A 144179-nucleotide genomic window follows, 5' to 3' on the forward strand; every position below is an offset into this window, starting at 1 on the left:
TTAAGGGTTTGACCCCTGTACATAGACCATCCTCTAGTGGATGGCCCCACACCCATGAGTTAATGACCGTCATAAGTTGGTCTCTGAATTTTTTTAAAAAAATACGTGTATGAGTATTTTGCCTGTATGAATGTCTCTGTACTGTGTCCAGAGACTGAAAGAGGCTTCCCTGGAATAGAAGTTAAAAGTATTTGTAAGTCAACCTGTAGACACTGGGAATCAAACCCAAGTCTCTAGAAAAGCAGCCAGTGAAAAAAGAGCACTGGGATGTGAGGAGATAGGGAAGTAGTGGGGGGGTGAATATGCCCAACATATATTTTATGAAATTTTCAAAGAATAAAAGACGCACACCTTTAATCCCAGCACTCACAGAGGCAGGCAAATCTCTGAGTTCCAGGCCAACCTAGTCTACATATGGCATTTCAAGGCAGCCAAAATTACATAGAGGGACCCTATCTCAAACAGACCTAAATAAAGCCAGGCAGTGATGGTACAGGACTTTAATCCCAGCACTCGGGAGGCAGAGGCAGTCAGGTCTCTGTAGACCAGTTTAGTCTACACAGAGAGTTCCAGGATCCAAATTACACAGAGAAATCCTATCTGTGGGGAGGGGGAAGTCTAACTAAATAAATAATAAAAATACGTTTTTAAATTACAAAGCCATATACATATATCATGATAAAATAATTTCAAAATCGGGTGGCTGGGAGCTAATGTGACATCATTTGTACTTGTCTGGTTGTCATACAGAAATTAAGGGCATTAAAGGAAATTAAAGGGCAGAGACATGTGACTTGGCCAAACTTATAGCTAGTGAAAAGCCAACCTCTAAACTCTGTTGGCCAATTCCCAATCCATAGCCTGACTCAGCACAGCAGACTGCAGACGGCATTGACCTTCCAGTAGCTTTCAATGTAAAAGCCCCTAGTCTGGCCACAGACTGAGACTCAGTCAAGGGCTGGTCCCCACCCCCACCCCGTCTGAGTTCTGTCCCTCCTAGATTTCAGGACCCCGTACATGAAATGGAGTGTAGCTCAGTACACCTGTCCGTGCTTTCTGTCCCTATGTCCTCTGATGAGAGTTCGTCTGCTGTGTGTGTACAGGCAACTTCCATGGAGTCCCCTAGAAATCTCTCCTGTCCTGAGAAAAATATCGGTTCCTTCCCCACCCCTCCCCACAAAGCCCTTGCCTGTGCTTGACTGCTGGGTTTAGAAAGTGAGATTGAACCCATTCTGCCTGGGCTGTAGGACGAGTCACTTAAGAGCTCCTAACCCAGTGGTTCTCAACCTGTGTGTCAAGGATCTTTTCACATCGGGTCATCTAAGACCATAGGGGAACACAGATATTTACATTATAATTCATAAAGTTGCAAAATTACAGTTAGAAGTAACAACGAAAATGATTTTGTGGTTGGGGTCACCTCAACACTAACTGTATTAAAGGTAGCAGCAGCATTAGGAAGGCTGAGAACCACTGTCCTAACTCCTGTACAAAGAGGACATCTATTCCTGTACTGCCTGTGAGCTTAGAATGGCATGCTTCCAGAGAAAGCCAGTCTGGACCAGCGCTGAAGCGGGAGAATTCACGTAAGAAATGGAAAACTGGTAGTATGGGTGGAGGAACTGAAGGTTTTGTTTTTACCGTTTTGTTTATTTACATAAGGGCTTGGAGTCCTATGTAAGATAGGATTTGCTTTTTTAGGAAACCTTTAGGTTGAAATGGCGGCAGGGGCTGGCGGTGGGAGTGGGGGAATGAAGGCTGGGACCAGTACAGAGACCAAGGAAGGGGATTAGAGTTTGTTTTAGTCTTTCTTAGAGGAAGGAGGAAGAAGAGAGGGTGTGAGTGCGGATGTTTTGTGCGAAATATTTAAGGTAATATTTAAGACCGAGTTTGGAAGAACTGGGGTGGAGAGTAAGGTCGAAGAATCCAGGCAACCTTGAGTTTCTGGATGTCTGGGGCAGTTACTTAAAGTGTGTGTATGGGGGGGGGGGGGGTAAGGCCTACGGACTTGGAAAGGTTATGTATTTTATCTTGAACTCGATGACCGATGACCACCGGATCCTTTTCCAGGGTGTGAAATGGCCTTCTCCAGTGCTTCCAAGGTCGGTTAAGGAGTATGATTGGATGGAAGGTGCCGGTGCGGCGTCTGCCCTTCCCCACTTCTATACAGGCCTCCTGCGTAGAGCTCAGCAGCCTTGCCCTTCCTGGGCCCAGGACCCCCGCCTGAGGCTGGGGGCTCGTGACGTGTACAGGCTCTGCGTTCCTTGTTTCCGACGGTGGAAAAAACGGAAACTGTGAGCTAAGCCGGGCGCCGCCCGAAATAGCATCTGGTGCCTGTCGGTCAGCGCTTTGTCCGAGCGCCCCTGAGCCAGTGACGCGGCGGCCAGGAAATGCCAGCCCTCCTCCACCCACCCCGAGCCCGGCCTCGGTCGGACAGGAAACTTCTGAGTGCCTCAGTGGGGGTGGCGCGGGTGTGGGGAGGTGAGGACCCAGGGAGGGAGTGAGACTGGAGTCTAGTCTGGGTAGGAAAGAACGTAGGGACAGAACTCTGCACTTCTAGGTCCTAGGTTGTCTGCACTCCAAAACGCAGGGTTAGCAGTGGTTTCCAGCCATTATAGCGAGAATGTATGCACAGCCACCAACTCTCTGTAGCAGTTGCTGATGGTCACCAAGACAGCGCCCAGGCTAGTGACACATCAAGACAGTAGATGTACCTATTCTGCACGGCTCCACCTGTCATCTGACTGTGCACAATGGCCCTGCCCTGCTGCTGGGGTGATGCCGCTTTGGAGGTGAGAAAAGAGGCTCACCCTTGGTCACTTAGCTGGTTTGTTCCTAGGACAGCATGGTCTGTTGTCCCCTCCACTCTCGCTGGCTATCTGACATTTCATCCGGTGTGAGAACTACTTTAAAATCCTCAGCTGAGCACTCTGTATGACTGTAATATGTCTGAATTTAAATTCTTTGTGAATTTAGAAGCCATAATTTTCATAAAAAGAAACAAAATTACACAAGAGGAAAAGAAAGCAACAAGGAGCTACCATGACACAACCATTAAAATGGCTAAAGTATGAAAGTCTGAAAACGCCAAATGTTGACAGGGATGGAGGCCAACTGGTTTTTTTTTTTTTAATTCTGTACTCTTTTTTTTTTTGAGATTTTTTTTTATGTGCATTAGTATCTCACCTTCATGTATATCAGAAACCCTGAAATGGAGTTACAGCTGTGAGCTGCCATGTGGGTGCTGGGAATTGAACCTGGGTCCTCTGGAAGAGCAGCCAATGCTCTTAACTGCTGAGCCATCTCTTCAGTCCCTCAACTGGGATTCTTGTACATTGAGGGAGTGGAAGACTTACTCAGCCATCTTGGAGAAGACTTTGGTAGCTCCCTATAGATGTCTGCTTACTACATACATACTTACTGAGAGAAGTAAAACCATATCTACATGAACATGTGCACACGGAGCCTTATTCACAGTAGCAAAAAGGAAATAAGCTGGGAGTAATGGTGTACAGCTTTAATCCCAGTGCTTGGGAGGCAGAAGCAGGTGGATCTCTGTGAGTTCAAGGTCAGCCTGGCCTATACTGTGAGTTTCAGGACAGTCAGAGCTACATAGTGAGACTCTGTCTCAAAAAAAAAAAGTAGAAATAATTCAAAAATGTATCAACAGGTGAGTATATAAATTGGTACAGGCATAAAACTAAATACAGCTGAGCAATAAAAATAACTTCAGATACATGTAAAAACATAGAGCCCCCCACGCATGCTCAGTGAAAGAGGTCAGACAGTGTCTATAGTATCTGGCTACATGTGCATAAAACTCTAGAAGAAGCAAAATGAATCTACAATGCCAAAGTTCAGAAGGGTAAAGAGCAATAGTGGAGGGGGTACAGCTCCAAAGAGACACAAAGGAACATTCTGTAACAGACATATTCTACATGTTGATTATGGTGATGACTATAGAAGTGTATGTGTTTGTCAATCAGTTGGATACTGAAATGGTACATCTTATTGCACATAAAGCATGTCTTAACACAGCTGTTTACAAACATTCTTTGTGCCCTTCTTCAAGTTTACCTAGTCTAGAAAAACTTCCCTGTCAACCTGCCCTGTCTGTATTGTCTCCTCCTCTCCCTCTCCCTGGTGAACTTGTCAAGGAGCCTTCCATCCAGCGTTACTTGTGTTACTCAGCCCTAGGGCCCAAGGACAAGAGGAAAGCTCTGGAGATAAGAGAGAACCCGAAGCGGTGGTGTTTGGAAGAGTGATGTGCACATCCGTAGGAAGCAGGGCACTGCTTCCTCTGACCTCCAGTCTTCCATCTGCAGCCAGGATGCAGTGGGGACCCCAGGGTCCATTCCTTTCATCTGTTATCTTGTTCACTCTGCTTTTCATTTCTCCAGTCTCTATCTTAGGCTCGGACAAACCCTGAATCTGCTCCTCTTTCCTGTATAAAGCCCTCGTCTCTGCATCTGTCTTTAATCTGTCATGTCTGCTTCCTTCCTCTGTAGCCTCTGCTTGGGTTCTCAGTGAGAGCTCCCGTTTCCGCAGAGGCACCTGTGAAAGCAAGCTTCCAAATCTCTTCACACTCCTCACCAACTGAGACAGTCATCCGCTGGATGGGTGGGGAAGGAGAGGAAATGAAAAAGGTGTGTAGGAGGAAAGGTAGGGTTTTTTAAAGCGTTGTTAAGGAGACCCATAGGCGTCAGGCAGACTGGACTCTGCCAGGCAACTTCGGATCACCAGAAGCCATGGCAGAAGACATCTATCTCCTCTACATAGTCCCGGGTACCTGGCTCTGAACCCAGACCCCATGACATGACCTTCTAGCATAGGTAAGGGTGAATAACTGATCATCAGGGCACCCTGAACTAGAGACTCTCCTCAAACACTCTGTGCCTCAGTTTCTTCATCTCTAAAAACATCACTGTTCACAGGGTTGTTGAAAAGACTGATTGATATAGCTGTGTAAAAAGCACCATGTCTAGGCATTTAAGGAACAGACAGGTGTTGTTGCTGCTGTTTTTAATGAGCCTGACTCTATCCAGACCCTGTATTTGGGTGTAGAGACACTTTGATGGAGGAAACAGAAGCAGAGGCAAAGCGTCACCATGCAGCCTGATAGGTGTCCTGCTAGAGAGGGGCGGTAAAAAGCACTGAGAATCCAGGAGAGGCTGCGTATCAGACAGGCTTTTACCCTGGGGCCCTTAGCTTTGGACTGTAATGGGGCCAGAGTAGGAAAGATGAGGAGCAAGTGGAAAAACACAGCCTAGGAACTGGAAGGCACATTGGAGGATGGAGGAATCTTGGTGAGGCTGTGGCTCAAGTTGTATGAAGTGGATTTGTGAGGATGGTGGGCCTGGATGAAGCAGACAAAGCCAGCTTTGATCATTCTTGTGTTCCATTTACTACAAGCCTAGTTTTTGCCAGACAATGTCCTGGTGCCTGCATATCAAGGATGGAAGCTCCCCTTTCTTGGGTAACAGGCTATGTAGGAAAGTAAGTCCTTGGTTGGGGCTGGGAAATAACTTAGTTGGCAGAGTGCTTGGCATGCTGAATCCCTGGGTTTGATCCCCAGCAACCCATAAAACTAAGAATGATAGAACACCCTCTGATGCTAAGACCAGGGAGGTGAAGGCAAGAGGATCAGCAGCTCAAGGTCACCCTTAGCTCAGTGAGTTTCAGGTCAGCCTTTGCTTTAGACCCAGTCTAAATGAAAGGAGAAAAGAAATTCCAGCTTCCTTCCAATCTTGACATCAGTGGTGGCGGAGGGCAACCTCTGCCCCTGCCTTGGAATGGTCTCCTCATTCTCACTCCTTCTCTTCTGTCTGTTGGTTCATTTTGAGCAGTAGTGTGGGCTCTGTGCTGACCACCAGGGGCATGAGAGGACTGAGTCCATCTGGGCTGTTCTCAGGGACCCATTATGGTTTCTGCCTACTACAGGCTAAACGGAATTTGTGATGTATAAGTGGGCATTTTGCTTCTCCTAGACTACCCATCATTATCTTGTTTCCCCAGGCCTTGAGGAAATCAGCCTTACCAAATATGGGATGGGGCAGGAAGAGGATGGTAAGCACCAAGCAAATTTTCTAGGACAGAGGAGAAGCAGAAGCAGCAGCAGCAGCAAGGTTGGCCTGAACTCCCTGCAGAGCAGAAATCCCTAGGTCCCTTGATTATTCCCAGCATGGTGCTAGGCGCAAAGACCCTCCAAAGATAAGATTGTGCCCATGGCTTGTCTTTATATAGCATATCACAGACTTCATTGAAGAAATCAATGAAGGATGGAACCAGAGAGAGAAGAAATAAAGAAGGTAAACACCCAGCAGGAACCTGGGCTTCACTTGGAGGAAGTGGAACTGTCTAGTTTTCTTGGCTCTAAAACCAGCCACAGAGCTGTCTAAAAGGGCATGCTGTTTGGCCTGGAAAGACAGAGAAACGGACCTCAGATTGTGGTCACACTAGCCTTGAATGGTGCCCCCACCTGTAGCAGCCGGGAAATGCATGTGTCCGTGGAGTGGCATAGACGCTTACTCCACAAGTCAGTCTTGTGCTGGTGGAGGTCCGGGTGGGAAATCTGAAGTCACTCATCAGCAGTGACTCATCTGTGGCCTACTCCCAACCTCAGCTAAGTCCTGATGCCACTTTATCAAGGTAGGGCATGAGCTTTAGGGAACCTAAGTTAATGCCTGCCTCATCCCTCTACCCTACCTGTGGTTCTTCACTGGACAAGGGGGTCATACACCAGAGTACTCATAGCCATGAGTACACACATGCAAGATGGCTTCAGAGGACAAGAGGATCAGAGAAAGAGCTATGGAGTTTCAACAAAGGAGGGAAAGACAGTACTCCCACGTGAGGCCTCCAGCTTTCCTGTAGGATGGAGAGGATGCAAGGGGAGTACATAAGCTGGGTTTTGAAGTGTTCTCCAAAAGTGATTTGGAAGCGATGGCAGAGATAGAAATCTGGAACTGTGTGTACTGCCTTTATTCCTTTTCCGGAATGTCGGGCTTCAGTTGAGGGCCTGGGTTGGACTGCTTGATTGCTAACTTGCTCAGACCCTGAGACAGATGAAGACATGCTGTGGAGGCTGTGGCTCTGAGTTCATCTCAGTTGGTGCACCCTGCACTGTGATCCAGACCAAGTCCCTGCTGTCCTCTGGCTGTGTCCTCAGGTGTACACAATGGAGAGCAAGTGACTTTTTAGGACCCCACAACCATGACTCCCATGAATGCCTGATGTCATCCTTCCCGTTGTTTTTGATAAATACCCTTGTCCTGGCCCCAGACCTCCCATGAAGAGGCAGGACACAGCTCTCCCCAAATCCATCCTTTTCCTGGAGTTCAGCCTCTGGCCAGGAAATGGGAAAGCAGGATTTCCTCTGAGGATGCTCTCCCCTGACCCAGACGGCTCCGGTTATGGGAGATGGGGGTGTAGGGGCATCACCCAGGCACCTTTTAGTGGGGCTTTCTTTTACTTGGAAATGTGTGAGATGTGGAGCCAACATGGTGGCCTTCTTTCAGTCAGCACGCCTCCACAACTTCTTTGTTGGGAAAAGTAACTCTTTGTGTGTGTGTGTGTGTGTGTGTGTGTGTGAAGTATATTAAACATTATTTTAAAAATGAGGGAAATCTTTCCTTATCTACACCTGGGGAAACCCTCTAGGATCTTTCAGGGTGAGACTTGACACCACTTGCTCTCATAGAGAAAGCCCTTCCTCCCTCTGGACCTTCTTGGCTCTGCTCATGGATTTTTTTGTTTTGTTTGAGACAGGGTCTAAAAAGTAGCCCTGGTTGTCCCAGAATTTGCTATGTAGACCTGCTGGTCTCAAGCCCAGAGATTTACCTGCCTCTGCCTGCCAGGTGCTGGGATTCAAGGTGTGCACTACCATACCTGGCTCGTGTCTTTTTTTTTTTTTTTTGTACCAACATTTCATGCACAGTATGTCACTTAGGGCTACCCTGTCGTCTACAAAATCAGGGAACTAAAACCTCTAAGTTTCCTACCTAGTTTTGAGTTTGGGGCACAGGAACAAGAACCCAGTGGTTGCTGACTCCCAGTGCAGCCTTTCCTACTGTTGGCTCCCCACCCTAAGTCCCCTCCTCCAAAGCGGTCTGTTCACCTCTCCAATACTTTGTCATGGAGAATGTTTTCCATTCTCTTTCTTATCGATACCAAGAGTCTGGGAAAATGCCACTTTCCCAGAATACTCTGAAAACAGCCTCCCTCTGTTCTCTACCACGCTGACATTTTTCTAGCTTCTACCTGACTGCATCAGCCCCTCATCACTGAGCTCTGACAAGGCATGGTTGCCTTGTTGGTCATTAAGTCCAACATCGTGGGTCAGTACCTAGCAGGATCCACACACCTGTTGAGTTCTGAGGGGGAAAGAGTGCTGGTGTAGAGGAAGGGTAGAGGGGGCAGTTAGTTGCTGGAGGCTGTGGACGGACATGAGGCAGCTGACTTTGGCTCAGTTTTAGTTGGTACATTTTATCTTCTGTAAAGAAGCCTTAAACATGCCTGCTGTACAGGTTTTAGTGAAATACCTGGGGAAACACCTGCCTTTGCCTCCCTGAAATTAAAGGCATGGGCCACCATACCTGGCTTAATATTGTTTTTTCAAAGTGCAATACAAATGGTACCCGCATTCCCTTTTTGGGTGGAACTTGAAGGCTCAATTTAAAAAGAACATTGACAATTCTGCTACTTACTGGAAACTGCAAGTAGAACATAGAGGGAAACCTGATGTCACTTCTGTCTTAATTGTGACTTGAAACTGCAGCAATGAAGGGCGGGAAGAGGGCGCTAACTGCTCCCTGGCTCCACTAACCAGCAATAGTTCTCTATTAGTATTGTCTCAGGAAGCCACAGCTGGGTTAGAAAGACATTCAGAGAACAAAAGTCTTCCTTTAAGAGCCAAACTTTATTACAAGGCAACCTCATCATAACCTCGGCAGAAACCTTCATCTTTTAAGTGAATGAGGATATTTTTCTTTATATTTAGAAATACCAATTTAAAACAACTTGGGGGAAGCAGAAGTAAAGAATTACCGACACACTCAACACATGGATAGCTCTCAGGACATTATTCAGAGAAAGGCAGTAAATTTCAAAAGGTAAAATGCTTTATAAAAAGATATTTTAAAAGTACAGTTTTCTGTAATATTTTTTAAATGATAAAAACATTCTGATGATGGGACTATCAAGGGTAGGGATTGAGGGTTTTGGGTTACTGGAAACCATGGGATATAATTTCATGTGTATACACAAAAAATGCAAATCAATGGTACACCTCATGGACTCAAGTATAAAATTCAGTGCAAGAGACTTGGTGTGAGGTCCTGGGCTCAACCCCCAGCCTGCCTCTTCCCACCAAATAACAACCAAAGGCAATGAAAAGTTCTGTGGTTCACTCAGTATCGAGCCTAATGTCATTTCTCAGTTTTGAAACTTATTATGAGCATGTAAGAAATCTTCTTTGGGAGACACTGGGTACAATGCATACCCGAGCCAGATGCAGAAGGCAGGAGAAATCTGAAGCCAGCCTAGGCTACATACTGAGACCCTGTCTCAAAAAACCCTACAGTTGAGGATGTAGCTCGGAGGTGGGGCTCAGTACAGAGCCCATTAGTACACGGGAGGGCCTGGGGTACAGGGGGTACATTTGAACTTGATTTGCTGCAATACCTGATCTTAGGGTTATTATACTTCTGTTTAGGCTCAGTGACACAGGAGCCCAGACTTCCCACTAAGCAGCCATTTCATAACTGGGTCCTCTAAATGCTACTATAATTAGCAGCTAACAGGATACAGACTCTCACAGTTATTAGAAGCCCCACAGGTCATGGCCAGTGGTGCAAGCCTCTAATCCTACCTAGCACTTGGGAGGCAGAGGCAGGTGGATCTCTAAGTTTGAGGGCAGCCTGGGCTACACAGAGAAACCCTGTCTTGAAAAACAAACAAACAAGCAAAAGAGATCCCAAAGGTCTGGCTTTCTTAAGTGCCGTCAATACACACCTAGTCCTCACATCACAAAGGAGGGGCAGAGCTAAAATAACTTCGGTAACTGTCGGAGACGCTTCACATCTAAGAAGGTGCCCACTGAATTCATGCTATTCAGATGCTTTAAAGTCTCAGGAGGCTGCAAGTTTCCAGGAAACACTACAACGTCACTTTCATTTTCCTTCTCTGGATGTCGAGTAAACTCTGCTTTTCCGGTTCGGAGGCTCACTGCAGGATCCGGTTTAAGATGCCTTAGTGAGAAAGCAGGGTCTTCACTCAGCTGCTCTGTTGCTCTTGGCTGCACAGCCTCATTTGTGATATTTCTCAACACTGGCGTATCTGGGTGCGTGTCCTCAGAGCCACAGTCAGAACACTGAGCTATTCCACAGGCATTCTGAGCAAGTGCTTTCTGATGACCAAATTGTGCAGGTCTGCATGCAGGGTTTCCATCCAACGCATGGTCCATCTCACTATCTGTGTGGCCGGAGGACTCTTCATCCTCACTATTGTCGTTGCTTTCTAAGAGCCCATATCTCTTCATGTATTTTTTGGTTGCAAATGACATGTTGCTTGGTGAAACTAAACTAAGGCCGACCTTGTTTTTGTCTGAATTAAAATGTAGAAGGCCAAAAGATGGGTCACTGTTATTTTGGTTTGATCGCGCGAGAGACAGTTGTGACAGCTGATTTTCATTCAAGTATTTCAGAGCTATAGCATTTGCCTCCATGCTCAAATCCACACCAGTGGGGCTTAAGCCGCTCATGCCAACATTAGCAAATGACATGTAGTTTAATCCAGAGATCACCGCTTCTGGGCTGATGCATGCCAAAACACTGCAAGACACAAAAAATAAGGCAGCTTTTAACCTTATTTTAAGTAGCAAAAGTTTCATTCTGCAAAAGTAACAAAGGTTTCAACTTTAAGCTTACTAGGGCTTTTTTACTGACTACCCAGACTTAGTCCTCATGGGCAGACACGCATTCAGGGTACTCCTAACTGGGAGGTAACCCCTGTTCAGACTGAATGTAGACTACTGGCTGGCCAGTTCAGTGTTTTACACCGACAGCATGCACGGAGGATGACTATCATGAACGCATTACCAAGCCAGGTGTGGTGCTGCAGGCCTGCTATCCCAGACCTCGGGGAGCTGAGGAGGGATAATCAGTTCAAGATCAACTTGGGCTACACAAGAACCTGTCAAAAAGTATAACAAAACAAAGCAAAAACAGAAAGAAAAAAGAGAGTAAGAAAATACACCTTATTACATTATCTAATAGTTACCCACTAATGGGGTATCCATCATGCCTGTAATCAGGAAGAGGCTGAGGCAGGAGAACAATGAACCTGGGCTGCATAATGAGTTGCTCAAATAAACACAGCTGTGCATAGAAAGCATGGGAAACTTGTGAATTCCAAAGGGTATATGTAGTTTTTTTCTCATGCTTTTTTCTTAAGGATTTATTTAAATTTATTTTAAGTTGTAAGAGTGAATGGGACAAGGATAAGGCCGAGCATTCATAACTAATAAGTCTCTGTGCCGTGATTTGGGGGCTGGTTGGTGGCCGAAGAGAAAACCCGCTCATAACCTCTTTTTAACAGGTGTATACATGCTGAGGTCGTCTCTGGTAAAGCGGAATCTAGACAAAGTGTCTGATAGTTGGCTGCACACTGCCAAAGGAACGCCCATGCTTTCTACCAGCAGTGTGTATGGCTGAACGCCGGGAACTGGCACATCTCCACTACCTCCAGGGAGACTTTCAGACCGCCAATAAAACTCATTTCTCTTTTCCGGTATTCTGCTGACAACTTTATCTAGGAAAGATAGCACTAAAAGAATAAATCAATAGAGCAACCATCCTCAAGTGACTTTTCTATGTCACCTCATCCCACTAGAAGACTGGAAAATATAAAGATGATATTTGCATTCCAGTATAGCGGGCTCTCAACAAATGACAAGCCAGCAGACAGAAGGGCACGCACACGCCATCCCGGAGTACGCAAACACGCTGCCATGCATTCATCCTTTAAAACTCAAGTTACCTGGCATGGTCCACTTTCTGGGCATTTTTCTTCACTTTAGTGGGGGAATCAATTTTCACTCCCAGGCTCCTTAGCTGTTTAATAGTTGCACTGAGCACACAGTCTTTGTCTACCAGTCCTGAATTGTGCTTTTTTTTCCTTACATGGTGAGTATTTTGGGTCTTGGTGCATTCATGGTTGACAACTACTGCTTTGGTAGGTAGTTGGTCAATTTCTTGGGAGGTATTATTTAGTAGGTGGTTCACTTTACCCTGTGGGAAAAAAAAAAAAGAATAAAAATTAAAAAATTTAAAAATCACTAACAATCTTAAGGTCTTTTTAAAAATAATTTACTCCTTAATTTATATGTATGTCTGTGTGCGCGTGGGCACCTTCAAAGGTGGACTATCAGTGGGTGTGAGCCTCCTGACCTGCTGCTGGGAACCAACCTCCGGTCCTCTGAGAGAGCAAGCTTTCTCAACTGCCGGGCCCCCTCTAGCCCTCAACCTTAAGATTTTAGGATAATGCCACAAGGAAGGCTAAATATTACCTTGTCAAATTCTATAAAGTGTCTAGTATACTTGCAATTATACAAGTTTCTTTGTCTTTTCTTTCTTCCTTCCTTTTTTTTTTTTGAGACAAAATTTCAAGGCTGACCTTGAGCTGGTAGAGATCTACCCCTCTCTGCCCACGGAGTGCTGGGATTAGAGAAATGAGCCACCGCAGCAGCTGGCCTATTGTTTACTTTTAAATAGGAGCCCATCCTAATGATTTTGTCAGATTTTCAGGAAAGAGGAGATCCACTTAGAAGCCAACCGTGAAGACGGGAGTGAGGGATGAACATGAACCTATATGAAGTTCTTTACTTATTTATTTTGATTTTTTGAGACAACTACATAACTCTGGCTATCCTGGAACTCACTATATCGACCAGGCTAGCCAAAAACTCACAGAGATCCACCGGACTCTTGCCTTCCAAGTGCTGAGATTAAAGGAGTGCACCACCACACTTGGTTTGTATAAAATTCTTAAAGAATGAAATAAAAATTATTATTAACAAATAACAAGTCTAGGAGTTAACCCCTATAATCTCAGTCCTCAGGAGGCTGAGACAGGAGTCACAAGTTCAAGGTCAGCTTGCAGTACATAGTAAACCTGTCCTCTGGCCTCTAACTTTACAATAAAACAAAAAAGCAAAATAAAAAATTACTAATATACTTAAATCACGCATTTGCAAGTTGGCAATATGCTTCTTCGGGTTATAAAACAGACTTTCTTGCTGATTTGCAATCAGGCTCTTTTTCACATTCTATAAAACACCAGTGACTTAAGGTACCCTGAATTCGTGACCTTCGAGCTAGCATACAGCTTGCGCCAGTTTAGGACCCAGCGGGCAAACAACACATACTGTGTGCTGATGACCATGCAGAACTTCACTCATATGTTACCTAATCACCAGCTGCACACAGGGAAACATTCCAAGTCTTCCAGCTGGATGGAAGTGAACCTTCAGAACCCACTTACAGCCGGGTGGTGGCGGTACGCACCTTTAATCCCAGCACTCGGGACGTAGAGACAGGTGAATCTCTGTGAGTTTGAGGCCAGTCTAGTCTACAAAGTGAGTTCCAGGACAGCCAGCTGTTACACACAGAGAAACCCTGTCTCAAAAAACAAAACAAAACAAAACAAAACAAAAAGAAAGAAAGAAAAAAGAAAGAAAAGAAAGAAGAACCCACTCACCTTCTAAGTTAGCTAAAAAGATTTATTCTGTTTTGTTTTACTATACTTCTCAACCCATTATGCTTGTCACTGGTGTCCCTGTTAGAATGTCCCCTCTGCTCTCAAAGGCACAGACTACACTGCTACAATACCTACTTAGCTTAGTCTCCTTTCTTAAACTAAGCTAATTGTTTATTAATTATCTGCTTACCAGAACTGAAATTAGTTAATAGTATCATAAACATTCCACTATTTTCAAATTCCTCACAAACTTAAGTTGCTTGTCTTTTATCCCCTAGTTCCAACTATAGAAGGAATTTAGCAGAATAGTAACACTTATATTTTTTTTTTTGATTTTTAAAATAAATATTTCTTTTTTTCTGGCTAAGTACCTAATGACTACAAAGCTTACAATTAGTTACCAAATTTATGAAAAGCTGAAAAATTACATATTGTTAAATATGTCTAAAGTGATTCTATTTCAAGGTTTCAATCAATTTAAACCTAGGGAAAACTTAACGAGTATTTCCTATATCATACAACCACCTCACAAAAGATCAAATGAGCTACACTTACCAACAAGTCCTGGTAAATTTTCTGGTTATCTGGAAAGTCAGGCTCAACTCTTGGTCCTTCTGGTGATTCAGCGCTGTTACTGGCTCCCTCTGTTGGCTCAGTCTGTAAGCACATGCTCACACTCTCAGCCAGCAAAGCATTTGGGAAGAACACAGGCACATCAGGTTCTTTTCTCTGCTCTGAAGTATTGCTGGAAAGGACATGCAGGGAAGAAAGTAGTAAGACCTGAGCAGCACTTGGTTTGTATATTGAACTTGTTTGTTTGTTCGTTTGTTTGTTTTTTGAGACAGGGTTTCTCTGTGTAACCCTGGCTGTCTTGGAACTTGCACTGTACACCAGGCTGGCCTCAAACTCAGAGATCTGCCTGCCTCTGCCTCCTGAGTGCTGGGATTAAAGGTGTGCACCACCGCTCCTACCACTGTCCAGATGTATATTCAATTCTTAGCAAGGCACATAAACAACGCCTTGACAGGCTGCTCATAAACCAGACCACAGTACTGTTTTATTAAGTTACCTGTTACCAATTTATTATGTTGTCCCAATTCAGATGACTTTCATCTTTCATTGAAGGCCAGAAACAAGGTGATATTGTCTACATTTGATGCAGCAAAACCTTTTAGGATATCTAAACATTATATACATATAATTTGCTCACTTGGAACTTTAAAATAGAATTGATCCTTGCCAACTCAAGGCTCACACGCCACAATTATTAATCACATTATTTAGTTGATAGCATTTCTTCTTTATGCTTTTATTTTTTCAACTTTATTTAGAGCATTTATCACCTTCAAATTAAAAAAAAATAAAATGACTGGAAGAAGTATTATAAGCTCATTTCTTGTTAGCACACTAGCCTGTGGCTCTTTCAGAAAATAGAGAAGCAGCTAGATATGGTGGCACGGGACTGGAATCTTTTAATTATTTATGTGTTTGTATGCCTGTGTGAGTTTATATGCACCACGTACATGCAAGGGTTCAGTGAGGCCAGAGGAGGTAAAGCCCAAGGAACTGGAATTCTAGATATTGTTAGATGTCTGAGCTAGGAAAAGAACCAGGGTCTTTGCAAGTTCAGTTAGTGCTCTTAACGTCTGAGCCACCAAAGAGTCATTTTTACATTATGTGTATATGTGTGTGTTGGTCTGTGCATGTGTATATGGGCACCTGTGGAGATCAGAGCCACCACTGGATCCTCCTGGGGCTGGAGTCACACACCCTTGTGAACTGCCTGACATGGGTGCTGGGAACCCAATTCAGAGCCTCGAGAAAGCAGTAAGAATTCTTAAATTCTCAGCCATCTCTCTAACCCCCATGGGCATAGTCTTGTCCCATAGGAGACAGAAACAAGAGAAACAAGAGTTCCAGGTGGCTAACAACCATCCCAAGATAAAATCAGAGTTGTTTCTGGCAGTGCTTGCCCATTCTCGATCACGTGACCTCACTTAGGTCTTTGTTCTGGACACATCACATGCACTTTGCATTGTGCACACTCATCACACCTCGATACTCCAACAGAAGCTGTTGAAATGCTGTGGCTCAGATCCAAGATTACTGTATGTTATAAACTACGGTGTTTGTATTGTATATACAAGGTTTTGTTCCTATAGAAACATAATGGTTTAAACAAAGACTTTTCTTATTATCCTTCTTCAACGTGTAAGTATTAAATTAGTATATTTTTGGATTGTATTGTGTTGAAAGAGTTGATTTTGAAATGACCCTAAATATATTTGTCATTTTATATTATATATTTATGTGCAGCGGTGTTCTCAGCACTGACCATTAAAAATCAAAACACTCAACTCTTAAACACATTGAAGATATGTTGGGTGTGGTAGTTTATACCTTTAATCCCAGTGGATCTCTGAGCTCAAGGCCAATCTGGTCTATAAATTAAGTTCCAGGATAACCAGGGCTACACAGAGAAACCTGTCTCAAAATAAATAAATAAATTAATTAATTAATTGAAGGTTCTGTCTCCTACAGTATCAACTATTCTGCCAAGATTTAATTCTTTACATAAAACAACCACACCCATCTCATTACTATAATATTTTGTTTCTATATCACTAAATGTTTTGTATACCCTTTTAATATACATATATCCAGAGTCATGCTAAAATTTCTCAGGTGAAAGGGATCATTTGCAGGTTTAAAAAGGCCTTGCTATACATAGTGGGGTGTCTGTGACTGTGAGTTTTCCTCATCTACTCCTGTTCCCCCACACTGTGCCCCAAACATCTGACTGCAACCAATCATACTAAGTAGCTTCTTCACCTAATAACTGAACCCTCTAATGCACCCTTTAAGGTTTGTCTGTCTCTCCAAAAAACACTGCCATCCAGATGGGTGGTGGTGGTGCACACAAGGCCAGCCTGGCCTACAGAGAGTTCCAGGATAGCCAGGGCTACACAGAGGAAACCTATCTTAAAAAAAAAAAAAAACAAAACTAAACAAACACCAAAACCCAAAAACATTGCCATCCAAAAGCCAGCACTCACATCTGCCACAAGTTCAAGGGTGGCCTGGCTTATACTTTTCTTTTTAGGGCCTCCAGGGCCACACTGTTTTTATTCTAAGGAAGAAGCCATGTCTGCTATCGAATTTGTCTTATTCCAGTGTTAGCTAATGGCCATCATGATTAGACACTGTACTAGTAGTCTTGCCCACCAATTGGCCTGAGGGACCCCTAGGAGATTCCTAAAGCACATTTCTAGGTGCCCTGAATGTAGACAGCACCAGGGGGTCAGGGTGAAGAAAATCTGAAGGACAAAGCCTATTCGTGGGCTCAGGTTCTCTGTGTCCTGCAGCGTCCCACTTGCCATGAGGTGAGCAGCTGGGCCCTGCCATGTGTGTCAGAATCACCAAAGGCCCACAATGGAGCCAGCTGCAAGGACTGAAAGCTCTGAAACAGTGAGCCACATCACTTCTCCTTTAACAGTTTCTCGGTATTTACCTTCCACTAAACGCTGGCTGAAGAGCTGCAGACACGGTTCTGACCATTTTATATACATCCTCACTTAATTCTCACAATAACCTCAGAAGCACATGCCTTTACTATTCCCATCTTACAGGTGAGAAACAGTCAACTGGAGACTGTGAAAGCAGTCTATGGCCATATCGCTATGGCTCAAATTGGAAGCTCAAACCAGAGCGTGCTCATAATCAATGGGCTACACCATGTGCTCAAGAATTTAAAAAGATTTAGCTGGGTGTCTAAACTAGTAAATAAAAACAAAAGCTAAAAAAAATGACACGAAAAACTTTAAACCTTAAAAAATGTAAGATGACAACAAAAATGAAACAGATGATTCCAATGTCGGTACTTCCAAAAGCATCCAAAGCATGGCTTCATAAAATTGCTGTAAGTAGATGACGTACACCATACTTTCCATTGGGAAAGAGTGATCAATAACCAATTAAGCTGCACAGCCAACAGACTTATCTTCAGAGACTGCTCCAACACCACAAAGACTGATCTAGCAGACGTTCAAGGGGGCCCAGAGCACAGAGAGTTAAGTGCAACCAATGAATCCTCAGCAGTGAAAGCCACAGCATGAGCCGGCAGTCAGCCAGGGTGCAGAGAACACAAGTCCACTGTGCACGGAGCTGGGAATGATTTCTTTTTAGGACAGGGTCTTTCTATTTAGTTTGTGCTGGCCTATGCTTATGACTGTCTTGCCTCCTATTCTAAGTGCCACCACATCTGGCCTACAGATAGTATTGATTATAAATCAATATATTATATGCTGAAAAAAAGGGGACTAGATATCTACATCTTGTTAGGTGTTACAATCAATAAAGCTGATTAATTGTTCTGAAAAAGCAATTAGCTTCAGGCTATCAATTAAATTAGTTCCTTTTCTGAAGTTAAAAACTATCAAAGGATTGGAGATTTTCAGATTTGAAAACCTTAAATCTAAAAAGTATTCAGTATTAATTACAGAATTAAGTAAAAGAAGGGGCTGGAGAGATAGGTCAGTGGTTAAGAGCACTGGCTGCTCTTCCCTGGAAGACCTGGGTGTGGTTCCCAGCACCCACACGACAGCTCACAATCATCTGTAACTTAAATTCCAGAAGACCTGCTGATAATGCTGATAATGCTCTTGTACACTGTAAAGACTTGTCACTCATACTGGTTTAATAAAACACTGACTGGCCAATAGCAGGCAGGAAGTATAGGCGAGGCAACCAGACTAGGAGAATTCTGGGAAGAGGAAAGGAAGAGAGGTAGTCACTGGCCAGATGCAGAGGAACTGAGAGGAGAATACCTCACAAGAAAAAGTACCAAGCCGTGTAGTTAAACACAGATAAGAATTATTTATGGGTTAAGCCAGGCGTGGTGGCACACACCTTTAATCCCAGCACTCGGGAGGCAGAGGCAGACGGATCTTTGTGAGTTTGAGGCCAGTCTGGTCTACAAGAGCTAGTTCCAGGATAGGCTCCAAAGCTACAGAGAAACCCTGTCTCGAAAAACCAAAAAAGAAAAAAAAATGGGTTTATTTAAGTTGCAAGAGCTAGTTAGTAATAAGCCTGAGTAATAGGGAAACAGTTTATAATTAATATTAGCCTCTGTGTGTTTATTCAGGACTGAACAGCTGTGGGACCAGGAGGGACAGAAATGTCCGGCTACAAGGACTCGATGCCCTCTTCTAACCTCTGCAATCACATGATGCACATACATACATGCAGGTAAAACATTCACTTATAAAAATTAATTAATTAAAAAAGAGAATTAATTCAAGACAGATAATAGGTAAATCACGTTTCGTTCTTTGAGTTTCTAACATTTTTCGAAATAAAATGTATACAGACTTGGGGCTTTTTCTGTCAGAAAACATTTATTTAGAAGCTAACATGAGCTGGACATGGTAGTGTATACCTATAATCCCAGACCTCAGGAGGCTGAGACAGGAAGATCATGAGTTCAAAGCCAACTTGTGCTACATATCAAGTTCTAGGTCAGCTGGACTGACTGACTGAATGAATGGCTAACGTGGGGAGATATTATGGCAAAGACAGAGAAATAAATATGGCCCAGGAATTCAACTTTGCTGGGGAGATGTATGCAAAAGGTTTTTAAATAAACTGCTACTCATATGAACCTTTAATTTAAAACCTTTGATTTAAAACAGTGTTATAAAATAAAAACACATTTCTCTTAGCTTTTTAGAAGTACATATTCATGGATTTAACTATTACATAATCAATAGTTTAGAATACTAATTAGTATCACAAGATTTTTAACCTGAAAAAAAAATCTGCTGCTTGTCCCATACTATTTCAAAGAATACTTGCTATATTTTGCCAAATTTACTGAGTATCTAAATTACTCTAATTTAGTAGAAAATTTCATAATGGAAAAACTTCAAATATAAGTGAAAACTGTTTAACAAAACACTATATACGTTGTTTTGAAATTTACCATTTTAGCCCTTGGTGTTGGTGCATGCCTTTAATTCCAGCACTTAGGTGGCAGAGGCAGGTGAATCTCAATGAGTTCAAGGCCAGCCTGGTCTACAAAGTGAGTTCCAGGACAGCCAGGACTGTTACACAGAGAAATCCTGTTTTGAAAAATAAAACTAAACAACAACAACAACAACAAAAATTACCATCTTGTCAATTCTGTCTTGTTTCTGTATTTAGTCAGTTCATCTATTATTTTGAAGCAAACATATAAAATGATATATGTAAGTATTTAGTTGTTGCTTTCAAATGTAATTGCACTGCCACTTGGAATCCTGTATTAGAATCTCTGACGTAAAGTCTGAGTACAGAGAATGATGAAGCTTTCTTTGGATGTTGTTGATTCATTCAGATTAATATATGGGTATAGTTGAAGAAAGTTGAAAATTCTCCATTATACTGACACTTATTACATAGACATTAATGAAAATATAGTAAATATATCAATCTCTCAAAGAGGAAGAAAATGTACATATTGCTGACTAAAATAAATAATAGTGATTTCTGTATTTCAGAATTACAGAGCACATTTTAAACGTTTTCACCACAAAAAGTTTATGAGGTCATAATTTTGATTGCCAGATTTATTTATTCTATACTATGTATATAAGTGTAAAAATCACATTCTAAGGTAGGCAAAGGGTTATGGACCTTTAATTCCAGCACTCAGGAGGCAGATGTAGGCAGATCTCTGTGAGTTCTAAGCCAGTCTATACACAGTGAGGTCCAGAACAGCCAGGGTTACATAGGGACCCAGTCTCAAACAAAAAACAACCAACTCCCCCCCCCAAAAAAAAACATACACACAACCCCCAAATATAAAATATATTCAATCCTTAGCACTGCAAAAAAGAAATGTGTGTAGTGTATGAGTGTGTGTGTGTGTGTGTGTGTGTGTGTGTGTATGTGTGTATGTAGGGTGAAACAGTTAATGAAAGGCTCTTACTTAGACTCAGGAAGCAGATGATTAAACTCTTCCACAGCTACGGTGCTTTCTTCAAAACTGGGAATGTCAACTGCTTTTAATGAAGACGCGCTGCCAGGAGGACTTGCCGCTTCATTATTAATATCAACAGAAAAGTTCATGTCCTCACTAGAAATCTTGGTGTCATCTTGCTTTAGCTGTGAGTCAGGCTCCTGATCACCACCGTCTGCATTCCAAAACAAGCTAGCACCTGGAGGTTAAATGAGTTCAGATACTAGAACAAAGATTCAACTAGAAAAAAGAATAAATGTAAAAGCTTGTAAAGACTATCTACGTTACATTAACAAAATTACACTGTTTCAAATTACCTTAAAAAGTAATGCCACAAAGAGAAAGAGGCAAAGGGGCAAGAAGAGAGAAAACCAGTGGCAAAGGGAAAGGGAATATGCTGCGTCCTGCTTGCTCGAGAGCAGTCTCTGCTTCTCAAATTAAGGTACAGTGGCACGCCATAATTCAGCACTCAAGAAACTGAGGCAGGAGGATCTTGGATGGAGGACCGCCTGGGCTATGTAGCAAGTTCAAGACCAATGTGGGTTACATTAGTGGTAGTCTGTCTCAAAGTAAAATGGAAATACCTCAGGAGAAAACAGTACATATGCAAAAGAAAAGAGCTGTAAATTCATAGGTTTTCTGGGTTTGATCCTTAAGTAGAGTGTCCTAAGAAACTGTGTTAGAGGTGTACAAGGTACACACACTGGCAGGCAGGTATTTAAAGATCAAGTGCTTTTGGGATAAGGAGACAGATCAGTGTGTGAACTGCTTGCATGAGGACCTGAATTTGGATCCCGAGTACCCATGTAAATGCCACCTGTTGGCCATCAGCCTTACCTGAAACGGCAAGTTTCAGGTCTAAGAAAGACTTTGTCTCAAAAAATAAAGCAGAGAAGCAAATGAGAAGACAGACCGATGTCAACTTCTGGCATCTGTTCATGCCTACTACCTGTACACATGTGCACACATGCATATAAAACACATACATGCTTAGACAAAAACAAACACCAGTGCTTCTCTAACGCAAGGAGCCATTTGTGCATGCTTTCCGAGCCAGCCTACATACTATTCATTTATACTTTGTTACATAAACTCACTTTATTTTTGCCTGGCTTCACCTTTTCTGTGAAGTCACGGGTTTGATCTGCTAGTCATTCCTTTTCTATTACACATAAGAAAAATTAATTAGGGCTGGAAAACAGGCTCACTGGTTAAGGGCACTTGTTCTTACAGAAGACATGGGATTGGTTCCCAGCACTCATATGGTGATTCACAACCATCCTTAACTCCAGTTCCACAGGATCTAACAACCTCTCCTGGTCCCTGCCAGCATCAGACATATAGCTGATGAACATACACACATATATGCAGGTAAAAAAGTCATACACATAAGTCTAAAAAAATAGATTTAAAAAATAAGATGCTCATCTGTATACTACCTCAAATAATCTTTTGTACCATGATACATGTAACTTTTAATGCAATGGTTTCAAGAAATAAAAAAATGTAAGTTGATATGGTTTCTTTCTTCCTTTCCTTTCCTTTTATTTTTGATATAAAGTATAGAGTCCAACCTGGCCACAAACTCAAGACTCTCCAGAGCACTAGGACTATAGGCATGCACCACCACGAAAACATTTTCTACTTTGAGTGACTTTATGAGATAAATCATTAAGATCAAGGTTTAACTTTGTATTCGCATTTTTTTTTGAAAAAAAGCTGTACTAGGTCCTGCCTATTCTATACCTTTAGAGAAAGTTAAGTATACAGAAAATAAATATGCTTCTAAAGTCTCTTAGTTCAAATGACTATTAATTTGTTTTGGAACTGGGCAGTGGTTGTGCATGCCTTTAATCCCAGCACTTGGGAGGTAGAGGCAGGTGAATATCTGTGAGTTTGAGGCCAGCCTGGTATACAGAATGTTTCAAGACAGCCAGGGATACACAAAGAAATCCTGTTTTGAAAAAACCAAAACCAAACCAAACCAAAAAAACTGCAATACAGTAAATATAGAAGTTTATAAGACAGAAAACACTACACTTTCTCCCCTTTGGTATATGTGAGTGTGTACATGTGTGTATGCAGGTGTGAACACATATGTACAAATACATATGGATAGCAGAGGTCCCTGTCAGGTTCCTTCTCCACTACTCTTCACCCTGTATTTTGAGAACTGAACCTACAGTTCACAGGCTGGGCAAGATTCGCCAGCCAGAGAGCCCCAGGGGTCCTCCTGTCTCAGTCTTACCAGAACTAGGATTACAGATGTAATTACTGCATCTGGCTTTTTACATGGGGGCTGAACTCAGATCCTTATGTTGTACGGCAGGCAAGGTACTAAGCATCTCCTCATCCTCTCCTCCATGCCTTTCCAGGCACTTGTGAGAAGCATTAAAAACTAAAGTTACCTGTGCTCACAGCGATGCTTACACTTTTTCTCATGTGCAAGCCAGGCGAAGACTGTGCCTCCATGGAAACCAGCTCCACTTGTCTTGCCGCTTTCACAGTGTCTTCCATAGTGGTGGTCTTAGGGGAGCCAGAATTTAGAGACTGGGCTTCTAATAAGCGCTGAATCTGTATCAATTAAAAACACGCATTAAACAAACAACGAAGCAATCAACAAAGCTGGTGGAAGAGTTTAGTAACAAATTTCAAATACTCTAGTTATTAGAGATGATTTTTAACTTACATTTTCTTTTTTTTTCTTTTTTTTTATTTATTTACTTAACTTTATTATGTTTGTTGGTGTGAAGGTGTCAGATCTCATGGAACTGCATTTTCAGACAGTTGTGAGCTGCCATGTGGGTGCTGGGAATCGAACCCGGGTCCTCTGGAAGAGCAGTCAGTGCTCTTAACCGCTGAGCCATCTCTCCAGCCCCTTAACTTACATTTTCTAACAATACAATTAAATCATACCACAAGACTTACTCAGTGCAGAAAGCCATTATCCTTAGTTACTAAGACCCACTTTCATTAATATAAACTTAAAAGTGAAACATACAGGTGGTTAGATTAGTATTCATAAATTGACACATACAGAAAAGTCTGAATGGCTTCAAATCATACTTTTTATTCAAACACTTCAAATCAGTGTACTTTATTCCTACTTCACTATACATCAAATAAGAATGGAGATGGAGGCACACCCTGAGCTTCATGCACCAAATACTGAGCATATTTCACAAGATGCTTTCTATGAAGTTTAGTCAAAAGTTCTCATGCTTGGCCACATTGAAACAAAATAGCAACCAACAAGAGCTAACGCTGACTGGTTCTTTCTTGTCTGCAAGACACTTGCACCACAAGTTATTTTAGCTGTGTACATGTTTTGTCTCCACCACCTACATGCCTGGTGTCCATGGAGACCAGAAGAGAGCATTGGATTTCCTGAGGCTTCAGTTACAAGCAGTTAACATGGTTGTGAGCCATCCTCTGGCTACTAGGAATTGAACGTGGGTCCTTTAGAAGAGCAGCAAGGGCTCTTAACCACAGAGTCATCTCTCTAGCCCTATGCCACAGAATTTATGTGAATTTTACCATTCCATGAAGTGTATACGGCTGTGGAACAATGGTTTTACCCTGTAAGGATTTGTTTCGTGTACTTGTTTAATAAAATGCTGATTGGCCAGTAGCCAGGCAGGAAGTAGAGGCAGGCGACCAAGCAGGAAGTAGAGGCGGGGTAATGAGAACAGGAGAATTCTGGGAAGAGGAAAGAGTCAGTCCACAGTCATCACAGAGTAAGCAAGATGAGAATGCCTCACTGATGAAAAAGGTACCAAGCCACGTGGCTAACACAGACAAGAATTTTGGACTAAGATAAGTTACTAGAGTTAAGAATACTGAGCTAATAGGCCAATCAGTTTATATTTAGTATAGGCCTCTGTGTGTTTATTTGGGACTAAACAGATGTGGGACCTGGTGGGACAGAAAGCTCGGTCAGCAGTATACTATTAAAATTCATTTTACAGGTGAAAAACTTGAAACATTACAGTTACCTGTTGAGATTGTATGACAAGGGGCTGGAGAGATAGCTCAGTAGTTAAGAATACTGTCTGCTTTTCCAGAGACCCAGGTTCAATCCCCAGCACTCACATGGCAGCTCATAACTGTCTGTAACTCCAGCTCTAGGGGATTTGACACCCTCACACAGACTTTGGTATAATACCAATGAACATAAAATAAAAAGATTTTTGACAAGTAGCAAAACTGAACTCCAAACACCAAAAGTCTTCCCTTCTCCTTTTCAAACAGAGAGGTTATTTATGAACTTTAGAAATTATCAATTCTGAAGTTTATAGTATAGTCACAAAATATGAAACAATAATTGCTATTAATTCAGAACATTTTCAAACCCTAAAAGTCTCTGTGTCATTCACGGTCATTCCTTACCACCCCTTTCTCCTGCCCTTGGCACACACTAACACATCTAGCTCTCTGCCTTTGCTGATTCTGGCCATTTCATACAGACAGAACTAAGACTCGAGTCTGGCTTCTTTCTCTTTACACAAAGCTTTTATGCTTCTGAGTGCTGAATATTCCACTGTATGGATATGACCACTGAGTTTATCCATCTATCAAGCTGATGGAGAACCAGGCTGTTTATAATTTGGCCTCTTGTGAACTATATTACTATGGACATTTATTTATCTTTTTTTTTTTTTTCGAGACAGGGTTTCTCTGTGGCTTTGGAGCCTGTCCTGGAACTAGCTCTGTAGACCAGGCTGGTCTCGAACTCACAGAGATCCGCCTGCCTCTGCCTCCCGAGTGCTGGGATTCAAAGCATGCACTACCACTGCCCGGCTTACTATGGACATTTATGCACGGAGTTTTTTTGTTTTATTTTGATTTTGTCTTCTTGTTTTAAGATAGTGTCTTGCTAAGTAGTCCCAGCTGACCTAAGCCTCACTCTACCGCCAGGCTGGCTGCCAGCTTGATCCCCCTCTCCCTGCATCTCCTGGCTGTGCCGCCACAGCAGCGTGTGTACAGGGCTTTTCACTTTTCTTGAATATGTACTGGAGTGAGGAACATTTCCTTTATTTGTTTTGTTGTTGATTCTCTTTGTTTTTTCCCTAAATATTTTGATTTTTTTATTTTCCTATAATTGGTACTATTATGGTTAACTAATTAGTTAGTTTTAGTCAACTAATATAATTATCAATAAGGTTGCTTTTCCATGGCTACACAACTTATATTGGATGGAAACTGAATTGTAATCTAAGGAATCTGCCCATCCAATTCATTTGCTCACTCCATTAAGTATAATACCAAAACTACTGTGAATGCCAGAGGAGGAGCAAGTTTAGGTATCTTTTTGTAGACTGGGCAAGGGCCCCACCTCTGAGCTACAGTTCTAGCTCAAGGCTGGGTATCCCTGAACTTTTTAGATAAACATTTCTTTTGACTTCACAATTTACTTCTGGAGAGCCAGTGAGACGGCACCAAGGGTGAAGGTGCTTGCCATCAAGCTTCATGACCTTCTCCAGGCCCCACATGGTGAAAGGAGAGAACTGACTCCTGTAAACTCTTGACTTTCACATGCAAACTGTGGTCAACAGGAACACACACACAAGCACACATGCACACACAAGCGCCCGCGCACACACACATAATAAAAAAATTTTAAGTTTACTTCTAGGGATCTACGGCACATTGCTATTAGCATATACTCAGCTAAAAATATGAATAAAAGATGCAAGTAAGTGGGCTGGAAAGATGGCTCAGCTGATAAAGTATATAAGTGAAAGAAGCAAAAAAAAGTAAAAAAATACATAAAATTAAATACAGTGAAGAAAAAACAACCTACAAGTATCGGGATACCCACTGGTGCATTGACTGCAACAGAACAAAGTTTGAAGTGTTGTCAGAACAGAACAAAACAATTAGAAAGCCCACGTGTACTCTGAGAAAATGACCCAATACAATAAAGTTCTCCATGGACTCACAATGGAAGCAGCTTAGCTGGTAAAGTGCTTGCTCAACAAACATGAGGACCTGAGCTTGATCCCGAGCACCCAAGTAAGAGTCACGTGTCATGTGCACCTGTGATAGGAACACTGGGAAGGCGGAGACAGGCAGATCCCTCAGGCTCACTCACAGCCTAAGCCCTAGGTCCCACTGAGTGACTGTCTCAAAAACATTTTAAACACACAAAGAACCACTGGGTTGTATACTTTAAACAGCTAAATTGTGTTATATGCATCAATAACATCAAAACACATTTACTCGTCACCTGATTATCCTCCTGAGATATTTCAAATCCTTTCTAGAGGAAGCTACTATCCATAGTTCCATGTTTCTTCTGTGTGTTTCCTGTTCCTTCAATGAATATTTAGACACTTACATAAGGCTTTAATCCACTCATATATGTATTAATCTGAAATTCCTATCATCGACAAAATATTTCTTGTTCTTCTTGGTCAATAAGAACAATACTACTAATTAATAATAATGGTAAACACAGGTGTGCAGCTCCTGAGGGAAAACATGAAAGGCTGACCCTAGGCCCCCATATGCATGCACACACATGTGCACCTATACCTAGATTCCTTAAAAAAGGAAAAAGAGGGGCTGGAGAGATGGCTCAGAGGTTAAGAGCATTGCCTGCTCTTCCAAAGGTCCTGAGTTCAATTCCCAGCAACCACATCACAACCATCTATAACTGGGTCTGGTGCCCTCTTCTGGCCTGCAGGTATACACACAGACAGAATATTGTGTACATAATAAATAAATAAATATTAAAAAAAAGGAAAAAGAAATTATGAGGAAAATAATGTGTATTTATAGAAAAAAATTTCTATTTTGTGTAATGATAATCTAGATGAGAGCTCACAGTCTATAAGTATACATTATAAGTAGCTAATGTTTTTAAATAGCTTAATGAATCTCTTTAGGTTGATTAACCTTTTTTAAAACAAGACAAAATAAATGATAATTATTTTCAATGTAAAAATATTAGCTATTTAACTATATTAACATTTTTGGTTTAGTATTTAATGATTTATTAAAATAAAAACTTATGCAAATCTCAAAGAATTTACCTCTATTTAAAAAACAGGTGGTGGTAGTGGCGCACACCTTTAATTCCAGCACTTGGGAGGCAGAGGCAGGCAGATCTCTGAGTTCGAGGACAGCCTGGTCTGCAAGAGCTAGTTCCAGGACAGGTTTCAAAGTTATAGAGAAAACCTGTCTCAAAAACGAAACAAATAAAACAAAACAACAACAACAACAAAAACCTGAAAAGTTGGGGCTGGAGAGATGGCTCCCAGCACCTGTATCAGATGGCACACAACCACCTATAATTCTAGTTCCAGGGGATACAATGCCCTCTGCCTCCTCTGGCACACATAAACTCATGCAGGTATATGCACACATACACTTAAAAAGTCATTTAAGGGGCTGAAGAGATGGCTCAGCAGTTAAGAGCACTGACTCACGACCATCTGTAATGAGATCTGGTGCCCTCTTCTGGTCTGTAGGCAAACATGCAGGCAGAACATTGTATATGTGAAAAATAAATAAATCTTGCCAGGCGGTGGTGGCTCAGGCCTTTAATCCCAGCACTCGGAGGCAGAGGCAGGCGGATCTCTGTGAGTTTGAGGCCAGCCTGGTCTAGAAGAGCTAGTTCCAGGACAGGAACCAAAAGCTACAGAGAAACCCTGTCTTGAAAATCCAAAATAAATAAATAAATAAATAAATAAAATAAATCTTTAAAAAAAAAGTCATTTAAGCTGGGCGGTGGTGGTGCATTCCTTTAGTCCCAGTACTCGGGAGGCAGAGGCAGGTAGATCTCTGTGAGTTCGAGGCCAGCTTGGTCTATAAGAGCTAGTTCCAGGACAGGCTCCAAAGCTAACCCTGTCTTGAATAATAATAATAATAATAATAATAACAACAATGTCATTTAAAAATAAAATAAAGTAGAAGTTTCTCAGGGGGTCCTGAGTAGAATTTGAAAATCTTTGTTTTTTTTAAAAATGCAATTTTATTAAAAATTTTAAAATGTTATTTATTTTTATTTTAACCACTGAGCCATCTCTCCACCCACCTTTCTTTTTTTTTGTATGCGCCTGTATGCTTGTCTATTTGTAGTTTATTTTTCATATAAAAAGACTATAGCCCATCTATAGTGAGTCACATGTATAACAAGACATTTAAAAAAATCAAGTCAAAGACATATTGTAGAACAAGAGCTGCCAACTGGTGCAGTAAAATTTTGAGTACTTATTGATATCTCCAAGTCTGCTTATTTGTTTTTCAAATGGAAAGACAAGTTGAATATCCTTAACCCAAAATCTAAACATTTCAGATCCAAAAGTTGAGCACTAAAAGGATGCACAGAAATCTGCATGCTATGAAACTTCATCTCCAAGCATGAAATTATACAAAATATTGTATATCATAAAATATTGTATAAAATTGTATGTGTGCATAACCTAAATAAATTTTGTAATTAGACTTGGCATCCATACCCAAGTTATCTCATTATGTATATGAAAATATCCCCCACCCTCCAAATCCTAAATCCAAAGCATTTTCGAACCAAAATGTTTCAGACAAGGGATACTCAACCTCAGCGAGTCCTTCAAATTCACGAAGGGCTGTGAGGACCACATGGCACAAGGCTAAAAGACAGTATTTAGCCTGGGATGGCCTCAAAAGACTTTAAAACAAAGATTTCCCGAGATCACACATTATGCGGAGCACTCACATGTTTGTATAGTTACAGGGCCAAGAAAAAACATCAAGTTATTTTCACTAGCACTGGCTGCAAAGAGAACAACTGGTTTGGAAGATGTATGTAGAAGAGGGATGTTGATGAGAAATGAGGGGGAAAGGCAAACCCAGACTAACCTTTGAATAAAGCTATATTAAAATATTAAGAACCCTGCAATAAAAGTCGTGAAGAAAGGAAATATTGCCAACAAAATGAGTGGAGCACAGAGAGGGCTAGATGTGGTGGTGCACATCTGTAACTCCAGTACCTGCAGGTGTGTGCAGAAGGGTTACATGTTCAAGACCAGTCTAGGCCCCATGAGACTGTGTGTCAAAAACCAACACAAATAAAAACCAGCAGACACACAGAGTTGTTAACTGGTCTCAATACAGTAAGTAGCAAGCAAGGTCCTAAAGACACACTGGCTAAGGAGAGTACACATACAGGCTGGCAAACTAGAGACATGCCAGCCTTTGTATTCAGCTGTACATAAAGCTTTAGAGGAAACGGAAAGAAAATGCAATTAAGTTATAGGTTAAGATCTACAAACAGAAGGCTTGTTCTCAGGTCCCACCCTACTAACCAGCAAATCAGAGCAGAGTTAAATTATTCTCTCTAATCCTCATTTTATCTGTAAAACAAGAGGGACTAGAATTTAGCTTCTAAGGCCTTTGTGGTCCTAGTATTCTACACTGCTATAAAGTATATCTCACTGTAGAGTTGCCAGACATTAAGGAATTAAATTAATAATTTAAGAGCACATGGGGGCTGGAGGGATGGCTCAGCGGTTAAGAGCACTGGCTGCTCATTCAGAGGTCCTGAGTTCAATTTCCAGCAACCATATGGTAGCTCATAACTATCTATCATGAGACCTGGTGCTCTCTTCTGGCCTGCAAGCATACATGCAGGCAGAATAATAAATCTTTAAAAAAAAATTTAAGAGTATCAAGAAAGCTTCACAAACCTGTGCCTGAAGTAGTCTCAGCTGCCTGTCTTGCTCCGTGACAAAGCGATATGCATCAGGAGATAGTCCCATCATGCCATTGTCTGGCACCGTGCTGGGTGTGTGCATGCACATGGCACAAGTCTGTGGCACACATGAGTCCACATGTGAAGGTCCTGCCACAGGGGATGACTCTCCATTGTTGTGGGGAGAATAACCACCCATGCCTCCCTGAGGTTTCATGGCCACAGGGCTGCTGGAAGAGTAGACGGCATTATGACACAGAGATGGACATCCACTTGAAGGAAATATAGCATGTTTTGGAAGGGCTTCATTTCGGAGGTCTTGAACTACTGTATTTCCCTGCCAAGAATTTATTGTACTATACTGAATATGGCCGTGACGTTGACAACAGTTGCAGATGTTTGTGGAATAGTAAGATGGCAGTGAAGGCATAGGTACTTCAAGTTCCATTGGTCTTGCTGAATTATGGGGTGAAAAAACAAAATTGTGTGGGTGGGCTTGTGAAGCAAGTGAGGGCTGCCTAGAATTCACTGTGGCAGGTCTCACAGGATAGTCTTCCTTTTGCATGCTTCCAGCAGGAACTGCTGGAAGTTTCTCAGATACCTCAGGAGATGGTGCATTAAGAAACGGTTTAACATTGGTGTTCCTGGGATGGAGCCTTTCTTTCTTGCAGGTAGGTGATTGCTTCCCTCTGGACTGTCTCAGAGCAGCATCTTGGCTTAGCTGATTTGGTTGTCCCTTCAGGGAAGGCTCCCCAGCGTCAGCCTCTGAGCTGTGCTTGTCATTACAAAGCTCAGGCTGCAATGGCCTCATCAACAAAGGATTCTCCACAGTCATCGTTTCCAGCGGGTTAGACTGGGTACTCGAGCCTGTGAAGCTGCTGTCTAACACAAGCGAGAGTTCAGGGACAGATGGCTGGATCTTAGAAATCTGGAAATAGACACAAAGAGGAAATTCTTAGGACACTTAATTGCTCTATTTCCTTTACACACACATTTCCCAAGTGATATCCAATTACACATTAAGATTTATTCATTATTTAGACCAACAACAAATATTTTCTGGGTAGCAGAGATACAACTGTGAGAATAAACAAGGCTGTTGCCCTCGAACACAGGAGAATATTCCCCCGACTTATTGAGGTTTTTTGAGACTAGGGGTGGTAGTTTGAATGTATTTGAACCCCATAAATCTCACAAGGAGTGGCACTATTAGGAGGTGTGGCCTTGTTGAAGTAGGAATGGCCTTGCTAGAAGTTTGTCACTGTGAACTGGCTTTGAGGTTTCCTATGACCAGGATACTTGCCCAGTGACACAGTCAAATTCCTCTTCCCTGCAAGTCAGGATGGAGCCAGCAAAATTAGCCTGCATACCACCATGCTCCCTGCCATGACGAGAAGGAACTGAACCTCTGAAACTGCAAGCAAGTCACCTTAGTTAAATGTTTTCCTTTTAAGGTTCCATGGTGATGGTGTCTCTTCACAGCAATAAAAACCCTAACTAAAACATTAGATCTCTCTACATAGCCTTGCCTGTCCTGGAACTCACTCTGTAGACCAGGCTGGCTAACTCAAGAGACCCACCTGCCTTTGCCTCCCGCTAGAATTAAAGGCATGTGCCACCTCCCCAACTCCCCTACTCCACCCCAGGCTCCTAAACTTATTTAAAATGGAATTCCTTTATTATAACACTGATTGACATTGTCTAGATTACAGAACAAAAACATGAAAAAAGTGTATTATACTACAGTTTCTTACCCTCACTCTGCCAAAAAAGTTACCAGGCAGAATGCTTCAACAAATACAGCAGCCCACGTAATGTTTCTTAAAAAAATAACACTCTGGGGCTGGAGAGATGGCTCAGTGGTTAAGAGCATTTCCTGCTCTTCCAAAGGTCCTGAGTTCAATTCCCAGCAACCACATGGTGGCTCACAACCATCTGTAATGAGGTCTGGTGCTCTCTTCTGGCCTTCTGCATACACACAGATAGACTATTGTATACATAATAAATAATAAATTTAAAAAAAAAAAAAACACTCTGCCAGGCAGTGGATCTCTGAGTCTGAGGCCAGCCTGGTGTACAAAGAGAGTTCCAGAACAGCCAGGACTACAAGAGAAACCAAAAGAAGAAACAAACAAACAAACCAAAAACAAAAAAAGCCAAACAGACAATCAAAAAAGAAGAACAAACCAAAACCCTACTGCAATAAATACTTCAGGACACTCTCCGCTGACCAGTGCCGCTCGACTAGTTCTTTTACTTCTATTAAATAAAAGAGATGGGAGCCAACATAAAATGTGTTACAATTTTTTTTGAAGCAGTGTTGGAAATTGCAATACAAATTTTAAGCTTGAGGGTTAAGAGAAAGAAATAAAGGGCTGGAGAGATGGCTCAATAGTTAAGAACACTGGCTGCTCTTCCAGAGGACCAGGTTCAATTCCCAGTACCAACATGGCAGCTAACAACTGTCTATAATCCAGTTGTAGAGGATCTGATACCCTCACACACACACAAAATATATATATATATATATATATATATATATATATATATATCAATGTACATTAAAAAAATTAACAAATAAACCTTTAAAAAGAGAGAGAGGGAAAAAGTGATGCTTGGGAAGAAATTTAAAACACCAACAGTGTGGGTGTGGACTTCTCAAGGGAAAGTCACCAACCATACTAATTTTTTAAAATCTTTTCCATTTCTTTTCCTTTCAGTTAAATCCAATTAAGGTAAATATATATAAAAAAGCTCACTAGTATGACAAGCAAGAGTTATTGGCACCTCTAAATGCAAGCAGGATGTTTTCTCTGAGTACAATAACAAGGCTAACGCCAGGAGCGGTGAGAGAAAGCAGAGTCCATTTGTGTGCTGGAAGCACCAATGCCGAAGCCAAAGCCCCAGAATGGCAATGCCAGTTGTCTGTTTACTAGTGTGCGAATCATGAACAGCTAACCAGCTGAAACCTCCGTTTCCTTACACTTACGTACACATTCTTATGTGAGTATATGTATATACCATTACTTAATTATATGTACCTGTGAGATATATACATACCTTCCTATATAGAGATATAATCATATAATAGCTAGGACGATCCATATATAAGAATGAGGTGGTATTTAAGTGTTTTACTATATAAGGTTTCTAGCTGAAGGTGAGTTCATTTTGAGAGCACTACCTTCTCACTCACTGGGTGAGGACTGGGAATCGGTCTTGGAGAAAAGTCATCTTCAAAGTCAGCATCATGTTTATTTCTGGATATTTTCCCAGGAGATATTTTTTGAGGAGATCTAAAGAGTAGAAGAGGAGACAAAAACCCTTCAGTCAGCCAGGGTTGTTTGAAATGTGACAATGTCATTTAGTAAATACTAATACATACAATTTAGTACCTGACAGCTGCAGATGACTTTCTTGGATCAGTGTTAGTTTACCAGGAAAGCTGGTCTACCCAGGGTTAGTTATCAACTGTCCCATTTACCCAATCACTTGAAGTAGCCCTACTTTTTGAAATGCTACAGAACATCAGTGGTCACTGAACACCTTCTGGTTGACCACACTCAACAACATAGAAAGAACGTGCATTATAGTGTGAAATGGACTCCATAGTACTTTTGTAGTATTTTGAAGACCACAGAACCTTCAGGAGGTAGTGGCTGTTGGAAGTAGGTCAGTTAGGGTGGACCTTTTTTTTTTTTTTGGTTTTTCGAGACAGGGTTTCTCTGTGGCTTTGGAGCCTGTCCTGGAACTAGCTCTGTAGACCAGGCTGGTCTCGAACTCACAGAGATCCGCCTGCCTCTGCCTCCCGAGTGCTGGGATTAAAGGAGTGCGCCACCATCGCCCGGCTAGGGTGGACCTTTGAATGCCACCTTTGCTTTTGATTATGTCCTGCCTCACGTCTCCTGGCCCCCCATGCGAAGTCCCATCGCTGTTGGGTGGAGACACTCCTGTCACCAAGCCTCCCCAGTAAGAACTGAAATCACTCTGAAACAATGAGTCAAAATAACCTTTATCTAATAGCTGTTCTATCAGCTATTTTATTTGTTACAGCAAAAGCAGAAGCAACTAAGACACACTCCAACAATATTCAACACACTGTATTAAACATCCACTGTGATAACAAGGAAAACCACCAAATTATGTTTTTCTGTGTACTTCTAAAAAACATGGGTGGGTGGGGTGGTGCATGACTTTAATACCAGCACAGCAGGCAGATCTCTATGCTCTACATAGTGACTTCCAGGCTAGGCAAGGTAAGAACTTGTCTCAGAAAAAAAAAAAAGCATTATTACGTTTAAAAAACCTATTTTGTGTATCATGTGTATGTATGTGTAACACACAGAAGTCACAGAGCAACTTTTCAGAATTTGGTTCTTGCTCTCTCTCTCTCTTTTTGTTTGTTTGTTTTTTTGAGAGAGGGTTTCTCTATGTAGCTTTGAAGCCTGCCCTGGCATTCAATCTGTGGACCAGGCTGGCCTCGAACTCATAGAGATCCTCCTGCCTCTGCCTCCCAAGGGCTGGGATTTAAAGGTGTGAGGCATATCAAGTTCTCTCATATCAAGTAAAACCTAGAGATCAAAAGTCACGTTATTCGAGTTGAAAACAATTTGTTTCACCCACTGAGCCATCTTGCTGGCTCCTAAGTTCTTTTTAAAATTAATTTTTAAGTTATTATACAAAGTTATAGTTTATTTATTTTTATAGCATTTTCATATAGATGTCATTATACCAGCTCTTATTCATCCCCTTTTCCTGTGTGCTAATATATACAGTGGGAACATACTTAAAATGGAGTACACCTCCTATTTAGTCAGCTGTAGTCACTGTATCCCAGAGAGCATGCTCCACCCAAAGAAAGGAACTCTGATAAGGCTGGGGATATAGTTCAGTGGTAAAGTGGTTGACTAGTACGTGCAAACCCTGGGCTCAATCCCAGCACTAATGAGAAGGAAGGAGGGAAGAAAAAATTTTAATGTTGGTACCAAGTTTCAAAAGTTAAATTAAGGTTTAAAATCAAAGATTTTGTGTTGGGGGGGGGGGGGGAAGATTTAGAATGTATGTGCATAAGGGTGTTATTGTTGCTTGTTTCATCTTAATAAACAGACAAAGTCTCATTAGGATGCTTTAGGAAAAAGTGAGCAATAATAAAGTAAGAGAGCTTAGAATTAGTGAGGTTCCTAAAAAGTATCCTGTTCTACATAAGTTGAATTCGTCCTCAAAATGAAAAAGAGGGGGGCTGGAGAGATGGCTCAGAGGTTAAGAGCACTGCCTGCTCTTCCAAAGGACCTGAGTTCAATTCCCAGCAACCACATGGTGGCTCACAACCATCTGTAATGGGGTCTGGTGCCCCCTTCTGGCCTGCAGGTATACACACAAACAGAATATTGTATACATAATAAATAAAATAAATAAATTGTTTTTAAAAAAGGAAAAAGAGTAAGAAACCACAAAGAAGATTTGAAGACAAGACCTTCCCAAATCCTGGGGGTCTAGGGAGAGAAACAGTCACAAATGGTTTCTGTGCAAGACACTACAGGAAAGCAATGACATGTCTGCATGATGTGTTGGAGCAGATAGGAAGGGTCTGTATGGGTCCCATTCGGCTCTCCTACAACATACAGGGACATGTGTGTTGCGGGAGGTCCTCCCACTCCTCCAGCCTATAGCCGCTGAGATACCAGCCCATTGGGGCGTGGTCTCTCTTCCTTTAAAAAAGCAGCCACTTCCCTCTCCTCTCTCTCTTCACTTCCTGCTCCACTGGCGACTAGACTCCCTTCCTGGTTGCGCAGAGGGCTGAAGGTGATCTGTAAGTTTTTTCCCCTTTAAATAAATACCACCCTATTAATCATAATTCCAAACTGGTGTGGCATTGTTTATGACTTACGCCTTCACATGTGGATTACACAATGATATTCCATGTGCTCAGTGCAGGCTGCTCATGACACAGAAAGTCAGTGCCCCAACAGGCTCAAAGAACTTGTAGTAGGGCTAGAGAGATGGCTCAGCACTTAAGAGCACTGCTTGCTCTTCAGAGGTCATAAGTTCAATTCCCAGAACCCACATGGCAGCTCATGATCAGAAGAGTCTAACCAGAGTCTTCTGGTCTGTAGGCATACATGCAGACAAAGTACCTATATACAAAAAATAAATCTTAAATATATATATATTAAATATACTATTTATGGTATATATTAAATATATATAGTGGTAATTTAAAAAATGCTTAAAAAAAGAACTTGCATCAACCTGTCAAAAATTAGATACAAATGGACACATCTCAGCAAACCGCAGTACAGACATGATGGAGGAAGGTCATTGGCCAATAAAGAAACTGCTTGGCCCTGTGGGTGGAGTAAACAGAACAAAATGCTGGGAGGAAGAGGAAGTGAGGGCAGAGACTCAACTGCTCTCCGCTCGGGAGCAGACGCCTCAGAGAGAGATGCCATGCCCTGCTCCCGGGATGAAGCTCCGACCCAGGATGGACTAGGCTAGAATCTTCCCGGTAAGACCGGTTCTCACAGATTATTAGAGATGGGTTGATCGGGATGTGAGAGTTAGCCTGTAAGTGCTAGAGCTAAAGGGCCAAGCAGTGATTAAAAGAATACAGTGTCTGTGTAATTATTTTGGGGCATAAGCTAGCCATGTGGGCGGCCGGGTGTGGGGGACGCAGCCCTGCCGCCCCATATTACTACATATGGCGCCCACGTGGACAACTGCTTCCACATAAAGCCTGAGACAGCTTGGGAAGTAATTCTAGAACAAAATGAAAACATTGTGCCTGGTTTCATGGTAGCAGCAATTTCTCGGTTCTACTCTGCTTACTAGAGGCAAGCAAGCGCCTCATCTAAGAGAGGCTTCCTGACTCAGCTTTAGCTGCAAAGCCTGCAGCTCATTAAGAGGTCCTGCCACGAAACACTTAAACGGTGTTGACGAAAAGCTGAACACATGCTTTTCGGTTTTCAGCCATAGCAGGAAAAAAGCTGTGCCATTTAAAAATGCCGGCTTTCTGGGCCATCCTGCCAGGGCAAACTCTGACTGTTTGAGGCAGGAGGGCTGGCTACCGAGAGAGGACTTGAGTGTTGTCTGTTGTAGCTCGCTGGCTGGCAGGGACCTTGAAACGCCATAGAGGTGTGGCTATAAACATGGCTGCAGCCTGTATATCCGCCATGAGGCTGGAAAGCTAAGGAATGGACTGGATCTAGCTGGCAAAGCCACGCCTTTAATCCTACTGATATTGCTTGGTAAATTAAAGACTCGTGTGGTCAGAAAAAGAGAGATATACAGTAAAGAGAGATTCAAAGACAAAGAAAATTTCTAAATGGTTTGAAGTGTGTTAAAAATATATGCAGACTAAAATTTAACGTTCTTAAAGTAACAAAAAAAAAAAGGAAGAAAGTTGTGTGTGTGGTAGCACACGCCTTTAATCCCAGTGCCTAGAAGGCAGAGACAAACAGATCTCTGTGAGTTCAAGGTGTAGTAGTGTACACCTTTAATCCCGAATGCCTGGGAGGCAGAGACAGGCGGATCTCTGAGAGTTCAAAGACAGCCTGGTTTACAGAGTTACTTCAGGTCAAAGATACAGAGAACCTGTCTCAAAAAGCAAAGAGTTAAAAGTAAAAATAAACAAAATAGAGGTTAAAACAAAGCTGCACAAAGATGGAAAATACACAGAGAATCTTAACACTGTATGCTATTATGCTCTCTTTGAATTATTTGAATGCTGAGGAAGGAGCAACAGCTGCTAAAAGATATTTGTTTATAAATGCTGCTGAACTAATCCAACAAAGATATTTTGAATTTGTATCTAAGGATATGATACTTTGGAAAAGAGTTTCTTATTTTGTTTTCACAGAGGATGAGACGCTGTTCATTTCTTCTATTCTGATTTGGTATGATGGACCACGCCCTCCTGAAGGGTTGGTGTGAACGCCTTCAAAAAATTGCTTCGCTCAACTGCCAACTGAGATGAAGCTAACACACAGGTTATACCATGAAAGACCTAATTAACGACGCCCCCATTCAGCAGGAAGCAGTTTGGAGAGAAATAACTGCGCCCATATTCCCAAAAAATGTTTATAAATGTTCTTTTACATTTAAAGGGGGATATGATATAGGTATGAATAATTTGCATTAGTATAGATTTTGCTTTATTGATAGAGATTTACGGTGTTTCTGATTTTGATTAAGGTATTGTGATTGTGTAGTTCATTTAAATATGTACTGTATAATTAAGAAATATAGGTTGTTAATGGATAATCATCAATACTAGTAAAGCTTGTAGTCATGTTAGTTAGATTTTCTAGATATATAGAGATATATTTTAGATAGACATTCTTCATGTCTTTCAAAGATTACAGAATAGGACATTTAATGTTTTAATAACTTAGGACTTTTCATGACAATGAGACACTCTGCTCCTGGCAGCACCAATCTACTTCGAGAGGAAGATGGGTATCAAAGAGGATCCTTATGGAGTTTGATAGCCATTTGGGCAAGAAACTGTTCTTGCCTGGACTATTGCATAAACTGGACACAGAGAACCTGCAGAGAGAGGACTACTGAACTTGCCTAAGGTGAGATGATCTTTCGGGGTTCCTGATTCATTTTGAAAGAGTCTGCGAGACATTCTGCAGGACACAACAGATAGTGACTAAACTGACTTTGAATTTTCCTGCTTTATGGAAATGTCTGCTGGATACCATGGGCCTGAAGGCTGAAGATGGATGCCCCAACGGTACAGAGGAACTTTGGGTGACTGTCCAGGCAGCGAGATGTCTTTGTCATTTCTAGAGTTTGAAGTTTCTTAGTTCTTGTTTACTTAGGTAATATTATATCTTTCTGGAGTCTTTGATGGAGTTAAGAATAGTTAGTTATAGTTATAGTTTTCCTTAGTTATGATAAAGATTATTGTAACTTTTACTTGATAACTGTTTTGTTATATGTAATTTTGCTATGTTAAAGTTAAAGCCTTTTTTTTGTTTAAACCGAAAAAGGGGAAATGATGGAGGAAGGTCATTGGCCAATAAAGAAACTGCTTGGCCCTGTGGGTGGAGTAAACAGAACAAAATGCTGGGAGGAAGAGGAAGTGAGGGCAGAGACTCAACTGCTCTCCGCTCGGGAGCAGACGCCTCAGAGAGAGATGCCATGCCCTGCTCCCGGGATGAAGCTCCGACCCAGGATGGACTAGGCTAGAATCTTCCCGGTAAGACCGGTTCTCACAGATTATTAGAGATGGGTTGATCGGGATGTGAGAGTTAGCCTGTAAGTGCTAGAGCTAAAGGGCCAAGCAGTGATTAAAAGAATACAGTGTCTGTGTAATTATTTTGGGGCATAAGCTAGCCATGTGGGCGGCCGGGTGTGGGGGACGCAGCCCTGCCGCCCCATATTACTACACAGATGAGAATCACGCCACCTTGTTTTCAACCAATAACCATACACCATTAATCCCCTCTACATAAAATCTTAGAAGAAAGGGGATACAAAGATGGTGAATTGACTATAATCTAAACAGAATAAAAGAACAAGTAGAATAGAGGTTTAAGGTAGACAGTTCAATTATGGAGGAAAACAGGGCACATTACTTTGCATACTTGAGTTTCTCTGTGGAATACTTTTACTACATTTCTTTTATTTTTCATTTTATTTTATTTTTTGTTTTCAAGAGAAAGTTTCTCTGTATAGCCCTGGCTGTCCTGGAACTTACTCTGTAGACCAGGCTGGCCTCAAACCCAAAGATTTTCCTGCCTCTGCCTCCGAGTATTGGGATTAAAGATGTGTGCCATTGCTGCTTAACAACATAACATAACCTCAAGGGTCAGGGAGAAGATGAGAAGGAAAAGGGGAGAGAGGGAGAGATGTGAAGATATGCTGTTGGCTTTGAAAATAATATAAGGAGCTTTTAGACAAGATACAAATGGCTTCTAGAAGCTAAAAAAAATAAACAAACAAATAAAACCAAAAACAAATTGTCCCCAGAATAGAAGGAAATTCCAGAATGAACACAACTTGCCAATACTTTGGTTTTTAGATCCAAACACCATTTTTAATTTCTGATCCCCAGAACTGTAAATAAATACTTGAACACAGATAGATCTGATACCAGCCATTTTCTCAATAAAACCAAAGCATTCCAACAATCAATGAAAATTTTCGCTGTATCAGCTTATTTCTCATGTAGTATTCTAAACACACAACATAAACAGAACTGAAAGGCAGGTTCAGGTTACATTTTAAAAAGCTAAGAAGCTGCAGAACTGGCTCCATGGTTACTTTGTAAAGGGCTCCTTTGGATCTTAGTCCCCACATGGCAGCTCCTAACCATTACAACTTGAATACCAGGAGATCTGATGCCCTCTTTTGACTTCTAAAGGCAACTGTATGCACATGGTGCACATAAAGACACGCAGACAAATCACTCATACACATACAATAAATAAATCTTTTGAAAAAAATCTTTAAAAAAAAAGTATGTAGCTTAATAGTAGACTACTTGACTAGCATCTAAGAGGCCCAGGGTTTGATCCCTGGTATTGCGTCATCATCATCAAATTATAAAACAAAACTTACCTTAGCACTATTAACAACAGTCAAAATAAGAAGCAACCTAAATGCCCATCAACAGAAGAATGAATAAAGAAAATGAGTTTGCTCAGCCACAAAGAATAGAGTAACAACATTCTCAGGAAAATGGACAAAACAGAGGATAATTAACTGAAATAAACCAGATTCAAAATGATTAATTGCATGTTCTCTCTGATATTAGGACATAGATTTAGCTATACACGTGTGTGCCTGAAAACCAAGTGGGAAGATGTAGCTCAAATTCTAATTCCTGTTAATAATTAAAACCCGGAGTCAGATGTTAGGGGGTGAAAGCTGAGAGAACAGAGAAGTAGAGCTGACAGCCACTAGGGTGTTCTCACCTCTACACTCTGATCTTCAGACAAACCTTCTTTGTTAAAGCACAAACAAAATATCACTAGAGGCCTATTTACGGGAAGAGGGAAGGAAGTGCGTGTGAATATGAGCAAAGCACAGTACGCATGTGTGAAAATATCCATACATCTTATCATTTTGTATTCCTACTAAACAAATGAGTAAAAAATCCAAGAAACAGACAAGACAGCTGCTAGGATAATTTAAAAACTAGTTTCTTACTAAAGAATCAATGAACAAACTAAGATTTCAACAAATAAACAAACAAACGATCCCCAGCATTCAAAGACAGCTTTGAACTGAGTTCATCAAATAACTTTACCAGAAATAATTGGAGGTCTTTTTTTTTTTAAAAAAAAGCTATGTTTATTTATTTTGGGGTGGGAGGGATACATGCCTTCACACGTAGAAGCCAGGGAACAACTTTGGGGTCACTTCTCTCCTTCCACCTATACTTGAGATCCAGGGATCAAACTCAGGTCAAAGCAAGTGACTTTACCCACTGAGTAAATATTACTGGCCCTGAAAATATTTTAATTACTCAATAAAAACTAATAAGTAACAAAGATATACATAGTAATAAAGATTATCTTTTACCTCTTAACTGAAAGATTCTTGGAAATCTTGCCAAAAAACTCTGCTTCTGCATCTTGATTTTCAGCACTTAGTTCAAAATGGATTGGATTTTTGTCAGAAGGTTCAACATTCTGAAATGGAGAAGGTCATATTCTGAGATCTGATTTACAATATCAAAGAATTCTACCTGAATAGTAGCTCTGGATCACTGCCAGAAGGAACACTTTCGGTTTCTGTGACCTGCTTCTGTAGAATGCCTGGCTTCCTGCTTTGTATGTGAAAATAAAAACCTAACCCTGTATTATGAAACTCACTCAGTAACCATGGACTCGGTGAATATAACAACATGTAAAAACATTTAAAAAAACATACTCATGAAATGATACAATCTATAAATGAATTCAAAGAAAACAAATGGAGCTGAGTGGAACCACATGGTTATTTGGAGTTATGCAATACTCTTATAATAATAAAATACTGAATATACTTTTGCTACTTAAGACCTAAGATAAACAGTAATTAATTTTAAAGAAGTAGTGTTTAAACCAGAAACAACGGTAGACACATATAGTCCTAGGTACTCAAGGAGGCTGAGATAGGAGGATTATTTGAGGAAAGGAGTTTGAAGCCAGCCTGGGCAAATTACTTTTTTATTTGTTTGTTTGTTTGAGCAGGGCCCCTCTACATAGCCATGGCTAGCCTGGAACTCACAATGTAGACCAGGCTGGCCTCTAACTCGGAGATCTGTCTGATTTGGCCTCTGCCTCCCGAGTGCTGGGCATGTGACACCATATCCGACTTATCCTTTAAATGTAGTTCTTATATGACAATTTCAAAAACCTACTTTCTCTGTAATGGCCACCTAGATGCTGCAGCATTTATTTTTAAAGGTAAAATGCAGGTCTGGCTGTCCTGGAACTCACTATGTAGACCTCTGAACTCACAGATATTCACCGTCCTCGGCCTACTGAGTACTGGGATTAAAAGACTGTGCCACTAGACCTGGTTCCTAGATGCATTTTTATGTACTTTGTTGGGTCTCCTAGAACTAAAGTTACAAAAGGTTGTGAGCCACCATGGGGATTCTGGGAACTGAAGACAGGTCCTCTGGAAAAGCAGCCAGTGCTCTTAACCACGAAGTCATGTCTCCAGCTCCCATGAAAATCTTTTATATATTAATTCACCCACATATTTTAAAAATAAGTGGTAACAAGGAAAACACTACCATCAAAAATTAATCCTCAGCAGCACAAAATAATACAATATATAAGTTACTGACAAAGTGACTAGAGTAAATCTTTACTATCAACTTGACTAGACTTACATTCACCTATATGGATGAGGCATCGCTACATATTATTAGTGAAGGTGTTTCCAGAGAGGACTAACTGGTAAAAACCAGAATGTGGGTGGTACCATTGCATGTGCTGAAGCCCTGACTGAAACAAGGGGTGTAAAAAAGACACAGTGAAGCATCTGTATTTCTGCTTCTGGGTTAGCCATGAAGTGAGTAGCTCTTTGCTACCATACAGCCCTACCATGATGTTCTGCTATAGCACATGAGGCCAACCTACCACAGCCCGAGCTCTCTGAAACTGGGAGCCCTAAGAAACCTCTGCTTCCTTATTTATCTCGCATTCTTTGCTCAGAGTGATGAGCAAAATAACAGGCACAAAGGCGAGTCTAAGCACTTACATTGAAAAGATGCAAAGTCTCCTTGTTGGTTAGTAACTGAAACTGAAGGCCAGGCTTCCTACTGTCACAAGGAAGGCACTCATAAAATTCAGGTTCCTTATGTGTCAGTGAATAAAGAACTATGATGAAATTTCCAGATTCCGAAAAAACCCTGAACAACAACAACAACAACAAAAAAAAGTAATTGAATTAAAATCTAGTGCTAAAGATATTATACTGAAAGATCTCCCAGGAAAGTTTCCCAATCTAGTCAACAAACTGTGTAAAGTACATGCGCTTACCTTTTGTTGTTATTTTTTAAAGATTTGTTTATTTTTGAATAATATATTTAATTTTATGTCCATCAGTATGAGGATGTCAGATTCCCTGGAACTGGAGTTGTGAGACAGACAGCTGTGAGCTGCATGTGGGTGCTGGAAACTGAACCCAGGTCTTCTGGAAGAGCATCTTAACTGCTGAGCCATCTCTCCAGCCCCCAAAGATTATTTTTGTTTTATGTGTTTGTCAGTATGTATGCACCTGCACGATGCACATTCCTGTTGCCCTTGGAGGTGCAGAGCCAGTATGTGGGCACTGGGAATCAAACCAGGGTCCTCTGCAAGTGCAGTCAGTGCTCTTAACCATTAAGCCATCTCTCCAGCCCCCAAAGTTCTTAAATTTTAAAAAATTCTATAATAAAATATATAAACATTCCTTGCAAAACATCAAACTAGTATGTATAAAATGGAAAAAACTTCCTTTTCAAAAATGAACACACACACAGCAAGACTATGCACACAATGGTATATACCTATAGCTATACGGAAGAGTGAAAAAGGATCACTGGAGTTCAACACCCACCTGAGCTTTTACTGAATATTTACTGTCTATCAAAACTTAAAAACAAGATGTGTAATTGATAGCCAGGTGGCGGTGGTATACACCTTTAATCTCAGCACTTGTGAGGCAGAGGCAGGCAGATCTGACAAGGCTACCTGATCTACAGAGCATGTTCCAGGCTAGCCAGGACTATACAGAGAAACCCTGTCTTGAAAACCCGGGGGGGGGAGGGGATGAATAATTGATAATAAAGCTAAATTGTACTAAATCACAGAAAAGAGCCCACAAAGCACATTTAGCACCCTGGGACTAAAGAGATGGCTCAGTGGTTAAGAGTCCTCACAACCATTTGTAACTCCAGTCCCATGAGACGGGACATCCTCTTCTAGGCTCCATGTAGGCTCCATGAACACCAGGGATGCATGTGAAACACAGACATACATAAAGAGAGATACCCATATACATAAAATAAATAATAAAATTTTTTTTTAAAAAGAAAACATTTAGCACCCTTCTTCTCTTTTTGTCTGTCTGGGATAAGAACTCACTGGCTTGGAACTTGCTATGTAGCCCAGGCTAGCCTCAAACTGGTCCTCCTGCCTTAGCCTCCCAGTGCTAGGATTATAGGTAAGGTAGGCCTCATTATGTCTGGCTTGTTTTAGTAACCACCCCCCCCCAAAAAAAAAAAGAAAAAATTCACTTGGAAAGAAGAAGGATGTACAAAAAGTATAATTATAAAAGCATCTGAAAAAATACAGGAATTCTTTCATTTTAGTAATACACCAAAAGTGGGAAAAGCCCAAGCAAGAAAGAAAAACGGTAAATTTGACTTAAAATAAAAAAAAATCTTGGGGTTAAGCCTAGAGATTAATCAGTCAGTCATTAAGAGCACCTGCTTGTAGTGATATTTTGTTTGTGCTTTAACAAATAAAACTTGCCTGAAGATCTGAGTGCAGACCTATGCCACTAGAGGCCAGGCAGTGGTGGCTCACACCTTTACTCCCACTACTTGGGAGTCCCATGCCTTTAATCTCAGCACTAGGGAGGTGGAGACAGAAAGGGAAATGGCTGCGTGGAGAAAGAAATATAAGGCAGGAGGAGAAAGAAGCTAAGATGCAGTCTGAGGCAACAGTCTGAGGAGACAATCTGAGGACAGCATCACTCCTTTGGTGTGAGCATCAGTAGAAATAAAAGGTCTAGTGGCTGGACACTATGCTTCTCTGGTCCTTCAGCTTTTATGCTGATAACTGACTTTTTTATTATTACTTTTACTATTAAAAACAATTAGAATTCGTGCTACAGCTGCTACTCTTCTAGAGGATCTGGGCTTGATGCCCAGCACCCAGCTGACAGTTACAGCCACCTGGAACTCCAGTGCTTGGTCCACAAGGCTCTCTTCTAGCCTCTGTGGGCACCACGTATGCAAATAGTACACAGACATTCATAGAAGCAAAACACACTTAGAACAAAATAACCACCACAACACAACAAAATAAAAGTTTCAGCATAGGTCAGAGATGTACAAAGCTTTGGCTTGGAGACCCAGCACAATGAGGAAGAAGAATACAGTTGGGGAAAAATATTGTAACTAAAATGAAGTGAAGTAATAATTCAAGGGAAGAAAGGTTTGCTCTAAGTATTTATATGCTATGTGGGCAGAGAGAAATGGGGAAAGAGAAAAAGGAGGGAAGTGCATGACCCTACAAATATATGAGAAAGAAGCACAATCCAAGACAAACTAGCCAGAGACACCAGGAACAGCAGCCTATGCCTGTAGTTCTAACACTCAGAGGCCAGGGCAGCAAGACTGCCCTGAGTTCAAATTCAATCTGGGCTACACAGTGAATTCAAGGCCGTTTTGGCTAGAGGTTAAGACCCTGTCTCAAAAGACTGAAGAGAAAGCAAACAAAGGCTTTCCGCTCACCTGTTTTGAGCTCATATCCTGCTTCTCTGCCCTTCTGTCTGGCCATACTAGCATCCTTATGTGTGATCTTTCATTCAGAGCCTCTGGAGTTAACACAGCCTATGCCTACCCACGATAGCTACAGCTTACCTTCCTTCTCTGTAGTCTCATTTAATAAAAGAATTATTTTTCTTTCTTTCGTTTTTTAAAAGATCTGTTTATTATGTATAGTGTTCTGTCTGCATGTTTGCCTGCATGCCAGAAGAGAACATCAGATCTCATTGTAGATGGTTGTGAGCCACCATGTGGAAGCTGGGAATTGAATGTAGGACCTCTGGAAGAGCAGTTAGTGCCCTTAACCTTTGAGCCATCTCTCCAGCCTAAGGATTATTTTTCTTAAAGTATGCATTTATTAAGTATTATAAAAGATTAAAACAGTCTATGTATTATACAATTCATTATACTATAAACTAATACAGAATAAATAGGGAAATAAACTAAAATACTATAGGATAAAATATCACTTGCCTTTCCTGAATAGAAGAACTGAACATGTATCTCAAGCAGCAAGCCCAGACCTGAGGGCTGTAGATATGTATAATTCCAGAAAGCCAACTAAAAGAAAAAGACAGAAAGCATATCATCAGTCAAGTATGGTGGCACATGCCTGTGGTCCAACACCTGCAGGCTGCGGCAAATTCTACGGCAGATCTTACCTAAAAATAAAAACAAAATAAAAATAAAAGAAATTTTTGTTTTAATAAAGGGAAATTTATTTTTAAATTTTTAAATTTACATGCTTTAGATTACATCATTTCCAAGATTGATCCTTGATGCTCAACAGCGGCACATTCAAAGCTTCACAAATAAGAAATCACACTGATAATACAGAGGCAACATTATCATATCCCATCTACATACAGAAAGAGGTGAGAACATGCTCTTTGTTCTTTCACTCGGATGTGGGAGAGAAAACTGGTTTGTGGAGATAAAAGTAGGATGTCAGAATAAATTAGCCTGGACCAGAAAAGAGTTGAATTAGAGATTAGAGAAAACTAAAATTTGTGGCTTAAAATTAAAGTTGAAGAGGCTCAAATGCTATAACTATATACAGAGATAGCCCAAAATATAGAGATACTTATAGGGAAATCCTCACAATTGCCAGGCAAGGTGGCACACAACTCTAACCCCAGCACTTGGGAGGCAGAGGCTGATGGATCTCTGAGTTCAAGACCAGCCTGGTCTACAGAGCAAGTTCCAGGAGAAAGAAACCCTGTCTTGAAAAACAAATAAACAAATGCCACAAGAATTCCTTTACAAAAAAAAAGCTAGGACTTCTCTGTGTAGCCTTGGCTGTCCTGGAATTCGCTCTGTAGTACTGGGATTAAAGGTCCACCCAGGCATAATGACTTATTTTACACTGTGCTTACTGTTTATAGTGGTCATAGTTATAGTGGTTTATAGTGGTTATAGTTTTCATTGGTAAATCATATACTTTATTATTGTCTATTTTTTCTATTTGTAAATATCTTAGCACTTCAGTTTGAGTATAAATTCCTTTAAAAGGGATTTTAAACCCTAACACAATGAAACACGCTATGCACACAAAAAGCATGTAATGGAAAGACTGAGTTTCTGAACCGTCTTTCTCAATGTCATTAACCCAGTGACTGTAGAGAAAAAAATATTAACATGAAAGGGAATCTGTTCAACTGCACATCAAGAAATTTTAATTCTATTACATTGAGCCCTGGATTCTTCAAGATACCATAAAGTCAAGATAATGAGAGAAGGATAGAGACCTTCAACTTCAGTTAGGATTCAGAAATACTGTATTTTAATTGATTCTAATAGTAAAATATAGAAGCTTAAGAATCAGCAGCTTTTATGGCTTTATAAAATGAGCTCAAGCCAGACTTGGTGACATACTCCTTTAGTCCCAGCAATCTCGAAGCAGAGGCAGGAGGATCTCTGTGAGTTCCAAGGTAGCCAGGGCTATATAGAAAGGTCCTACCTCAAAAACAAAAGAAACAAATAAACACAAAAAAACAACAACAAAAGATGAGCTCAATATTCATAATACATTTAATTTTTTCTTATCATCTGGATACACACCAGGCTGAAAGAATTTCTTAAGAGAATAATACTTACATTCCCACTAATGGTAGAGAATAAACCTTGGGATCAGATTCCAACAAAAGTAACAATTTTCGTGTTTCATCCATGGTGATATATCTAAATAGAACAGACTTATGTAAGAATAATTTCAAGTATATGCTTTTAACCCAAAACAGGCAAACTGAGTCCTGAAACATATTTTAGGTAATGGGTGAAAGACAGACCACAGAGACAATATGTGTAACTTTCCATCTATTAAAACAGTCATTTATGATTTCATACTTAAAATATTTTACTCCTTAACATTACTTACATGCTACTTTTAAATAATGTTAACATTAAAAAGGACAATTTCAGAACCTATTAAGTTACTGGGTAGAGTGAAATTCCTGTTACTGGAAGTGTGCAAATATCCCGCAACTTGGTAAGAGAACTGTGACTTCTCAGGGAAAAGACTGCAGATAATGAATCCTCCAGACACATGCCTCCGGCCTCTGCCAAAGCCTATGATAACAAAACTCAAAACCCACTTCCCCAAAAGGACATTATAAAACCTTGGGCTGGATATAAGACTAAGCGAGGGGCTGATGAGACGGCTCAGTGATTGAGGGCCCATACTGCTCTTGTAGAGGTCCCAAGTTTGGTTCCCAGCACCCATGCTGGGCAGCTCACAAACACTTGCAACTCCAGCTCCAGAGGATCCAACATCTTTTGGCTTCCTCAAGCACCTGCACTGACTTCTACAAACCTACTGTTAGATACACAAACATACATAATTAAAAAAAACAAACAAACGAAAACTGAATATCCCATGTCCTGCTTGCTACCAGAATACCAAGAGATTGCAGATGGGTAAATGCAAAAACAGCTCATTCTATGTGAGCAAATGAACATGAGCACAGATAAAGGAAAATCACTTGATGGTCAATTTAAAAGAAAACATTCTCATGTTAAAGAACACTTTATTATTCCAAAGATATAAATGTTTCATTCAAGTAGTTTTTGGTCACTGTGGCTTTTGATCATTTGCAATATAATTAATACATTTCCTACTGTGCCATTTCAACCAGCAGTCATGATTCTAGTCAAAATGTGAATTCAAAATGGGACGTCCTTGCTACTCAAAGAAAAAAGTCCTTTTTTTTTTTTCTTCTTCTGTAGAAGAGTAGAGCATATTGTGGCAAGTGGTTTTGGCTCTAGAAACCTAACAGGAACTAGGGTGGAATCAGTGGGAAATAAAGCCAAAAGTGTAATGAATGCTTACAGCCACTTCTGCTCAAACTTTTAAGGCCAGGTACTTCCACTGTGGAACCCTGTCCAGTAGATGTTAAGCAAATGACAATCCAGGGAAGCAGTCTTGCGGAGGATCAGAAAGCATGCATCTTGACCTGGGAAACTCAGGGACAGAGTCACAGGAGTCTGTTCTGCTACTGAAGGGAAGGCCACCCTTCAGCAGGTGAGCATGTGGTGAGCAGGAGCACGGCAGATCTTTCCTGGCCTTGTTCTCTACCTGCAGTGCCCATTACCGACAGCTAAAGCACACACTATGCATAAATTCTCCAGCATTTTTTAGATTCTATCAGATCTTTGTTAATAAAAGAAAGAAAATAACGTATAAGGTAGGCAAAATACAACTTATTTTTCCCTCCACTTTTTTTTTTAAAAAAATCAAATTATATATCAACTGATGTATTTTGTGTGGTGTTGGGGACTTGGAGACTGAACTTAGACTCAGACTTACAGATACAAGTACGCTATCGGTGAGCCATAATTCTAACTCCACAGCCAATATTTTCTTTCCTTTTTGGAGAGGATCACTATGTAGCCCTGAAACTCACTATGTAGACCAGGTTGGTCCCAAATGCACAGAAATCTGCCTGCTGCTGCTTCCTAAATGCTGAGATTAAAGGAGTCTGACATCATGCCCTGAAATCTACTTTAATATAATTTTTTAATTACCAACTTTTTATAGTGTGAAGCACAACTGTGTAACAAAAATAAGACTGTTATACTACAACAGCTGATTGCATGCTTAGCATATGCAAAACCGTAGATTGAATACCCAGCAACAAATATTCAGAAATAAGTAATTTTATCTCCCCTTATTGCTGACCAAATGGCTGGATCTCTAACATGAAAAAGACTACAGAATTTAGTACTGTGTGGGTATCTTGAGAAATATATTAATTCAATCAATATTTGTGAGCTTAGACTAATGGATTTTTTTTTTACTTACCCATGTTTATAGGTTCCTTGAATTTGAGCAATATTCAGATTACTACTTAGGTTTCTTGCCAGAGCAGTAGGAATAATGGGGATAGGCTTCACAGGCACACATTTGAAGGAATTTGCTAGCGTTATTGCTGCCCAATGCAAGTCAAAATCCACACCATCCAAACTCTCCCTGGAGGTGATTTGAGCTCGCAGGGAAAGCAGCTTTCCACAGTCCAAGCAATCTTTGCTACATACATGGTACTGCAAAGCCTGAGGAACCAATATCATAAAATTATAACTTTGAAATGCATCCATAGCTTTCAAGTTCCTAACATTGTTATAGACACCTCTGTAATATCTTACAATGACAAAATTAAGTTAGTTCTAATTAACATTTCAATTCTCATTTCTTCCACACGATCAAAAGATTATGTGAGTAATTTAATCAGCAGTCTTAAGCTCCAACATAAGTTTCCAACTTGGATGTCTAACAGCTCTCTTCAAATTTTTTTTTTTTTTTTTTTGTTTTTGAGACAGGGTTTTTCTTTGCAGCCCTGCTGTCAAACTCACAGAGGTTTGTCTGCCTCTCAAGTGCTGGGATTAAAGGCATGTGTTAATACTGCCCAGCTACTCTTCTAATTCTTGCTGGGCAATTATCACCTCTAATAAATTTTACTATACTGGGGGTGGGTGGTGGTGGAGTATGTAAATTAATTATGACTCAGCCTTAGAGAATCTCAATCATTCCTTTTTGGTTCCTTTTTCAAATTATTAGGGTAACTCTTCTTCCATATTTATCCTTCTTTACTATGCCCTTTCTATCCTTATTGCTACCACTGTCTGTACATGTGAGATTGATGTATACATACACACACACAGACACACACACCTAATACACATCCAACCTAGTGGACCATTCTCTCTGGCTTCAGTCAGCTTTCAGAAACCTCCAATAACTACACAAAAATTTCCTTTACCTAAAAAAGTCTCTCTATAATCTGACTAAACAAATATTCCAGTCTAATAGCCCTCAGCAGAAGTTTATATACTACTAGCAACCTTGAGCACTTTCTGAACTTTCCTGTCTTGATCACATCTCTTCCTCTCTGGAATATTATGCATATCTCTGGCCTCAGAAACCACATTACCTCGGATTTTTATGTCCACAATAATTCAATCACAGATCATTACAAATAATTCTCATTACAGACTTATTAAAATACTATAAACCACACACAGTACGATTCTTATATGTAATTAAAAATGTCATCTGCACTTCAGACACAGGACTCAGGGGACCTGAGCTGGACATGACCCAAAGCCTCCTCCCAGAGGACGAGCATTCAACTACTAGAGGTGCCATGGCAACTTCTAAGGGAGGGAAGCAATTAGTCCTTCCCACCTGTGACACCTATGACCCACAACAAGGAAGCATGGCACACTAACCATACAGGAGCACTAGTGGAACACACATCGCGGTGGTAACCAACAGCTTTCTAATTGGACTTCAAACCCACTCAAGAAAGAAATTATGTCGGGCCTGGAAACATGGCCAACTGCCCAGGGCTAGAAAAGTCATGGATTCTGGAAAACCTTCAAGTTTACTGAACTACATAATTCCCAAGTACAATCTAAATATTTATCCTTCCTCAAACAGGTAAGTTGTAATTCTCACCCCTCATCAAAGAAACTTGTCTTTGTAATAGGAGGCCATTACAGAAAACCACAACCAATCAAAATGCAGAGATTAAGTTCCAATGGGTACTTCTATAACACAACTCCTGTACCCAAGGCCCAGGGATCATTGCTGAAGAGGACAGAAAGATTGTAAGAGCCAGAAAACAGGACGTTTGCTGTGAGATTGTCTCTACTAGAAATGTCAGAGAGGCTATACAAATGAAGTCTCACCAACATGGCCGCCTGAGTAAGTCCCAAAGAATGGCACCACCACCAATGAACATGCTGTCGTGGAAGGCGGAACTCTTGTGAGGCCTCAACCTTACACAAAGAGCTACTATAGGCAACTGAGAATGTTGGGGGAGGGGGGAGTCTTCCCCAGGGAAGAGGACACTAATTGGTTATCCAATACTAAGTGGTTGGCCCTGAGATAATATTATACAGACGGAGTAGGTTGAAGCTGTGTGTGTCTTTGTGTGTGGGATCTGTAACAATAATTTTTTTTAAAAAGCCATAAATTTGAGAGAGCAAGAGGGGTGTACATGGGAGGGAGGAAAGGGGGAGATGATGCAATTATAATTTCAAAAAACAAAAATTGTTATAAAAATGTTATGAGTGAATTTCACCTTTAAAGTTGAACTGAAGTCATCTGCATTATGAACTATCATATCTCTTGAACAAAGTCCTTGAGTATGAACTTTGCAGGGGATCAGAAAATCTCCAGGAAGAGACGCAGTAGGAGCTCTTTCTAAGCACTCGGGGACGGCTCGACCAGGATCAAAGCGATCCACTGTCAGTGTCACACCTTCTTCATCTGCAGACACAACAGCAACCGTTACACAGCATGCTAACTAAACACAGAAAACACCAAACCAAACCATTTTAGCAAAGTACATTGATCATACTGGTAGTATACTAAAATCTTACATTTAAAAAAATGATTTGCTGGGGCTGGAGAGATGGCTCAGTGATTAAGAGCATTGCCTGCTCTTCCAAAGGTCCTGAGTTCAATTCCCAGCAACCACATGGTGGCTCACAATCATCTGTAAAGAGGTCTGGCGCCCTCTTCTGGCCTTCAGGCATACAGACAGAATATTGTATACATAATAAATAAATGAATGAATGAATGAATGAATGAATACATATTTAAAAAAATGATTTGCTGAGAGCCTACAGTTGAATACACCATGAATTCTGTAGTGGGTAGTTTACTCATTTTCATATCCATGGTGTATAGCAAAGATATTAGCAAAAGCATATACAGCAGCTGGCTGAACAAATGTACATTCTATAATAGCCACACAATATTTTTTTAACAACATATTACCTTCATCCACTGTGAGAGAACCAAGTAAGAAGCATGGCACATTGTTTTTATTCTGCTTAGCATGACGATAAGCAAGTCGGATGGCCTTTTCAGTTACCACAAGTTTTGGCTTTCTGAAAAATAAGAAAGTCTCTTATGAATGTGGCATACCTGATCCCCTAAAAATAAAACCCTTCCTATAAAGGACTGACTAAAATATACACAGAATCTAAAAAATGTACACAAAGATTACCATCAGGAGATCCCTAGTTATTGCCAAGTAACCCTATAATAGACAAGGCCACCTGAAAACCATATTGGCCATAAACTGACAAGAAAGGTACAAATGTCCCTCAGGCTCTGGCTTAACCTGGACCAGAGCACAAAATGATAAACCAAGGCCAACAGGTTTCTGTAAATAAAGTTTTAAGAGAAATAGTCACATTCACGTGTTTACATATCATTTATGTCTAATAACAATATTCCTGAATACCAAACATAAATAAATATATTTAAAACAAAAGAGCTGGTCATGGTGGCATGCACCCTTAATCTCAGAGCTCAGGAGGTGCAGACTTCTGTAAGTTTGAGGCCAAGCTGGTCTACATAGTAAGTTTAGGCCAGGCAGAGCTATGTAGTCCCTATCTTTAAAAAAGATGTACGTGGGGGCCGGAGAGATGGATCAGGGGTTAAGAGCATTGCCTGCTCTTCCAAAGGTCCTGAGTTCAATTCCCAGCAACCACATGGTGGTTCACAACCATCTGTAATGGGGTCTGGTGCCCACTTCTGGCCTGCAGGCACACACACACAGATAGAATACTGTATACATAATGAATTAAAAAAAAAAAAGGGTGTGTGTGTGTGTGTGTGTGTGTGTGTGTGTGTGTGTGTAGAGATGGCTCAGTGGTTAAGAGCTCATCCTGTTCTTCCAGAGGTCCTGAGTTCAATCCCAGCACCATCAGGTGGCTCACAAGAAACACCTATAGTCTGAAGGTAATTTCATACGGCTGTATTTTATACATGGGTAAGATGCAGAACGGAGCACTTTTAGTATCTTGTTGACAGTCAGCAAGTTTCTCATTTTGAGGGCACGTGCCTTTGCCAGCTCGACTACCTTGTTAGTCCAAGTTTCAAACTCTAGAATCTGGGGAAATGGTTCCTATCAGGCAAGCACAAAGACCTGAGTTTGGATCTCATAAAGATAGGAACAGTGGCACTATCTGTATCACCCAGTATTTGGAGGAGTGGGGTGCGGGGGTAGGCTGGCCAGCAGTCTAGCTGAAAAGGCAAGTTCCAGATTCAGTGAGATCCTGTTTCAAAGCTAAAGTGGAGAGCAAGAGGGAAGACACTGGACATCAACCTCCGACTTCCACGAGTGGACACACACACACACAAATCAAAGGGAAAAACAGTGGACTTGGGGATTTAGGCAGTCCAACTTATAATTAGTAATAACAATCAAGTCTGTCTTAATATTCTTTAATGATTCATGCTATACTGGTTTGATTGAAAAGAGAAACATACCTGTAGTAACAGAGATGCAAGCAGATGAAATCTCCAATTGGCATTGGGTTCCAAAGAGCCAATTTTGATGGGGGAAAGTGAAAAGGTACCATCTTGCTTGAAGTAAACCTTTAAAAAAAATTAAAGTACAAGAAAAAGCAAACAGTATAAATTTTATAAGGAACAGTTAATTCTCTTTGTCAGGCATTCCAAGTCCTTAAGAGGCCAAGACTAGGAATTCCAGGCCAGCCTAAAAAACAGCTGAAGGGAGCAATGTGAAGGTCATGAACAGCTTTCTCTGAAGAGTTATGCTGAATGTTCAACACATATGTAACATGCTTCAAAATAATTTCTAACTCATTGATAAGTATTTAATGTCTTTCTCTTTCATTTTCCACTCTACATCACTTTTAAAGATAAATCTATAATAATACTTTCCTCAGCACAGTAAAGAAAGGGTCATGCCAGCTGAAATCCGAACTATAACTTTTATTAACTATATAATAGATTGATCAATACCTCTATGTTGTAGTTTATTAATTAAAAAATACTGCATAGGGCCAGGCATGGTGGCACACACGTGGGAGGCAGAAGCAAGCAGGTCTATGAGTTCAAGGCCAGCCTTGTCTACATAGTGAGTTTCAATAGACCAAGGTCTATGTAGGGAGACTCTGCTCAAAATACATGAGAGAGAGAGAACGAATAAAAATACTTCAGTAGTGTGATACGACAGAAGGGTCAAGATGAAAAGGAATGTGATAGCCCCCCTGATCATGTTTCCTATTGTCTTTGTCAAGAACATCTGGCACAAAGGAAGCAGCAGGGAACAGAAAAGCTACCCATGGGCATAACTGTAGTTTATAAGAAAAAGAAAATCCATATGCCAGCATTAATTGTTCCTCTCTACCCATGGGCATAACTGTAGTTTATAAGAAAAAGAAAATCCATATGCCAGCATTAATTGTTCCTCTCTACCCATGGGCATAACTGTAGTTTATAAGAAAAAGAAAATCCATATGCCAGCATTAATTGTTCCTCTCTAGGGGCAATAAAATGATCCAAAGAACCATATCACCCAGTCAGTGTGTCAGGTCCTCCATGTAATAACAGACTAAGAAAAGCAGGGACAGATGGCCAGCTCCTCCTTCCTACTCCACTTGGGAAAACATGGCTTAGGGAAACATGAGGAAAATTGGGATAACCAATGTGAGATGATTACCTACAAGGACTCAGTGCTCGGACAGAAGGAACCAACACTTCCATTCCTCTAGGATGGAAGTAAGCAATCTAAGCAATCTTCTAATTTACAACCTCAGTTCAAGTGATTTCTCACCAATAAAACATCAGTGTCATTAAGTGAGAGGAGAGAGAGCTAATATTTACTAAGTGCTCACTATATGCCCAATCCTTTAGTTTAATCAGCATATTTAATACCTTCCTGGTAATTGATTAAAAGAATTAAAAATTCTTACAGTGAATGAACTAGATCAAGGGATCCACGTAATTAAAGTAGGAGCAGATATTCCTGATTCCAAAGCCTGTGTTCTCTTTTCTCTTCCAGTATTCTGTCTCAAGTTAATGTGGGTAGCTGTAGTAAAACACTGCATGAAAAATATTTTAAAGCCAGGCATGGTGGCATGTGCCTGAGGTCCCAAAGCTTGAGAGGCTAAGGAAAGAGTATTTAAATGAGTCCCGCATTTCAAGACCAGCCTCAGTAACACAGCAAGACCTCCATCTCAAATAACTAAACAGTCAGGTACAGTGAAACATGCCTATAATCTTAGCATCTGGGAGAATGATGTGTGAGTGAACTGGGTGAGTGTGAGGCTAGTTAGGGCTATATATCAAAACTGGGTGAGTGTGAGGCTAGTTAGGGCTATATATCAAAACCTTGACTCAAAAAAAATAAAATAGGACCTGGAGAGATGGTTTAGCAATTAAGAGTACTTGCTTCAAATAGCAGAGGACCCAGATTTATTCTTAGCTCATGTATGGCAGTTCACAACCATCTGTAGCTCCAATTCCAAGGGATCAGATACTCTCTTCAGGCCTCCTTAGGCACCAAGCAGGTATGTGGTACAAATACATATATACAGGCAAAACATTACTAAATATAATAAAAAGAAATAGTTAAATACATAATCAATCAAATAACGTGTCTATACCTGGTATTCATCTGGTACTTTTTATAGAGGAACTACAGGCTCTATACTTGGTGAGTGATTTATTCAATTTCTGGTACTCCGTATCCTACAAAAATAAAAGGATATTGTTAAACATAGAAAAAGAAACATTACTTAAATATATAATGACAAAATTAAGCTGCTTCTATGAAAAGTAACTATGGAATAATAAAATTAAGTACTGTAAATCTTGGGATATATTGTACTTGCCTACAAATGCAAGGTCCTATGTTCAATACACAGAAAAATAAAAGATTAAATGTCAGCAATAGGTTTTGATTGCTTTCATATTTAAGTCATTCAGTCTATACATTAACTTTAATATTTAATTTGGTATACATATTCATTAAACGAGGTGCATATTTTATCCCAAAATCATTTTCTTTTTTTTAAGACAAGGTCTTGATGGTGATGGTGGCACAAAACTTTAATCCCAGCACTTGGGAGGCAGAGGCTGGTGGATCTCTGTGAGTTTGAGGCCAGCATGGTCAAAAGGGTGAGTTCCAGGATAGCCGGGGCTGTTACACAGAAAAAGCCTGTCTTGAAAAACAAACAAAAAAGACAAGGTCTCACGGTGCACAGGACTTAATCCCAGAATTTGGGAGGCAGAAAGAGATGGATCTCTGTGAGTTTGAAGCCAGCCTGGTCTACACAGTGAGTTCCAAGGCAGACAGTGTTTGCAGAGATTCTGCTCAAAAAAAAAAAAAAAAAAAGACAAAATAGTAAATGCTGACCTATATAGAAAGGACTAGACAGTCTGTTCTTTGCTTCATTAGTAATTAATGAAGCTATCCAGTAGGATTTTAGAAATATGGATTTGAAACCCAAGAGAGGCATTCAGAAACTAAAGGTTTGCTATTGGATGAGAGGGCACAGAATATCAGTGAGGATACCCAGCAAGTGTGTATTTGTATCCAAACTATGAACACAGAGTCTTTCACAAGTCAGTTTGTGGGGACAGAGAGTTCCTGCTTATCATCCCAAGAATGAGTTTGTTGAGTTCATTGTAGCTGTTTATAAATTCATTCGTAGATTTTCCTGTTTGGTGTGTGTGTGGTTTCCTAGGGTTACGAGGCTTGTCTCTCAAGCTCTGGGTTACCGGTATGCACCACCAAGGCCAGCTAGCATTCATAGCATTTTGTAAGTCCTGGGTTACTGGTATGCACCACCAAGGCCAGCTAGCATTCATAGCATTTTGTAAGTCCTGGGTTACCGGTATGCACCACCAAGGCCAGCTAGCATTCATAGTATTTTTTAAGTCCTGGGTTACAGGTATGTGCCACCAAGGCCAGCTAGCATTCATAGTATTTTCAAGTCTTAATTTTTAACCTTTGTGCATTGTTTCGACTTTAGCAAAAAAGATACTGTCTGAGGCAGATGAGGCGGCTTAGAGCTTGCTGAACAAGGTCAGGGACCTGAGTTCAATTCCCAGAAGGCAAGATGGAAACAAAGAACAGACTCTGGGAAGTTGTATTCTGACACCCCCCCACCACCACCACCACACTCTGAAGGACACGGTTTCCTGCTCTCACATACACATATCACACACACACACACACACACAGCACAACATCAGTAATGATAATAGATAAAAATCTATGGCAAATAACATGGCTCAGAGGATAAAGGTGCTTGCTGCCAAAACAACTGGGAACCTGAGTACCAAACAACTCCTGCATGTTATCCTCAGATCTCCCAATTACACTGTAGTATGCAAGCGGTACACAGGCATACACACACAGAGTAAATTTTAAACTCTAATAAAAATTTTAAAAGGAATTATCTGACTCAATTACTAAGGGATTGCTAACACAAAAGTTAAGTCATTTAGAAGATACCTTTTCCATAACACCCAAGGCTGAAAATATCTGAGAGAACAAAATTCTGCAGGATATGACCTTTAAAGATCAACTAAATGTCCCCCATAGAGATATTTCAACTTCTTGAAATACAGGCTTTAACAAAAGAAGGAGGAGGAGGAGGAGGAGGAGGAGGAGGAGGAGGAGAAAAAGAAGAAGAAGAGGAAGAGGAAGAAGAGGAAGATGCCTTTCTTTAGCACTTGGTTGTCATGGCAACAGTAATCACACTGATAACTCTACCTCCACAAAGTAGTATATAAAGTGCCATTTTCCTTCACTAACAGGAGTGTTTTTAAAGGCCTTATCTGTCTCTCCTCTTTCATGCATTAGGCCTTTTTCATTTGAAAACAATCAAATGAGATTTGATAAACTAGTTACCTTGACAGTATTATGTAAAGCTAATGGCTAAAACTGCACAAGACATATACCTAGCTATATAAAATAGAGTATAAAAATACTCTCCTCAGGTAGATGTTATCATCATATAGCAAACAAGAACCATTAGGCCGTCCTCACCTCTTCTCCCTCTTACCCAGAGTAGGTTCTTTCCAACCTCCCACCTTAGTTGAACACATCAGCCTGCCTGATTCACGGGCAAGTCCCTCCAGGGCAGACACAAATGTGTCTATGAACAACAGGTTTTCTCCTGCTTAGAAAGTCAATGGGGCTTTTCTTCATATACAGAATAAAAAGGCCTTCATAGTTACAGCCCTACCCAATCTGCACCCGAAACTCCTCGTCATTCATCCTCCATCTATCAGCAGTCTTCGATAGGACTGCACAGGCGGTCCTTCCCCTTTACTTCGAATTTCCTACTAAACCCTATTATCCAACTTCCACCTCGAATGTTAAATCTCTTATGGTGACATCATTGCCCCTGTGTTCTGACACGGTATTTCACACCTCGCTTCTGACATAGGTCTACTTCCTGTAGGTCACCGACTATAAACACTTAACAGTCCGGGCCAGATAACATCATGAATGCAAGAACGAGGATCAAGGTTTCAGTCCCCAAGAAATTTTTTACAGTGAAAGCAATCTGAGACACGTCACAAATGTAAACCTCTTTCACGTTCTTTAGCAGACAAGAGGCAAGGTTCTGACGTCCGTCCGCTTTCTTTCTCCCCTGGCGGCACTGTGGTCACCGCGGACCGTCCCTCCCAGGCCACTTGTTACTCACCGTGCTTTCCGGGCCCGGCGGGCGCCTCGGGGGACCAGGAGCACGAAGTTCCACCGTCGCTATCGTCACGGCCGCCGCCAAGCCGGGGTTTGTTTCTAGGCACCCTAAGGCCGGCTCCAAGAAGCGTCCCAGATGACTATGGCCCCGCCTCTGGGACGTTGGGGTCGCGGGAACCCAGGCGGCAAATGCCAGCAGCAGGAAACCGAAGGGCGCGCCGCGCCTGCTGATTGGCTGGAAGCCCGGCCAGTCCCGCGACAGGGCGGTCTAGTAGCGTCACGCAAAGTCTCCGCGGCCCTCTGCTGTGACAACCAATCGGATCCCTGCCTGGGATTCGTTTGTCCAATCCCAAGGCTCTTTGGAGAACCGAGGGCGCCACGAAAGAACCGGATCACAACTCCGGTGATTTAAAACTACATTTCATCAACGGTTAAGTTCCGGGATGGGTTGGCCAAACCCAAACGCATGCGCAGTTAAAAAAAAAAATCCCAGCTGACTAGCCAGAATTGCTTCCTGCACTGATTGTGCTCTAAAGACTAGGATCCTCTCAGCCGAACTTGGTGGTTCTTTTCCTGTTATTCTTGCACTTTCTGGAGACAGGTGCTGAGGCAGGGGGATCGCCGCGAGTTCCAGGCAAACAGATTGGGATTGTTTTAGAGACCCTGCCTCAAAAAGACTAGCGTCGGGTGTAGTAGTGTACCGCGATAATCCTAGCCTTCAAGAGGTGGGTGGACGCAGAAGGATCTGCACAAAGTTCAAGGCATCTACGTAACAAATCCAAAAACAACCTGGTTTACAACCCTGTCTCAGGATTTAAAAGAAGTGTTTTCAATATCTTTAATGGACAGAGATAAAGATAAAGAAGGTTATGTTTGTTCCAAATTGTTTCCTAAGTAGACTCATCAATTTTGAGAAATTCTCGTTGAACAAGAAAACCTGTGGAGGGCTGGAGAGATGGCTCAGTGGTTAAGAGCATCGCCGCTCTTCCAAAGGTCCTGAGTTCAATTCCCAGGAACCACAGGGTGGCTCACAACCATCTGTAATGAGGTCTGGTGCCCTCTTCTGGCCTGGAGACATACACGCAAACAGAATATTGTATACATAATAAATAAATAAATATTAAAAAAAAAGAAAACCTGTGGAATTTATACTTACTTCCAGTGCTAATAATATTGGGGATAGTTGTGGTGTGTGATTTGTGTGCGTGGACCTTTGCGTTCGTACGTGGAAGCCAGAAGTCCATGTTGGCTATTTTGATAATTGTTTTGTTTTGTTTTTCGAGACAGGGTTTCTCTGTAACTTTGGGGCCTGTCCAGGAACTAGCTCTTGTAGACCAGCCTGACCTCGAACTCACAGAGATCCGTCTGTCTCTGCCTCCTGACTGCTGGGATTAAAGGTGTGAGCCACCACTGCCCGGCTCCATATGGGCTATTTTTAGGAGATGATCAGGCATTGTAAAAATCTTTAAAAATCAAAAAGAAGAAAGTACATCTATAATGTTAGGGGAAGGTAGCAAGCGTGTGCTTAACGATTAGTTCATGTAACATTAAAGATTTGTGTATCTTTTAAAAGGCAGGTGAAAACTAACTTAAATGCATTAAAGATTGTAGGTAATAATGTATCAATATTGGATTAACTGAAACATGTACATACTAATATAGGATGCTAAAAATAAGGGAAGGTGGATGAGAGGCGCTGTATCCTCAATTTTTTCTTTTCCCCCCTGTAAATATGAGACTGTTTTGGGGTGCAGACTAGCTCTGCAGCGTAGAGGTCGTGCACCTGCTCCGCATAGGCAGGGTCCTCGGTTGAGTCACTAACACCACCTAATAAGTAAACACTTTAAAAAGTAAAATCTGCCAGGTGGTTGTGGGTCACACCTTTCATCCCAGCACTTGGAAGTCAGAGGTAGGCGGATCTCTGTGAATCTGAGGCCAGGCAGGCACCACAGCTACAGAGAGAAACCCTGTCTCAAAAAACCAAAATAAAGTAAAATGTAAAATCTGGGGCTGTAGAGATGGCTCAGTGGTTAAAGGCACTTACTGCTCTTGCAGAGGACCTAGGCTTGACTGGGTGGATCACAGTTGTCTTTAGCTCCAGGGGACCCCTTCTAGTCTCCTTGGGCACCCCCAACCCTGACTGGCACACACACATACACATGAATAAATCTTTAAAAAGGAAAAGCCGGGTGTTGGTGGTGCATGCCTTTAATACCAGCACTCTGGAGGCAGAGGCACAAGGAGGTAGATCTTTGTGAGTTCGAGGCCAATCTGATCTACAGAGCTAGTTACAGTCAATGCCACATAAAGAAACTGACTTGAAAAACCAAAATAAATACATAAGTAGATAGATAGATAGATAGATAGATAGATAGAGATGGCAATAAAGGAGGAACTGAAGCATATTATTGTCTTTTGGACAACTAAAACAGCATGACAAATTAAATATCAGGAAGTTGTGAATTAAACATTTTATTGACACTGGATTTCTAAGCAGAATGTGTATTTAATGCTACGCATAAATAGTTGTTTTGAGACAGGGTCTCATATAGCCCAGGTTGATTCTGAATTCACTGTTTACTCAAGGATGACCTAGGTCCTCCTGCCTCTGCCTCTCGAGTGTTGGGATTATAGACATGGGCCCCCATGCCTGGTCTATGCCTTTATGGGGCTCAAACCCAGGGCTAGTGTATATATTATATCAGCATTCTTGCCTGCTGAGCTACATACCCAGTCCCAGTGCATAAATACTTTTGACCAAATCCTTGGCAAACAAGAAGACTGCCCTGAAGGCAGCCATGCTGCTCATTTTTATTTACTTAGTTTTCTCTGCAGTCCTGGGGATTGGCCTCAGAACCCTGGGCATGTTTAAGAAAGTGCTCTGGTGCTAGCTCTGGCCTCAGCCCTTTTTTATTGTTTTGAGACAAGATCTTGGTAAATTACTTAGGTCGGCCAGAACTTGCAGTCTCGACTCAGCCTCCTGAGTGGCTGGTGTTCCTGGCATAATTCATCATGCCCATCTGGCCCACCTCTTTTAGATTCTCTACTGCCACTCTGAACAACACAGAGAGCTTTTCTCCAGCATGACTGCACCAAAGAACCTGTACCAGCCCTGGAGGATAATTTAAGACAAACCTCAAAGAACACCAAAGATCTGGTTCGCCTAGGTCATATGGGGAAGCATTTTCCCTATGGCTCAGCAGAAAGCTTATAATTGGTACAAAATGAGGCCTGGGATTAGTGGAACTTGAAATACTGTCGTGACTGGGGCCAATATAATTCTTTCTTTGCATGCCACTTCCCCACAGTCCTCCTTGCTCTATTACTAGGATTGTCTCTTCATTTTTTGAATCAACTGCGAAGGCACTCTTCTGTGCTGCCCCCTTGTGTTGCAAAATGAGGCCCAATAAAAGGCTTCTGAAAAATAAAAATTTTAATAGCTTTATTTTAGAAATGGGATGACCTGACATATTTAGGAAAGCTTGTATTTCCTGGTATTTTAAAACATTTTCTTTGAGTAATGGTATAGAACAACAAGCCCCAATTGTGCCATTTAGTCTCTCTGAAATTCATTCTCTTTATCTCTATATTGTACACTACTATGAACGAGTGAGTGTGTGTCAATAAAAGGCTGTCAAATGCTATTACTCTAGGTACACTGTAGTTAACGTTACTAATAAAGGAACAATGCCATCCTATATTTGCAGAGATTAAGCGATCTGATTTGCCAAGTTAGAAAAGGCAGAAATTTAATGAAATAAGCGTTACAAATGCTACCAGGAGCCTGCTATGCACTAAGCTCTGTGTTAAATGGTAGGGAAAGTTTCAATGATGTGGCAAGAGGGAAACAAGGAAAGTACTGTTTATGGGCTAGGTAATAAGAGGTAATTACCCAAAACCAATAGGAATTATTCGTGGATTGCCTGCCAGGTTAAATAGCATGACTTCATATTGTACTGTTCCTTGATCCTTGTTTATATATGTATTGTCCACCGAGACACTGGCATTTCAATGGCTCCTGACCTTTACAGAGAAAGACTGCCTTCATGCTTTAATTTGCTTCATAGAGAACCATTCCAAGTGCATCACACTTTTATAAATGCATTAATTTGGTCTGTAGGTATACTTTAGTGGTACAGTACTTGCTTAGCATGCATGAGGCCAGAAATGCTGAAGCACTGGATAAAAAACAAAAACTAAAATGCAAATTATAAATTTTAATCGTATACATAATGTATTACAATTATACACTGTACAAGGCTAGTTATAAAGGGGAAATTCATCCACAGTTCTATACCCTGTTGTATAGTAACTGTGTCCAAGCCAAAATTCATGTTAAAAAGATGTTTTTTGAGCAATGTCTCATTACATAGCCCTGGCTGGCCTGAAATTCAGAGTTTGCCCGCTACTGCATCCTAAGTGCTGGGGTGAAGGAGGGTAAAATCTTAGCCTCCTGTGTGGTGGCAGGAAACAGATGAATAGACCGTCAACGACAGCACTTATGAGGAGTCCTGCTCTTACAGAAGATCCTCAGAGTACTTTCCTTCTCCTTGGTACCCTCTGAAGTCACAAGAACATGGAAACTGGCCCTTAGCTGATACTGAATTAGCCAGTGCCATCATCTTAGGTTTCATTTCCTCCATAACTGAGAAACATAATTTAAAAGCTACCCAGTCTGTGGTATTGTATTATAGTGGCCCAAATGGTCAATTAGTTTTGCGTTTTAGAGAATGAATTTTCTCAGGCTTTCCTCAAACAGATGTAGGTTAGGACAACCTCAAATGGCTGATCCTCCTGCCTCCTTATGGGCATGTATCTGCTATATCCAGTTTGGAAAGTCTTTTCTTTTTTGAGACAGGGTCTCTCTATGTAGCCATAGCTGTCCTGAAACTCACTGTCATATGTAGACCAGACTGGCCCCAAACTCACAGTGAACCTCTTGAAGACTGGAATTAAATACCTGAATCACCATGCCTAGCTAAGAAATTTTTCTTAATCTCTTTTCATCCTGCCAGTTAGTTTTAGCTGTGAACTTTACACAAACCTACAGTCACCTGGAAAGAAGGAAATTAAAATAATTACTCTGATCAGTTTGGCCATAGGCCATGTCTGTGAAGAATTTTATTAATTCTTAATTAAGGTAAGAGGGCCCAGCCGACTATGGGTGGTACCATCCCTAGGCAGGTCGGCCTGGGTTGGAAGAAAGGTAGCTGAGCCAACCAGGAAGCGGCATTCCACAAGAGCTTTCCTACCTGGCCTCTGCCTTCACTTGATTATGGGCTGTTGTATCATGTAAGCCTTGAAATAAAAAAAAATAGGTATTTATTTACCTATTTATTTTTTTGAGACAATTTCCTTGTGTTGCTGGCTGTCCTGGAATTCACTCTGTAGACTAGACTAGCCTCAGACTCATGGAGATCTGTCTGCCTCTGCCTCCCAAGTGTTGGGATTAAAGGCCTGTACCACCACTGTTCTGGTTTTTTGCTCATTTTAAAAGCAGGGTCATACTATGTATTCCTGGCTGGCAATGAACTCATGAATATCCATCTGCCTTTGCCTTCTGGGATTGAGGGCACGCGCCACCACATCTAATCCTTTCCTCCCCAGGTTGCTTTTGGTCCTGGTGTTTATCACAGCTGCTGAGAAGCAGATTAGAACAGACACCAGTTCCAAGTGGTCAGCCCTAAACATATACACATATCTGTAGCATGGTCACCATGATGAGACCAGGTACGTGTTCTATCTGAAGGTACTCTCACCAAGAGAATAAAGGCTACTGCTATCAGGAAAGAGGAAGTTGGAATCAATGATTTTTCTTCTTCCGTGTTCTTTTATGCACTCTTCTAAACCTCCAAACACCCAACTTTCCCCTTTCAGTTTTGACTTCTAAGTTTTACTACTGCTTTTTAAAAAACAACTACTTGTGCTTTGTAGATGGCTCAGTGGGCAGACACCTGCTACCGCGCCTAACGACTTGAGTTTGATCTCTGGGCCCCAGATGTTGGGAGGAGAGAAATGACTCCTGAAAGTTGTCCCGTGACCATACCTGCACTGTGGCATGTACACCCATGTGTACACACACACACACACACACACACTATAATACAAAAAAAAAAAGCAAGCCAGGGATTGGGGGCACACACACACCTTTAATCCCAGCACTCAGGAGGCAAAGACAGGTGGATCTCTGAGTTCAAGGCCAGTCTGGTTTACATAGTTTCAGGACAGCCAGAGCTACACAGAGAAACCATGTCCTGGAAAACAAACAAACACTAAATGCAACTGCTATAGTGCCCTTTTAAAATGTTATTGTATGGGCTGGAGAGATAGCTCAGCAGTTAAAAGCACTGACTGCTCTTCCAGAGGTCCTGAGTTCAATTCCCAGCAACCACATGGTGGCTCACAACCATCTATAATGAGATCTGGTGCCATCTTCTGGCCTACAGGCAGGATACTTGACTGACTGACTGACTGACTGAATGAATGAATGAATAATAAATAAATCTTTAAAAAAAATGTTATTGTATGAAACAGAGTATTCCTGGATTGGTTTGTTCTCTTCATCCTCCTGCCTCCACCTGCCTCCCAGAATCTGATAAAACCTTTCAATAGGAGGTTCTCCTTTCCTGAACCAATATATTTTCTAACTGCATTCTAAGTACTTTTTATTATATCCACATATAAGTGTAGACCTCACCCCTCACCAAGGAAGCTTTTCTCAGCAGACCAAGACCTTTACAGGAATCCCAAACTAATCAACATACTGAGAAAACTGACCCGGGTGCTCAACAGTAACTGATACACCTACAACACAACCCTACCACAAGACTCGGAACACCACGGAAGCGAGGGCTGGGAGACAGACTGTAAAAGCCAGAAGACGGTCTGCTGTGAGATAAAATCATGTATATTACAGGGAAGATGCACCAATGAAATCTCAAAAAATATGGTCACCTAGACAAGAGCTGCACAATGATGACACCAGTTGATATGCCAACACAGTAGAAATCGCACAGGGCCCCATCTTGAGATGAAGAGTGTGGCGATCTGAATGAAAATGGCCCTAAACTTAAATATTAAGTTCCAGGACAGCCAAGGCTACACAGAATCCCTGTCTCAAAAACAAACAATTAAAATGCAGACATTTATGTATGGATTGATATACATACAGCTCCTTCAAGAATACTGCCAATACCACTACACTCTGCACTTTGGACCTTCCTGTGACTCAGCAGTTAAAGGCTATCTGGTAGAGAAAAAGTCTGGCACAGAAATATGACAGAATCCTGATTGTTTTAATATTTCATGGGTTTTGTTTTGTTTTCCAAGGCAGGGTTTCTCTGTAGCTTTGGAACCTATCCTGGAACTCACTCTGTAGACCAGGCTGGCCTCAAACTCAGACATCTGCCTCTCTCTGCCTCCCAAGTGCTGGGAATAAAGGTGTGTACCACCACTGCCCAAATATTTTATGTTTTAATATCATCCAGAAGTAGTTAACATAAGCAAAGCAGCTGGTACATAATGGGTATTCAAAAATATTCAAGTGTATTTTTTGTCACTTTATGAATTATTGTTGTGGAATATGTCCCTACTTCTGTTTAAGATACTTTTGTATATTGATACAAATGTAAGATTACTTTTGTTATACTATATATTTGTTTAGGAAATTTTTGCATATTGTTCCAAACTAAGGTTATTTTTGTCTTATTGCATCATACATTTCTACTTCTGGTTAAGATATTTTTGTATATTGTCATAAATTCCAAGTTACTGTCCTTATACTGTACATCTATTTCTATTTTTGCATAAGTATTACCTCTCCAGCCTGTTTAATTTTGTTATGTGAAGCTTTAGTCCTTAAGCTATATAGGTTAATAAGAACTTCAAGTTAATAGTCACCCATTTGTCAAACTTAAAGTTGTGGTAGTTAGGTTTTGAGGCATACAGAGATATGTTCCAAATAGATAGGTTATCTTCAAAGACCTACAGAATATGGCATTTAAAATGTTTTAATAACTTAGAATTCTTCTATTTTGTTTTTGAAGATAGGGTTTCTCTGTGAAGCTTTGGTGCCTGTCCTGACAATAGCTCTGTAAACCAGGCTGTTCTAGAATTCACAGAGATCTGCCTGCCTCTGCTGCCCAGGTGCTGGGATTAAAGGTGTGCACCACTGCCTGGCTAGAATTCTTTTGATGTGAGACATGTTTGCTCCTAGTAGCACCAATCTACTTCCAAGAGGATGATTGGGCACCAAAGACACTCTAGATGGAGTTTGTTTCCCTTTTGGCAAAACTGTCCTATTGGGCAAGAAACTCCCCTTGCTTTGGCTGCTGACAGTAAGTACACTGTCCAATCTGGACCAGCAGGGCACAAAGAAAAGAGACTGCAGAACTTTGCCAAGACAGGATAGAAAAATCCTTTAAATTTTCCTGCTTCTGAAAATGGTCTGTCAGATATTTTAGGCCTATAGCCAAAGTTGAATGTCCCAACATTACAGAGAAATCTTGGGTGACTGTCCAGTCAGCCAGCCTTTCTGTCATTTCTTGCATTTTTATTTATTTGTTTTTAATATTTATTTATTTATTATGTATACAATATTCTGTTTGCGTGTATGTCTCCAGGCCAGAAGAGGGCACCAGACCTCATTACAGATGGTTGTGAGCCACCCTGTGGTTCCTGGGAATTGAACTCAGGACCTCTGGAAGAGCAGCCAGTGCTCTTAACCTCTGAGCCGTCTCTCCGGCCCTCATTTCTTGCATTTTTAAAAGGTTGCTTATTTGCACTTCCTGCCTACTCAGGTAATATTATTTCCCTTCTCAGGTCTTTGATGGAGTTGAAGACTAGACAGCTACAGTTACCGTTCTCCTGAATCTTTTTTATAAAAGATTTATTTATTATGTAAACAGTGTTCTACCTGCATATATGACTGCAGTCCATATCTGGAGAGAACCAGATCTCATTATGGATAGTTGTGAGCCATCATGTGGTTACTGGAAACTGAACTCAGGGCCTCTGCATGAGCAGCCAGTGTTCTTAACCACTGAGCCGCCTCTCCAGCACAGTTCTCCCAAATCTTAGCAAAGGACATCTTTGTCTTAGCTGGAAGGTTGGAACCTTCTGAGCTTGGATTGGAATTTCCCTGTAGCACAAATAATAAAAACCCAGAGACAGACATTGGGGTTCAACCTTAAGATCAGAAAAGCAAAGCAGCCAACCACTGGCTCTTATCTCTACCTCAGACCAAAAATGGGTGAGATCCTGTCTCCACAAATCCTGAAGACTCTTCACCCCACTGAATTCTGTCTCTTCCCCCTTATAGCCCTCTCTGCCTAGCCATTTCACTCCTGTCTCCACCTCCGCAATGCTGGGATTAAAGGGGTGTGATCCCAAGTGCTAAAAACCACCTTTGTGTGAGCCTTTTCTCTTTTAGACAGATTTAATCTTCTGTAGCCCAGAGTGGCCTTGAACTAACAGAGATCTGCCTGCCTCTCCCAAGTCCTGGGATTAAAGGTGTGTGCCACCACTCCCTGGCCTGGACTAGTGTGGTGCTTTGCCCTCTGATCTTCAGGTAAGCTCTGGGCTAGGCAGAGAGGGCTATAAAGGGGAAGAGACAGAATTCAGTGGGGTGAAGAGTCTTCAGGCTTAGTAACTCCTAGCTTCTTATTGCTAAATAGCCTTGGGCTGATTTTAGTTTCAGACCCCCCCCCCCCCCAAAACAGGGTTTCTTTGTATAGTCCTAGCTGTCCTGGAACTTCCTCTATAGACCATGCTTGCTTCAAACTCACAGAGATCCACCTGCCTCTGCCTTCTTAGTACTGGGATTAAAGGCCTGTCCCACCACTGCTGAGTTTTGTTTTGTTTTTTTTTCCCTAAAGCAGGGTGTCAGGTAACCCAAGCTGACTTGGAACTTGCTATATAGTAGAAGGTAGCCTTGAAGAATTGCTTTTCTTACCTCCATCTCCCAGCTGTTACAATTACAACTGTGTATCAAGCTCTCCAATTGGAGATGGAGGTCTCACTATATAGCTCTGGCAGGTCTGGAATTTACAGTGTAGACCAGAGCAGGGTGGCCTTGAATTTACAGAGATCCACCTGCCTCTGCTTCCCGAGTCCTGGGAATAAAGGGTCTTGCTTCAAACTCATCATTTCTCTGCTTCAGCTTTTGACTTCAGGTTTCTTCGGTAACATAAGTTTACTGAACAATAGTCATGTTGCTATACATGAGATTTAGCTATGACAGGGCTCAATAAGCAATATATGATATTATAGAAATATCAATGATAAAATATTAATTATACTTCTTCTCTGGCAATAAATGGGAATATCCCATTCCTCTTCTTTGCCGGAAGGAAAAGAGACATCGTGGAAGTGAAGGAGGAAGGAACTTGAGAGAAGCACAAAAAGCTGAGTGGGAAGAAAAGAGCCCAGAAGAGCGTCTTTGGGAGGATGCTGGATCTCTAATCACCGCATGACTGCTATCCTCAGCTGCCTAATTTTGAGGATTCCAGCCTCTCTGCAGATCCCACAAATTTTGCCTTTTGTAACTTTTTTTGAGAAAGTTGGAAGTTTAATTTGCTTTCTAACCAACCAAATTTCTGCATTGAGTGCATGGCATATTTAAATGTTCCTGTGTCATCAAAGAAGCTATCGATTCTGGAGAAATTTTTGATTGAGTTGACTTTTTAAAAAACTGTTTGAATCTTAATTGTATTGGAGAAGTTTAGTAACAAGCATTTGGGTTTTCATAGACTTTACCTCCATTCTGGTGGATAAGCTCAATAAAGGTTATAGTCTGTCCCCGCCTCCACACCGAAGGCAAGGAGATAAGAGGGTGAAATGAAAGAAGGGAAAACAGAAGGGGAGAGGGAGAATGCCAGAAAGTCACAAAGGGGACTGACTAGGAGAGGGAAGGGAATAAGTTAGGGAGAACAAAACACAGGGAACAGCAGGCAGGAAAGGACAGCAGGAGAGGTGTAGGAGGCCAGGGAATAGGGCGAAGAAAAGGGCAACAGAAGGGACAAAGAAAGAGGGTAATCAGAGGGCTGCACTGCCACCTTCAAGCATGCCAGCTTTTCTCTCAACCTCTGGGCACCTTTATCACAATGGTAACTGACTCCACCTTTCACCTGGACGATAAGGCTAATGCCCACCCTGGTCACTCGGTTCTAAAAACGGACATGCACTCTTTCTCAGCCTTCTAGTCTTAGTCACATGGTTACACGTTGGATGGGCATCACACAAACTCACAATCTCTGAAACCTCATTTCCCAACATCCTGTACAGATCGCTAGCCTCTCTGCTGCCAGTTCACTTGATCGAGCACCTGCCACGGTATCCACTTCCTAGTCAATGCTCAAATATCCTGGTTCCTTTCCCTGCCACCTTCCACTCCCACTCCACAAATGCTACTGTTTGCTTTCCTGTATGCTTTCCATTAAACATTATCATAAACACCCTCAACTCTCTGAACCTCTCGCCCTCTCTGTTGTACTTACCATGGAAACTCAACCCTGAAAGATCACAACCATCTGCCTTCTCTACCTACACTGGAACTATTAAGCAGCTTCAGTTAAGTGAATTCATGGTCTCGGGAACACCACATGAGCTTTTTGGGAACACCACATTCTCCAGATTTTCCTCCTGTCAACAGAAGTCTGAAGAAAAAGAGGCATTTCTGTGTTAAACATTCTACAAGGCTAACTAATCAGAACTTCAGTGATTTTGGAGAGCTGGACTGCTGCAGGTCCAGAGCCAAACCCAGGCTATCTTAGTCCCTAAACAGCTATTTATTGCCCACCTCTGTGTGTGACCTAACATTCTTGTGACTATTAGGTAAGTCCTTTTGTAATGTACAAACAGAACCCTAGTTTTCAGACCCAAACGCTAAGAATGAATTCTTATAGCGTCTGAGGCCTATATAGGGCAGAGATTACCAGCTCTGCTATAAGCCATTTCCACTAACTTATCTGAAAAAAGCCGTGATGTATAGCTTCTGTTCTGTTATAAAAAACTCATGAAAATGCTACCGCTGTTGTCTCCAACTTTCAAAGGTTTGTCTTCATCCAGGCTCACTTTTTAGACTCGTCCTTCTCTGTTAAGGTTTTTCCCTAATGGCCAGCAGGGCTATGCTTAAAGGCTTTCCCGGCGGCTAGAATGTAATCTAAATGCTCAAGTCTCCATCTATCACTTTCCAATCCCTTTATCAAGTCTTAACCTTCCCACACGCCCTCCTCTTTCGGTGGGTTACTGCACCCTAGTCTCTGCTCTTCCCAGTCTCCAAGTCTTGGTTCCAAGGTCACCTCTTCAGAGGCCGTCTCGGCAGATTTCAACCAAACTGTTCCTGTTTCTCCCTTGGTTTCGTTCCCAGCAGTGCGGTTATTCCTATTGATTCCTGTGTTTGCTTATTCAGTTCAGCCACTTCTCGTGGGAAAGGGAACTCTGAACGACGAAACAACAGGTCCGGCTAAGGATTCACCCAGCATCCTATACCAAAAATCTCCGGGTCTCCTGACACGTTGGAAAGGACCGGAACCGCAAGCGGAAGCTGGCGCCTAGCAGGAGGCCCCGCCCCTTCCGGTTGCGGCGGCCCGCAGCTGGCGGCGGGGCCCGGCGCCCGCTCAGCCCGCCCCCTCTCTGCTGCCCCGCCCGCCCCGCCGCGCCGGCCGCTGTCAGAGGTGCGGTGTATGCTGAGCAGCTGTTGTCGCCGGCTGCTGCACGTCCTGGTCCCGAGCTTCCCGCCGCTGACCCGTGGACTGCGGCTCTGTCCCGGCCACCTCATGAAGCCGTTGGTCGTGTTCGTTCTGGGCGGGCCCGGTGCGGGCAAGGGGACCCAGTGCGCGCGCATTGTCGAGGTGAGGCCGTGCGGGAGGGCGACGGAGAGCTCCGGGGCTGAGCGGGCCCGGGCCAGCGGGAGCTGCCGCGTTGGCTGCCGCGCCCCCCGCCGTGGGCAGCGGACTACGAATCCCGACGGCCACCGCGCGCCGGGGCCGAGGGGCGTCGAGTCTGAGGCGCGCGCCGCGTTGTCCGCTTTGTTCCCGCGCGCCCTTGCTTCCACTCCCGGGACCGGGGTCTTGTCTCCTCGCTCGGTCCCGGCCTGTCAGTCCTCGGCTAATCCTAACCCGGATCTTGTGGTAGTTAAAGTACCGGAGCCGTGTGAGCCGAGGTGCTAACCTTTGGCCCAGCTGCCAGCTCACACTTTTCTTGGGGTGAGTGAGTCACTCGCTCTCCGAACCTCAATTATCTAATCAAATAAGAAACTCTGCTCTCATGTTAACTGAGAAAGTAAGACACCACCCAAGTCTAAAGTCTCCTTATTAAAAAAAAATGTTTGCTGTAGGACTGGAGCGATGGCTCAGCTGGTTAAGTCGCTTGCCACAAAGTTCCATCCCAAAGACCCACATGGAAGGAGAGCACCACCCCCGCGAGTTGTCCTCTGATTTTTATACTCGAGCTGTGGCTGAGAGTTTGCCCACACAAATAAATTAATACAATAAAAGTTTTGACATAAGTTTGCCAGTTCCATTCTGTTAGTATTTGAGGTCCGGTTGGCATGGTCCGGAAAGAGGTAGTTATTGGGTTCACACCCCGTTTTTCTATCCTCTGGGAGCAGTAATGATAAGGTGAGGAAGACTTAATGGGCAGTCTTGGGCAGTGTTTGAAAGCAAAACAAAGCAGTTAGAAACAACAGGCAACCAGAGTTGGGGTCAAACACCAAACGTTCACCATTAAATGGAGTGCTTGGCAAAAGTTTTTGACCCAGAACTTGATAAATAATTTCTTTTCGTAGGTTATGGCCTGTATTTGCTTTGGAGTTTTCCACGTTCATGCATTCAACTCTTGTCCTATACTCTGTTCTCTAAAGAACACCCACAAATAGAGTGTGTTCTAAAAGTTGGGTTTATAATTAGAGGCAACTTCTGAAAACCAGGTCTGTCAAAAAGTACATAGCATTTTCCTCATTTTTCTTGCTGTTGGTTTTCACTTTTTAAAAGCGAAATGTCAAGTGGATAGTCTCAGGTTTCTGTTATAAGCACGATGATTAAAATATAAATAGCGTGGTAAAAGAAGGAGCAGGAACTTTATAGTCAAAACAAATAACGGTTCAAGGCTTGATTCTGCTACTGTTGTTTTTCTAACTCCAGAGAAGTTACTTTTAGCTTGAGTTCCTTTTTAAGAATGGAGAAAATAGAATCTGTTTTGTATTTGTGACTATTAAATGAGGCCTGACACCTGGCAAATGTAGATGCTTTCTCCTTTAAGCTTCCTGGTTTTATTATATTGGTCATTTCATTTATGTTTAGAAAGACAACAGGTTTATTTAATGTACTGTAAGGGCAGCAGGCTGGGCAGTAATAAGAGTATTATCTGAAGCTGGTAATTTTTATTTTGAAGGTGGGTTAACATTTTAAAACTTGACATATTACTTTCATTTTTGAGTGCACCCAGATACTTTGTTTCTGAGTCTATAATGTGTCTTTAAAGGGCCACACTCAGCCTAACTGCACAGATACTCTACTGGATTCAAAGTCTCTGTGTTCAGTAATTAGTATTTCTGTTTCATGAATTGATAGCTGGTAATACTTAAACCTGCTCATATCAATTACAAGAGTCCATGATGAGTTTTTTGTTTTGTTTTGTTTTTTGAGTGCTTCTTTTACTTACTGTTTAAGATGGCAGCTATATTATGAACTTCGGAACCCAGGTCTCAAACATGAAAGATATGCACTCTTCTACAGAGCATCTCTCTTTGTACTTTTTACTTTAAAGTTCTCAGTAAGTTGTCCCTGCACTTACTCTGTAACCAAAGCAGGCCTTGAGCTTGTGGTCTTCCTGGCTCAACTTCATAAATAGCTGTGATTATAGACCTCTTCCACCAAACCATCTAGAATAAACTCTTTTGAAGTGTTTGCTGTTGATTCTAGTTACCATAAACATTCAACTGATAATCTGCCAATTTCAAATGTATAATTTAAGAGTCACTGTTCCTTAGCTGATTAAACAAACACTGGAATGCCTGTGGTTTGGGTAAGTCAGGTGTTTTCCCCTCTGTGAGTCTGCATTTTGACTCACTGTTTCATCATGTAGGCAGCTATGAACTTAATCCCCAAAGATAGCAAGTTTTAAAATTAATTTTTTTTCTGTAGGGAAAAAGTTATATAACTCAATGTTAAATTCTCCAACTCTCATGCCAAAGAGAATTTAGTTCACAGGGTACCTGAAATGTGGCCGACTATAGAATTGTTTTTTGGAGAGAAGTTATTTTTGTTTCTGACTCAGGTTGCCAGAAGTTGTGCTGTATTGTTTGTTTATTTTGAGGAATGGTCTCCTTATGCTAACCCAGGCCGTCCTCAAACTCTGTTCTCCTGCCTCAGCCTTCCTTCTGTTAGGATTTGTGCTGCCGGTTGCTGTCAGAAGTACAGCTTGGTTTTAGGGATTCACAGTCTGAGGGTACCTTGCCCTCGTGTCATGGAGGATTGGAGTTAGTAGGTAAGGGAGTGTGTTGAAGAGAAGCTGGTAGTTTTTTCTGAGTCACTCCACTTTTTTAATGCTCCATGGGCAGAAAAGAACAGATCTGATTGAGAACCTTTTAAGGTATCTCCTAACTGGAAGAGAAATTTTGGGGGAGCTTTGGGAATTGACTTAACTCATTTATTTTAATAGTCCTTTTCAATTTAATTTTATTTTCTAATTAATTCGAAATCCATATCCTCTTGTACTATTTTTTTAATTAGCCATTTTCTAAGTCAGTGTAATACTTTTATTCGAATTAAATACTCAGTGGAATTATTGAATAATGATATATTTCTAAAACTCAGGGATGCTGTATCATGTAAAACATTTCCTACTTCCTTATGTTGTGTATACATATGTGTATGTGTGCATATGCTATGGCACATGTGTGGAAGTCAGAGGATAACTTTGTGGAGTTGTTTTTCTCCTTTAACTTATATGTGAGCTCAGGGATGGGAATCAGGCTCATTTGTGAATTTTTAAAAAGTAAGCTTTATATTTATTTTGGTCCAAAAAAAATTAGAATTCTGTAATCTAAACTTCTCTTCAAAAATACATCCACAATTTTGCATTGGTTCTTGGAGAGATAATTTTTTTTGGGGGGGGGGGGTTTCGAGACAGGGTTTCTCTGTAGCTTTGTAGCCTATCCTGGAACTAGCTCTTGTAGACCAGGCTGGCCTCGAACTCCCAGAGATCCGCCTGCCTCTGCATCCCGAGTGCTGGGATTAAAGGCGTGCACCACCACCGCCCGGCTAGAGAGAGAATATTTAATTATCTGAATGGCTAACTCATACTATGCTTTAAAAAGTTTTAAAAGTTTTGAGTGAGATTGAATTTGAGCATACAGAAATCAGAAATTTGATTTTGTTTACCTTTTTGTCTCTGTTGTTGAGCATTGTACCTAGCATATAGTAGGTACTTGTTGAGTAAATATTGATGATAGAGATATTAATGTATCCTGAAACTGTATACATCTTAAAAATTTGTTCCCTAGGGGGCACCCAAGTAGCTTTCTGGACCTTAAGCATGAGTGAAGCCAGTCTTTGGGGTTCTTTTGTTTACTCTGAGTGAATGAATGGTGAGTATGCTGAGCAGAACTTTCAGTTTCAAAATCCAGAACTCATCCTGTACCCTAAGAAGGAATGAGCTAGGAAAAGTCTGGTCGACCTTAAGGTCTGGCCTTTTAAGAATAGGACTTTTTCTTCTTGGGAGGGTATAGTTAAAGATTTATTTTTTAAAGGATAATTTAAAAGCTTTAAAGACGCTATAAAAGAAAAAAAAGAAAAAAAAGACTATAAAAGATATGGCCTACAAAATACTTGCCTCTTGGGGATAGAGAGATGACTCTGTGGTTAAGAGCACGGTCAGAGGACCCAGTTAGATTCCTGGTACCCACATGGGTACCATCCATAACTTCAGTTCCAGGGGATCTGAATCCTGTTTTGTCCTCCACAGCACTAGACATGCACATACATACATGCTGGAAAAACACCCATGTGAATTTAAAAAGCAACAAAACTTGACTCTATTAAAGAACCACTATTTTGGAGGCTGGAGAGATGGCTCAGTGTTTAAGAGCACTGACTGCTCATCCAGAGGACCCGGTTTTAATTCCCAGCACCCACATGGCAGCTCACAACTGTCTGTAACTCCAAGATCTGACACCCTTATACAGACACATGCAGGCAAAACACCAATGCACATAAAATAAAAAAATTAAAAAAAACACTTTCTTTTTTTTGTTATTGGTTTTTTTTTATTGATATTTATTGAGTTCTACATTTTTCTCTGCTCCCCTCCCTGCCTCTCTCCTCCCCTGTTCAACGCTCCCCCAAGGTCCCCATGCTCCCAATTTACTCAGGAGAGCTTGTCTTTTTCTACTTTCTACTTCCCATGTAGATTAAAATCTATGTAAGTCTCTCTTAGTGTCCACATTGTTGTCTAAATTCTCTGGGATTATGGTTTGTAGGCTGGCTTTCTTTGCTTTATGTTTAAAAAACACCTATGAATGAGTACATGTGATAATTTTCTTTCTGTGTCTGGGTTACCTCACTCAAAATAATGTTTTCTAGCTCCATCCATTTTCCTGCAAATTTCAAGATGTCATCATTTTTTTTCTGCTGAGTAGTACTCCATTGTGTAAATGTACCACATTTTCCTTATCCATTCTTTGATCTAGGGGCATTTAGGTTGTTTCCAGGTTCTGGCTATGACAAGCAATGCTGCTATGAACATAGTTGGGCACATGTCCTTGTGGCATGATTGAACATCCTTTGGATATATACCCAAAAGTGGTATTACTGGGTCTTGAGGAAGGTTGTTTCCTAATTTTCTGAGAAATCACCACACTGACATCCAAAGGGGTTGTAGTAGCTTGCATTCCCACCAGCAATGCAGCAATGCAGAAGGTTCCCCACAACCTCTCCAGCATAAGTTGTCATCAGTGTTTTTGATCTTGGCCATTCTTACAGGTATACAATGGAATCTCAGAGTTGTTTTGATTTGCATTTCTCTGATGACTAAGGATGTTAAACATTTCCTTGAGTGTCTTTCAGCCATTTTATATTCCTCTGATGAGAGTTCTCTGTTTAGGTCTGTACTCCATTTTTTTTATTGGATTATGTGATCTTTTGGTGTCCAATTTTTTGAGTTCTTTTTATATTTTGGAGATCAGACCTCTGTCTGATGTGGGGTTAGTGAAGATCTTTTCCCATTCTGTAGGCTGTTGTTTTTGTCTTGTTGATGTGTCCTTTGCTTTACAGAAGCTTTTCAGTCTCAGGAGCTCCCATTTATTAATTGTTTCTCTCAGTGTCTGTGCTGTTGGGGTTCTATTTAGGAAGTGGTTCCCTGTGCTGAACCACCCTTTCTTTAAGGATGCTTGTAACATAGGGTTTTTAGAAGAGACCAGAAGAGCTTCAGATTATCTGCTATACTTTTTTTCTTTCCATTTTAAGTTACAAAAGTAATATGTCTGTTGAGACAAGCTCAGTTTCTTCTCATCTGGAGGTTACAGTTATTTATTGCTTTCTCATCTCTATTTTTTGTTTTAATTTTTATGTGTATGATGAGTGTTTGCCTGCATGTATATATGTGTATTACATACAGGCCTGCTGCCTTTGAGTCCAGAAGAATGTTGTCTCTCAAACTAGAATTATAGACAGTTGTGGGCAGCCCTGTAGGTGCTGGAACCAAGCTGGGGTCCTCTACAAGAGTAGCAAATGAGCCAAGCCATCTCTTTAGTCTTAGTCGTTCTCAATATCACAAAATCCACAAATTTAAAATTTTTATAACTGAGGTTATTCACTATTTAGGTTTTTTTTCAAACTAAATCATGTCTATTCTTTCAGTGCTTTTCCTACATATTTAATAGATTTTTATTTGTAGTTGCAGACTATTCTGGATATTGTCATAGCATAGTTGAGCCATTTCACTTGGTGGCTATTTAGGACAGTTTCTAGGGGTGGTTTTGATGTTAACTGTTTCAGTGAGCTTTCTTGTAAATACAATTTTGCATATGGATGTTTTGTCTATAGGGTTCTTAAAAGTGGACTGTTTCCTCAGACTATGTGCATTTTATTTTAATTGATAATTAGTTATGATAACTTGGGGAAAACATTTGAGTTTTCCAGAGGAGCAGGGCTATTAAGAGATAGATCCAGACATAAACATATAAAAGTGTTTTTATTTGGGGAACTTACTCAAAATTATAAAGGCCAAGAAGCCACATGATATGGTGTACACACATACATGTGCTAGCAGCCACTGATACAAATGAAATAAAAAGTAATAAACTAAACTTTTTTAAAAAAGGAAAAGAAACCACTCTAGACATCTCTCTCTTGACCAGGTGAGAGAGAGAGAGAGTACTAGTGCAGAGGCTAGCTGTTTTATTTATGCTGTGTTCCAGGTCTTGTTACTTTTAAGCTAATACCTTACTTAGCTCAGCTGCCACATGAAAGTGTATTTACTGTAACAATTCAGTTGCTTTAACCTGTCAAATCAAGAACATTTTTACAGACTAAACATGTGATAAGAGCATTTCAAAGTTAATAGAGAGCAGGTGTAGCCTGAAAGACACTGCTGACAGTTTTGTTCTGCCTGGAAAATAAAGCTAACAAAACATCAGTTGGATAAAAGAAAAAGCACTAGTTGTAGCTTACTACTCCCAGAATCTGTCACTTTGAGAGGACAGGTCCATGGTGAAACATATGCTCTATGCCTGGTTTCTGTCTGTCCTTTTCAAAAGATTTGTAAGTTGGTTCCATTCACCATTAGAGTATATCCCATACTAATAAGCAGATGTACTCATATTGGGGTGGGTGGAAGACTGCTTCCTGCCCACTTTGTTTGGAGCTTCCAGAATGGATTAGTCGTTGGCGTGTACTATTGAAAAGTGCATGAGTTAAAGCCACAGGATTTACTTACATAGTTACATATGGTTTAGGTCGTTAAGAATATGAATTTCCATTTTCTTGGTGTCTGCTGGGAGTATAAAGGCACTTTAGAAGATGTTTGATCGTGTAATTGACTTAATGGTTAATTTAGGTTATCAGATGGTGGAAGATTGTCTTTGTTATTAATTTAACGTCTGTTTGGCAATGCAAGTAGGAATGTCTGTGTTTCAGAAGTGGAGATAAGCAAGAATGAAACAAATGAGGAGACTGGCCAGAAGCAGTGAGGTTGTCCAGAGTCTGGCAGGATCAACATGGGTCAAATACACCTGGTTCTTTGTGTGGTGGAGTTCTTGGGTTCATCCCCATGTCACACATTTCTAGTGGCTTTTAAGTCTCCTTTTAAATGTGCACTAGCAGAGTTTGTGATCCAAATGTCATAGCAACCCATCCATTCTTTGCAGATAGGTAGTGTGAGCAAGAAATAAAACTTCATTATTTTATGCCATTGAGTTTGGGGGATTGCCAACTAAGAACCTAGCCAAACTTGAGTAGTACGTATGTACAGCTTGGCAACTGGGAGGGTTCACCTTCTTTCAGACAGTTCATTGCTAAGGGCTTAATGTATTAATACAGTCTCACCTGTGCACTACAGGTATGAGTACAATATTAATGATGAGGAAGCAAACCCCTTTGGAAAGGTAAGTTGTTAAATGTAGTTCTAGAACAATCCCTGAACTACTCTGTTGTTAATTCATTCTTGATTTTTTTTCCTGTATCTGGGAACTTATTGCTAGGTGCTAAAACCAGCATTAGCACTTGTTCCAGAAGTATCATCCAAGCACAGGAAGGACATAATTTTCATAAACCCTAGTTTCATTTATGGAAGCTTTCCTCCTGGGATTTCTTTCTCAGTAAATATTCTCCCTCCCTCCCTCCCTCCCTCCCTTTCTTCCTTCTATCAACTCCCACCCAGGCTATAGAAGCTTGAAGGCTAAAGACTGCATATCTACATTGGTTACCACTGAGGTCCATTAAGGAAAAATACTCAGTGGAGTCAGGAGACTTGAATCAAATTTTCTCTGTATTAACTAGGAAATCAGCACGTCTCAGGTTCCCCTGTAACTGGATATAGACTGTTGTGAGCTGCCATGTGGTGGTGGGAATAGAACTGGGTCCTCCGGAAGAGCAAACAGTGTCTTTAACCACTGAGCCATCTCACCATTGCTGCACTTAAAATTTTAAATTGTAAAACATGATCTCATCCTGCGGGTTGTCTTTTTTTTTTTCCTTTGCTTGTGATGCAGGCATTAAAAACTTGATAAGTTAGCCCAGGACTACAAAAGAGAGAATAATTGATAAGTGTTTGTATTGGAGTTGGGGACAGATAAAGAAGGGATAATATATATAGAAAGGAAGAGGGGGTAGAGTAGGTTCATGTTAGTTACGTCAGATCAGTTTGATGCTGTCCATTTCACAAATGGTTTCCAGAGATCTTTTCAGCGTATAACCATGGACGGAAATTTTATAGAAAACATTTTCTATGAGTTTATCACACTTTATGGCATTTCACTTGATGAACTGAGACTCCAATCAAGAACCTGTTTGCAGTATAAAAGTAGACATAGTTATCTATATTCAACATTAGATCCTAGATTGGATTAGGACTGATTGTTGTGTAAACAAAAACATATATTCCCGGGCTGGGCATGGTAGTGCACATCTTTAATCCTAGCACTTGGGAGGCAGAGACAAATGAATTGCTGTGAGTCAGGTCAGCCTGGTATACAGAGAGAGTTTCAGGTTGGCCGGGGCTGCATGTTGACACCTTGTGTCAAAACAAAACATATATTTCTAGATTGACTTTAATTTTAGAATGAGAAGAATGTATTTATGAAGGTAAGTATGTATAGTTTCTCAAAGCCAAATGACTTTTCTCATACTTTCTGGTAAGAGAGGTTTTGAACGAAAAGTGAAGGTGATTCTTTACTGTCTAAGTAGGGTTTGATTATTTTGTTGTTGTTGAGAAAGGTTGCTTAGGACAATACACGGTTGTTCTGATAGGTCATTTTGGAGCTTAAGGTGGTGTGGGTATATTGTCCACTCCATACACATGGTATTTCTCAAACGTTTTGTTTATAGTTTTGAACTCTAGTGTCTGGAGTCAGGCTTCATTAAATATGTTTCCTTTTAAACCTTTGGGTAATCTGAATTCTAACTTTTCATCTGTTTCTGGGCTGTGAAACTGGACTGTTTTCTGTCTCTGTCTGTAACTCTTGACTCCACGCCCATGTGGTGTGTTCCTGTGTGGCTGTATTATACTTTGGTTTCTCCTTTGTTTATGGGATGGATCACTTTTCAGAGAAAATTTTATCTAAACATTTGAGTTGATTTTTGGTTTGGGGGAAGTTCATGGAGACCTTTCTCTAAAGCTGTTATTTTCTTTTCTTTTAAGTTGTATTTATTTTTTATTTTAATGTGTAAGTGTTTTGCCTGCATATATGCCTGTGTGCCATGTGCATGCCTGGTGCCTCTGGAAATCAGAAGAGAATGGCAGATCCCCTGACACTGGAGTTCAGGAAAGTCATGAGCCACCATGTGGGTGCTAGAATCTGAACCTGGGTCCTCTACAAGAGCAGACCATACTCTAAACTGCTGAGCCATCTCTCTGACCCTGAAGCTATCATTTTCTAAATGATTGGCTTTCACCTTGAAGTAAGTTTTCATTGTGCAGGCTCACTTTCCGTTTCTCTGGGAATCAGGTGGTGTTGGGGATGTAACATTGAACACTAGTGAGCTGAATTTACTGCTATGAGAAAGCTGTTAACTTTTAAAAGTGTTATTGTGTATGGGTGTGGTTATGTGGAAGTCAAAGGACAGTTTGCAGGAGTTGGTTCTTTCCTTCTACCGTGCTGGTGGTAGGGACCGAATACAGACAGGTCTCCAGGCCTGGCGGCAAGTGGCTTTACTGCTGAGCCTACTCACCAGCCCAGAAGTTGAATTATTGAGTCAAAACAGGTGCAAACCACTGGGTGGTGGTGGCACATGCTTTTAATCCTAGCACTTGGGAGGTAGAGACACATGGATCTCAGTGAGTCTGCCAGCCTGGTCTACAAATTGAGTCCTGGACAGCTGGGACTGTTAAACAGAGAAACCCTGTCTCTAAAAGCCAAAAAAAAAAAAAAAAAAGGAAGATGTGCAAACTGAACCTTAGACATGTTGACCCTCTTTAAAGCTTGAATACTTGTACAAATTATATTGATATTAGTGTCTCCCTGTTCTTGCCATTACTGCTTTTTAAAATACTTGGACCAATATGATGGGTAGAAACTGGAATCATTTTGTCTTAATTTACATTTTCAAGATTACTAGTGGCGTGGAGTTTTTTTGAGTAGTCCTCGCTGTCCTGGAATTTACTATGTAGATCAGGCTGGCCTCAAACTCACAGAGATCCACTTGCCTTGGCCTCCTGAGTGCTGAGATTAAAGGCATCCGCCAGTACCACCTAGCTCCGTGTTTTTGTTTTCATATTTTAACCCTCCTATGAATAGTTTGTTTTTAATGCTTCCCCCTTCCTCCCTCTTTTAAAGACCCAGACTGATCTCCAACCCTGGGCTGAAGAGGTTTTCCTGTTTTAGCTTCTGACTGTAGGTGAATGGCACATTACCAGCTTGCCTATTTGTATATAATGTTTTAATTTATTACTAGTTTTTCTTTATATACAATGTATATAGTATACTGTATAGTGAATATATCTTGTATATAAAATTTTTTCCAAGCTGTTACCTATCCTTTTTTTGTTTGTTTGTTTTTACTTTTATTTTGAGTTAGGGACTTACTTGTTAGCCCAGGCTGACCTGAGCCTACTAGGTCGCACAGGCTGGTCTCAAACTTGAGGTCGTCTTCTTGCTTCAGCCTCTTTAGGACTAGGATTGTAGTTAAAAGCCAACACACCAAACTCATTTTGCTTTTTTGAGACACAGTCTTGCTATGTGGCCTTAAACCATTGACCTTTCTGCTCCAGTTTCTTGAGTGTTGGGATCATAGGCAATCATAAGCCATACCCCCAGCAAATTATTTATACTTATGAAGCCTTGCTTTGGTTTGAAAATTTTTCTGGGATCAAACACAAATGATAGCTTTTTGCTTTCTTAGCAATGCTTGTCTGTATCTCGGATGTTGGCTATCACTACTGAATTCCCATTTGTACTTGGGCCTGTTTTTGGGTTCCTAAAGAGGCTGAAGCAAGAAGACGAGCTCAAGTTTGAGACCAGCCTGTGCTACCTAGTAGGCTCAGGTCAGCCTGGGCTAAAAAGTAAGTTATGCCTACTTTATATACCAGTAACACTATTTTAGTTATTGTAATGTGTAATATTTTATTTCATGTCCTCATTTGTAGTTGCTTTTATTATTTTCAATTTTGAATATTTTACTCATGCTTATTTCTGGTTAACCTGACAATAAATTTCCCACGGTTTTTTTTTTTTTTTCATAAACAAACATGGCTGGTGTGCAGCTAGTTCAGTGGCAGAGCCCCTTGTCTACCATGTTCAGGGGCTTTGGGTTTGATCCCCGGCACCATATAACAAGCACAGACAATTCTAATCAGATTTTTACTTTTTAAATTTTATTTATTTATTTAGAGGGTCTGACTATGTAGCCCTCACTGGCCTGGAGCTCACATTGATCCATCACCTCTGCCTTCACCCAGCAGGAGGTATTTTTTTTTTTTCTTCTGGAGACAGGGTTTCTCTGTGTAACAGCTCTGGCTGTTCTGGACCTTGCTTTGTAGACCAGGCTGGCCTCAAATTTACAGAGATCCACCTGTCTCTGCCTCCCAAGTGCTGGGATTAAAGGCATGTGCTGCCACTGCCTGGAAAATTTTTTCATTATTTAAGAAAACTAAGCAAAACAAAACAAGAAAACCAAATGCTTCAGTAGGAATCTTTCCTAGGATACAGAATGTTTTCTTTCTTTAGTCTTTGAAAATTTCACACATGTATACAATGTATCTGACTCCCTCCTTTCAATTTCCTGGTATATTCCCCCAACCCATCTCCTTCCCAACTTCATGTCCCTTCTCTCTTGAGTAGTCCACTGAATATACTTGATGCTGCCATATGAACAGGGGCGCAGTATTAGCTGTTGGAGAATGCTCCCTTTTATGATTTGGCTTTTATTCATGCCGTAAATAGAGTGTTTTGTTTCTTCATGTAATTTCTTTGTGTGTGTGTGTGTGTGTGTGTCTTTTCAAAACAGGGTTTCTCTTTGTAGCCCTCCCAGACTGTCCTAGAGGTTGCTCTGCAGACCAGGCTGGCCTTGAACTCACAGAGATCCTCCTGCCTCTGCCTCCTGAGTGCTGGGATTGAAGGCATGTGCCATTACCATCTGGCTTCTTCATGTAATTCTTACACAGTACATTTTAGGTTTATTCCTAAATTTAATTTTTTAATCATTATTCTTATTACATTTTAAAAATTTATGTATGGGGGCTGGAGAGATGGCTCAGAGGTTAAGAGCATTGCCTGCTCTTCCAAAGGTCCTGAGTTCAATTCCCAGCAACCACATGGTGGCTCACAACCATCTGTAATGGGGTCTTCTGGCCTGCAGGCATACACACTGACAGAATATTGTATACATAATAAATAAATAAATAAACATTTAAAAAAAATTTATGTATGTCTGTGTGCTTGTGTGCAGAAATGAGAGGGCAACTTGCTGGAGTTGGTTCTCGTCTTCCACTGAGTGGGTTCTAGAGATTGAACTCAGGTCTTCAGGCTTAGCAGCAAGCACTTTTACCCATTGGGCCATCTCACTGTTCTTTTATTGCTGTTTTAATGAGATGGTTTTGTTTTGTTTTTTTTTCCTTCAAGATAGATTTCTCTGTGTAGCCTTGGCTATCCTGGAACACATTCTGTAGTTCAGGCTGGCCTTAAACTCAGATCTGCCTGCTTCTACTGGTGCAGGTGTTAAAAGGATGTGCCACCACCACCATCTGGCTCTAATGAGATATTTTTAAATGTATATCTTCTTTTAATTTTTTAAATTTTTTATTAGGGTATGTGTGTGTGACAGGGGTAAACAATTGTGCACATGTAGCATAAATCCAAAGACCTAAGTGTGACGATCAAAGGATAGCTTTTAGGAATCAGTTATCTCCTTCCAGCATGGGCTCTGGAGACTGAACTCAGGTTGTCAGGCTTGTGTAGCAAATACTTATGATCCAGTGAGCCAACACTACTCCCCTCTCCAGATGAATATTTTCTGATTAATCACTGCTAGTTGATTGAAGAGCTCTTGAACCATCTATGAAAGGAATAAACAGAAACTATAAACAAACAAGAGGAATAAATTCTCATTGGGTCTCATGTTTTTTGTTTGTTTACAAAAAGACAAAATAATTTGTGATGCCAGTTTTTGGAGCTTCTCTGTTTAAGGCTTTGTGCGACTTTTGTTTGGTTTTGATTTTAGTTTGAGACAGGGTCTTAGTCCAAGATGGCTGAAATTCAAAGAAATTCTGCTTCTGCCTCCCAAGTGCTGGATTAAAGGTGTGTGCCCCCATGTCCAGAGTACAGCCTATTCTTTTTAGATGGTTTTTCATTGAACCTGGAGTTTGCCATTTTGGCTAGATTGTGACTGCCTTCTGGCTCCCTTCCTAGGATTATAGACTCTCCTATAGTGGGTAATGCCCCACTTTTATATGGGTACTTAGGATCTGAACTCAGGTCCTCCTGATGGTAAGGCAAGCACTTGCTCACTGAGTCATCTCTCAAAATAATAAGGATTTGAGGGTCAGAGGGGTGGCTTAGTCCGTAAAGTGCTCACTAGCAAGCCTGACCAGAGTTTGATCCTTGACATGCATATGGTAGAAGAGAACCAGTTTTCACAAGTTGTCCTCTGACCTGCACACACCTGCCACATACATATATATATATATATATATATATATATATAGATAGATAGATAGATATAATAAATGGTTTTTTGTTTGTTTGTTTTTTGAAATGGGGTCTCTCTTTGTTGCCCAAACTGGCTTTGAACTCAACAGAGCCCAACTCAGTTTTTATCTTTTAAGTGTTGGGATTAAAGGGGTTGTACAACTATATCAAGCAAGAAGTATTTTTTGTTTTTGGTTTTTTTAAGACAATAAAAAATTTTATTTGCTCAGTTGCTTCAAAGCTGTATTTGTAGCTTATATTTCTGCTGTTTTTCTTTTGTGAAATTGAGAGGCCCTGTAGCCACCTAGTGGCACTTTCTAAATCCCACATTAACAGGAAGAAGAGGTGCTTGGCATTTGGATCTACCTGCTTTCAAGGTCCTTGTGTTTATCCATCATTTGTGCCTTGAACTCGGCTTTTTCTTTTTCCTTTAAGACAGTGTTTTTATATTGCCAAGACTCATTTCAAACTCCGGATGCTTCCTGCTTCTGTTGCTTCCTGGGTCCTGGGATTACAGGTGTATACAACTCTAATTTTTTTTTTTTAGTTTGATTGTTTTTGTGGTTTATATAGAACTATATTATCCAAGTTTTAGATTTTGTGTATATGTATGTTTGTGTGTGAGTGTGTGGTATTAAGGGTTGAGCCCACAGCCTTGTACATGCCAGTTTAAGTGTTGTACCTCTGAAGAACATCCCAGGCCCCAACATTACCTAAATTTTGAAAGGGAAGCAAGGCGGTTGCTAAAAAGTGAGAAATGTGTATCAAAATATGTGGTGATTTGAGTGACAGTGGCCTCCATAAGCTCATGCATTTGAATGTCTAGTCCCTAGTTGGTGGACTGTTTGGGGAAGGGTTAGGAGGTGTGACCTTGTTGGAGGAGTGTGGCATTGGGAGTGGCTTTGAGGTTTCACCTCAGGATGTAAAGCTCTCAGCTGCTGCTTCAATGCCATGCCTCTCTCTCCTTCTGCCTCGATTCAGTACTAACCCTCTGAAACTGTGAGCGAGCCCTCATTTAATGTTTTCTCTTAACAAAGTTGGCTTGGTCATGGTGTCTCTTCACAGCAGTAGGACAGTGACTTAAGCCATAGTTGTTTGAGTAGATGCCATAAATTGACATCTGCCTGCTTTGGTAAAAGAGAATATTGTTTTGTTCTTACTGAGACCATGGTGCATTTTCATCTCTCTGAACCCTGTTTCTTGTGTCATAAATGTTGCTTTTCAAGTAATTTTTGTTGTTATTTTTAAGACAGGGTCTTACTGTGTGTGTAGTTAGGTCAGCCTCAAACTTGTAGTGGTTCTCCTGCCTCTTTCTCCTGAGCACTAAGATTATAAATTTAAGTGCTTCTATATCCGAATTGTGTGTGTGTGTGTGTTTGCACATGATGCATGCGTGAAGTTCAGAGGTCAGCTTTTGGTATTGGTTCTCCCCTTCCACCTTGTAGATCCTGGATTCAAACTCAGGTCAGCAAGATTGATGACAAGCACTGTTACCCACTGAGCCACGTCATGAGCTGACCTTCTGTTTGTTTGTTTGTTTTTTTGAAACAGAGTTTCATGTATCTTAGACTTGATTCAAAGTTGTTAGTTACTGAGGATGTCCTTGAATTTATGATTCTTCTGCTTCCACCTTCTGAGTGTGGAAATTAGAGGCCTTTATCACTATACCTTGTTTTTACAGGACATTCTGTAGTGAATGTTGGACTTCACACATGGTAGACAAGCACTCTGCCAACTGAGCTATACTCTCACCCACACTTGGCTTTTTCATTTTTTTTTTAAAATTTAATTTTAAAAAATTTATGTGTCTGTACCACATTCATGCAGTGCCTGTGGAGGCCAGAAGAGGGCATCAGATCCATTGGAGCTGGAGTCAGACAGTTGTGAGCCTTTATATTGGGCTGGAAATTGAACCCGGGTCCTTTGCGAGTACTGTTAATGGCTAAGGCATCTCACCAACCCCTTTTCATTTTCTTAAAGAAGAGAAATGAAAAATTCAAGCTTAGACACATACCCTCAATAAATTGGGCTTGGTTATTTGTCACTAGAAAACTATCTTAGTTGAACAATAACTTAAAATTACAGTCCTTGTCGTCTATAGGATTTATAAGCTGATGTGCTTTTGAACACAGTGTTGCCTGTGAGAACCACTCGATTTTAACTGCTAGAAAATCATAGAGAGTGTCAGAAAAAAAATGGCGAAGACTGGAAATATCTATACTTGCTTTTCTTAAAGATGGCATAATGGACTTAATGATAGCAGAATGCTTTGGAAGTTGTGCTTTTAAAGCCCAGTTATTATTTTTTTTTTAGATTTATTCATTTATTTATTATGTGTACAATATTCTGCTTCCCACACACCAGAAGAGGGCGCCAGATCTCATAGATGGTTGTGAGCCATCATGTGGTTGCTGGGAATTGAACTCAGGACCTCTGGAAGAGCAGTCAGTGCTCTTAACCTCTGAGCCATCTCTCCAGCCCCAAGCCCAGTTATTATTAAAATGCCATGGTAACTAGTATTTAAGTGACAGTTACTTTGCTGCTGTTGAAACTCTGGTAAGAGAATGGCTTCAGCAAACTCTGTATGAAGAATGTAGTAGACAGACCTGGTCAATAGACTGCAGAGTAGAATATCTGCGAGGAAGTGAGACAGGGACCCGCAGCGTTGACATGGCTGTGCTGAGTTATAGTTCTTGTGTACTTTGTAGAAAATGGTATTTCTTCTTTAGACAAGCTATAAAGTTGTCTTACATTGGTGGCTGGAGTGCTTATTGCTTTTTTAGGGGACCTTAGTTTGGTTTCTAGCACCCATGTTGACTGGCTGGCAGCCGTCTATAATGTCAACTACGAGGATCCAACACTCTTCCGGCCTTTGCAGGTACAACGCTCACATACACAAAGCCACACTCACACACAAAATTTTAAATTAAAAATAAAATTCAAAAATTGTTTTTACAAATACCATTGATGTGCATATTTTATATATATATATATATATATATATATATATCTGTAGATCTGCTTTATAGCTAGTTCTTTTCCAAAAAAAATGATGTAATCCCATTTTAAGACAATATAAATCTTGCCAGTTTGAGTTCTCCAGTGTCAGTAGCCAGGTTTCTGAGCTTGCATGGTTGGCACCGTGGTGCTGTCACTGAGCACTTGCCATCATTAGGGCTGCTGGCCTCTGCCTTTGTTCAGTATCACCATGTGCATACGCCTTAGGCCAGAGGAAAGCATCCGGCAAGCAGGGGCTTCCAAGTAAAAGCCAAAATAAACAGTGGGCGCTGAAGCTGCTTTAAAGTTCTGTGGACAGTAGTTACACAGTGCTTTTTGAAAATTGTACATAGTAAATGGGAAAGTAGGTCACAGTTCGTTTTTCATAAAGTCCTGCGCCTATATACTGGGTGATCAAGTAGGCATCGAGCAACCAGTAGGGACGTAATTGAACAATTTTATATTTCTAGTTTCTGTGAATAATGGGAGTTTTTTAAAAACCAATTGCAATTTTAATACTTCTGATAATTTCTCTTACCAGAAACACTTAAAGGAATGAGACAGAAACATGGTGATGCTATGATTTTTATTTATTTTCATCCAACTTTATATCCAAGTTTAGTTAGTAAATCCCCTTTAGAGTTTCTTTTCTTTTGCTGACAGTGTTATTGCTACCTTACTATTTTGTGAGCAAGAAATTTAGCCAACACTTTTGGGAAATGGAATGGGAATAAAGATATATTGGAAAGCTCATTTATAACCTTGGTCATTTGGAGATTTTTTCTTTTTAAAGATTTATTGGGGCTGGCGAGATGGCTCAGAGGTTAAGAGCACTGCCTGTTCTTCCAAAGGTCCTGAGTTCAATTCCCAGCAACCACATGGTGGCTCACAACCATCTGTAATGGGGTCTGGTGCCCTCTTCTGCCCTGCACAGACAGAATATTGTATACAAAATAAGTAAATAAATATTTTTTAAAAAAAAGATTTATTTATTACGTATACAGTGTTCTGTCTGCATGTATGTCTGCAGGCCAGAGAGGGCACCAGATCTCATTCTAGATGGTTGTGAGCCACTGGGGTTGTGGTTGCTGGGAATTGAACTCAGGACCTCTGGAAGAGCAGCCTGTGCTCTTAACCACTGAGCCATCCCTCCAGCCCCCCCCCCCATTGGGAGATTTAAAAAAAATTCAGTTGAAATGCTTTTTTTTTTTAATTGCCTTAAACTCAGTGTTCTCCCGATTCAGTCTCTTGAGTAGCTAGAATTACAGATATATACTACCACACTGACACTTCACAAGTGGGGTGATAGTGTGGACTGCCTCACACCCTAATGTTCATTTAAGTTATATACATGCAAGATAAAACCTCATTGAAGGGGTCTTAAGATTTGGAGTGAGGGTGAGGTAAGCCAGACACAAAAAGAGGAACATGGGATGTACTCACTCATATTTGGTTTCTAGCCATAAACCAAGGACATTGAGCCTATAATTAGTGATCCTAGAGAAGCTAAATAAGGAGAACCCAAAGAAAAACATATAGGCATCCTCCTGAATATTAACCTTCAGCAAGCGATGAAAGGAGACAGAGACAGAGACCCACATTGGAGCACAGGACTGAATTCTCAAGGTCCAAATCAGGAGCAGAAGGAGAGAGAGCACGAGCAAGGAACTCAGGACCATGAGGGGTGCACCCACACACTGAGACAATGGGGATGTTCTACTGGGAACTCACCAAGACCGGCTGGCCTGGGTCTGGAAAAGCCTGGGATAAAACCGGACTCTCTGAACATAACGGACAATGAGGACTACTGAGAACTCAAGAACAATGGCACTGGGTTTCTGATCCTACTGCACGTACTGGCTTTGTGGGAGCCTAGGCAGTTTGGATGCTCAACTTACTAGACCTGGATGGAGGTGCGGGGTTCCTTGGACTTCCCACAGGACAGGGAACCCTGATTGCTTTTCGGGCTGAGGGGGGGGGGGACTTAATTAGGGGAGGGGGAGGGAAATGGGAGGCGGTGGCTGGGAAGAGACAGAAATCTTTAATAAATAAATAAATTAAAAAAAAAAAGCCGGGTGGTGGTGGCGCACGCCTTTAATCCCAGCACTCGGGAGGCAGAGGCAGGCGGATCTCTGTGAGTTCGAGACCAGCCTGGTCTACAAGAGCTAGTTCCAGGACAGGCTCCAAAACCACAGAGAAACCCTGTCTCGAAAAACCAAAAAACAAAAACAAAAACAACAACAAAAAAAAAACAAACAAACAAAAACAAAACAAAGAAGTGGCAGTTCAGTACCATGTGATTTAGCTTAGTTGTCACTCTCCCCTAGTATCTCATCATGAGTCTTTTGTCATTGCCATTGACGCTGTCTAACCGAAGCCCATTGCCTGATTTTTTTTTTAAGTAAAACCTTTAGTGTGTATATATCTGTGTACTACATTATAATTTCAGTTAGTCACAAGGCCACATTTACAACTTAGCCTCAGAAGATCATATCACCTAATGATATTATAGTCATTTTAATTTTTTTCTTTTTTAAAAAAAATTTTTAATTTTATTTTTTTAATTTCATCTTACATTCCATTCACGGTTCTCTCCCCCGCCACCTCCTCCTCCCTTCACCTCCCCTCTCCCCTCTCCCTTGAGTCCACTGCTTATCCATTCCTCCCAACGGGTAAGGACTCCCCTAGGAAGTCAACAAAGTCTGGCACATTAAGTTGGGGCAGGACCAAGCCCCTCCCCACTGCATTAAGGCTGAGCATGGCATCCTGCCATAGGGAATGGACTCCAACAAGCTAGCTCATGCACCAGGGATGGATCCTGGTCCCACTCAGATAGTTCAGGCTTCACCACTGTCTCACATGTGGAGGGCCTCGTTCAGTCCCATGGAGGCTCCACAGCTGTCAGTCTAGAGTTCATGAGTTTGCACGAACTTGGTTCAGCTGTCTCTGTAGATTTCTCCATCATGATATTGGACTCCCTTGCTCATATATTCCCTCCTGCCTTTCTTTGATTGGTTCCATCATTTTAATTTTTATAGATATACTTTATGGTGTTAACTCAGCAACATTTCCGTTCTCTCCTTGTCCTTATAGCGTGTTTCATTTAATGATGGAGCTATGCACCACTAGGCTATTTTGTTCAAACATCGTAAGATTGTTTGAACTTGTACAAACCCATATGATAGATAGGTCAGATACTTGATGTGGTCCCTTGCTGCAGTAAAGGTAACCATGAAATGCATGAGATATATGAGTCTGATGCTTGAGTAATGTGACATGCTATTATTCAGTGGAGTTCTTTATTTTATAATTAGAAGGTATAATAACAATATAAAATAACAATAAAAGTATAGTAAACAGAGCAGTAATAGAGCATTTGCTATCAAGTATTGTACTCTGTTCCTAACTGTATGCAATAGTTTTATATGACTGGCAGTACATTAGTGTTATCTATACTGGCATCACTACAGTGTATGAGTGTATATTGTGCTATGACAGCCTAGATGTCACTAGGTGATAGCAATTTGTAGCTTCATTATAATGTTTTGGGACCACCACTGTATATGTGGTTCTTATTGATCAAAACATTAATATGAGGTATATGACTATATAATATAAAAATATTATTTAAGTCGGGTGGTGGTGGTGGCGCCTGCCTTTAATCCTAGCACTTGGGAGGCAGAGGCAGGTGGATATCTGTGAGTTCAAGGCCAGCCTGGTCTACAAGGGCTGGTTCCATGACAGGAACAAAAGCTACACAGAGAAACTTTGTCTCAAATATTTATTTAAGATAGATAATTGATAGGAGGTATATGACTGTATAATATAAAAAACATTATTTGAAGCTAAGTATGTTGGGCTGGGGAGACAGCTTGGTCAGTGTAAAGTACAAGCATGAGGATATGAGTTTGACCCCAGAGCCCAGGTAAAAAAGCTGGTTATAATGGTGGGTGTTTGTCATCCCAGCACTGGAGAGGCAGAGACAAGCAGATCCCTGGGACTTACTGGTCAGACAGCCTAGCTTACATAGCAAGCTCCGGGCCAGTGAAAGAACCTTGCTGCAGAAAAGGTAAACATGAATGTGTAAGGTGTTTGAGTATGACAGATCTCTCTAGTCTATATGCTCTCTAGCTTACACACGGATGTGGGTGCCACTTTCATGTTTAACCTGCACGCACGTGTGCACACACACAGATTCGTGCACGCAGTAATTATGATGGCAAGGAAGCAATTGATGGCTCTTATCCTTTTATAATATATGTTAGGTGATTTATGTACATTATCTTATTTAGCCATGACCACAAGCTTACAAAATAAGTATCTATATTCTCATTTTATTATCGAGACTTCTTAGGAGTACAAAGTTAGGAAATGGATTTGAAGAGGCTGGCCTGAGTGGTGTGACAGATTGTTTAGGTGTTCCGAGAAGTCAAGAAGCTCCTCTCCTGGTATAGGCGGCCACGAGCTGTTTGCAGGGAAAAGAAAGAGGACAGAAGAATGGAGTTGGCAGAAGTGGAGATGAATTCAGTTTAGACTTTTTGACTTTTTTGACTTGAGTCTCAGATTTTTGGTAGACATTTTCATTCTTACATTTAAACTTTGTGTTTGTGAAGGAATATAGTGAGATGTCAGTGCTTTTGACTAGATAAATGTTGAGATGATTTCATTGTGCAGACATGGTTATTAAGGGGCAAGGCTATTTACTAATAGGAAAACTGGACTCTATGAAATCTCTTAAATTATTTCTTAGTATTATTTGCCCCATAAGCAAAACTACTTTATTGAAGAGAAATTCTAATATAGAAATTAACACAAAATTATGTGTACTCCTATCACTGAATTGAATGAATTCTGATATTTTTATATGTTGTTTGTTCCAGAAATATGGCTACACACACCTTTCTGCTGGAGAGCTTCTTCGTGATGAAAGGAAGAATCCAGATTCACAGTATGGTGAACTTATTGAAAAGTACATTAAAGAAGGAAAGATTGTGCCTGTTGAGATAACCATCAGTTTATTAAAGAGGGTAAGGAGCAGGAATATCAACCTATTGGAACTACCAAGGACACAAGAAGCTAAATATACCTTCATTTGTATAACAAAAAATTAGAATGTTAAATTTCTTGATTATGGAAGGTAGTTGTGGTTTTTGAAAATGACAGGAACTGCTTTCACTGTTACGAAATTGGCAGTAGCAAGTACTCTCTGCTTTGGTCTAAGACTAGCTAAAGTCCAGTCTAAGGTACTTGTAGAATTTTTTGTTTTTGAAAAAGTCTCATGTAGCCTAGGCTGGCCTGGAAGTTATACTGTCTAGGATATTCCTACATCTGCCTGTTAGGATTACAGGTACTTGGCCCATCCGTCCCAGCATTCAGTTATTCAGTTATTCTTCTTCCATGTGGTTACTCACCCCTTTCCTTGCACTTTCCTCTTTTTTCCTGGAAATCTTTGTTCTCTCCTTCCTTGCCTCCCACTTGTGTTTGTCTCATTGTTGATGTTCTCTGTTTTGAAGTCTCCTTTTTTACTTGATGAACACATTGCCATTTTCACTCTGAGATCTAAAAAATATATGTTGGTGGGTATTGCTTTGCTGTAGATCCCCAACGCTAGTCAGTAACAAGTATCTTGACATAAAAGAACCAGTGAGATGGAATTGCAGTGTTAGGAACAGGAAGCAATAAGCAGATCCCAGTGAATCCTGGGAATAACTGGAGACACTTGGGGTATAGAGTGTGTAATGGATTAAGTAAAAATGTTGCAGGTTCCCCGAGGGGCAGCGGGCCATAAGACCACACCGCAGGTCCCTGAGCAGCAGCAGGCAGCGGGTCCCAAGAGCAGCCAGTCCCAGGCAGGGACAGTGCATGTCCCCAAGTGGCTGCTGGGGGCCACAAGGGGCAGCAAGTCCCAGGCAGGGAGCCACGTGGTAGGTAAGAGACCTTGATGGGGCAGCCAGTCCCACAAGGAGAGACAGACAGATGGGCATGTCACAAGACCCCAGGTCTCCAAAGGTGGCTGGTCCCCGGCAGGGAGCCACATAGAGAATGAGAGACAGACATGGATAGGCATGCCATGCAGAGTGAGGTTGGATATTTATTTAGTGGGTTATGGAGGGGAAAGAAAGAAGGGGAGAAGAGCAAAGAGGAAGGGAGAAAGAGAAAGAGAAACAGAAGGGAAGAAGTGCGGGGAGACAGAAGCTGCCTCTGAGAGGGAGGACTCAGGCTGAGAGGGAGAAGGACTCAGGCTAGAAGCTGAAGATCAGCTTGCCTAGATGGGGAGTGGGTGTACCTTGTCTCTTAAAAAGACAGAGCAGACCATTATAGAGTGGCTCTTACATAGTCTGCCTCTTGCCTCAGTCTGGAGACCAGCTTCCTTTCAAGAGTAAATAAATCTGCAGTCCTGTCTTCTGGCTCCAATGCATTATAGGTGGTGAGCGTTATTAAAGGGTAGTCGACATCTCCATTAAACTGTTCTTTTTTGTGTGCAGTACTGGTGATTGAATATAGGGCTTTGAATATGTTCGGCAAGCACCCTGTCAGTGAGCTGTCCTCAACCTTTTTTATACTTGCTATCTTTGAGACAGGCTCTTACCAGGTGGCCCAGTTGGCTTTGAACTCAGTCTGTAGCCCAGGTAGTCCTTAAACTTGGAATCTTCCAACCTCATTCTCAACCTCACCTGTGATTATAGGCAGAACTCTTCTTGTATGTATCAGTGATCTTGCCTGTGTAGCCCAGAAAATATGTCTAGTCTTTATTTTTCCTGTAGCATTTAAATCTTAATTAATAAATGTCTCTGTCGAGCTGGGAGTGATGGCTTATGCCTTTAATGCCAGCATAAGGGAGGCAGAAGCAGGTGGATCTCTGAGTTTGAGGCCAGCCTGGTCTACAAAGAGAGTCCCAGGACAGCCAGGACTACACAGAGAAACTGTCTTGAAAAACAAAGCAGGTCTCTTTGAAACTAATTCTACCCGTTTCCTTTTTTTAAAAATATTTGTTTATTTATTTATTTAGTATACAATATTCTGTCTGTCTGTATGTCTGCAGGCCAGAAGAAGGCACCAGACCTTATTACAGATGGTTGTGAGCCACCATGTGGTTGCTGGGAATTGAACTCAGGACCTTTAGAAGAGCTGGCAATGCTCTTAACCACTGAGCCATTTCTCCAGCCCTCTACCCATTTCTTGTAACATCATCTGTTCATTCTCTTTCTATTGTAGGAGCTGCTGTTTTCAGTCTCTTGATTCCCCCCCCCCCCCCCCCTTTTGCAAGTTTTCTAAATCACTATGCTTCTTAGAGTTTGGTTTTCTTCAGCTCTCATTTCATATGTTCCTTGCTGGGTTGTTTTAAACTATGCCTTGTGTTTTCACTGTGCCAATGCTGGTGAACTCTACAGCACACATAAACCTTTGTTCTAGGTTCCAGGTATGTTTCAATCAGGTCTCTATCCAAACTTCTCATAGATGTGTCAAAGTCTTACCAGAGGTTAACTGTCATTTAAAGTATGTGTCTTTATTTCCTGTCTTGGCTATTGGTTGGGTTAACTACCCAACTCTTTAGTGAGAGGCTCTCTCATCCACTCCTGTTCATCTGTCTGTCTCTACCATCACTTGAGCCTTTTAACCCTCTTTCCTTTCCATCTTATCTCCCACAACTATTTATGCATGCCCTAAGATTCATTTATACCAGCTTGCTTCAGATTCATCAAAGCCGTCATGCTTTCTCATTCCCAACCTTTATATCCCTGATTCCAGCTGTCTAAGTGATCCCTGTTGGCATGCTGCTTTACTGTTTAGGAAACAACTTCACTGCCAACTCTTTGGTCAAGTTTTCTCATAGTCTCTAGGCACTTTGTATTTCTTATTTTAAGAACATCCTTTGTTGTCCTAGGACTTTGCAGGTTATAATATGTTGTTGTTACCCAGTAGACTCTGAATCCTCCAGGAGCCAGGGCAGTGACCTCACTCTGATAGTAGATCTCAAACGAATGTCTACTAAGGGAACATGTTTGATGTGGCTTCTCTAGAGACCTTCTATCATAATTGGGGTAGAAATGCTGTAGCAGGAACTTAACACTGTAAAAGTTTTGTGAAATTAGAGCCTAACTCTTAAAGAAAATAGGTCCTGGCAATATTCTTGTGGAACAAGGAAACTTGGCACCTGGAGAGCAATGCATGTCAGTTTGCTTTGGACTAAAGGACCCTCTAAAGCTTGTCAGAGGTGTGCAACTGGTGAGCGGATGTGCCAAGGATTTAGACAGATTAGAGATTACATCTCCTGTTCGTGTTACTCATATTCTGCGTAAGTTCAGGCTTTGGGAAGGATGGTGAGAGTGTTTTTGTAGTCTTCTGAATGTATTACATCTTGTGCGTCAGTGTTTGGGTGCAGCCAATTCCATTTAGATAAAATTAGTTTGAGGGTTTTTTTTTTTTACTACTTTGTTTGTTTATATAATACTGACTGTTTTGGAACTCTATATAAACTAGGCTGGTCTCAAACTCATAGATCTGCCTGTCTCTGCATCTCAAGTGCTGGGATTAAAGGCATGCATTACCACACCTGGCCAGATTTTTTTTTTTTAAATATTGAATCCTAAATAATGTTAACAACCAGGCAGGCCTGGTAACACAGGCCTGTGCTTAGAAAGCCAAAGCCAGAGGAATTTCAGTCAAGACTGACCTGAGCTACCAAAAGAGTTGAAAGCCAACTTGGAGAATTAATTGGGACCCTGTCTCAAAACAAACAATCAAAAAAGTAAACAAAACAAAACTGGGAATATTACGCAGTAATAGAGTGCTTTCCCAGCTTCTAGCTATTAGATCTGAAGTAAAGTGAATTTGAGCTCCTATAGAAGGAGTGTGCTTTCAGCAGGGGTTGGTGGTGCACACCCACAGCCCTAGCTCTCGAGAGACTAAGACAGCAAGATTTCAAGTTGGAAACCAGCCCAAGTTACATAGTGAGTCCTTGCCTATACCTCCTACAGCACAGTGATTTAGAGAGGGAAACACAAGGGCGACACAGGATCTCTAGATGCTGGAGCAAAGCTCTGGGTTAGTGGTAATTTGCATGAGGTGATATTCACTGTGCTGATCAGCTGTCACTGTACCGTCATTCTACTTAGGTAGACACATGGGTTCAGCCTCCTGGGAGTGGTGCTAGATGACATGGTGAAGCAGACTGCTTACCTCTTGGCCAGGAAGTAAGGAGATAAAAGGGCCAGGATTCCACAGTCCTCTTTAGAAATTTATTCCCCAGGGGCTGGAGAGATAGCTCAGTGGTTAAGAGCACTGACTGCTCTTCTAGAGGTCCTGAGTTCAATTCCCAGCAGCCACATGGTGGCTCACAACCATCTATAGTAGGATCTGATGCCCTCTTCTGGCATAAAGTTGATAAATAAATCTTAACAAAAACAACAAACAAAACCACTGTGGCTCACTAAGATTAAAAAAAAAAAATCTGGGCGACAAACTGAGTTGGAAAAAAAATGTATCCCTAATGATCTGTGAGGCCACTGTCCTGAAGATCAAGCTTTCAGCAAACACATGAACCTTCAGAGGACAGTCAACAGGTACACTATAGGATGTGTTTCATAAGATACGGAAGCTGCAGAGGGGAGGTGGCGAGAATAGGGGAGCACATGCTAGAGTCTTGCCAGCTGAGGCAACCATGTCAAGAAGTTGACTCATTTCTGTCTAGTCTGTTTCACTATGTACCTTCCACTCTTGTGTCTTAGGAATAATAGCAAATAGTCCTGTGCCCACTATGCTGCTTAAGAAATTGTCGTTTGGTGATACAGTATTGAGCCTAAGTCTCTTTTCTTTAGGAAATGGACCAAACAATGGCTGCCAATGCTCAGAAGAATAAATTCTTGATTGATGGATTTCCAAGAAATCAAGATAACCTTCAAGGTTGGAACAAGACCATGGATGGGAAGGCAGATGTATCTTTTGTTCTGTTTTTTGACTGTAATAATGAGGTAATAAACATCTTCATCTGCCCACATGGGCTTCAAGCTATAATCAGCGGTTAGAGAAAAACAGTGATTTTTTTTCATTTACATTTTCTATTGGCAGCAGTATATATATTTAGTAAGTGAATAGATTGGGTGGGCAGAGCAGCACTTCTTGCTAATAGAATATTGGCATTGGCTGCTTTGTGATCTAAGGCTTGCTCTATTTTCAATATAATAAGAGTTAAGTTGGGGGCTGGAGAGATGGCTCAGTGGTTAAGAGCACTGCCTGCTCTTCCAAAGGTCCTGAGTTCAATTCCCAGCAACCACATGGTGGCTCACAACCATCTGGAATGAGGTCTGGTGCCCTCTTCTGGCCTGCAGACATACACACAGACAGAATATTGTATACATAATAAATAAATAAAAAAAAATAAGAGTTAAGTTGACTTTTGTTTTAGTAAGCATTGATATACACAGTAATGTCAAGTAATGAAGCTACTTGGAACAGTGTATTGTTTACTAGAAGATACATATCTGAAAAAGTGGAGAAGCCTACTATTTTAAAGAAATGTAGGAGAATTTATCTTCTAAGGATAAATTTACTTGGAAATAGTAAGAACACATCCTTCCCCCACCTCCGACACTTCTAATAGCATACCCAGGTATAACTTTGAGTAAGTAAATTTCTCAGAACCATTTAATTAAAAAGCTTGACTCTGTTTGACAACCACTATGCTATAAATTTCATTAAATTAATGTCAACAGTCTGAATCTGAAGTAGTGCCTTGAAGGAAGTTGGCTATTCTTAGGTTGGATTGTACATGTGCCTCTGGTAAAGACTTGCCACAGGCTTTGAGTTGTTTTAAAATGTAACTCTCTTCTCCCAACTCTTAAAAATATGTTTTCACTTATTCTTCAAAGTTAACTTTAGAATGTCACCACAGCTTTATAACTAAGGAATGTTTATTCACGATTAACAAGAGATGCTTTATTCAAATGTGTTGACTCAAATATTTGGATATTTATGGAGTTATTATAAAGTAACCAAAAATGATACAAAGTTTGAGGAACGTAATTCATATCTAATGAGTTAATAATATGTCTGAGATGAAGCCACACCCACACAGAGCTTCTTTTCATTGCAGCTTGAAAAAAATACATAGGAAAAACTGAGTCATGAATGAATCCTTATTATGATCTGTACTTATTTAACCTAGTTTATATAAATTGAACCACATGTTTAAATTTAAAAAGATTTGCATGTTGATTAATGAGTTAGACACATTGAGTTTAATGTAGGATGTTTTTTTTTCTGTTTTGTTTTAGTCTCTTCAAAATATTTCCTTTTGAGTTTTTTTTTAAGCATAATTTTTTACTTCTGTCTCTTTTTAGATCTGTATTGAGCGATGTCTTGAAAGGGGAAAAAGCAGTGGTAGAAGTGATGACAACAGAGAGAGCCTGGAGAAGAGGTACTTTGCAGGTTTTATTCTACCTCAGTCCTGGTGTAGGCATTGGGGGACAGATGAAATGCCTGTTCTCTTGTCCAGAAAAGAACATCATGCTTGTATAGGCACTGTGGCTTGTAAAAAGAAAAGTATGTGAGTCAGACTCTGTCGTCACCTTCTATAATGTGGAAGAGGGAGGACAAATTACCTACAGTCTTGAAATATATGTTTCATTTGCAGAATTCAGACGTATCTTCAGTCAACAAAACCAATTATTGACTTATATGAAGAAATGGGGAAAGTCAAGAAAATAGATGCTTCTAGGTCTGTTGATGAGGTAGGTGCACCAACCTTGCCTTTGTAGCACACAGAAGTGAGAAGTGTGGTCATGGGTAGGTGGGAAACATTTGAGGCAAACTGTGAAATTAGTTGTCTTTTTGATTTTGGGTTTTGTTTTGTTTTTTTCCCCCCCATTTTATTTTTTAAAGTCTAAAATGGGTTTTACAACTTCAGACCTGATTTTTTTAGAAGTGGGTGGTTTATTAATTCCAAACCTCTTTCCTCAGTGGAAGGTTGGTATTTTCAGTACACTGATTTAGATCTTGTTTGTTCAGATTTGTAGTACAACTGGCATGTCGTAGCCAAGGGCCCAGCTATTCTCTCTTCCAGAACATAGAGCTTCAGAGGTGCAGGGCTCCCAGGACTCTGGCCTCTGTCTTGTTCATACTTCATGCCTGTGCTTCCGTGTCTGTGAATCTGTCTGCAGGTATCCCTAGTGCTTCTGAGTTCATCTACTCTCCCTTCCCCTGGTCCTCTCCATCTTCTTCCTCTTGTAATCAAGGGACAGAAAAGCAAGGCCCAGAGGCGGGCTCATTGAGTAGTTCACCCATTGACACTTTCTACAGTGTTGAGGCAGCACGTGAGAGGACTTAGTTTTAAAGTCAAAAATGAGATTAGCCTCTTGAGTTTACATTTTACCAGACTACTAGCAGCCCATAAAGAAGTGCATTTTGTCAGGAAAGCATTAATAAAATTGAAGGCAACATGTTCATAATTTTGTGTGTTTCATTTGTATTATTGGTAAAGTGAAATAGATTAAAAAATTATAATGTTTAAAATTAATATAAAATTGATGTTTTTAACAGGAACTTAGCTGTACAATCTTTTATGTATAGTTTGTTTTACTTTTAATTTTGATGTTGGGAATTGAACCCAGGATCTCACATATGCTATACAGTGTTTTTAATAATATCTGCTTTTAAAATTGTGTTTTTCCTTTATAGGTTTTTGGTGAAGTTGTGAAGATTTTTGACAAAGAAGGCTAACTAACCCTGAAAAAACATCTTTAAATCATGCTTGAATATTGCTTTATAGCTGCTATCACAGCCCCCTTTTAAGGCAATTTTAATCTTTCAAAATTACATCTCAATTAATGTCTAGAAATATATAGTAAGGCAAATTATGTGCTATTTTTAATTTGTGGTCACAGTACACAGTAAATTCATGTTTGATCATCTTAGGTATTATGGTGCTCACCAAATGAAGAAGGGTTTCAGCTAGTTGTTGTTTGTGTTACAAGACTGTCCCTTTTCTGTTTGTGCCTTCTGTGAGCAAAATTGTTTAGTATGCATGTATATCCCTTTTGTAATTGCACCGTGTTAGGATTTGGAAATTCTTTTGCTGCACATTAAGATTTCCAACCTGTTAAGTGAATCTGTGGACCAAATTTAAAGGAACTTTATGTCTAGTCAGTTCTTGCACAAGGTATTTAGTAAACGAACTCACAAAATGGATTCCTAGCAATGTTCTAGTATTTATCAAATGACTGACCATTTTCTATCGAAAGTTAAAACTTAGGCGTTAACTTATTACAGCATATGCAAAGAGGTATGACAGGGCATAGTCTTTGCTTTCAAGGCTTGAGTCGGGACGGGGCTTCAGAGCCTGACAAGATTGCCAGCTTTCTTCTGACATAATCTGTGGGGCAAGGGGAAATGACTTGTGTTCCTATGCCCTGTGACATAGGGCTAGTCATCATTTAACTGATGTTAACACGGTTCTTAGTAGTAGACCCCGACATGCATGTGCTAATTTATGTTGATATGATTCATTCTTATTTTAATAATACTTCAGGGTTTTTTTGTTTTGTTTGTTTCTTAGACTAAATACAGAGTTAGAATAAATTAGGAAAAGCAATCTAATAGTTAAAATTCCCATTTGTATTTTATTTTCTGAAATACATTGTTTCATGGTTACTTGTTTTAAAAAGATTTTAAAAATCATTGCACTTTGGTCAGAAAAATAATAAATATATCTTATAAATGTTTGATTCCTTTCCTGCCTGCTTTGTTCAATAAAGTCTGAGAGTCTGAATGATTTTCTTTCTTTAAAAAATTAAAATTTGTTTTCTTTTTCTTTTTTTTTTTGTCCTGTCTATCCCTAAAGCTGAGTGATACCTAAAGTTCTTCTCTTTTTATTTTGAATTATGTTTATGAATGTTTATGTACCATGTGTATGCCTGGTGCCCACAGAAGTCAGAAGAAGGTGTTGGATCCTCTGCCACTAGAGTTACAGAAAGTTGTGAGCTGCCATGTGGATGCTGGGAACAACCTAGATCCTCTGCAAGAGTAACAAATGTTCTGCACTTGCTCTGAGTGAGTCATCTCTTTACATCTCTTCAGCCCTGTACCTGAGGTTCTTTATAGAGAGATTTCTTTAAATGTTCCTCATTTTCAGCATTTACATTATTTGCTACACAGGGTTAAATAGAACACAGACTTTGCGAAATTAGATTTTATATTTAAATTTATCAAGAGTAGGAACACGTGAACAGATTTTTTTTAAATAATACATTGCTATATGTCTTACAAAATTCACTTACTAATGAGACCAATTCAACATACTTGTCATTAGAAAACAAAGTATCCCTCCATACAGTAGTATACTATACAATAGAGATTGCCCACCACAGCTGACATTGGGTCTGCCTTGGCTCTTGGGTGATTATAGTGAGTGTGCGCCTAGTATTTTAACCCAGTAGAGGAGAGGCTTTGTTGGTTAATCACACAGCTATGAAATGAGGTGAGACTTCCTGTTCATGCTAGAGAAGAAATCTGTCAGCTGGGAATGGAAATATTCTTACTGATGACTACGAGAACACCCTTTTTGGGTTTTGAGGGGACTAGGTGTTTTCCTTTATCAAATATCTCCCTGGCATTTACAAATGAACCAAAAAATGAACATTTCTAAATTATGGGTATATTTTTGTTTGCTTTTTGAGTAGAAAACATGTTTACAGTATTGAGTTTTGGAGTTGATTGAGATACATCTGATATGGCTAGCGTAGTCATTCCATTTATTAAAGATGCAGTACTAAGAAGCTTTTGTGATTCTTGAAGGACCTTACTTTGAGCATTGCTGTATCTTAAAAGTTAATGTCATTTTTGTGTATTAGTGTTGAGTGTATATGAATTATTTAATAATCCCAATAAATGTGCTGATGTCTGCTGTCTTTGCTGGTCCTGATTTCTGTCCTCTTAAGGGTATTGAAGATGAGACAGTATAACATGTGAGCCATCACACAGCAGAAGCAGAGTTCAGGGCAGAATTTTCTGCTCTGCCTTGTGTTTGGGTGTCTGGACATGAAACAGTATCCCATTTCTTCAATAGCTGATCTGGGCAGAGCACATGGAACCTGTTTCACCACCTGTGGGAAGTATTTCTTGCTTGTCTCTTGGAATGGAACTTAACAGCAGGGAGTGTCTCAAAATGTGGGCTTTTTGTAGACTGGCTATGTTATCATTTTAGTATTTGCTTTCATTGAAGAATTAACTGGAGATAATGGTGATTGAAAGATTAGACCATAGGCTAGCACCCCTTCCTTGGAGATTTGGGTTGTCATCTTCAAATGGGCACTAATGACACAAGCCATTGTGCTACCAGCAAATTCTTTGCCTTCTGGTTTTCTGTCTAGAACACTGATGTAGGTGCTCAGATATCTTCTATTAATTTCTACCTTTTTTGTTTTTGTTTTGTTTTGTTTTTGTCTCCTGTGAGACAGAATTTCAGCTGTATAGCCAGGCTGATGTCAAACTCACCCCCCTCCTGCTTTAGTCTCTTCTGTGCTGGGATCATAGGTCTGTACCACCACACTGGTTTAGTTATTGTTACTTAGTTCAGGTATCCTAATACCCCGTATCTTCAGCTAAATCAAACATTCCTTAATTCTAATCATTTTATTTTTAGTAAAAAGGAAGCCTATGTGCCAAAGTGGAAGAAAAACAACAGTTCTAATCCCCTGTCCCTTTCCTTTCTCATCCTTGAAGCCAGTGTGCCATTGTATGTTGATGTAATAATCTGGGTGTTCTCCAGACTCTGTGTTTCACCATTTTTTTTTTGTTGTTGGGAGATAGGAAAATTGCGTTGAATTTTATACTAGGGTTAACCATCCTAGCTCCAGGCTGCCAGGCTCAGGCTTTTGCAGATCCTTGCCTACCAGACCCATCAGAGAAAAACCCACTTTTCTTGAGTCTATCACCAAATACAGTACCATATTCTAGCCTTTAGTGTGCTCATGAACAGCACCAATTAAGAGCACTTATTGAAAAAGCACAGGTTTGCATCCCAGTGTTCTGCAAATGTGATTTCAGCTCTGAGGGATCTGGTTTCCTCTTTGGGCCTCCATGTGTGAGCAGGTGTGTACACACACACACCACCCTGTAGATGCAGACACGGATACATACACATGTACACACACACCACCCTGTAGATGCACAGACACGGATACATACACATGTACACACACACCACCCTGTAGATGCACAGACACAGATACATACACATGCATAAATAAAAAATTTTTGTTGGTTGTTTGAGACGGGTTTCTTGTAGCCCTTACTGTTCTGGAACTTGCTCTGTAGGCCATGCTGATTTTATACTTAGATCTGCCTGCTTCTGCCTCCTGAGTGCTGGGATTAAAGGCGTATGCCATCACTGCCTACTTAAAAATTATCTTTCTTAAAAACATGTTTCTGAGTTTGGAAATACTCATACAGAATTTTTTTCTTTTTTTTTTTACAATGTCTCGCTATATAGTCTTGACTGGTCTCGATTTCACAGGACCTGCCTGCCTCTGCCTACTAAGTAGGTTCTGGGATAAAAGACTCCTGACTCCTGAATTTAAGATGCACTTCCAAGAAAACTTTTTCATTAAGTTGTGTTGGGAGTTCTAAACTCTTGGATCCCTGTAAGGATGCAGCTGAAGTGGCCTCCTGCCAACTGCCTCGCTCTGGACTTCCAGGGCCAGAGGGCAAAGCTATTGGCCAAGTTCAACAATCAGTATCTTAAAAGGCACAAAGCTACATGCCCTGGCTCACCATGAGCAGTTTATAGGCTTTTTAAAGAAGCATTTTTACAAGCTCTTAGAACTTGGTAGAACTTTATGTTGGTAAGACAATACCAAAGTGGCCTCATGATGTCAAACCGCTTGCTGTCTACCAAGAGCACACAGCAGATACTGTCATTGCCATGTCCTCATTTGGGATGGCGGTCTAAATGGACACATTCTTTACATTATGTAGAAGGTAAAAATAAAGTTTAATTGGCTAGCTTTTAGACTGGGAGAGAGTACTTTGACTTTAGAATGACTAAGTTGTTGACCTCAGGGTGTAGCTCTGCAATAGAGCATTTATTTAGCATGATCAAGGTCCTGGGTTCAATTTCCAGCACCACGAGAACTAAATAAAATGACCGGGTTAAAACAGCTGGGTATATATAGCCAGGTGCCTATCATCCTGGCTATATTGGAGACTCAGGCAAGAGGAAAGGACCTTATGAGTCCAGGAGGACAACCTGAGCAATACAGCAAGCCTGAACAATAAAGCCAGCTACCTTAAATGGTGTCCGAATGTGTCGTACACAGTGTCCAGCATGATTGAGCAGTGTATCCCTTCCTCTGCTTAGAGCCTTTACTCAGGTTCAATAAGTGCTCTTTCAGAAAGGAAGGTGAACACCAGGCATGGGCCCGAGTCTGCTGCTGCTTGCTAATGGAAAAATACAAGATTGGGCAAGGAGAGTAAAATTTTATTTCACTATGCTTACATTACGGTCCATGCTGGGGCTGGTTTGTCCTCCCAGCGTCACTCATCAGACACCACTTCTTGTTCTATCCCCCAAATGCTCGTGTTTGCGGACCACATTCCCACCCCTTTCCCGGCTGTTTAGTGACAAGAATCGCTTCAGGAATGTACTTCATCTTAACACAGTCTGTCTTCATTTCTCTTTATGTTTTGAGCGATTTTATGGATATTTATGAATTTGACTCAAAGTAGTGACTTAGAGCTAAACCACTGCCTTACGTGACCACATATAACTATATACACATAGGCTTGGTTATCTCGGTCTAGTGACATTCATACGAGAGTATGCCCTCTTAGTTTCGGCTAGCTGGTCACTCCCAAGTCAGTTTTCAGGGGTGTTGATTCTGAGGCTTGGTTCCAAAGGATGGTAACAGCACCAAAATTTTCATGTTACAAAAACTGGTCTGCTCTTCATTAAAAAAAAAAAAAAAAAAAGGCTGTTGAGAAAAAGATACAACCATCAATCAGCTATACCCAATCCCTACAAGCTTACCAGACAAACTCAGGTCCAGTGGTTTCTTAACCACACTTTTGAAAATGCTTTTTCTGCATATGTATGGGTGTCTTAGGTGTATTCATATGTGAGGGGGTTCATATATATGAGGAAGCTTGTACACATGTATATATGCTTGTGAATGTGAAAGTGGAAAGCCAATGGATTTTTCTCAGTCAGCTCCTGCTGAACCTGGAGCTTGCCCCAGGGATCTAATCTCTGCCTCCTGAGTGCTGAGAGTATAGGCAGTCACCATTCCTGACTTTGACATAGGTTCTGGGGCTCTGAATCCATCCTCATGTAAGTCCCTTATCCACTGAGTCACCCTCCCTCGTTTTTTTTTGTTTGTTTGTTTTTTGGTTTTTTGTTTTTTTTTTTTTTTTTTTTTTTTTTTTTTTTTTTTTTGTAGTCCAGGCTAGCCTGGAACTCCCTGTGTATCCTAGGTGACCCCAACATGCTGCAGTCCTCTTTCCTGCCTCAACCTCCTGAGTTCTGGGTTTACAAATGTGAGCTGCCACACCCAGCCAGTCTGCTTTTAATGCTGTCTGGCTTTTACTGTGATCTTATTTTGTTTTTCTAGCAATTCTGAGGCACTTTGGAGTCATTTTCCTTTTGCAAGGACAATTAAAGCGAGGCCCAGAAGTCCGAGTAAACTACCTACTGAACTTTACAAGTGGGCAGTTGGGGGTTTGGAACTGAGGTACAACTGATGCATTCACCTTGAGTCTCCTCCTCTACCTACTGCCCACCTACCCCCTTATTCTTCCATCTTTTCCCATTGGCTGGTTGATTGAGTGACAGGGTCTTTTGTAGTCTAAACCAGCCTCAAATTCCAACGTATCATTGAGTTTGACCCTCAAATTCTGATCCTCTTACCTTCTGAATGCTGGGATTATAAACCTGAGCTACCATGCCTGGCTCCCTCCCTCCCTTCCTTCCTTTCATATTATGCTGGACATGGTAATGCATGACTTTAATACCAGAACTCAGGCAAGGGGACAGAAGTAGGTGGATCTCTGGGAGTTTGAAGCTAGCCAAGGCTACAGTGAAACGCTCAAAAAACAACAGTCTTACTTAGTTGTGCTGTACACACACACACACACACACTGCCATAGCTTAAGTAGAAGTTAGAGGACAACCTCTGGAAGTCCAGTGTGTCTTTCCACCGTGTAGGTTCCGGCTTAAACTCAGCTCATCATTCTTGGAGGCAGTTGCCCCTGCCTGCTGAGCTACCTTGTCGGTCCAAGAAAGATCTCACCTTTCTTGTGTTGTTGTGAGATGAGATCTAGTGTTTCACTATAAGATGTAACTTTTTTTCCTTATTGCTGACTTCATGCTAGATTTAAGAGCCAGGAGAATAAAGGCACCAGTCTTTTATTATTTTTATTTGGTATTTTTTATTCTTTGAAAGTTCCATATGTTTATGCCACAATCAAAAACATCAGTTTTATGGTCAGTCATGGTGGTGCATGCCTTAGTTCCAGCACCAGGGAGGCAGAGATAAGTGCATTCCTGTGAGTTCTAGGCCAGCCTGGTTTACATAGTGAATTCCACATCAGCCAAAGCTACATGGTGAGACCTTGTCCCAAAAACAAAACAACAACAAAACCAACACCTCAAGCTCACATCAGTTTATAAGTCCTGTCTCTCAGGACCCAACGTAGTTCATAGTGGACACTCAATTAATACCTGTTGGAAAGAAGACACTGAAAAGAAAAAAGATTGGCAGTAGCTGTGGCTTCGAGGTTCATGTCTGAACTTTGGTCCCAGAAGGGTCTGCTTGTGATCCCCTCAGGATTTTATTGTCATTGCCCCTGAAGGTTGGGAGTGGTTGGACATAAAGTAGGAGTAGAAAGGGAAGTGGACTTTGGACACCATCAGCTCCACTCTGCTTGTAGCACACAATTCAGAAAGATTTCAAATGTGACCCTCAGGTTAAAAAAGGAACCACAACCAGAAAACTCCATTCTGGCAGACATCATCCATGTTAGATTTTTAAAAAATGTATTGTGTGTGTGAGAGAGAGAGTAAGGCGGGGAGGAGGAAGGGAGAGAGGGAGGGAGGGAGGGAGAGAGAGAGAGAGAGAGAGAGACTGGGACTTGTCACAGTGTGCATGTGGAGGCCAACGGATGTCTTTGTGGAGTTAGCTCTCTGCTTCGACCTTTATCTGAATTCTAGTGACGGATCTCTGATCGTCAGGTTTTCGTGGCAAGTGCCTGACCCGCAATCTCACTGGCCAGTTTTGTTTTGACCCGTTACACCTCTATTTCGCTATTACTATGTTAGGACATGGAAAATCTCTGCTGTACAAAGGCAAATTTCTGCTTTATGTTTAGAGTTGAAACCAATGTTTCATTGTCTGCTTGAAACCTTATAACATTATAGTATATCCTCAGGGCTTTTACAATGGTTGTATTTATTGAAACTAGGCAATAACCGACCGGCATGCTTGCAGCCTGCTCTCTTGAGTCAGGCGCTGTGGTGTTTCTGTATTTATTACACTAAATTTACTGGGGGGGGGGGCATGCTTATGCATGTGTGTATGTGGAGGTTAGAGGTCAGTTTGTGTCCTCTAACCTGTGACCTCTAACCTGTGACCCTGCTGAATGAACTCACGTCATTGGCCTTGTTGGCAAGACCTTTTACCTGCTGAACTCTCTTTCTCTAGTCCTTTATGTTATGTTGGATTCATTTTTGTTGTTTTGTTTTGAGACAGTATTTTGCCATGGAATCCTGGCCGGTCTGGAACTCATATGTAGACCAGGCTACTCTTAAATTTACAACGATCCTCTTGCTGTTGTCTCCTGAGTATTGGGATTTCCACCATGCCCAGCTGGCACTTCTTTTATTTCTTTTTTATTTTTTTTTATTTATTTTTATTTTTATTTTTTTTGAGATGGGGTTTCTCTGTGTCCTGGCTATCCTGGAACTCATTTTATAGACCAGGCTGGCCTTGAACTCACAGACATCCACCTGCCTCTCTCTCCTGTGTACTGGGATTAAAGGTGTGTGCCATCATTGCCTGGCTTGATGTTTTTAAAAAAATAATGTATGTGTATGTGTGTTTGTATGTATGTTCCATGTGTCCAGGTGCCCATGGAGGCCAGAGAGGGCGCAGTTAGAATTTCTGGAGCTGGGGCTTCAGGGTTGTGAGCTACTCAAAGTGAGTGCTAAGAATTGAACTCAGGCCCACTGGAAGAGCAAGAAGGACTCCCTTAACCTCTGAGCCATCTCTCCAATACCTAGCATTGTAATTCTTTTATTCAAAATTTTATTTATCTATAAATATGAATAGATTTATTTATTTATTGAGTGGGGGTGAGCATTACTCTCTGCCAATGTGTGGGTCCTAGGGATTGAAGTCAGGTTGTTAGATCGACACCTAGTTCCTTTACCAGCTGAGCCATGTAGCCAGCCCCCAAACACTGAATCTTGCTTTGTTGTTGAGTGTGGAAAGATGCTTAAAAGAATGAGTTATATGTCTTCCATATTCTCTTCCTGACAGGGTGGGGGTCAGTGCAGAGTCTTAGTAAGCTTTTGTGTAGTGGAAGAGGAAAGTGTCCTCGAGGCTGTTCAGATGGTTGGAACCAGAGCTGGGCTGAGAACTGGGCTCTCCTGTCTGCTGGTTCTTCCTCCAGCGCCAGCACTTTTCCCACCACCTTCCAGTAAGGACTTGGAAAGGCGAAGAAGCAGTCATCCCATGATGCTCCGGAACTGCTGTTACCGTGTAACGGGACTTCATGAGCATTTATTGAATTTATGTATTTTAAATCATGTTTAAAACAAAGCGCAATGCCTCAGGCTCCACCTCCAGGAAGTCTAATTTAATTTTAAAGGCTCCTTGGATGAGTCCAACCAGTGGTTCTCAAACAGGATATTTGTGAGGGCTGTTAAACCCAGAATATATCCCACAATGTGGGCTTCTGAGTCAATCTAGTGTATGATCAAGAAAATCTCTCTCTCTCTCTCTCTCTCTCTCTCTCTCTCTCTCTCTCTCTCTCTCTGTGTGTGTGTGTGTGTGTGTGTGTGTGTGTGTGTGTGTGCATGTGAATAACAAAGGACAGGCATCATTCCTCAGGTGCTGTCTATCTTGCTTTTTGAGAGAGATTGCTCATTGGCTAGGAACTCAGCAAGCAGGCTAGACTAGCTGCCAGTGAGCCCAAGGACCCACTAGTCTCCTTCTCCCCAGCACTGGGATTACTCACACATTAGAATTGGTATTCCTTACAAACTTTTAGATGATGTTAGTACTCTGATAATCTCTATACTAAAGATAACTTAGATCGATGCAGCCCTGTGGGCAAGGGGCCAAGTCTATCCACAGTGCCCAGGGCAGAGGAGGTTCTCAGTGTGAGTGGGTTGACAATCAGTGGGCATTTAATGAGAGCTCACAAATGAAACAGTTGCCTAGTCAGCCATTCCAGAGGCTCCAGGACTTGGGAAGGGGCTGTGAGAGGGTCTCTAATGTTCTTCCACTAGGGGAGTTGCCCAAAGGATGTCAGATAAAGGCTGGAAGAGCACAAGGGACCCCAAAACTCTGAAGGGAGGTGGAGTAAATGTATTGAGCATGGCTTGAGGACAGTGCGATGGTTCAGAAGCAGTGCAAGGAAGGCCTAAGGGGCCCCGCAGTGAGTTGGACTTCTCGAGGATATGGGTCCGCCACCCTAAACACATACAAATGTCTTCTATCCCTGAGGTTCCGTGGTTCAGTGGTGATCATGTTTGAATTGTAGCTGAGTCTGAGGTCCACCTGGGACCCCAGATAAATTCTCAGGCCTTCTTGAGATCTAGGATTCAGGATTTCCATAGCCATAGAAGTGGGGGAAAGAGTCAAGACAGCATGGGGTTGTGTACCTTCTCATAGAAGCCTAAATGCTGAGATGTTCCCTTGGCTTCTCCTGTCTCCCAGGGCCACCTGCTCAGCAAAGGCTCCTGGAAGGGCTGCTATTAGTGGTTGGGGTAGGCAACTTTGTAATGGAGAAGAGGAACTGTGTGCTTCCATAGAAAACTAGCACCGGAAAAAGACAGCAAGGAAAGCTATGGGAGAGCCTCCTGGTAAGCGAGAGCAAAGGTCCGTGTGAAGAGGAAGACTGCAAAGATAAGTGCACTGGGAAGTCTTTAGTAAAAGGTTAAGGTGTGCGGAAGGTGTCCTCTGGTTATGTGACTGAGCCCAGACTAGAAAGCTGGGGAGCTCTTAGGCTGTATGAGTCAGTGCTACAAAGCACTTTGGATTTTGGAGGCTGCCCTCCTGTTTATCTCCTTCTCCCACTTCTCCCCTACCCCCTTCCACCACCTCCCCTCTCTTCCTTCTCCCTGTAAACTCCCTTGAATTCTATTCTGAAACCCTTAATGGGTTTTTCCATCTCACTTGGGACATTTTGAAAACCCTCTCTGGCTTGGCCTATGTTGGGGCTGGGCCCAAGGCAAGCTGGCTAGGAGGTGGGTCCCAGCAATAAGAAACCCACAGAATTGTGTCTGTTATTTAAGAAAAGTTTCTGGGTTTTTGGCTAATTGCAAAAATACATAATGGATGCTTTTTGCATCTGCTAGTTATTCTAGAACAGGCCGTCATCCAAGAGCAAACTTTAAACAAACAATAAGATTATGGAGCTTAACTGTTTCAATGTGTAACAGAAAAGAAAGCCAAGCCCTGAGAAGTTACATTAACACATGCGCTCAGACATAAGCACACGAGCGATCATACCAACAGATAGAGCATACACACGCAGGGTTTGGCACTAGTGCACCAAGCACAGGAACGATCATACTAACAGATAGAGCATACACACGCAGGGTTTGGCGCTAGCGCACACAAATCCATGCTTGCGTACTAGCGCCTAGGGCATATTTGCACACAACTCTCACACAAGCCCCATTAAACACCTATACAGGCTCTTAAGGTACATAACATAAATTGCACATGCATATATGTATTTGAAAACACCCACATATCTGGGCAACAAAAGCACAGAGATACACACCACCAAACCCACAGGCATTTACGAAAATCTTTTTTCTAGTCACATGAGTGATGTTCCTGTATAAATGAGTGGCACTCACAATTGGAAATTGAATGAAGCACTCTGTCACGGGCTCAGGCTGTGTCTAGTCTGGGTTAGGTGTAGTTATCAACGTAGCCACCAAGGGGCGCCCAGGGTCCATTCTGCATCTACCTCGCACTTTCCAGAGCGCTTTCCAGTTTCTGTACAGGCACAAACTGGCACCTTCCTGTTCTCATTCTCTGCGCAGAGCTTTGCGGGCCCAACTCTGACTTTTCCCAGTGTCCCCTGCACTCATTTTAATCTTCTTCCTGTGACATACCACAGAAACAAAGTCCCCTCCAGTAGAATAAGGCACCTTACATAAGTGGATTTGTCACATCTCGATAGACATGGAACTCCTACCTAGCCCTTCTCTGGAAGCAGTTGTCAAACTCACTAGGTTTCCAGCCTCTCCCAGACTCTCTCTTCCAGTGCAGAACTGCCAGAGTCACAAATACACACTCAAGTGATGGAATAAAAAAGCTTGTGCCCAGCCAAATACAGCCCCCACACACACACACACACACACACACACACACACACACACACACACACACAGAGAGAGAGAGAGAGAGAGAGAGAGAGAGAGAGAGAGAGAGAGAGAGAACCCCCCACACACACACCCCCCATCAGGATGAAGAGGTCTCTGGCCTTCAACACTCACCTGGCCTTTTGTGTTTCAGGGTAACAGGTGTGGGTTTCTAAGCACAAGGTAGGGGCTGAGGGGATGGCTCACTGTGCAAGGCTGAGGGCCTGAGTCCCCCAAGGACCTAAACAGAGGCCCTGTGCGATAGAGTGCACACTTGTAATCCCAGCTCTCCTACTGGGAGAAAGGAGAGCAGAACAGAAGCATCTCCAGAAGCTCAAGGACATGGCATATGCAGCAATGAACAAAGAGAGCCTGTCTCAAACAAGATGAGGCTCCTTGACCTGCACACATGCACCGTGGCACACATACCAGCACTCACACATATCACATACACATATGAACCCCCACCCAAGGTAGGGACAGGAAGACTAGACGTCATGAAACTTTTGATGTTTTTTAGATTTTCAGGCAGAAGCACTCTTGCCTCCTCACTAAATAGCTCAGACTTCTCCTCCAACAGACATTCCCACGGGGGCCTGCACAACTCCGGAAACACAAGAGTGATGCCCTTCCGAAGATGTACGGGTCCGTTGCGCACATGCCAGCAGTACTGCACAGGACACGCAACAGCAGACCAAGTGTAGAGGTGGCTGCAAGGAACCTTCAGGAGCAGTGGGGCTGAAGGAGGGAGAGCTGAGGAATGGGCATTGCATCCCTGTTTCGTTGATCCTCACAGAGGAAGCCCAGGTCTGCTGGTCCGTGGCCTCAAAGTGTAGCCACCAGTCCGGAATGACTCTTATGACATAAACCAAGGATGTGCTTGAGACTGACAGGCCAAAGGCACACTGGGTTGTTTGGTTTCTATGGCTTCACAATAAGTCACCACAACTAGGGGACTTAAAACACCCGCTTATTACCTCAAGTTCTACAGGTCAGAAGTCCAGGTAGGGCTAGCTAGCTTCCCAGCCCACAGTGTCATAAGCCTGAAATCAAGATGTCAGCTGATGCAGGCTCTTCCTGGAGGTCCTGGGCAATTCACCTGTAAGCTTCTTCCTTATGGTTGATGGGCAGAGGCCCTCATCCCCTTGCTGAGTGCTGATCATCGGGTCTTCTTGGCTGCTCTCAGGTCTTTTCCATGTGCCCTTCTATCTTAAGCTCAGCGAAGGAGGCAGAACCCTCCTCTTGTTTTGTGTCTGTTACCTCTTCAATTAAACGGCTCAGGTAACAGTATTGGGTTGGGCTCAGTATCTCCACATCTCGAGTTATCTGGCCAGTTCCCCAGCTGCAGCTGTTAAGTCCCATTTACCTTGTAGTTCTCAGAGGAGGGAGTTATCTAAGGGTGACAGAACTCTGCCCAGGCCTTACCCTCACGCGTCCTTTCCCCTCTGAGTGTGCGTTGAGCGTGCGATTCTGCTTTATGGCAAAGGGTGGATTATCGTACTGTACCCAATCAAGCTGTAAGAGCCCATTTATAAACCAGAAGTTTCTCTAGTTGGCAGGAGAGAAGAAAGTCAAAGAGGTTCAGGCATGAGGAACACACTTGCTTGTTGCTTGCTTAGAAGACAGAGAGGACCTTGTGCCAGGAAGGGAGAAGGTCTGGGAGCTGAGAGCGGCCTGCTGCTGTCAGCAAAGACTCAGGGGTAGCCGGCCACACCTCGAAGGAACTGATTCCACCTGCGAGCCTGTTGGTGGACTCTTCCGCAGAGCTTCCAGATAAAAGCCTGCCTTTGGGCTCTAGTGAGTGGAATCCAGTGAACTTGTCCAAAGTCTGACAGGCAGAACTGTGAGACATGAGCCGATGCTGTTTGGAGCTGCTTGCTGCTGGTGGTTTGTTGTGCAACAATAGAAAACAGCTACACCAGGCAGGATATGGCAGTCTCTGATTGCCCATACACAGCTTTTCCCTCCTTCGCTTTTGTGTGTTTAAAAAGAAGTTTCATGTGAAGGTTATTTGCTCTTAAAACATTGTGTTCAATTTGAAAGTGTGTGCATTTTTAAGTATTCTTGGCTATTTCTTCTCCTCTCTTCCATGCCGTATAGTTTTCATTTGATGGATCCAGTTTCTTACTGAGCCTCTGTGAGGGTATTAATAGCATTTTAGAAGTCTACTTTTAGTTCTTTTCTGCTTCTTGCATTGTCTCCTGAGGTCTTTTTGTGTGTTTGTTTTCCTTTGGGTTGGAGGCATTCCTCTACTGTGTGGTCACCTTTGTTAGTCAATGCTCAAGCCAAGGCTCCACGAGCTGGTGACTGCACCTCCTGTCAGCCGCCAGCTGAGTTCCTTCTCCTCTCCCCACCCAGGGAAGGTCTTCTGTGGATGGTCAAGTTCTTCAGAAGCCTGTAGCCTCCCCTTGAGAGCCAATACAGATCCTTTGGTGTTCTGTGCAGAGGAGAACAGACTGCCTGGACAGACTGTTAATTCAGGGGACAGCTGGGGACTTTCTGGCTCTTCTCAGGGAGGTCAATTACCCTTTCTTAGCTGTATCTTTCTTTCTCTGCACCCCCAGACACAGACACCCCCGCCCTCCTGTGTGGAACCTAGTCTTCCACCACTGTTATGGTCCTAAAATCTCTTACAACAACTTGTCAACTAAGGCCTCCTCACCCACTGTCTTTATTGTTGTGAGTTTGTACCCTTCTGTTCTAGCTTCCTTTCTGTGGCTGTCGTAAACTATTCTGACCAAAAGCAACTTGGAGAAAGAAGTTTATTTGGTCTATACTTCTAGGTCATAGTCCATTATTGAGGGAAGTCAGCGCAGGAACTCAAAAGTGGTAGCTTGGAGCCAGAGCCATGGAGGAATACTGCTTGCTGGGTAACTCTCCAGCTTGTTCATAGGCTCATACTTAGCTTCCTTCCTTCCTTCCTTCCTTCCTTCCTTCCTTGTTTCTTTCTCCCTTCCTTCCTTTCTAAATGTATGTATTTATTTAATTATTTTTTCATACAATATATTTTCATCATGTTTCCTCTCCCCCAGCTACTTCCAGATTCTCCTTACCTCTCTAACCACCCATCTTCATATTCTTTCCCTCTCTCTTTTTCAAAACAAAAAGCAAGAAACAGAAACAAACCCCAGAAAAACACAAAAATGAAAATCAAAAACAGGCAAAATACCAACAAGACAAAAAAAAAAGCAAAAACAAAGCAAAATGAGAAAAAAAGAACTCTACAAAATACCATTGAGTTCAGTTAGTGTTGGCTACTCTGAAGTGTAGTTGATATATCCAGCTACATTGCATTGGAGAAAACCGACTTTTCCTTAGCCAGTGAACACCTACTGTAGATAGCTTCAGGGTTAGGGCTGGGACTCTGTCCACTTTCCCTTCTCAGTGTTGGGACCCATGTGACTGGCACCTGTGCAGGTCCTGTGCATGCTGCCGCAGTCTCTGTGAGTTCACACGTGTGTGGGTCTTGTGTCTGGAGGATACTCTTTCCTTGGAGTAATCCATCACCCAGCTTTCTCATATAGTCCAGGACCATCTGGGGATGGTGCTGCCCACAGTATGGTCCTCTTGCATCAACCGATAAGGAAGACAACCCCCACCCCATCTACTGACATGGCCACAGGCCAATCTGATCAATCAAGGGTTTCTTCTCAGATGACACTAGATTATGTCAAATTGGAAATTAAAACTAACTAGGATACCTCCTTATTCTTCAAATATTTTTGGAGGCTCTCAAGAGAAGAGTGATAAAGCAAGCAGTTGGTTTAGCACAGCAGGTGCATGGGCCAAAGATCTTTCTTCTCTCTTCACTTCACTGGTGGCTCTCTAGGGACAACTCCAGGCCTCCAGGCTTCTTTCCTCCCCACAACCCAAGCACCATTCCTTCACTTTAAAAACTTGTTCTCCAGAAAGAACTGTACCCCGAGACTGCTGTCAGCTCGATGCATCCAAAACATAATCCCAACACAGTCTCAGGCATCAGAACGCTTTGTAAAATAACATCCAGTTACCCCAAAGCTGGCTCTGCCAAAGGGCTGAGACCTATGACTGAAAAGGACTCGTGCTTGGCTCTTCATCCTCTGTCCTTATACTGCACTACACAACCTACAGCCACTGAGGGCTTCTTGCTGTTCCCTGCCCATGGGATCATAAAGCCTGGTCACCCCAGAGGTAGCTCTGTATCCCAGAGCTTCATGGACAGATCTGCTGGGCTGGGTGATGCCCCAAGAATGGGACAGCAGGCTTCTATGCGTCCTAGATGGCTGTGTCTAAAGGATCTTCTGAAGACAGGGTATGGACCATCAGCCCGATCTGCCTAAGTCTGAGGATATCGGTGCTAAATCCAGAAAGATTTAGAAGTGTGAGTTTGTTACCCTAGCTGCAGAGGACACGTCCCCTCTCTGTCTAACCCTAAGTTAGTTTCCACAGAGGAAGCTTAGGTACCAGCTGCTGGTACTAGCTATTCTAAGCTAACTTTTTAGGGTCCTGGTTAGCCTCGAACACCAGTGCACTCCTAGCTCTTCCTCATCTCTGAACTGTGATGGACAGCCCAGCTACTGCCATCAGCAAGCCTTCCTCACTATCCCCCACCCCCAGCTCTGCTTGAATACCCATGGGATGGGAGCTGGGTGTATAGATGCAGCTGAATCTTTTCCTCAGGGATCCCAGCATGACTCCAGGAACCGCCCAAAGTAGGCTGGCTTCCCCTCCCTCGACTCAGTTAACTGCAGGGTTGAAAAAGGACAATAGATTTACAGGTCACGTCGTATCAGTTCCTCCTCAGGATAAAGTCTGACTGTGGTTCTCACGCCCGGAACCTCAGCGTGAAGCCACAGGCAGCTGTCAGCATTCTCCCTCACACTGAGGAAAGTGGGGTTTTGCTGGGCTAACTTGCTTAGAGGCTCACCCACGACAGTGGTGGCAGGAATGGGACTTGCACCAGACGGTGCCTGATGTGGAAGACTGAGAATTGGAAAGGGCCTTGCAAGGTCTACTTGAAGTCTCAACTCTTCTAATCCTGTTTGCTCCCTGTTCTGAACTTTCACAGAAAACCAAGTTCACATTGGCCCTGATCTTCCGGGACATTATTTGTTTGCCCATCACCAAGTCCAGAGGGCACGTCTAGGCTTGGGGCAGTAGCTGGAGGGGCAGTAGCTGGAGGGGCAGTAGCTGGAGGGGCAGTAGCTGGTGGGGCAGTAGCTGGTGGCCAAGGGCTGTGGCCCTTTCCTCGAACCTCACTGTGTCAGTCCAACTTTCTGTTGAGGGTCAAACACTACGAGGGGCAGTTTAAAAAGAGGCAAGGTTTTACTTTGGCTCAGACGTGCTCTGAGGCAGGGTCTGGCTCTACTTCCGTGTAATATGGGCAGTCAGTTTCCTCCTTTACCTAATGAAAGGCGTCTTCCAACTCCTTGGGGCTGAGAGGCAAGGGCAATGGGAAAGTGCTGGATGCTCAACTGTGTGCAGGCTCGGAACTGCCCCAGCCAAGTCCAGCAGATTTTGCCTCCAGCCATTGGTGTTGGGTTTTGCCAAACAAACCTAATCACTTAATGAGAAACGAAAATGGTGCCTGGTTCCTCCACTAAATTGCCCCTTTGAAAACAACACACAGGAGATTTATAGTAATCGCTATAATTACCTCATAAAACCCAGAGTTTGAAGACTGACACGCCTCATTTCTGGGAGGAATTTAGAGGCAACAAATTAAGGCAAAGAGTTCTTGGCCTGCTTTGTCCTTGGCTCCCTGGAACCCAGGACTCTTCCCGCAGAGTGCCTGACCCCAGCCAAACACTGTTCTGAACATTCTGCAGGCGGTGGTGGTTTTTCTTTTTCTTGTTTTGTAGACTTGCTCCTCCCCTCTATGGCTGGTGTGCCTACAGGAAGGTGAATCAAACGTCCCAAGAAGGCTTGGATCAGGGTAGATGCCAACTGCTGAGGCTGCTTGCAACTTCTGAGCTAAAAGGGCATGAAGAGCAGATGGGGACATACATAAATGCTGTCCTAGCTGGACACAACAACAATTATTACTACTGGGTACTCGCTATGCTACAGGCACTGAGCTAAATGTTTGAAACAACAGGGGTGGGGTTGGGGTTCACAAAAGTTCCTGTTCCGTAGAGCTCATCTCCTAGTGGAGGCGCACAGACAGGAGGCAGAAATAAAGGGACTCTTGCAATATGGTGTTAACGTACTGACTTTTCTTGTTCTGTAGTTAAATTCCTGACAAGAAGTCACTTAAAGAGGAGAGGCTTATCTTGGCTCCTGGTCCAGGGGATACAGTCTGTCAGGGAAGGCATGGTGCAGATCTGTGGCAGGAGGGATATACAGTACAGCTTCCCCTGCATCTCAGTGGGCTGGGAAGCAGAGAGGAAATCCAGACAGGCCATAACACAGACAGCTCTGATCCAGTGGCCACTTCATCCAGAGAGGCCCACAGCCTCCCTAAACTTAGTCAACAGTTAGGGACCAAGTATGCAAACACAAGAGCTTGTAGGAGACCTTTAAATGCTGACCACAGCAGATATGTCTCAGAAGGGCACAAGCACTAGGAACAGAAATAAAGTAGGGAAGAGTCACAAAAGGAGGGAACTAATTTTGTTTTGGGAGTTCACTAAGGGCACTGAAGCCGGTCAAGAAAGGCGCATGCAGGGGCTGGAGAGATGGCTCAGCAGTTAAGAGCACTGACTGCTCTTCCAGAGGATCCAAGGTTCAATTCCCAGCACTCACATGGTGGTTCACCTGACACCCTCACACAGATATACGTGCAGGCGAAATATCCAATGCACATTCAAAAATAAAATTAAGAAGTGCCCACATGGATACACGAGGGGAAAGTGTTCTATTGGTGGGAGGAGTTACCTTAGAGGTATGGAAGTAGAAGCCATGATCCTTACTGTCCTCCAGGAATACCCAGGTGGCCGGTGCGGCCCGAGCGAGGAGAGCTAAGCAGGGCACTGGGAGGGTTGTTTTGTCCTCATCTGGGAAGACACTGGAGAAGTGACACAGGGTAACACCACATGATTTCAGTCCACAAGGATGTAGCCTCTTATTGTCACTGTTTCTGATCTCCGTGTTGAGACTTGGGAGTTGGGAGGCGGAGGAGATGGCTCAGTGGTTGAGTGCATCCTGCTCCTGGGGATGGTCTGAGCTTGGTTCCCAGCACCCAGGTCGAGTGGCTCACAACCAGCTGTAATCACAGCTCTAGAGGATCCCATGGCCTCTCTTAGCCTCTGTTGGGCCTGGCACCAATATTCACAGAACTACACACACATATACATATAATTAAAAATAAAAAAAATTTTAAACAAGAATTGATAGTTGGACTAGGGATATAATTCAGGGATGGCAAATTTTCCTAGTGTACACAACCTCCTGGGTTCAATCCCTAACATCACACAGAGAGAGAGAGAGAGAGAGAGAGAGAGAGAGAGAGAGAGAGAGAGACAGACAGACACATGTATGCATGCACTTGAATAGCTTATGATTATACATCAAGGATTTAAAAGGTAGATTTTTGTTTGTTTGTTTTTGGTTTTTGGAGACAGGGTTTCTCTGTGTAACAAAGCTGGTTGTCCTGGAACTCACTCTGTAGTCCAAGCTGGCCTTGAACTCACTGAGATCTTCCTGCCTCTGCCTCCCAGTGCTAGAATTAAAGGTATGCGCCACCAGTGCCCAGTTGTATTTTGTTTTTTGACATAGGGTCTCATGTAGTACAACCTAGCCTTGGACTAACTATGTATTTGTCATGAGGTATGTGTGTGTGTAAGCCAGAACCCACAGGCCTCAGGAATAGACACAGATAGGGTCAGTCAATCTATGTCCCTTACTTCTTTTCACATTCTTTAGCTCAGAATTTGCAACTTGTCTCAGAAGTTGGTGTCTCCTCTGAACTTTAGGATGCCAGGACTTTAGGATGCATTTGATCTGCTTCCTTAGGGAGCACCAATGACAGAGGGGTTCATGGGAGCATACCACACGGAAACACTGGCTGACGAACAATGGGGGCACCAATAAGGATGGAACAGTTCATAGACAGAGCAAATATTGGATAATCACCCTCAAGACTAGATAACTGCACCCATGACTAACACTGAGCAGAGGAGGGAGCAGGCGCAGTGAGGGTAGTCTGACTGTGGCCAGGCACACTGTGCAAGCTTCCCTGGAGTGCTGTGTGTGAGAGGCTAGGGCTTAGGACCATGAGGCTTTGAGAGGAAATGTGTTGGAGAAACTCAGGTCACCTTTGCAGCCTCTTTAGGAGCAGCAGGACTCAGTGCCAAGGGCGCATCAGCAAAACGGGTATGCTGCCCCCTCTGCCACCTCCAGGACAAGAATCCTGGAGCAAGCTACCTTGGGGCCAGAGGGTTTTTTTTTTTTTTTTTCTGGAAAAGGAAACCAGGAAAGCTAGTGCCTCTGATTGCTGGGAGGAGCAAATGGAACAGTCCGTTGGAGCTGGCAACTGTTGGTACTCAGTAAACTAACTGGCTTCCTTACCATTCTCTTGTGAGGCCTTTCAATATTCTGTCTCCCTTTACCGGGAGTATGGGAACGGTATGGGGTGGGGCCCTTAACCACCCTGTGTGTAAATGCAAGTTTGTGGAAGTTATCAGGGTCAACCGAGGACACTGTTTTACAGAAAATTAGACTGATTCTTGTCATGGCCTAGCACTGTTGGCCTTGAAGCCTCTAGGCTTCTGATGACCCATAGGGCCAGGGGACTAGACTGACTGATGGGGTACAACACACTGAGACTCTACGGTTCCCTGTGGTTGGCTCTGGGAAGTTCTTTCTTGACTTACAACTCAGACCTATCTATACACGCTGTGTGCTTGGCACGCACACACACACACACACACACACACACACACACACACACACACACAGAGTTTGTAGCAGTTATTCCCACAGGTGTGTGGATAGATGTGTGGGTGGTTTCAAGAGAAACCAAACCATCATGAGTAGGGTAGATGCTCTGAAGATACCTGGTACATACCTGTTGTCAGATGTCCCTAAATTCTCTTTCCAATCCTGGGTCATCTACTAAGCTACTCTGTGACTCCAGGCATGTTTCCACTCTCTTGAAGCTGTAGTTTCTTCATTTGTATGCAAAGGAGATGGGACTAAGTGTCTTGTTGGAGCCCATAATTCTCTGAAACCTTTGTGTAGCTTCTAAACTTCAGGCTTTCCCGTCTGTAAAATGGTAGAAACAAACCCGCACCCCAGAGTTGTGAGAGGCAGTGTAGACCGAAGCAGCTCATGAGTACAGAATGCAACAAGAATTTTAGGGACCTTGGTGGGTTTCAGTTATGGAGGCTTCCCAGTCCCCTCGGGTCTCCCCAAAGGCTTGTGTCTATGCTGTTTCAATGTGTTTTGGAGAACCGGCTTCTCTGAGGCTGGAAGCTGCCACCTCTTTGGTGCTGAGTCAGAGGAGTGTGTGGGTCTCTCTAGGAGCCTCTCCTAGCCTTCCTCCCAGCTGAGGCTCTTTCATCTCCTCTCCTCAGAAACAGGATGGAAACGGGAACGCCTCACAGCCAGGGCCCCAGCTGGAAGAAGGCAGCTTGTGAGAGTAAAAGGGGCATGAAGAGGACTCACAAGAGCTCCATCCCACACTCCCTTGAGGTCACGTCCATCCTTGCCGTGGTGGACAGCCGATCTATGTCCCTGTCTCCCTTTTCTCTTTATTTGAGTTGACATTCTATCACTTGCAAACTGTGATTCCTACAATACCTTCTCTGTTCTTTTCTAAGTCGCAGTTTCCTTATCCGTGAAGCAATGCGGTCCTGCCCTGTCCCTTTTAATCCCTGATAGTCTATTCTATCATTCATCATTTTCTTCATTCAGCCATTTAACCTGTATTTACTGTATGCCTTTCTGTCACTGGTCCAATGCTGGACACTGGGAATCTTCCTAGATGAATAATCACATCTTCAGTTGTCAGGATGCACTCGGAGAGGAGAGGGTGCTGAGCAAGCATACTCAAGGGACATGCAGCTACCGTGGCAAAGTCAGGACGCTTATCCCTGTTTGGATAGCTTCCTGGAGAAGGTAGATTGGAAAGATTGAGCGAGAAAGATAAAGCTGCAAGTTTATCTCTACTCTTCCAGGCTTTCTTTTCTTTTCTTCCTTCCTAGCATCTTGGACGGGGGTGGGGAAGAGATAGAAAAATCCCTTGGCGGAGTCTTGAAGAGAGAAAAGGAAGCAGATTTTGCCACAGTAAAGCACTGGATTGGAGGGTTCTTACCCCCACCAGGCAGGTCCTTAGCCCATTCAAGGAACCCTTACCCACAGTGGCATGTAACAGCTGGTCCTAGGACTATGGGATAAGTCTAAAAATAGGAAAGAAGGCATCACTAATGCCAACCAGACAAGCAGGCAGCATAAGAGCAGTGCAGGCAGGCAGGAGGGCATGGAGGAGCGTGACATGCCCCTCCCCTGTAGGAAAGCTTCTCATTACATCCTGAGCAGTGGCTGCTCACAGTGGGCCCTGGAGTCAACATGCAGTTATTGGCCCCCAAACATGTCAAAGCCCTGTTAATGACTGCATGCTTTCTCTACAGGCACAGCTGTTCCACATATTGCCTACAGCCTCTGGCACAGCCCCTACTCACCACACAAGCTTCTGCACGCTTCCTGGGGTTCTCGTCTTCTGGGAGATGTACAACCAACTGTATACCTTGGAGCAAGCGATTGCCTTGTCTCCTCCTTATGGGGCAGTCTAGGCCATCCTTGCCTTAAGGTAGGTTGGTGGTAGGATAGGTGTTTGAGTGGTAAGACAGGGTCCTGGGTACCAGGGGCCAAAAGATATAGGCTCAAAACTTAGGTGTTCTCTTTCTTTTCTTTTCTTTCTTTACAGGGTTTTGCTGTAGCTTTGGAGCCTGTCCTGGAACTAGCTCTTGTAGACCAGGCTGGTCCCGAACTCACAGAGATCCACCCGCCTCTGCTTTCCAAGTGCTGGAATTAAAGGCATGCGCCACCATTGCCAGCCTGTTTCTTGACTGGTCAGGTGGGAAGTCTCTAGGGAAGCAGGATTTGCAGAGTCGAAGCTTTGTACTTAGTGGTGTTAGCAATGGCTAGGCCTGGGATCAGAACCATTTTCTAGCTGAAGGTTCTAGGCACCTTCTTGTACCTCCATGAACCTCCACTCTCATCTATAAATTGGAGATCGTTATAAAATAGACATTTTTTTCTAGTTAATTAATTCATGTATACTTAAAATTTATGTTTTGAAAATTGAAACCGAACCACGTAAAAAAGACTCTTTAAAAATGCATACATGTGTGTCTGTGTGTGGCTCTGTACACGCGTGAGAGCAGGGACTCACAGAGACCAGAAGACAGGGTCAGATCTCCTGGAGCTGGAGTTGCAGGCAATTGGGACCTGCCTGACCTGAGTGCTGGGGACTGAAGTCAGGTCCTCTCCAAGAGCAGCTTGTGTTCCTAGTTAGGCCATCTCTGCAGATCTGAATCGAGTCACTTTCAAATGGGTGTATACTAAATGTGACCCCAGATTCAAGATATACAAATACTGCAGCACAGGGCCAAGGTCCTCCACTAACTACTGCTTCTTATTTTGTTTTGTCTTTGGCACAGGATCCCCCTACCCCAGTGGCTGGAGTAACTAGGACATCAGACTGTTCCACCACAGCCAGTGGACTGTGAAATAAGCACCCTGTGTTCTTTCCAGAAGGGGGCATTTTGTTGAGTACCTGGCATAGTGTGTGTGTGTGTGTGTGTGTGTGTGTGTGTGTGTATAAGTTTTAGAAAGTTTTTGTGGCACTGTTCATATATTTACAGTGAAGTGTGTATGTTACAAGAGTACAATTTGGTGAACTATGTTCATAGTTTGAAGGCAGATTCCCTTTCAATGCTGGGGATCAATCCATGACTGCTGTATTAGTGAGCTACTTACCTAGCCTCCTGTTTATAGCTTTAATTCCTTAGGCAAATTAAAAATTTAAATCATCCAGAGATAAAATGCACAGCGATTTCGGCGTATTTTTCTCATTCTTTTTCCAACCACATGTATAGTTTGTATAGCTTTAATAGATACTATTTTATCATGACGCATTTCCTCATTTCATTAAATGTTCCTCAGAATTAACGCAATGATCCACAGCTAGCCAAGGTGCAGGGAAAGAGACCGCAGAGTGCTCACCCCCGAAGGGAGCATGTATACCACCCCCACCCCTTCCAAGCCTGACGATGATTGCGGAACTGAGGGTGGAAAGCATCTGAGAGCCAGAGGCAATGGACGCTACTGCATCTTCTGGACACAGCAGGACAACTGAACATATGATTCACAGTGGCTGTGGCATTACGCATAAGACCTTTGCAAGCCCAAGACAGACTAAATCCCAGCATGGAGAAGGGGGTTTGACATCCTACCCCACCCTGGGCCCTGGAGTTATTGGCGGTGGTAACTTCTGGGAGAGGTTCAGACAGTTTTCTCTAAGGGCGTATCCCCTAATAAGTAGACCACTGTCCAATGGAAGACCACATATCTAAAAATATTTGGGCAGGCCAAATATTCTTGAAGTTTTTTTTTAAAGTGTGCAAAGTTGGGAGGGTAGGAAAGAGGGGTAGACCTTAGAAAAGTTGGAGAAGTGGGCATGGATATAATCAAAACACATACAAAGTTCTCAAAGAACTAATACAAATAGTTATTTTATTTTCTTGTTTGGGAAACATGGTCTCACTATGTAGCCTGGAGCGTAGTATATAGACCAGGCAGGCCTCAGCTTCATAGAGATCTGCCAGCCTCTGCCTCACCAATGATGATTAAAGGAGGTGCTGCTACACAGGGCAAAAGCAGTTTTTTGTTTGACTTTTCTTTTTAATGTTTGCCTAATGTTCTAAGGAATAGGTCCATCCTGAGTACAGGATATTGGGCTTGACTTTCCTGTGTGATAAACAGCAGTAATGACTACTCTTGGACACATATTACTAACCATGTGCCCAGGATAAATTTCTAGTATGGTGTAATTACATAACCAGCAGAGTCAGATGTCTCCTTTAGAGCTTAGTATGAAGGAGTGGCAGGCCTGAGCAACAGAGCAGCTGAAAGCACTCAAGACATTACTTCCAAATTCTGAGCTAGCCCTAGACAGGACATACGCTCCAACCATGAACGTGAGCCTGAGCAGCCAAAGAAAAAGGATGGGAGTCTACTCTCCCACGCCCCAAAGCTCTCCTTAGGCCTTTCCCCCTGGAGCCCCACTGAAATGGATGGGAGAAGTCTCAGTATCATCTCATCTTGAGTCTTTTGATGGATATTTATTGTCAAGGGGTGAGCTGGTGACTATTTAACAGCTAGATCTTTGGCAAGGGGCACCCTGATTTTCAGCATTTACCAATTTTTGTGGCGTGAATACCCCTATGTGGTTCATTTCAAACTACCAACACGAGATCATCAAAAGCAGAGCCTAGGTGAGATAGATGTACACACTCTCAAAAGGTAGCTGGGACAGGCTCACTCATTGGTTCTTAGCTTTCTTCCGCCCTTCTCCCTGTCCTAATCCCTCTGGCTCTTCAAGGCGATAGAGACTCCATTATTTTGGGAGAAGTCAATGTTGCCAAGGAATAAGATTGTCCTCTCCTAATTCTCTATCGGAAGAACTGGGACTCATGATGGTCAGGGTGATTGCTCCAGTTGGTCTCCGACAATCTCCCGGGAATATCATCACTGGTCCTTTTTAGAATGCTTCTCAAATGGAAGGAGGTGCTTTCTACTGAGGATATGTGCTGCCTTTTCCTCCTCAACGATCCATCCATCCTAGGTTCACAATGACTGTCCTTGGCCCTCTCCCCAGGAGCTGAGAGCCAGGCAGGTGAGCCAGAGCAGCAAGACCTCACGTATGGCAGATATGAGCGCACCATAAAAGCCTCCCTGTTGACTCAACTTTAGTGTGGCCTTTGGCTTCCTCACTTCTCCCACAGTAGCAGACACCACTGAGCGCTTCTTTTCCTCTTTCCCAATTATATATCCCCTTGTCACTATTGATTCTTCCACAGAGCACCATGCTTTAGGAGCAAATGACCCAGCCCCAGTCATTGGGGCTAAGCTAACAAGTCGTTCACTCCTCCTTACTGGGACTGGTCCAAGAGGGGGCAATTGATACGTGTCTGCCAATGGAAGCTGAGATATTTGGGGGTAGTGAATGGGAACTTTCCTCTCTTGAAAAATTGCCATGGAAGTGATAGCCTGGTTCTGGAACTCAAGAGCTGCAGATCTGGGTATCGCTGTCTTGTGTCAGCCAGAAGATGAGGTTCACTCATGGATAGCCCAGAGCATCAAGGAAAGTTGAGACAGAACCCTAATCCTATCTGTCTTACCTCTGACCTCTTACTAGGGAGAAACTACATTCCCCTACAGCTTAATTGCTTTATGTTGTCTACTGAATGTGGCCAAGCCATCTTAAGCGATAAGCACTTCCAGACGGTGCCCCACAGGGCAACTGAGGGCTTGCTGGGCAATAGGAACCTTGTATTTCCCCCACAAGTTCTTCAATGGCTTCTTTTAGTGATTGGGATAAATCTCTACTCAGCTTTTCCTCTCCAATTCATAGACACCCCCTACTCCACTACCAGCCCCTGAAGGTAAGGGAGGACCTCTGGTCTTCATCTCTGGCTATGATGCCCAGTCCAGCCCACACTAATCGGATGCTGTATAAGGACTGTTGAATGCATGCAAGAAGAGGGTTCTGAGTGTCAGAGACCTAGGCCACATTTTTGATTTTGCATTGACTTGTTTTTAGACTTCAGCTGAGTCTTTCCCCCTTTTGGACCTCAGTGTCCGAGACTATAAAGAAGCACATTGCACTCTAGCAGTGGTTTAAGAATGCGGATTGCAAACAACCTCCTCGCTACCCCATATGATAGTAGTTGTGCTTTTAATATCCACTGATGGGTTTAAAATTATGACAAAAACAAAAACAACTGCAAAGCTTTTAAATGTGGTTATATTTATCCATCACCGCAGCATCTACATGCATTTGAGAAACAACTGTACTGGTGTGGGGGGCACATTGTGTATCCAGCTTACAGGCAGCACTGGGTGCCACATGGCTTCCAGATGCCTTTAGCTAAGGGGCTTGGAGATTGGTAATCACTGGCCTAGATCATCTCAGGATCCGCCAGGTGACATTGACTGTGCTGGTGGGTGACTTACATGGAAAACAGAGTAGATGGGTAGCTCAAACCCACTTTTCTTCAATCTGGGCTCCAATTTATTTCTCTCATGGCTCAGCCAGCCCAGTAGACAGCACCACACCCCTCACTTCCCCAGAAATGAGAACCAGGGGGGCCTGAGTTCACTGAGTCTGTGAGGTTGCAGAGGCGAGGTAGATGTCAGAATGCTGACAGGTCCCAAATGACATAGAACACACTTAAGATGCTGTGTGTGTGGCTTAGGAGCAGCTGGAATTACACCCTCAGGGCTGAGCCAACTTTGTCTGAGCTTGAGCTGAGCATAGACCCTTCTAAGACAGGACTGTGTGTGGGATCTCGGGCTCTGGGTACAGGTCTATGCAGAATGTCAGCAGGGACAGGACTATTCCTGGCTGGAAATCAGGGACCCTTTATTTTTTTGGACATGGGTGGTCATTTCTTCCTCTTTCATTCAGCAAGGGGCTCACCAAATGCATCCTGAGAAACTGTGCGGCCCTGTCGTCAGAGAATGAATGACCTAGCCCCACTCCAGACCCATACCTTTCCGCCCTGGGAGGTTGTCATGGAGCAAGTGCAGAAGTCTCTTTGGAGACTAGCAAGCCAGAGCTATCAGTAGGAGAAATGACCTGGGAAATGGTTTCTAGAAGACAAAATGGCTATCTTCTAAGGGTAGCTCTCTGGGGACAAGAAAGGAAGGTGCTAGCAGGTCAGGAAAGAAGAGCCTTTCTTGGTCGGAGGGCCAGTGGCAAAGCTGATTCCTTTCTCCTCTGCCCCTGGGTGAGAAGCCCCTAGGGCTTTGTGTGTTTATTTGTTGGTGAGCTGATGCCATGGAAGGGGAGGTTTTCAGAGGAAGAATGTAGGAGATTGTGAGCTCTCAGGAAGAACAGATGAGGTTGTGCTTGTATCTCAGCTGCCAAACTCGGCTGCTGTGATTTTTGTCTAGCAAAGATCGGAGTAGAGAAGGACCTGGCTCCAACACTGACAAGAGCTCCAGTTGGCTCTGTGGCAGTGTGTGTGCTGTGAGGACGCAGGGCAGGGAGAGGGGACCCCGTCTGGGCACACAGGTCTGTCCTGTGGAATCCTCACCTGATGGTACTCCAAGAGAGGAGGATGTTGGTGCAGATGTTTAAGCAACCACAGTTGAGGTGTGACTCTCCCTCCTTGGAAGAGGAAGGCAGAGAGACTAGCAAGGCAGTCCGGTGACCAGCAGAGGAAATGCTGGAGATGGAGACACTAAAGTGGAAGCGGACCCAGGAAGAGTTTGAGAGAAAGCTCTGAGAAGTGACAGTGGAAGAGGCTGTCGGAGGAGGGAGAAAGGAGCGAGGATGGTGGTGGCTTCTGGACTGTGTACCCACGTGTGTGTGTAAATGGACAGCTCCAGTCTTCCCTCTAGTGAGTCAATGGGAACAAAGTGTCTGTTGTTCCCCTACTGCTGCTGCCTGGGTGCACTGCTCAGCACAGAGCAGCCCTCCATTCTCAAGCCCATCCCTTCTGATACTATGGGATCCAAATAAGAGTGTTGGGGACTACTCCCTGGGACCTTTTTAAAAGTTCCCTTAACAGGACAAAAAGTCAGCTGCAACTCGACCTGTCTGCCTCTTTTGTCTCAGTCCTGTGACCCTGGACAGCAGACATCATGGGGAATAACAGTAACAGGCAATGGTCCCCCAGCCCTATGTAGGCTGTGCTCTAAGAACATACACATTCGGCAGTTCTAGTGACGCTAAGGAAAGCATCAAGTCTTTCATGTCCCGGGATGGGCCATATGTTCTCGCGTCCAGGCCTCAGTTCTCTGCCTGGGCCTGCCATCCAACAGACATCTATCGATCAAGTGCTAACTGCCAGGACCAGAATAGGAGCCTCTGTTCACACAAAGCCCAGTGAAGGTAACAGATACAGACACAGTAAGTAAGTGTAGTGACAGAAGTATTATGGGGTGAGGGTGACCCCCCTAATCCAGCCTCCATTCTTCCCCCCCTGGCCACCTGGAACTTCACCCCTTCCAGGAAGCCTGAATTGGCCAAGCTGAGGGAGGTACCTCTTTTGTATTCCTGCTGCCCCTACTCTGTCAGGTTCATATACTGACCACTGAGTACCCAGAACATCTTTCTGGCTACCTCTTCCTTGGCATAGTGAAGCAGAGGAAAGTCTAACTCCTCACTGGAACCCAGCATCCAGGGAGCCTGGTCATGCACCCTTGGGGCATATGGAGTAACAGCCTGAGGCGTGAAGAACCCCAAAGATGGGCATCTTCTCACCCCTCCCTCTGTGTTCCTGCCAGGTGTGTCCTCACTGATGCTCATCACAGCCATCTCAGCCCTTCAGGAGCCAGGCCTTGAGGTTGATACCTGGCATACTGCTCTCCTGGTGCAGGAGTATCCTGGTCAGAAAGGGTGACCCCCAGCTGCAGGCCCGAGGAATAAGCCATATCCTGTATAGCTCTTAGGTAGAAACGTGGGGAGCCAGGAATGGCTTGAGGATGCTTTGGATTTGCTGCTGCCTCTGAGCTCTGGGATATCTCCAGGCATGACAGAGAGCTTTGAAATAAATATTAGATGATTTCAAACCAGGGGTCTTTGGGGGAACATTCTGAGAAGACTTGGGGTAGGGGAGAGTGTTAATAGTGCAGATAGGCTTTGGGGATCTCTCTGGGCTAATACAGCTGTTCCCAGAGCTCTGGATGAGAATCTCAAGGAAGGACCTGAAATAGCCCTCTCTCTTCAAGAGCACTTGGTAAGTTCTGGCCACACCTCCCATTCCTTGTTGTCTCCAAGTCTATCTGAGCTAGTGATGCCACGTGAAGCCAGGGCTGGGGCACAGGGCCTTAGATGCTAGTGCAAACAGTTTTGGACAAGGGTGGGAATTTCCACTCCTATCAGGAGAGCCATCAACGTTGTGTGCCCTGACCTGGGCCTTTGGCCTCCAAAGGGCAGTGGGAAGGCCGGCCCCAGGGCCAATCCCTGGCCATTAATCCCTCCTGCCAGCCCGCATATCCACCCAGTGTGGTCAAACAAAGGACTGCCGGGCCCAGCTACTGTGTTCCTCCCGCCCCAGGGGCTCCACTCAGACTCTGGGCCGCCTGGAATCCGAGCCCATGAGAAAGGGGCCACCTTCACTGACCGTCTTATGCCCGGATGCTCAGCCGCATCACGTCCGGCCCAGGGCCTGTGAAAAGAGGGCCCAGCCACGCTGAAAACACGGATTAGCCCTTGGGCCGCCCCCTGACACCAGTTTGCTCCACTCTGGGAAGCAGGCCCAATGGAGAGGGGGTAGATAGGCACAAAGAATTGGCAAAGTCTGGGTTCTCACCCCTTTGGCCTAGCTCCTCATCCCCACTCTTCTCAGAACTGGCAGAGCCAACCACACAATCAGGATCATTTATTGAACATATATTAACCAGACTATACACATGACCTGGGAAATCTCAGGGCCCTCCAAAAAACCTTCAGTCAGTCCTAGGATGCAATGGCAGCCAATTTCCTCCTTAGAGGTACAACACAGAGGCTATGGCAGGGGCTTTGTTGGAGAGCCTTCATCCCTAAGGGAAGGTGAGAAAGGGGAAGTCTCCATCAATACTAGTTCTGCATTTGAGTCCAGCTGCAGAGAACACTGTACCTGGCTGGAAAGGTGGCTTGCAGCCTCTCTCCCGATCCCCTGGTTAACACAGGAAAAAACCAACTAAACAAAACCAAACAAACAAACATCAAGATCCACAGCAGGCCAGGCCTTCTACACAATCCCTTTCTATGGAGGTATCATTGCTTGCTCTTGGCCGCTGAAAAAACAGGCTTGAACAAGAGGTAGCCTTGTCCCCACAGCTCTGGAAGCCATGTTCTGCTGCCGCAGTGGCTTCTCTTACCCTCTTCTGTGGTGAGCTGTGCTGTGTGACTGCACTGTCTTGGGTTCTGTGCTGACACAGGACGAAGGGTGGAGAGGGCAGAAAGGACAGGGTCTGTCCTGATGCGACCGTCCTTGTTTTGCTTGGGACACTGTCTCTAGATCTGCTTCTTTTTTCTTTCTGCTTCCTTGGTTCCCCTCCACCCATTTCTCAGTGTGCAACTGTCCATCTCTCCACCAGACTGTCTCATTTCTCTCTTGCCCTGAGCATTGGCAAAAGGCCTGGCTCCGAAGCCCTTAATGAATGAAGCAGGCTGAACCAAGCTCAGAACTGAATGAGAAATTGATTTAGGATCCGTGTGGCCTGGACAGGATGTGGCAGTGGCCTGCGTGTAGAGACTCACACAGATGTCTACTTGCTGAGATCTAGGACGTTTGTAGGATGGCAGGCTGGGGCAGTATGGGGTGGCTGTTCATTTAGAACATGGAATTGAGATGTCTTAGACATCTGTGTGGCTATGTCCAGCTGGGTCTGTTGACCAGGGGGTCAGGATAGAGAGCAGGAGGGAAGTAAGGTTAGCAGATAAAGTAGGGGCAAACTGTAATTTATTTCTGAAGCCTTTCCTCTTTTGTGTGTGTACGTATATGTGTAGGAGTGTGTGTGTGTTTGGGGGCACCCATGTGTGGAGGCAGAAACAATCTCACGTGTCAGTCCTTACCTTCTACAGGGTCTCTTGCTCACCACTGCCTACAATAAGCAAGCTGGCCCACAGTTTCTGAGGATTCTCGTTTCTGCCTCCTATCTCAAGTGTTGGGACTACCAAGGCACTGCTGAGCCCAGCTTCAGGTGGGGACTGAGTTTCTGAGGGTGGGACTTCACATTTGCATGTCAAGCGCTTCAGTCAGCAAGCCGTCCCCCAGCTGGTTACTTATTTTTGAGATGGAGTGTCAAGGCACAGCCTAGCCTAGCCTTTACGTGGCCGCAGTCTCTCGGTGCTGGGATAACGTGTGTGCTATCTCGGTTGACTAAAGCTTCCATTGTAAAGCGATGGGGTTCAAAGAGAGGTGATGGGTTTCACTCCCGCCCTGCTGCTATTAGGCGTGTGAGGCTAGGTATACTACTTAACCTCTCAGAGTTTTGGTTTCTGCAGTCAAGAATTGGGATAAGAGTATCTATCTCCCAGGGAAGCTCAGATGCCAGTGAAATAAAGTCTTCACCAAATACCAGTGGTGACAGCTAAGAGGGGAGCCCTTGAGCTCCATGTCTGAGTTTGGATTTCGACATTCTAGGCTTCGGATCACCTGAAGCTAGCTTTGCTCATTTGGAGGGGGTAAGGCATACTCTGTCAGTGGTGGAGTCTGGAGACCCAAACTTTCACAAAGGCTGACTGTACTCACAAGACCTCGACAGTAAGAGCCTCTGGAACTTAGCCTAGCAACCCTTCACTTGCCTCTCTGGTCCCTGCTCCACCTCCACTTCGATTGATCTTGTCTGTCTGTCTGTCTGTCTGCTTTAAGAGAAGTCTTCTTCACCCTTTGGCGCCCTGTGTGTGGTGGAGGAGGATGGTACTTTAACAAAAGTCTTCCATCTCTCCATCCCAATGATAGTGCCTGCATCAGAAAGGCGTTCCTTCAGCCCCTCCCTCTGTGGAAGCATTTGGGGTATGTTCTTTGGAGGGGCTCGTACTTTAAAACAGGTGGAGTACTTTTTACCATTTTTTATCTTCAAAGAAAGTTCACAAGGTCTGGCTGGAGTCAGGGATGGATAAGGATGAAGGGGGTGCAGCAGGGAGAGTTAGACTGTCCAGCTATCTTCCCGTAAAACAAAGGCAGCCAGCATTATCCTCCATCACCCATGCTTTGGTTCTCTACTGCCCAAAAGTAGCTGGATAGTTCCCTGATCAGCCACATAGGGTGCTGAGGGTTAGCAAAGATGGTTGGAACAGGGAATGGGAGCACAGGGGAGGGTGAGAGGTATCTGGCCGTTAGAAGGCACAAAATAGGGAGAGGGCAATAGAGTGTGCTGAATGGGTGGATTTGTGATTGGGATTGACCCAAAGGGGCGGGGGTAATAGGAGCAGTGCGACCAAATACCATGGAGTGGGGATGGGACCGAGACTGACTCAGGGATGAGGCAGGATCTGAGAAAATTGACCCAAAGGGAGTAGACCAAGGGAGGGGGAGAAACAGAGGTGGGCTGCTAGCCTGAGAAGGGGGCTGGGAAAGCAAATTAGAGGGCAGGTCCGAGCCCTCTCCTCGGGAGGTGGGGGTGTGTATCCATATAAGGCGAACTGCGACCCCTGCTCTCCCGGAGCTGAGGTAAGAGCTCCGCATCCCTAGGACCCCCCCGCACATGGATGCGCACGTCGCTTTCTCGGGCTTCCCGGCTCTGCCCTCGGTCTCGCCGTCGGGGCCGCAGCCGTCGCCGCCGCTAGCCGGAGCCGAGCCGGGGCGCGAACGCGAAGAGGTGACGAGCGGTGGGGACGTGGAAGCCACGGGCGCGCCGGGCCCCGGGAGAAGGCGCCGGCGGCCGCTGCAGCGCGGGAAGCCGCCCTATTCGTACATCGCGCTCATCGCCATGGCCCTGGCGCACGCTCCAGGCCGCCGCCTCACGCTGGCCGCCATCTACCGCTTCATCACCGAGCGCTTCGCCTTCTACCGCGACAGCCCGCGCAAGTGGCAGAACAGCATCCGTCACAACCTCACCCTCAACGACTGCTTCGTCAAGGTGCCGCGTGAGCCGGGCAACCCGGGCAAAGGCAACTACTGGACGCTCGACCCCGCGGCCGCCGACATGTTCGACAACGGCAGCTTCTTGCGGCGCCGCAAGCGCTTCAAGCGCGCCGAGCTGCCCGCGCCGCCGCCACCGCCCTTCCCCTACGCGCCCTTCCCGCCCGCGCCCGCGTCGCCCGCGCGTCTCTTCCGCCTAGACAGCCTGCTGGGCCTGCAGCCCGAGCCGCCGGGCCCCGTGGCGTCCGAGCCGCCCTGCTGCGCCGCCCCCGACGCCGCCTTCCCGCCCTGCGCCGCCGCCGCCGCCTCCTCTCAGCCGCTCTATTCCGCTGCGCCCGAGCGCCTGGGGCTGCCTCCGCCGCTGCCCGCCGAGCCTCTCCTGACCTTGGCCGGACCGGCGGGCGCGCTCGGGCCGCTCAGCCCCGGGGACGCCTACCTGAGACAGCCGGCCTTCGCGCCGGGCCTGGAGCGCTACCTGTGAGCCGCGGTCCCGGCGGGAGCACCTGGCCGCACCTCCAGCCCCGCCCGGAGCAGAGCGCGCTTGGCTCTGGGGGACACTCGCAGCGTGGCGCTCTCTGCTGAGTCCCCTTGCCTTGCCTCGGGCTGAACCTTCCTTGCCTTCCTCCAGCCCTGGGGAAGACTCTGACCACCTCACCACCAGACTGAAGCGTCCTCTTCAATCTGACGCCTTCACTCCTCCCTCTTCTGTACGCCCCACCTTGGAAGCTTTTGTCTCAAGCCACCTCTTCGACCTCTGATATTTTGCCAACCTCAGAGGTCAGACTCCTGGGTTCATTACTTCCACACCATCTTCCACCATTTACCAACAAGTTTGACAAGTTTGTCCCCCTACCCTGCCCTTGGTTTCTTACTGAGCCCCTTTCCCACACAGACACACCTGGCTGCTCAGTTCCAGGTTCTGAGGACAGTTCTTCAGACCTTTCTAGGTTACAGCACCAGGGGCTCCTGACTGAATGGGGGGGATTAATGGGCCTCTGTGTCTGCCCTGCCCCCGTGGAAAGCACAGAACTGATCGGGTTGTTGTTATTTTCCAATCAAAGCTAGTTTAATTAAAAAACAAAGAAACCTTTAGGTTTGTTGTGTTGGGTGGTAACTTGGGGAGTGGCTGGGAAGGACGGTGGGGGAGGTTTTCCTCTTGGGATTGACATGACCTGAATCTCCTTCCGGAGTCCTCAGTCTCCTGAAGTAGGATCCAGGAGGATAGCTGTGCACAGAGCCAGCCTGGACAGTCTGCCACCTGCATCCCGCAGACGGTAGAGATGAAATGCGGTGTGGGCGGGTGAATGAGTGAATTTAGAAAGCCGGTTGCCTGCCCGGCGGTGGTGGCGCACGCCTTTAATCCCAGCACTTGGGAGGCAGAGGCAGGCGGATCTTTGTGAGTTCGAGACCAGCCTGGTCTACAAGAGCTAGTTCCAGGACAGGCTCCAAAACCACAGAGAAACCCTGTCTCGAAAAAAAAAAAGAAAAAAAGAAAAAGAAAGCCGGTTGCCTGATCTTTGAGACCATTCCCAATGCAAAAAAATAAGGGCGCACATTAATTTGCATTAATCTAATCATTTCTTTGCAAAGCAAAGTGTCCATTCCTCAAAATGGGGTCCATGGACCTTTATCACTGGGAGAAATGCCAGAAATGCAGGGTTTCAGGCCCCAGTACAGACCTATTGAATCATCACATTCTGCATTTTAATAACACCCTCAAGTGATTCGGGAACACTATGCTGGAGGAGAGGCAATGGCCCATGCTTTGGCCTCAACCTGAAAGACAAAAACTCCCTGCTCTGATGGAGAAACTAAGTCACACCTTCCATTTGTGCTCCCTGCTGGATTGGGCAGCAGCTTTGAATCGATTCATGATATGCCCAGCACCAAGGACAGGGCAGTAACATCGCTGCCTCATAGATTGAAGGGTGAGCGAGGGACTTGGCTGGTGACCTTGTCCTGGTCTCTGGTGCTGACCAAAAGCTGTGCTTTTCTAAGATTTCCACTTCAGCTCCCAGCTTAGTAGATCTTGACTTGGGGTAGGGAAGTGCAGAGGAGAGGATAATGTGTCACAAACCCAAGGTCTTATGGGAAATACCTAATGTTCATCTCCTACACACCAGTGTTTGAGGTTACAGGTGATAATGGAAGGCGATGGTGGCCAGTGAGCAGCTAGCTCATAGGAGAAAGGCATGCGGGAATCTGAGAAGGCAAGAAGGCCCTTTTTAAAATATATTATTATTACTATTTATTATTATTATTATTATTAGAAAAGTGGTGCCTTCTCTTAGAGTTTGAGCTAGGGTCAGATCCAATTTGCCTGGTGCATTGAGGCCCTGATTATCTGTGGACTGACTGGCTGGACAGCTGAACCCCTTAGTGTCTAATGCTGTCTGCCTTTGTGAATACTGACTATTTTGGCACTTTCTTATCCATTCTTATTTGCCATTCTCAAAGTGACTTGTGGGGACATGGGAAACAGAAGGAGGTGGAAGTGGAGGCAATTTCTCTGTTCTTCACCTGAGAAAACTTGTCCACCCTGGGCCCAGCAGGCAGCAGGAAATCCAGCTTTGGTTCTCTGATGAGGGTGCTCTGCAAAGATCAAAATGCAAATTTTCTTCTGCTTCAAATGGTGTGGCTGCCCAGCTCTCAGCCTCCAAGCATCTGTTCATAAATGCCTCCTCAATTCAGGGCATCTCCAGGGAAGGGAAGACCCCATTTGCCACCCTGAAGCCAAAAAAAAAAAAAATGCTCCCTTGGCTCTGAATTCTATTCTTTTCTTTTGTGGACTGGATTTCTCTGAGTAGCCCTAGCTGTGCCGGGACTTGCTATGTAGACCAGGCTGGCCTTGAACTCAGAGATGTGCCTGCCTCTGCCTCCCAGATACTGGGATTTAAGGCATACATGCACCACCATGCCTTGCTCTGAATCCCATTGTTACCACTGCAGACATCTCGGTGTCCAGGATTTGAGGGCACTCAGGAAAATGCTAGCAAGATCAGTGTGGAACTGGAAACCTAGAATGACTTATTTTCCATTTCTTTTTCTTTTCTTTTTTCTTTTTCTTTCCTTTCCTTTTTCTTTTGGACAGGATCTTTATTCAACAGCATCATGGGTATGCTATGCCCAATAGAGATACAAACAAGAAAACTTGTGTATGTCTTCAGAGAGTTTGCAGTTTGGAAAGTCATATGTCAAGTGCCTTAACTTTTTGGCATTTTGGCAGATATGAAAAAGCTATAATGTAACCCAGCTCTTCCATTAAGAAGCCCTGGAGATGGGCTGGGAGATGACTCGTCATCCTACGCAAGCATGAGGACTGGAGCTGGGATAACCAGTGTCACTTTGCTGGCTCCCACACATCATCCAGCTCTGTGAGGCAGACAGTTAAATCCTGGGACCTCACAGCTTCTTTTCACTGAGGGACCCTGTCTCAATAAGGTAGGTGGGCCTGGAGAGATGGCTTAGTGATTAAGAGCACTGACTACTCTCCCAGAGGACTCCAGTTCCATTCCCAGCACCCACATGGTCACTCACAATGTCTGTAACTCCAGTTCCAGGGGATCTGATGCCCTCTTCTGGCCTCCTTGGGCACTAGGCATGTACATGGTGCACAGACAAGTATACAGGCAAAACATTCAAACACGTAAATTAAAACTTTTTTTGAAAGACAAAAGTTAGACGTTAGAGCTGTAGAGGTACCTCAGCAATTAACAGCATTTTCTGGTCTTGTAAGTACCTGGATTCAGATCCCAGCACCCAAATGGTGGCTCACAATTTTCTGTAACTCCAGTTCCAGGGGATCTGATATCTTATTTTAACCTCTTTGGACACCAGATATACAAGTGGTATCCATACATACATGCAGGCAAAAATACTCATACACATAAAAAAATTTAAAAAATTAAAAGGAAAATCAGAAGTCATTTTAATCTGAAGGCATACTTTAATGCTTATTTTATTGGTACTGGGGATTGAAGGCCTTGTATACCCTGGTCAAGCACTGTACCACTGAACTACATCTCTAGTTCTTTAACTTAGGTTTTTGTTCAATTGAAATTCGCACATAATGTCACAAGTCAAATAGCAATCAAAAGCTCACAACTGGTGTCTCTCACTGCTCTTAAAAACTCTGCATCTGACCCTACGAGCAATAACTCCAGTGCAGTAGTGCAGTTCTCCAAGTCCAGTCCTAATTTGTTTGTTTTGTAAGGTATTTCCATGTTTAGGCTCCTCTCTTGAGACAGGAATAAATGCCCTTTTCCCTGTTTTTTTCTTTTTTCTTTTTCATGGTGCTGGGAATCAAATCTAGGTCTTGAGCATGTCAATCAAGTGCTCTGTCAACGAAAGGCCACCTCGGCACAAATGATTAACTTTCATTTACCTCTAAAATATCCTCTCTCCTATTACCACCAAATTACTAGCTTTGGGCTGACTTCGTCATTATAATAACATTTATTCAATTACTTTGTATACTGTATACACTGTGTTATCTGATAAACCACGAGTATACAATGTTCACTTTTGTGTGTTCCATGTTTTAATTTTTCCAGTATCTGTCTTTTTGTTTTCATTTACTCATTTTCTATCTACTGCTAAATCTCCCCCTCTCTTTCCAATATTACAATTTTCACGAGACCAAATGTATGAGAAAATTCATCACTGTTTTTTGCTGCATGTCTGCCCTCCTGGGGGCAACTCTCGCACTTTTCTCTGTCCTCTGGCTCCAGTCTGGACTGGTGGTTCTCCATGTCTGCTGTGCAGATGTTGCTCGGGAGTTTCTTTTTGCCATTCCTTCATCTCTGTCCTGTGTTGCATCTTCTGTTTCCTGGATTCCATATCATCCTTTCTCTTTGTTTATTTCCTTGTTCTAGTAGAGGTAAATTGTTTTGGAAACCACATATCTGAAACTAAGATGATTATTTTAACATGAAAAGCTAAATATGCACTTTGACAGTGAAATAGTTGAGTCAGAGCTGTGTTTCTGTAGACTTTCCCGGGGGAGGGCGTAGGGAACGAGAGAATTGGAGGTACTTCCTCAGTTTAGTATGTGTTACCTTCAAAGAAGCTGGGAAGGTATCTCAGCATGCCGGTGAGTGTTTGGACAGGAAGATGAACCACTGAAAATCCTTTATTTATTTATTATTATTCTCTGTGTGAGAGATGTATATGCGTGAGTGCTATTGTGTGTGTGCCACGGTGTGTGCATATGTCTTAGTGTGCATGTGCAGATCAGGAAACAATTTTTGGAAGACAGTTTTCTCCTTCCATCATAGGTTCTGGGGAATCAAACTCAGGTTATTGGATTTTTGTGGCAAGCCCTTCACCCACTGAGCTGTGTTGCTCGCTTGAGAAGGAGTTGAGAGAAAAGGCCCTCAGACAGAGATGGCTCCTGATCTAGGAGAATTTGAAATGTGGGGAAGATGGCTTGGACTTAGGATGGTGTCAAACTAATTTGAGGGCCTGTAGATTGAACTCAAGAAAGAAGTCAACATTATAATCCTTGCACATGGAAAACTGAGTACACGGGAAAGTGACACCCGTGACCATGGCCTGACAGTCATGTCAACAGAAAAGTTCCTTCAGGCAATTGTCAGATTGCTGGATGTAATTCGGGTTTACCTAATGAGCAAAATGGAGGGCCCTCCTTCGGTGTGGCTGGGTTATGGAAGCTCATGTGAAGTACCTCGCTGCTCTGGGAGATGCTAATATTATGGGACAGGGAGGATTTTGCAAGATACAGGGGTTGATATAGTATACTTTTAAATGAAAACAATCCCATGGCCTCCAAAACAATTGAAAACTTATTTAAATAAATAACTCTTAGGCTAGAAGAGAGTTAATATTACAGACTACTTATGAGTATATAAATTGAAAACCATACATTTATAAAAGTGGAGTTTTAAATCCATAAGCCAAACTTATGCTCAGAAAACCTTTTGTAACCGCAAGCTATGTAAATGGTGTGAGAGGGGACCTGAGGCAAGACCGGGAGACATTTAAAAGGCTAGTACAGAAAAAGATGCTACAAAGCCACAGAAAGAACTGACCGCTGACTAAAGTCTGGCTTGATTAATGTAGGGGGGCTGCTAGGCTTAGATCTACAAGCACAGCAAACAAACCCTTCAGAGGCAGTTCCTCAAATGCCCCCCACAGAACACACCTAGGCTGACTTACCTGTAAATGCTGCCAAACCACTAAGAAACCTATTTTTCTAGAAATATAAATTGTTCCAGAAAACAGAAGCAATAAAGCTAAACCAATTCAATCTACTTTATGAGGTTATGAAAGCCTAATAAAGTTGGGTGCGGTGGCATGTGTCTTTAATGCCAGCAGAGGTAGGTGGACCTCTATGAGTTCAAGGCTATTTGGTCCACAAAGTGAGTTCCAGGCCAGCCAAGGCTCCATAGAAAGATCCTGCATTAAAAAAAAGAAGCAAAAACAAAAACCCTAACAAATATTATGTAAACCTAAAGTTATTGTCTAACCTCACTTATGAAAGATACAAAATCCCCACAACAAAATTCCAGCAAATTCACTTAGAATTATTAGCTTCCTCTTATTGATATTTTATATTTATTGTGTGTGTGTGTGTGTGTGTGTGTGTGTGTTGTGGTGTGTGCATGAGTGCAGATGCCCAAAGAGTGGGGAGAGAGTCAGATCCCCTGGAGCTAAGGTTGTAAGGGGGCGGTGAGCCATCTGGTGAGGGTTTTGGAAATCAAGCCCAGGTCCTCTGGAAGACTAGTATATGCTTTTGCTCAGTGAGCCACTTTTCCAGCTCCCTTTTATAAGAGTTATAGATATTCCCTTTTATAAATTAGGAAACTGAAGTTTCTAAAAGTTAAGTCATTTACCTAGCTCAAGCCACAGAGTGACTAACTTGACGGATTCAGGACTTCCTGCAGGTCTGCTTAACTCCAAGGCCAATCTTGTTCCTCTGATGAAGAACTGAGTGGAAGCGAAAATTTGGATGGACAGCCCCAGCCACCAGTAACATTCCTCAGCTCACCCCAAGTGTCCCCTCCCCAGTACCCACTCCTAGTTTGAATCGTGAAAGGCGTCATCTCAAGCCAAGTGACAGGTTTTATATTTCTCTTTTCTTGAGTCATTTTCAATTCCCATCCCAGGTTGCTTCCTCTGCTTGTCTTTCCCCCCTGGACTCCTGGTCTCCTTCCTCTCCCCCACCAGGTTTATGGGGACAAAAGCGCCACCTGTTGGCCACATTGTATGCACTTATCTGAGGTAGGAAATTAATTGGAATGAAGCCAGGATTTTCCTCTTGGATGCCATACTAGCATGATGGGGACCAGGTCCTTGCTCCAGTCTGAACCCCACTTTTTTGGTATAGAATAAGAAACTGACTGTGGTTCCCACGTTTTCTAAGAATCCCAGCCAGATCTCCACTTCCTCTTGACAGCGCTTGGTAGCTGCTTTACTTGGAGTGAGGGCTGGAAGTGTAGTTCTAGGTGCAGAGAAATGCCCTACGCTGTAAGAGGGAAACTGAGGAAAAGGTGCTAGGCTGAGGCAGAAAACAATCCAGATGCCCAGTCAAGTTTTTCACGTTCCTTGTTCTCATAGAAATTCTTAATTCCCCCTAACTCTTAGATTGGGCCAGGCTCTGTCCTGCT

General features: G+C 42.7%; 3 protein-coding genes across 5 annotated transcripts; 2 read left to right on the forward strand and 1 right to left on the reverse strand.

Moving 5' to 3' along the window:
• Positions 1-8779: 8779 nt before the first annotated feature.
• On the reverse strand, positions 8780-60539 carry Stil (STIL centriolar assembly protein). Of its 3 annotated transcripts, none has more exons than XM_041652100.1 (17): positions 60403-60539; positions 57346-57430; positions 55202-55309; positions 53699-53811; positions 52998-53185; positions 50717-50964; positions 48514-48597; positions 46891-46977; positions 43641-43791; positions 41967-42076; positions 33628-33727; positions 30427-31359; positions 23161-23326; positions 20723-20951; positions 14311-14500; positions 12037-12287; positions 8780-10829 (listed from the first exon to the last, which is right to left on the reverse strand). In XM_041652100.1, exons 2-17 carry the CDS (start codon positions 57354-57356, stop codon positions 10043-10045), a joined length of 3756 nt encoding a protein of 1251 aa, XP_041508034.1. In that variant the 5' UTR covers positions 57357-57430; positions 60403-60539; the 3' UTR covers positions 8780-10042. The 3 variants fall into 3 exon arrangements, with proteins under 3 accessions (XP_041508034.1, XP_041508033.1, XP_041508035.1); XM_041652099.1 differs by having other exon boundaries at positions 33616-33727; XM_041652101.1 differs by lacking the exons at positions 57346-57430; positions 60403-60539 and having other exon boundaries at positions 33616-33727; positions 53699-53807; positions 55202-55276.
• A 12455-nt stretch (positions 60540-72994) lies between these two features.
• Cmpk1 (cytidine/uridine monophosphate kinase 1) lies at positions 72995-103995 on the forward strand. The gene is made up of 6 exons (XM_041651787.1): positions 72995-73249; positions 95115-95261; positions 100053-100205; positions 101574-101650; positions 101867-101963; positions 102910-103995. The coding sequence occupies exons 1-6, from the start codon at positions 73082-73084 to the stop codon at positions 102949-102951; spliced, it is 684 nt and encodes a 227-aa protein (XP_041507721.1). The 5' UTR covers positions 72995-73081; the 3' UTR covers positions 102952-103995.
• A 31721-nt stretch (positions 103996-135716) lies between these two features.
• Positions 135717-137620, forward strand: Foxe3 (forkhead box E3). Its single transcript, XM_041651786.1, has one exon. The coding sequence runs from the start codon at positions 136175-136177 to the stop codon at positions 137030-137032; it is 858 nt and encodes a 285-aa protein (XP_041507720.1). The 5' UTR covers positions 135717-136174; the 3' UTR covers positions 137033-137620.
• The last annotated feature ends 6559 nt before the right edge of the window (positions 137621-144179 follow it).

This window comes from Microtus oregoni, unplaced genomic scaffold, assembly GCF_018167655.1.
Source record: "Microtus oregoni isolate MIOR12 unplaced genomic scaffold, Mior012 000005F_ref0000423, whole genome shotgun sequence".
Lineage (NCBI taxonomy): Eukaryota > Metazoa > Chordata > Mammalia > Rodentia > Cricetidae > Microtus > Microtus oregoni.

Excerpts from the sequence above, each read along its gene's own strand:
- Stil (XM_041652099.1), bottom strand. Across the intron at positions 31,360-33,615 it reads CTCACCCAGTGAGTGAGAAG|ATTTCTAAGATCCAGCCATC; the intron begins GTAGTGCTCTCA and ends GTCTATTTCCAG. Across the intron at positions 23,327-30,426 it reads TGAGACTACTTCAGGCACAG|ATTCAGCGCTTATTAGAAGC; the intron begins GTTTGTGAAGCT and ends TAATTGATACAG.
- Cmpk1 (XM_041651787.1), top strand. The coding sequence starts at position 73,082 with ATGCTGAGCAGCTGTTGTCGCCGGCTGCTGCACGTCCTGGTCCCGAGC. Across the intron at positions 101,651-101,866 it reads AGAGAGAGCCTGGAGAAGAG|AATTCAGACGTATCTTCAGT; the intron begins GTACTTTGCAGG and ends TTTCATTTGCAG. Across the intron at positions 101,964-102,909 it reads CTTCTAGGTCTGTTGATGAG|GTTTTTGGTGAAGTTGTGAA; the intron begins GTAGGTGCACCA and ends TTTCCTTTATAG.
- Foxe3 (XM_041651786.1), top strand. The coding sequence starts at position 136,175 with ATGGATGCGCACGTCGCTTTCTCGGGCTTCCCGGCTCTGCCCTCGGTC.